At 37.5% G+C, this 138,851-nt stretch overlaps 1 protein-coding gene across 3 annotated transcripts; it reads left to right on the forward strand.

Annotated features, from left to right (window-relative positions):
* Window positions 1-13,179: 13,179 nt before the first annotated feature.
* xirp2.S (xin actin binding repeat containing 2 S homeolog) lies at window positions 13,180-108,475 on the forward strand. 3 transcript variants are annotated; one of them, XM_041578035.1, is made up of 9 exons: window positions 13,180-13,326; window positions 61,513-61,661; window positions 71,291-71,422; window positions 90,642-90,731; window positions 91,610-91,682; window positions 93,794-93,906; window positions 95,016-104,391; window positions 106,175-106,305; window positions 108,327-108,475. In XM_041578035.1, exons 1-8 carry the CDS (start codon window positions 13,293-13,295, stop codon window positions 106,264-106,266), a joined length of 10,059 nt encoding a protein of 3,352 aa, XP_041433969.1. In that variant the 5' UTR covers window positions 13,180-13,292; the 3' UTR covers window positions 106,267-106,305; window positions 108,327-108,475. The 3 variants fall into 3 exon arrangements, with proteins under 3 accessions (XP_041433969.1, XP_041433970.1, XP_018094330.1); XM_041578036.1 differs by having other exon boundaries at window positions 93,797-93,906; XM_018238841.2 differs by lacking the exon at window positions 13,180-13,326 and adding an exon at window positions 25,953-26,146.
* The last annotated feature ends 30,376 nt before the right edge of the window (window positions 108,476-138,851 follow it).

Consider the following 138,851-nt stretch of genomic DNA (forward strand, 5'->3'; position numbering starts at 1 on the left):
GATTGAGGGATTTCCCAGTGATTTTCCAGCAGGAGTTGGCAGTTTAGAATGCCCATATGAAACACAGCATGGCTGAGCTATTTATAGCAGTTAAAAAATAAAATATCTGTTTAATATCTCATAGTAACAAAGTGTTCTTATGCTACATTACTGTCACACTGCTGTTTTGAGGAAGGGTTACAAACACTTGTGCAGGGAGTGAGCAAAGCTTCATAAACATGGTATCATTAATGACAAGACTGGTAGACAAGAAATGGGACTCCACTTCTACACTGATGGCACACAAATTCATCTCTCTTCTCCTAATCTCAACCCAGATTTCCCCTTGTTTGTCAAATATTTCTACTTATGATACCCTAAATAAAATTTGGCTAAGACAGAAATTATCTTCTTCCCCACCTGCAAAAGCCATAACATCCAGGAAATCTCTAATATAATTAAGGAATCCATTATTAACTTCTCTTCCAACAAAGGGCTAGATTAACTAAAGAGTTAAGTGGCTAATGCTTTTCACCAGTGTTACCACCCACAGGGACATCACCAGTTTACTAATAGGCGCAGGTGCCACTTCTCTAGTGACTTCTAGCACAGATTTGATTGCCACTTTCAAGAACATACATTTTGATGGAAAACTGTAACAGGCACAAAATATCACTTATCCAAGTTAATGTAAAATGTGTATAATGTATAATGTGATTGTGTTACTTTTGTCAGCAGAATGTATACCACCATCAAGGTTTTGTAGGTTTCACCTTATTTCAGCATGTGCCAAACAGAATATAAACTACTTGTAGGGCAAAAGGTCATGGTTTATACATTTAATCTAGAATACTGGGCAAATTACAAGAGGCCCGTGCCCCAGTTTTTTATATGTAGGAACACTGCTGTTCTCAAGGGATTTTTCCTAAACATGGTCAGTAAATGCTTCTTGCTGTCAGTTACTAGACCTGTAGTACCTTTAACAGCTTTTATTTCATTCCCCTAATAGAGTTTAAAACAAGTACTGAACACTAACACCCATCAGTAAAAATGAGAAAAGCAGTTTGTGATATATTGTTAAAAATTACTATAACACATCTTTACTATTTCTGGCATCAATGGCCTTTACCAATGGCTTTTCTGAAATAAAAAAGCACATTCTTTTCATGTCAGTTTAGTAATAGAACCCGTCATATTATGTAGTTTGTTCTTTTCTTGGGGGATATCAGTATTCCCTGTTTCATCTCGGTGATTTGGAATTTGTATTCGTGTTTGCACCTGTAATACAAGGCAAGAGATATTTCCCCAACCTCTTGCTTATTTCTTTACTCAAATCAATATAAGCTCTCACAAAGAAATAATCGCGTGCTGACCTTTTTTTCTTCCAGAACCAGTTAAAGGATTTTTTTAAGTAAGGAAATATTGATATATACAATGTGTTTATAAAAATAAAGCCTATGCGAACCTGGTTTATATTCATAGCATTTTACAGAAAAGGATATAGGAATATGGAGGTAAATTCATATAAAAACAATGGACATCCCCACTGCAACCTTATGCTTCAAATGGTTCATTGTCCATGCCAATTAGAAAGTTAAGCATATCTATGGACTTTAGAGATTTCATTTCTTGCATATTATAATAAATAATGTATTAGGATATGTCACCAAGTAGTTCAATGACCTGTAAAAAAATCACTTGGCCTTCAGCTTTGTGTTTTTTATATGGTCATGAAACTCCTCAGTGACATGTTCCTGTTCCTGACCATAGCCCCTGGCTTGGTCATTAAAGGGATTCTGTCATGATTTTTATGATGTAGTTTTTATTTCTAAATTACACTGTTCACACTGCAAATAATTCACTCTAAAATATAAAATTTCATTCCAGAACCAGCAAGTGTATTTTTTTTAGTTGTAAAATTGGTGTGTAGGCAGCCATCTCAGGTCATTTTACCTGGTCATGTGCTTTCAGAAAGTGCCAGCACTTTAAGATGGAACTGGTTTCTGTCAAGCTATTGTTTCTCCTACTCAATGTAACTGAATTGGTCGCAGTAGAACCTGGCTTTTTCTATTGGGTGCTGTTCTTAAAGCAGACAACTGATATATTGTGTTTGGGAGCTGCTATCTGGTTAGCTTCCCATTGTTCTTTTGTTAGACTGCTGCGGACAGGAAAGGGAGGGGTTGATATCTCTCCAACTTGCAGTACAGCAGTAAAGAGTGACTTGGGTTTATCAGAGTACAAGTCACATGACTAGGGGCAGCTGGGAAACTGACAATATGTCTAGCCCCATATCAGATTTCAAAATTAAATATATAAAAATATATTTGCTCTTTTGAGAAATTGATTTCAGTGTATTATTCTGCTGGAGCAGCACTACTAACTGCTGCTTTTTGGAAAAAAAAATTCCCATTACAGTATCCCTTTAAGTTTTACAGCCAAAATGTAGCCTATTGTGATTCCTTTTCCTAAGACCCCATCTGGTTACTAGTTCTTGAGTCTCTTCCTTGTTCCATGACCCCCAACGTCGTTCCTGCGCTCTTGTCCCCTCCTTGTCCTGTCTCTATGGATTTCTGGGTTTTGCCTGTTTTTGGATATCGTTGCCTGCTGCCTAGTTACCGGACTCCATTTCTGCCTGCCCATTCCTGTTTTTAGTCTCCATTAAACTCTGCATTTACTTCATGGCTTTACGATTCAGTTTTGCCATTTATGGGTATACCCAGGGTCAAGCAGTATACAGACTCCCATCTGATTGCTTCTCTGTGGTGTCAGATCATATACTGTATATCCAGAGCCTTTGAGAAAGAGCCGAAACATTAGTCCATAGCTCTCTAATAAATTATTTTTCTAAGACCTGTGAGTGCTGATCTCCCTTTTATATATATATATATATATATATATATATATATATATATATATATATATATTGTGACAAGCTGGCGGCTTGACCACGTAACTTTTAGGGGGATTAGTCAATGGTGAGCAGGCAGCATAGGAGGAAGGAGCAGAAAGACAGGGACACACAGCTTCTTCAAGGAAAACAGAGGTTTATTTTCCAACTTTACACAAACACAGTATTGTCCACAGACACAGGGGTGACCATTTTATCATTCAAAACAAATAATAAAATAAAAACCTAGCCCATTGGGCACTACCTTCATACCTTGAAGCAGTCCCTGACTAGGCTGGGCCCCTTGTGGACTACCAGCAAACAAAACAATTGTTGTGGCTCACCCCTGTACTCACAGTCTTGGAGTGAACCTTTTAGCCTCCTGGCTTTTCTCCAATGTCCCACACAGACAACAACTCTGGCTCTTAGTCACAGCCACGGGCTCCCTCTGCTTCTGGCAGGATCAGGCGGCACTCCCAGCTCCTCTGGAAGTTCCTAACACAGCCAGGTCTCCTACCTGCTGTGCCCTGTTGAGAGACACACTCTCCTATTCCAATTAACTTTAAATAGTCTTTCCACAGGACAGCTTTCCTGTGGAAGGTGAACTCCAATCTCTGGACTGGCTCTATGGAATGGAGTCCCTGACTACTAAAGTCTTTAAACAGAGCGCTGATTCTCTGTTTCATAACTCCCTTCCTGGAGCCTATCTCAGTCCCTGGGGCGAAATTAAAGGCTAGAGTGACCTTTTTCCTCCTTTTCCTAGTCACTCTACCACATATCCCCCCTCTCTGCTTCAACCCGTAGGGGTGAGCACATTGAAACCCTAATAGAAATTCTTTTTCTCTTAAAGGGATTTCTACCTCTATACTCCCCACTCTTTCTGTGGATAAAGGGCTAGGGAGCTGCCTTTCACCACCCTGACCACCAGGGTGTATACTTGGGCACTTTGTAGCCTGTAACATATTCATCCCATGTGTTTCAATCACCGTGTACACACATAGGCTGCTTTGTATACTTGACCCTCTCTCAGGCATCACCATGCGTTTGCCTTTGTTTTTCAATTTACTCCCCCAGGTTATCATGCCTGAACCATGGGAGTCACTTTCACCACATGCAGTTTTACATTCTGTCACCAAGCCTGAACCTGCATAGGGAGGCTTAATTTTCCTTAGAATACCCCCACCAATGGAAGGTATGACTCTAATGGACGAACCCTTTAAGGCAACATTATTACCTCTATCACAGGAATTCAACACATGTATGGCTATGGGAGTGGTCACACACACACATTCACTGAGTTTAACACAACCCTCTATCTCTAAGGGTTCACTGTAGGTGGTCTGGGAATCCCCACCTGAATCACTTTTCTCACGCAAGTCTTTACTTTTCAAGTATAGGTCAAATGCCTCCTTTAGTTTCACCCTTGCAGCGTCACACTTTTTAAAGGGGCAATTATCCGTTATGTGACCTGGGCCAAAACAATATGTGCACTCTGTTTTGCACACAGCCTCAAACTTGCACACCCACTCTTGCACGTTATACATGGGGCAGGGCTTAAGGTTTACTTCACCTTTAAGATACCCTCCATCTGAATTACCAACACAATTTTCACTCATATTGTGTTGCACACACTCACTTTCTGCTTCTGCATGTTTCCCACTGTGAACAACCTCCTTCACAGGCTCTAGGGGAACATTACATTTAGGGGTCACCCCTACACTTTTCTCTATGGGTGTTAATTCACTCCCCACAGTCACACTTTCACATTTTTCAGCAAAATTAAACATCACATTTTGCATAGGATCAACAGTACCCAACTGGTTTGACTGCCCCACATGCAATACTTCATTGTTGTGTAATGAGTCCCGAACTAAGGGAAAGTCTGTTCCCTGAAATGAGTCCCGAACTAAGGGAAAGTCTGTTCCCTGAACAATGTCTCTCCGGACCTTGCCTGTAAATAAAGAGTCGCAGTCTTTCAACCCACCAGCCTGCTGTTCCCTTTCCACCACCCCTTTAAGAATAGTCTCACCATTCCTGTAGCAGGGCCTCCGGTGTGGAACCGCTGGGGATGAATTCTCGCCAAATATGCCAGACTGGACTTTGAATCCAGACGCAGTAGACTCTCCTGGCACTTGTGAAGCCTCTCTCACTTCTAGCTGCTTTAACACTGGACAGGTCGGGACACACTCACCAACTCTGTGGCATCTCCAGCATGGCTCCTCCATGTGGCTTAGGTCTTCCCTCTTCATCTGTCTCACTTTACACTGCTGTAACACCAAGACATCCTGTCTGTACAGCTCTCTCTGTGGTACACAGAAAACATTAGTCTCTTTCACTGAAGACTTTGTAGGAGCCTCCTTTGCTCCTGGCAACTCACCAACACCAGCTACGGACTCAGCTACTGGCCTTACTTTCGCCCACATTTGCAGCTGTTGCGGAACCGTAACACTGAACTTTTGCTGCCACTCTCTCAGGTCCTGCAGCACTTTGGAACGCTCACCAGGCTTGCATCTAGCCGCAGCGCTCTCCTTTACCATCCGCGACGTTTCTCTCACTTCCGGTGTCTTTACCACACTCGCTGTGTGGACTCTCTCCCAATCGTTGTGGAACTGCATCCACCAGTCGCCACCTTGCTGTTCCTGTTTCTTTAACACAGCCCTCACAGCCTCCTGCTGAACAGCTGAAGAATAGGGATTAGCAGCACAATTTGCCATATTCGTCACTGGCTTAAAGGTAAAGTCTCTTAGGCTCATCAGCCCTTTAAACAGGTGTATGTCTTTTTAATTGCTCCTTATTTTGCCCGCATCCGAAACACCATATGTGACAAGCTGGCGGCTTGACCACGTAACTTTTAGGGGGATTAGTCAATGGTGAGCAGGCAGCATAGGAGGAAGGAGCAGAAAGACAGGGACACACAGCTTCTTCAAGGAAAACAGAGGTTTATTTTCCAACTTTACACAAACACAGTATTGTCCACAGACACAGGGGTGACCATTTTATCATTCAAAACAAATAATAAAATAAAAACCTAGCCCATTGGGCACTACCTTCATACCTTGAAGCAGTCCCTGACTAGGCTGGGCCCCTTGTGGACTACCAGCAAACAAAACAATTGTTGTGGCTCACCCCTGTACTCACAGTCTTGGAGTGAACCTTTTAGCCTCCTGGCTTTTCTCCAATGTCCCACACAGACAACAACTCTGGCTCTTAGTCACAGCCACGGGCTCCCTCTGCTTCTGGCAGGATCAGGCGGCACTCCCAGCTCCTCTGGAAGTTCCTAACACAGCCAGGTCTCCTACCTGCTGTGCCCTGTTGAGAGACACACTCTCCTATTCCAATTAACTTTAAATAGTCTTTCCACAGGACAGCTTTCCTGTGGAAGGTGAACTCCAATCTCTGGACTGGCTCTATGGAATGGAGTCCCTGACTACTAAAGTCTTTAAACAGAGCGCTGATTCTCTGTTTCATAACTCCCTTCCTGGAGCCTATCTCAGTCCCTGGGGCGAAATTAAAGGCTAGAGTGACCTTTTTCCTCCTTTTCCTAGTCACTCTACCACAATATATATATATATATATATCTGCCTGTCCAACATCTCTTTCTCAAATCAGCAGTACTAATATTAAGTTAGTCCTCCTTAAAATAGATGTTACCTTTCAATCTTTTAGGAAGGCTTTTCACTAGGTGTCTAATTGGTTTGGGGTCAGGGCTCTGTACAGAACAGTCAAGTTCTTCCACTCCCAATTCTGCAAACACAGGGGCATTTTATTGCTGAAACAAGAAAGGGCCTTCTCCAAAAAAGTTAGCACAACATTTTTAAGATAGTCATTGTATGATGTACTGGTGCCTTTGTCAGACATTATGGGTGTGGGTTCAATAGCCAATTCCACTAATAAGAATTGTATATATACTTGTGGTCATATTTAAACTTCATAACTGTGTAACATGACAACAATGACAAAACATGATAATGTGGATAGTGTGGAATTAGTGTGTAATCTAATTACAGTAGGTTTTGAGTACCAATACCCCTGTCATATTTATTATGTACAAAAATATCAGCATTAGCAGGTAAACATGTATATACAGTAGTTTGTGTTCTTGTTAACCTACTTATTTCCTATAAAAACGTTCATGGTATGATTTTGATCAACAACACTTAAGGAGACATACTGTAAAGCTTCCATAACAGCATCACCCAACTCGAATCTTGCTTGACTACAACTACAAGACGAATCATCAAGATGTTAATTAAACTCTTGCCTACCAGCACAAAATTAGCCCCCAGCTGTAATCTAATTCATGTGATATCAACTACAGTGCAAACAATGCAAGTCCATTGCTCCAGTTTTATAGGCATACACATACGTCATACACATAATCCATAAATACACAATGTAGAACTTGCATATAAAGCTGAATATCAGACATCCAATTAGAACAAAAACAGACCAGATTCACATATGGGAAAATTGTATTGGCTTCAAATATCCTGTGGCTGAATTGCTTATCTTTAAACATGATTCTGGGGTATAACCCCCTTAAAGGAGATACATACTTTCCATAAAACTGACCAATTGTTTCTCCAATGTAGGTATCCCAAGCTTAATTACAGATGCAAGAGGATTCTCCAATGAAAGTCATCTCATCAGCTCTACACCAGTCATCTTGGGCAGACATAGTAGTGTAGTAGTGTTCGCTACTACAGAAAGGATTTATAATGCCTCAAATGATTAGCACATGGGAATGGGGATAATTGGTACAAAGACTAGGCAGCATTGGAGGAACCTCTTGCATTTAAGAAAATATAACTAAATGCTCCTCTCAAATATTGCTGGGCTACAAGATCAGCATACTCAAGTGGAGGTCCATCTATGTTTAGAGCCCCCTTACTTCATAACAAGATTACAGAAATGTGAAAACATTGCTTTATCAGCCATATTTCCATTATTATCTAAGACATAAAACAAGTGTTAACCCAAAATCTTGCTCTTTACTATTTAAAATCCAGTGTAAGGTACAATCGCAATGCAGCTGGGTGCATGGCAGTCCTGTACTAATGGTGCCCCCTAGCCTCTGTGTCTGAATTATGCACAAACTAGGGGGCATCCATGGGAATTCCAACAAACACCAGCACACCCTTTGCTTTGCATGTATGGGCAGTTCTTTGCATGATAGCAAAGCTGTGGTGAGTACATGGATTTGGAGCTCACCACTAGTACCTGGAAGTATGAATTTTGATATAATTTAGTAATGGGGCAAAATATTAGTATTAAAATACTGTATATGGTTGAATTTTTCCATAGTGCAGCCTCCTCCCCCCATAAAATACCTATGTAATGAACCCTCTGCTCAATGATGCCAAATGTGCACTGCTACTTGCACCAGTGAGTAAATGGGGAACAAGCTGCAGTCAGGACATTCTGGACATTATGTTGATGGACCATGGTTAAGTACTTATGTGTGTGAATGGTTCTTGAAGAGAAAAATACATTTATTGAGGAACAAAGACATTCAAATAAAAGGTACATCATTTACGTCACTTAGTACATGGGTGATGGGAAAGCAAACAACGACCCTGTCTATTTCATACTACTAGAGTTTGCTATGACAGCTACTATCACTTACTATAAGCTTTCATTTAAAATGGTCCTTATTACCAAATTCTGCTAAAGTGATTTGACTTCCTTACATCCAGTTTCTTTTTAGTGGATTTAGCCTTCCAGGAACATCTACCCCTCTCCTGAAGTGAAAAAAAAACCAAAATAAATGTGAGGTTTCTTTTCTTGTAGACTAGGGAATGCCAATAACACCCCAGGCCACACAGGTTACACTGCAGGAGATTTCCCAGAGAAGGGGAGATAAACTTTTAACATCTCCTATACCAATGGTTGTCAAACTTTTTCAATTCAAAACCAATTGAAGATCCAACCTTTGGCAAGTGCAAATATAGGTAAATATTGGTTTATCGCCAATTCACTTATAGTTTCAACAATATCCAGGACAGCAAATAAATATTAAGTGTCAGTCAAGTTCTACTTTAATGAAAAAAAATTGCCATTCTGCCTAATTCTCATCATAACTGGCCTTCATTCTGAACCTGCCTTCCACTGGTCAAAGCCCCCAAGGCCAACCCCAAAGTTTAGCATTTTTTTTTTTTTTTATGAAGTGCACTAGTCTGGATTGGATGTTTAGCAACTTTGAACCAAACAAACTAGAAGCCCTGTTTTTTTTTATTTTGGTTTTAATAACAAAGATAGCAAAGATGTGTAATGGAAATAAATAAATACTAAATTAGAGTTTGCGTAAAACCTTATAAAGAAGCAGGCTTAAGCCTAATTCCATGCTGTATATGTCACAGGAGGATTTAGCCAAAGCTCACAGAATGCCGTCAAGATCCTGCCCTGGTTGAGATTTATGAATTTCCTCTATTCAAGCACCAAATAGAGATGACTTCAAATCATAAGCTTAAAGGATAATTGAGTGTTTATGGACAACTCCAGTTGTAAAATAATTATGAGAAAAGCTTTGTGAAATTATTGAAATGCTGATTATTAATAGGAAGCATTATTTCTGTTGGCAAAATATCCTGAGCCTGAGCAAGACTCCTGCAGTAGCTCACCTGGGTGCAGTATATCTTTCTGTGTCAAGTGCCATCCAGTTACTGTTATATACCAATGGAAATTGATCATCCAATCACACTAATTAACTTGCTGGTGCATCTGAGAACTATCGTTGCCTGAATTCTTCTTTTATTTTCCATCAACTTATTCCTTGAGCTCATCTATTTTCTTCAACATAGAGAACAATATAATCAGATGTTGCTTAGACTTCCTATTTGCTGTACAAACCATATGCAATGTTGCTTGCAAAAGAGTTGACAAACAATGGTCTCCTTCTCATTGGTATATCAGTATATCATCATTTATATTATTAGAGCTTAGAAAATTACGTTTTGTACATGTGTGAGACACAAGTTTAAACATACCAAGGGGCTAATTTATACAAGATACAAGATTAAGTTTCAGTCCCCACAGAATATTAAAAATGGCAAATAATGATTAAAATAACAGGGAAAATGAAATTAAAGACAAACTCATCATAGGAAGATGGCCACAGTGGCGTCTGATGCTGGTGGAACTTGACATAGCCCTCTTCACAAGTGAGAGGAGTCTCAATAAAATCTTTTTGTCAAAGACAATAACCCTCATCCAAAGCTGATAAGTTATAGAGTTTGTAGGCCTTAGCACATTAGAGGGGTGGACACTATTATGTTTGGAGGTTGCTTTCAGACACTCATCAATCAATCAATGTCATGTCAATCATTTTGCTTTAACTGATTTCAGGTTCTCCATGTAACCAGGACCATAGAGCAAATGTGCACCTGGGCAGTAACCCACAGCAGGTTCATGTAGAATAATAAAAACAAATATTAAATATGTTACAGGTTACTATTCAAGTGCACATTTGCCCAATATTAGTAAGTGAGACAACTATGCACTGACTGTGAAACATGAAATGATTAATGGACGAAAGGAGAAACAAATTATATCAGACAGATTCTATGAATGTTTTTAATGTGATGTACTATGATATTGAAATTGTGTACCTATTTCCTATTTAAAAATATATGTTTATCACTGTTCATTTCAAAATCCATTTAGTTCTTGCCTGCCTCCAGATTTGCATCTCAAATATTTGGAATCTGGAAATGGGGTGCAATCAATGGTCCCGAGAGAATAGACTTTTCTTACCTAACTGCAGCCTGAAACAAATTGAAATGGGTTAAGTTCATATTGTTTTCATTGATGATTTGAGGGTATTAAGGCTGTATCAAAATGAACAAAATTGTATCCTTGTCTGTTTTATATTTGGAAAAATGTTGTTATAAAAAAAACATGCATCAGTTCATCAGATCAACCAACACATGTTGAGATGGGTTATTTTAATCCTGTAAAAGATTTTCTAGACCTTGAGTGTGAAAATCTAATTATTAAACTAAGATATTGCTATGAAGAACACACAGTGTGCGACAAAGGTGTTAAGAGCATGTGAATTGCACCCTGGGGCTGCTACTGAGTGAGTGATTATAAGTCAGCATTGCCTATTAATCATATCATGAATCCCCTCTTCTTTTGCCTTGATTTCCCAATAGGAGGGAATAGGGAGATAACAGAACCTCTTGAGTTGATTATGTTATTGTACAGACATTTACAATCTGTGACCAATTATTGCTGTTGCCACCTCAGCTCTTTTCCATGCATCCCCAAATATAAATGTTTACGGGTACAATCTAGGAAACACGTAACCTAATTCAATACTGTAAATATACTTAAAAGAGGACACAGTATTATGCATCAGAGCCCTAGGTGCAATGTGAATTTGGAGCCTCCAGTACCTGCTGACTAATCTCCTAAATCACTTGGCAAGACCATTATATACAACCACATATACACCTACCTTTAAACTAAGTCATTTGTTATATATGTGCTGTAAATGGAAATTTAGAACTATTTTCAAGTTGACATGGTGGCAGACTGGACCCAAATATGCCATGCCGTGATAAATTCTAATGTATGTACTGTATGTATGTATATTTTTATTTGTAAAGCGCTCCTCGAGGGCAAAGCACTGTACAGCAAAACAATAAATTAGTACAGTTATGGGACCTGTTATCCAGAATGCTCGGGACATGGGGTTTTCTGGATAACGGATCTTTCCGTAATTTGAGTCTTCATGCCTTAAGTCTACTAGAAATTCATTTAAACATTAAATAAACCCAATAGGCTGGTTTTGCTTCCAATAAGGATTAATTATATATTAGTTGAGATCAAGTACAAGCTACTATTTTAGTATTACAGAGAAAAAGGAAATCATTTTTAAAAATTTGGATTATTTGAATAAAATGGAGTCTATGGGAGACAGCCATTCCCTTATTCGGAGCTTTCTGGATATCGGGTTTCCGGATAAGGGATCCTATACCTGTAGTAACAAACAAGTGGTCATTGAAATAAAAAGTAACAATAAGTGCATTATTAGAAATACAATTCACATAAATATAAAATATAATTACAATACAGATTAAGCGCTCAGTGTCAAGGAAACAAAAGGCTAGAGGACCCTACCCCGTAGGGCTTACAGTCTAAATGGGAGGGTTACATACAGACACAATTCAGAGGGTTATAAAAGTGCTGTAGGTTACAGTTTGTTACACCGTTATATAAGTGCCAGTTCCCAGTTCAGGTGTTATCCAGGTGCTCCCAGAGGTAATCTTTGAGTTTCATTGTAACGGCAAATAAACACAGTGTTTGTGTGTTTCAATTTTCTTTGCAGTCTACTCGACCAGTTTAATTCTACATGAGAAGGAGTTGGAACTCAGGAGAACTTTACATTTACTCAATGCTACAGACATTGACCTACATAAAATATTCCATATTTCATTTGCCTTTAGATAGAGGAAGGGTCCTCTAAATGTTTTGCAGTTGCTAGTAAGGCCAAAACCTCTGTTTAGATTTAAGTCTTGCCTTTTTAATGTTTGTGTGACATGCTGGATATAATACATGGGTGTATACATAAACAGCTGTTACATAGCTCTGTATATGACTCTCATTGTCTGTATGGGTGTTGTATTATATGTAAGCACAGCTATCTATATACCAATAACCTCATACAAGGTTTATGTTACCATCCCCTGCTATACTTCTTAACATGGAAGGAAAGGACCTGCTATCTGGTTTCTAACCTTTCATAAATTTCATCTTTTTTATCTTTTCATTTTACTGTAGGAACTGCTCCTGCCCCCCCCCCCTACCTTGCAGAGTTATGGGGGGAAAGTATTTTTTCTAGGATTTAACCCCACATTTTAAATGCATAAAGAATGGGTAATCAACTCTTGATTAAATTAAAGCTAGTATATGTGAAAATGTGATTCAAAGCTCTGCTGGAGCAGAGACTGATGTGAATTATCAATACAGTGCTGTGTAAATGTGTTTTCTCTCTCTCTCTCTCTCTCTCTCTCTCTCTATATATCATAACAATATAATTAGTATCAAGGAACCAAACCAAGAGCACAAAGTTCTGAAGCAGCAAAAATGTTAACAAGTTCTCAGTTTTAAGCATCTGCCAAAATGTCTTCTTGATATTGTATGAGCTGACCTGCACGCTGGTACATTTCCAAATCCTTAAAAGAAAGAACCGGTGTTATACTGGAAAATACCACTTTTGTAGCAGAAACCCTTAGGCGAAAAAAAAGCATCTGTTTCCTACTGATAACTTTTCAGCAAACATCCCCTTTATTTCTACTAACAGGAAACTGCTGAAATTGAGAGAAGTTTACGAACACCAACATCTAAGAGGCAGCCCAGGAGACATTCCAGCTCTGTGACAAACGTTTCTGACACAAAAGGTGGCAAAATATTTCCCAACAAGATGTCAGAGAGTAGCCAGAACTGCATCTCCGATGGTGAGTGTCGCTTTGATCTCCACTTGCGTCTGTATATACCTTCAGATTAATTAGGGAAGACCCTGAATCCAGTATACAGTGGAAATAGCTTAGTGGATTTATCTTTGTCATAACAAATATACATTGTAATTAGTTTTTACTTAGCTTTTCTAAGTGTATTTTCAGCTGATTATGAGATGCTCATGAACTAGCAAAAGAATAATGGAGCTAGGCTGGAAAGGGTGCTTTTACAAAGATAATGAATGATTAAAGAATTGATGAGTTTTGTTTCTGCTTTAAGAAAGCATGGCCATTTTCCTCCCCTTGTATTCTTCAGTATGTGTATGTCATTTGTATATTTGATGTATATACTTTTCTATTGTACATGGCTGCAAAATGTTGCACTTATATGTAGAAGACAATAATAATGATAACATATGTTAAGAGCCCACATTGTCCTACAGGAGAAAAGAAGGTAGAATTATTGGGGTTCGCCAAGTTACTTATAACCCTGATGAAGGCACCTAAGAATTGGTCGTATTGCTTTGAATTAAAAAAAATCTATTGAGTTACCCAGTGAAGGGTATCACTAAATCACTAAATTTGGGTGATTAAGGTCCCATACATGAGTTTGCCTTGATAAAGACACTCTACACAACTATACAGTATTCAGGCAAACTGAAATATACCAATGATGCCTTGCGATTGGTATGGACAATTGTGGTCTCTGTCATATGGAGATTGGAAGATTATTTCCATGTTCATTTACATTCAGCAAGTAACCAGTGTAGTGCTAATGCATTTTTATATTATAAAAGCAAAGATCTGGTTGCTATGAGTTACCAGACTATTACAATCATTGCTTGTATTACAATGAACTGGTGTTGCAGGTAACTAAATTGAGCCAGTAGAACTGTAGTCAATTTTGCACTTTTTATTACATATGCTCCCACCCCTTAGCATGCTAGCAAGTGCTACAGGAGAATGTTTTATATGAATGTTCCACTTTCCCTTTCCTCCAGGAGTCATGGCTGTATGCCAGATGCACTTCCGCACCCAAGAACACAGGATGTACATTGTATTCACTGACAGCAGAATTCACTGTTCCACAATGGCAGGGAAATACACTGCGTTAGTTTAAAAATCATATCTCAGCATTCCTTTATTGAGCATGCTGCCATATCTTACATCCTCTCTGTGTCAGTGTAATAAAGTTAAATGCGTATCATGTGCACTAAACATTTCTTTTATGTGCAGAGGCTGATAACTCCATCATTTTGCAAAAAATAGCACTGCTTTCTGAAACTCTGTTTCATTCTTTCTTTCTTTCTCTTTCTCTTTCTTTCTTTCTTTCTTTCTTTCTTTCTTTCTTTCTTTCTTTCTTTCTCTCTTTCTCTCTTTCTCTCTTTCTTTCTTTCTTTCTTTCTTTCTCTCTTTCTCTCTTTCTTTCTTTCTTTCTTTCTTTCTTTCCATATAGCCTTTAACATAGATATGGAACTTGGGAAGGACACAAAGTATTGTTTTTGTTCTTAAATCTTGAACAATGTTCAGTGTTTATATGAAGCACCTTCTTTCCTCTCTAAACAAAGCAACAGTTCTGTAATGCTTTATGATTGAGAATGAGATTCCAGCTTTCTTCACAACTTATTTAGCTTTCCTAGAAATCCCAACTTATTATCAAGGTTAAGGGATGCTAGGGGGTGTAGTTTAATGTTTTCAGCTATGATTGTATGCGGCTCAGAGTGTAAAGAGAGCAGGCAGAATTCCCACTGGATACCCTTGTATGGTTTGGCCTGGAAGACACAGGAATAGGGATGAGCCATTACACAAACACCCGTAGACTATAATGCATAGTAAAAAAATGTTGCACGATTTGAAAAATTGTCATGAGACAAAATGCTCATGTACATCGCTGCAGTTGTTGGACTTCAGGCCCCATCATACATTATAGTTGCAAGTCATAGGATGATTATACTGGGTCACATGACTCTGCATTGTTCTGTTCATTGGTGGTAAATGCCAAGTCACTTTTGGGAAGCCATTAGGCCTGCTTCTACTGAAGAAGTTTAGCAGCTAAATTACTTGACATTATATTTTTTTCATTTATTTGAGATGCCCTCAGATTTAAACTTCCTTCTGATTACTTCCGAACAATCAACTTAATCCAAACTGCCTTTCCGGTACTGTAAACTCACTGCTATTGCTAAATACATTGCATAGGCTATTTGTGACAATAACAGAGGAAGTATAGAGAAATATGAGTTTTGTTTAAACTGCTTTGGAAAGTCTCTACAAAACCACAACTTCCTCACTTACTGCCAATAACTGTTTGATATTCAAAAAGTACAGTAGTTGCAAAGTTAAGAATCATCTGCAGAAATCTGTAAGTTTATAAAAAGATATAAAAGCTCCTTAAAAGCAGAAGTAAACATAAAGTCACTGCCCAGGAAGGTTCACCCAGTAACTTGGAAAGGCAGATGTATTAATTTTCAGTTTTTACAACTCAGTCACAGAAAAAAAATAATGATTAAACTAAATTTTGAAGTTAAATTGAATTTGAAAAACTAGGTTGTGCTAAGGACAGGAAAAAAGAATTTGCAATGAAAATTGAAATTGTTTTTGTTACAACTTTTTTTCATTCAAATTGTTGTGATATTTTTCATTGATAAAGCTTAAAATCAAGTTTTCAAATCAACGTAAAAAAAAAATAAAAAAATGGGAACATTCAAGTTTGCAAGGCTGTTCTCAATTTTAATTTGAATACATTTGTACCTAATCATTTAGCTCCTAGCCAGGTCAGAGTTACTCTTCATTAAAAAACATAACAGGCCAGGTTGCTTTAGTACACATTGGGCTACCATCTTGCCCCCGGCTCCCAAGTATTCCCTTTGTGAATTCCTACATGGCACATGAGCAGTACAGAACTTCTCCAAAGATTTTTATGCAGTACATTTGAACTCAAACAGAGGATACAATAACTAGAAGCATGGGATAATATGGCAATGGCCCACTGTTCACAGAAGTACCTTGAGCCGTTCACATAATAGGAGATAAGTGATTGGAAGGGTGCACTTCCCAGTAAATTTTCTCTTCTTATTAAAGCAGTTGTATTAAAAAGCTGGTTTCTACACAGGTTTTATAAAATTGAACAACTTTAGAAAAGACTTTGCCAAAGTGTAATGAAGTGTAACATTTTGACATGAATCTGGTGTAACTTAATGATAAATTCTGAAAGTACCTCTAGGAGAAGAAATGTGACAAAATGCATCTAGCTGTTAGTAAGATGGTATAAACAAGGCTCTTACAAAGTCAGCTGGAAATGGAAAGTGGTGTTAGATGATCTTGTTTATTATGGAAATATAATACATTGGGATTTGCCTTTCAGAGTGCTTCCTCTTAGGGCAGGGTGCCTGTATTTCAGTCTAAATGAGGAGTCTCATGTCGTGTCAGGGGGGGGTACACTACTGTAAAGGGGTTTCAAAGTATTTTCCCTCAGTCAAATACTTGGTTACCCCAAAGTGGCTTTTAATAAGGACTCAGAACTCATGGCCCTAACAAACAATAAGCTTCTTTAGTCAAAAGTCAAAGTCAAAGTAAACTTTATTGTCATCTCAGCAGTATACGAATACACAGTGATACGAGACGACGTGGCTCCAGCTAGTACATATCACAAAAAGGCAGTTAAAAATACACAATAAATTTGTAAACATGAAATGTGCAATATATTGGCAGGAATTGGATATATGCATGTGTAAACCTTTAGAATTGTGCACTTGTATTTATGAACACACGTGCAAATGTGAAATGGTCACACTATTGGGCATGCATTGATACTATTTAGAAAGATATATATGCAATCATTACATGCTCATTTACAACGCTGGCAAGAGCCACTGCACCCATTAAGCTGTAATACCAGGGTTCTCTAAGCAGATTGTGTCAGTAGCTGGAAAACTTCATCCAAGTGAACATGATGCTAAACAAGAAATATAATAAAAATGAGATACATTTAAATGTGAGAACAGCTCTAGGCATTTCAATACACAGTTGGAATGAGGTTCAGCTCCAAAGAGCTTACAATATATATCATGTTTTGGAGCTGAGGTTTGTCACCTATAGTATCAATTTTCTTTAATAAGATGCTTGTCATTCACGGTGACAGGTAAGGTGGGCAAGTTTGTCCCCCTCTGTTTAGGCCAGGGGCATGAAAGCCTTAAATTTATTTTGAAATAATTCCTTTGCGATTTTTCCTATTTTCGCCAAGTAAGGCCAACAATGTTATAGCCCAAAAGAAAATAAATTACTATTTATTATTTTACCATTAATATTTTACCAAAATGTGGCTTTGCTAAGAACAAGCTTGTAACCACTGCATTTGGTTGTCTGGGCAGCATTGGAGCCACATGATCACTATACAGTATGTCATTGTTCTGGACAGTGGAAATATGTTCTATTCTAGAGTATGAAGAATAATAATAAACCATTAGGGCTGGCATACAAATGGTCAAAATAATTTTCTTGGACCTGTTAATTAAAGGGGCTGTAAAACTAACTGTAATTCCATCCCGCAGTGCCCCCTAGTTTTCTTTATAAGCTGCAGAAAAACATAATTATGAATGTAAAAAAATATTTGCGTTTTAAAGCAGTCGCTGGCTGTGGAGATTTGGGGAACAGTTTTATTGCTTTAAGAATACAACCCTGATGTTGCTGGACTACAGCTTTCAGTATACCTCAATCTTCATTTTATGTTACATCATTCTGGGATTAGTAGCCCATTAACAATTGAATAAAGTTTGGTTGAGCAGTGTAGCAGGGTTTACTACTCCTTTGATTTCGATGATTCTGCTAAATCTTTTGACTAGAACCAAAGGAAATCACAACTGCTCCAGCGATAAATATTGTACATTCTACATTACATTAATCAGCCCACCAGAGACACTTACGCTTTCTAATAAAGTTAATTTTTTTTTTTTTGGGGGCACAAACATAAATGTACTTTCTGATATCAATCAGGCTGGTTGGAAAAACTCATTGTAAGATTTGTTGTCTTAATATGCTTCATAAGTAGACTAAACTAATACTAATAAACTGGCTCCAACCGCAGCTGTCATTTTGCTTTTCCCTCCCTTCCTCTCCGGCACATACGCTAATCAACATGTTTCATCAGGAAATCTGCATTCAGTGATATCACAGAACGTTCCTTATTACAAAATAAAAAACAAATTCCAACGCAGCAACGAAGGTGAATCTGTTACTTTTAATTAAAGCTAAATGGAGCCACACACTGGCATGGGATATGAGTCTAAGACTTAGAAGTGCTCAGGGGAAATGTTATTAACGGCATAATGAAACAACTTGCTTTGTGCCAGTTGTGTGACTATTTGTATCACATATAGGGTAAAAAATGCAATATTGATGCAAAAACATCAGCAAAGTTTTGCTCTAGCTTTACTCACAATTTTTCTAGTTTATGTTAAACTTTGGACCATCTTCCATCCATATTTGGGTTAACCTTTTTCATTGCCAGAAGGTTCTGTTCCTTTTTTTACAAATATAATCTGTCATGCTGCTCATCAATAGACGCCCTTTGCTTCAGTCATATTTCTATTTGTGTCCCTTGACATCAGACACAACAGTCGCACACTAGGGGGTTGACTCTGTAAAAATAGCCAGTGATCCCAGTGAGCACTGCAATTTATAACTGTAACTGATGTTTTTTAAATGTTATGGCTTGGCAGAATGAGTCGCAAGATTATAAATATCAATGATATGTCATATACAGAGGACTAGATTTACTAATTGCCAGTAAATTCGCCATTGTAAGCACATGGACATACTGCGAGAAATGTGTCTGATAATGTTACCAAGAATAAAAAATGGAGGCGTGTTAGAAGTAATTTGCATAATGCCTTTGGTAATGAGGGTATGAACAAAGAAAAGATTTCCAATATATATAGGGAAGACGAGATTGTTAGTAGAGGATCCGCTGGCATTTATTCAGCTGTTGGTCCATGGATTAAAGACAAGTAATTTTCAAAACATCATGGTGGAGTATGTTAGAATATACTGGAAATTGGTGTAGTCTAGGAAAATTTGTCATGAAAAGTGTATGCCTTTTAAGGGATACCAACCCCAACATTACTGCACTGCTCAGTTGTTGCTGGACTACTAACCCCAACTTTTTATGAAGGTTAAGGCATGCTGAGAACAGTAGTCCAGCAACATTAGGGTTGTAATTTGTAAAGCAATATTGCACTATAAACCTTTCCCGTGGGCATTGGTGTAGCTAGTGTGTGTTTGGTTAGTGTAATTTCATGACCCCAAAATGGCACAATATTCTCTATGTAAGATAATAGCAAGATAACATAGCCTGGGAATCAGTATTCTCACTGATACTCTTAAATCTGTCATTAAAGGAGAAGGAAAGTCGTTTCTCACTTGGGGGTGCCAAATGTTAGAGAATATTATAGAAGTTAAGAAATTTAATTACACATATAAACCAATTCACCTACTGTATGGCAATTCTACTGACTTATAGCACCCCCCCAAGTGAACGTATTTACTTACCTATCAGCAGAAAACTGCACTGGTCCGGGGTTATTCCAGTGAGCTCCATGGAGCGATTCTCTTCCGGATTCCTTTTGCCTCATCGCAGCTACATGCGCATTAGAGTGAAAAGCTAAACTTTAAGAATTTAGCTATTTCATTCTACTGCGCACGTGTCTGCCCCGGGAAATTTGAACAAAGAAGAAGCCGAAAGAGGATCGATCCGTGGTGCTTGCTGGAATGACCCCGGGCCGCTGCAGTTTTCTGCTGATAGGAGCCCAGGGTTTCAGGTAAGTAAATACATTCACTTGGGGTGATATAATACGTTTTTTGTCAGTAGAATTGTCAGTAGTATTGGAAAACTCCATTGGAGCTGAGTCATGGGAGGCTAGGGTCGTTGTTGGAGGAGCAAGAGTCTTTGGTGTGAGGGCGTTACAAGTTCTTTGGCTTAGTTACTGTTAAATATATGTTATTACATGGTGGTCCAATTACAATGTATGTATGTATGTATATATATATATATATATATATATATATATATATATATATATATATATATATATATATATATATATATATATATATATACTGTTTTAAACCAAAGTGGGAACCTGTCTAAAAAGACAATGTTTAACATGGCTATAATATATATATATATATATATATATATATATATATATATATATATATATATATATATATATATATATATATATAGCCATGTTAAACATTGTCTTTTTAGACAGGTTCCCACTTTGGTTTAAAACAGTCCATGGCTGACCTTTGTATGTCTCCCTCCGGTGTGCAGCTGCCCGATAAAAACGTGTATTGCCGCAGTGCATTGAGTATACCCTGAATGTATTGGTCATGTGCTGCTTTTTCTGGGCTTGCAGCAGACACTAACACCCCCAGAGGACAAAAAATCTAAAAGACACAAAAGGGCATTTGCTAAATACTAAATCTAATTAGCATTAGAAATACTGTGCAAGAGCTTTATGAGTCAGTCATATTTCGTGGTATATTAATATATTAATATATGCAAGCAGGCACTTATCAGATTAAAATTTCAAAGGCTCCTATGCAGAGCTTGCCTGCATCTGTAAAATGAGTGCTTAGTTTATCCCTGTGAATAATCCACAAATGGAAAAAATAAATACAATAGCATCAGCTGGATAAAATAATTATGCTTTGGTAAATAAATAAAATAGTTCTCCTGATTTTACTAATTTGAGTAAGTTCAGATAGTGTCTTTCCTATTGCTCATAAACTTTTTAATTTGCGCTGTTTCTCATAGCCGAAAAATTAGCGAATTCCGTGCGAAATTCGCGAAACGGCAAAATATTTGCGAAACAGCGTTTTTTGACGCCTGCGTTTGTTTTTTTCGCCAGCAAATGTTTTCGGGATTCGCGCCTGGCGAATAAATTCGCCCATCTCTACTATCTATCTATCTATCAACCATCTATCTATTCTATCTCTCTCTTTCTCTATCTATCTATCTATCTATCTAACTAACTATCATCTATCTATCTATCATCTATCTATCATCTATCTATCATCTATCTATCTAGCTTAACTATCATCTTTCTTTCTTTCTTTCTTTCTTTCTTTCTTTCTTTCTTTCTTTCTTTCTTTCTTTCTTTCTTTCTTTCTTTCTTTCTTTCTTGCCTTTAACAGAGATATGGAACTTGGGAAAGACAAAAAGTATTGTTTTTGTTTATGAACAATGTTCAGTGTTTACATGAAGCACCTTCTTTCCTATCTTAACAAGCAGCAGTTCTGTAATGCTTTATGATTGAGAATGAGATTCCAGCTTTCTTCACAACTGAGCATTTAGTGCATATAGTGGCCTAACATTCTATTTTAATTACTCTGCTAATTATTTCCAGTAAGGCTAAAGGCATATGGGGAACAGCCTGAAATTGTCTTCCATTGACTGTGATTCAAGCAAGCTGAAAAGGACCAGTACTGGCGGTTCTTGGTCTGAAAATTAACCCTACAAATTTATTTGTCCAGGAACAGCAAAACTGGTGCCCTTAAGGCAGTCCTTAATACAGGTATAGGATCCCTTATCCGGAAACCCAATATCCAGAAAGCTCTGAATTATGGAATGTCTCCCATAGACTCCATTTTATCCAAATAATCCAAATTTTTAAAAATTATTTCCTTTTTCTCTGTAATAATAAAACCGTAGCTTGCACTTAATCCAAACTAAGATATAATTAATCCTTATTGGAAGCAAAACCAGCCTATTGGGTTTATTTAATGGTTAAATGAATATCTAGTAGACATAAAGCATGAAGAAAGATCCATTATCCGGAAAATCCCAGGTCCCGAGCATTCTGGATAACAGGTCCCATACCTGTACAGTAAGTGGGAAATAGCAAGGGTGGTTTCAGGTGGTTTGATTACAACTAGAAAGCTTAGCAAGGCATAGAAAACAATTCCAGTGCAGTTTTAATGTAATGCTATACAAAAACAGATATTATAATGTAAATAACATAACATTTTCCAACATTAATTATATGTGATTGAAAACTGAATTAGAGATATTGAAAAAGAGATATTTATCTCTTTCTTTTACACGTATGTTGTACCCAGGATTAGTGCTCATGATCATTAGTGTGCAGGCTTTTTGTGACTCAGATCCCTCTGCACAAATTCATGTGGGCTATATTATCATGTAGGGGTATGTGTATGTGAATACATTTTGGAAGGGGGTGTCTAAGAGTATATGTAAATATTGATTTGCATCAAGCAATAAAAATACATGTCTATTACTAATAGTAGTTATTAAAGATAATATTGCTAATTTGTCAAAGTTTTAGCCCTTAAAATATTTACAGACTTTAAGTTATTATCTTGGAACCGTTCTAATTTGGTGCAATACACTAGAGTGATACATTTAGATGCTGAGAGTCTCTTTTGAGCGAGAAAGAGACAAAGAGCTTATAGGGGTTAGGGTGGCAATATAAGCAAAGTTTGTTCTATTTCTCTAAGAAATACCAACCAATGTGAACTGCACTAGACAATAATATGTAAATGATGATTGGTTGCTATAAGCATATCCTGTCAAAGCAAAGTTTGAATAATTATCTTCAGTAGTTTATCCCTCATATGTATTAAAAGACAACAAGTTTGAGGCAAACTTTGCATGTTACTGAATACATTCATTCCCATGGGTTTAAGGTGAAGAGTAGCTGACACAGAATCAAGAGCAGGCCTCTGTAGCTCCTCATCTTTCCAAAACTACAGGTTGTTCTGGGAGCTGTAGTTCAAATACATCTGGAAAAATACACAGTGCAGGTTCCTGAACTGTGTAGTTTATAGAGAGGTAAGAAGGTCCTGGAGTAGATCATTATCTCACTGGTGGCCAATTGACATCTTTGCATTCAAGTTCCTTTGGCATGACATGATTTTTAAATAGAAAGCTACAGTATATGCATGATTATAGTCTTCATGACTTCATACTGTTAATTACTCGTTTATTATGGCTCACCCATTGACAGAATCATAATATAAAGCAGTGTCTAGTGTGTCTCCACAAAGATAACCATTGTCTGAAAGTGGTATTATCCGCAGTGGGTACCTACCCAATTGTTACTCCCCCTGGTTACATTATATATAGCAAGTCCATTTCCTGGTGTATAATTTTTACTTATTGTGCTAACAAATAGGGGTTATAATACTAGGAAAGCTAAAGGCAGTATTCAGTGTGCCTGGAGTCAGCCTGCATATGTGATTGAGAGGAATATTGTGCTAGCAATAGATTAGGAGCCCAGTCAGCACATTTCTGTCAGAGCTGTCAGAGGCCTCTGATGTACAACTGAAAGGGAATCAATTTGTCTCTGGAGATAGTCTCTGTGTTAGAAACAAAGCTTGGTAAAAATAAATTATTTTGTCACACCATCTGATTCAAAGGAGAATTACGGCTAAACAACGATAAATAATTAAAAAAAATATGCAGACAATACAACATTAAAGTTAAAGTTAGAGTGCAAGGATTGGTCCATAGCATGCTAAAAGTATATTTTATGGTGATCTTCCCTTTCACATTTCAATGTCCATTCCTCCTGCCCCACTGGGTTGGCATCTGCCAAAAGATTTTCCTAACTGCCGATGGCCACAGTGATGGCATGAGGTTTTCGGATATGAGGACTCATGCATTTGTTTATCTTTGATATACAGTAGCTGTTTTATTTCACAATGCAATGCCACCTTGTGCAAAATCACCACAGGTTCCAGTTTTTGCCCACAGGTTTGTGAAATATGTGTAACCTTTAAAATATAATAATCTGAAGAATTGCAAAACAGCCATTATGTTTCCCCGGAACAAGTTCCATTTAACATAATCTCTCCTTCCATAACTCCTGAATTTAATTATTTTTTTAAAAAAGATTTTTCTAAAAATTTGTTATTTGCTTTTTTCTTAGAAGCACATGCCCACCACCTTGGATAAGGAGCTCCCAACGTTGTCCTCTTTGAACTTATAATAGGAGTCGGATAAATTATATTGTAAAAATACAGCTTCTTGTTAGTGTGGCCACCAGATGACATTGTTAGACAGTGAGATGCCAGGAAAACACTTACATACCATTGGCCACCTCTGGCCAATGAGAAGGTTATAGTGCATGATGCCAGGGAGCCTAAGGTAGGCCTCCAGCAGAACTAGATAGGGTAGTTTGTAGTAGAGTTGTTAGAGCTCATTGCAGGTGGTGAGAGGTATTGGCAAGGTTGACAGATGAGGCTCCAATGAGGAGAGATAGAGAGAGGGAGCAGTTTTAGGGACCCAGAGGAAGACTAAGTTAAGTATGGTCTATCCTGCCTCACTTGCAAGGCTGAACCCTCTGCTGAAAGCCTGTAAGAAGGTGCAAAAAAATTAGTTTGACCATGTTGTGCAGCACACATTTGCATAATGAGAGTATGGCGTTGCACACATGTGCATAGTTAGTCACGTCATTTGCTTATAATGTGCATGCAATTAAAAAGAACTACTCTTTCACCTAACTAGATTGCGAGCTTAGCCAACTCCTTTGTTTGGGAAAATATTTTAGGCTAACAGATGCCCTTTAAGTAAGTATACAGTAAATACCAGATCATCCTATAATAGACATGTTCACTCATGTGGATTTGCCCTCTTCATCCAGCAGTCATCCACAGTCACCCACTCTCACATCCTGTAATTTGAGCCTAAATTAATGTTATCCCCCCCCAAACACACACACCATTGACACAACTGACATGCACCCTAAAAATGTCAGCAGACCAACCTCAACATGCAGCAACCAGGGTTTAATCAAGGCATAATGGTACATGGTATAAATATACTGTAACATCTCTGGCTATACATGGAGGACTACTGACCATCCAACATACATACATACATACACTTAGGGGTTGATTTATTAATGGTCAAATCTTTTTTTTTTTGTTTACCCAAATTGAGATCTTCAGGGTTAAAAATTGTGAATTAGAATAATTACTCTAAACAATGAAAATGTCATTTGAAATCTAAAAGCTGATAAGGCCACGTAGAAGTCAAATTGTATAAGGCAAATCTTTATTTGCTTTGAGGTTTTAGGGATTTTTTGTTCACTTGTTATCACACAAAAATTCTTAAGAAAACAAGTATTTTGATGTTTGCAAAGTAAACAATGTTGCTTTTGCACAGACTTGTATATGCAATAGTTGCACAGTTGTGTATGCAATAAAACTTCTTAATGATAAAGTTGTTACTTTTGCTCCAAAAGTTTATGCCACCTTCAAGCAGGTTTTAAAGATTTGCAATGCAATAAAAATTCTAATAAAGAATATTATATTGCGACATTCACATTTTTTGTGTGCAAATTTGTTCTCTTTGCAAATGTTATTACATTTCCCCTAAATACACTTTTAAATGTTACTTGGCCTCTCGTTAGCTTTATTTCAGTGCAAATGTATAAGGCAAGGCTGGTTTCACTAACAGGTTTCTACATCTAGTAATTGACTCAGACACTCTGCATTCAGTACTCAGTGCCTAAAAATAGCCCCCAAGGTCCACCTTTTTTGCATGCATGCAAAAATAAAATCAGCTGTCACCATTAACTCATGTGTGAGAAGGAAGGCATATCCTGAGTGGAGCTGGTCTCCGCAAGCCTGCAATAACGGGGACTGGGAACTGTATTATAAGTAGAAAACTAAAACTAAAAATCCATAACAAAAAATAGCTCTGATACAGAAGGAGAAAGTGAATGTTGTTTTCTCTTGTTGGTGCACATCCTGAGAGTATATTGGGAGTAGCTTAGAACTCAGATTTAAGGTAAGTCATTGGGAATCAGTTTCTGCTAACTAAAAAATATACTGGACAATAAAATAAAATGTGAAATCATTTTCTTAACTCTGTAGAATTCACTTTGAATGTCTTATGAAGCATATATATTTATAGTTGTTTGATTACATTTCATTTTATATCCTATCTTTGTCTTTTATAATGAGAATAAAAATCAAAGCAATGTTATGGGAGGCTGGTGCGCATGGGTATGTCATCCTTTACTTAATATTTTTTTTTCACTGAATTCAGTGAATTCATTTTTTAATTCAGTACAGAACACACAAAAAAAATGCAAATTCTGCTGTGAAGGTCTGCTTCTCTTGTTGTGCTAGAATGCTGCTTGTAAATGAAAAGGTGGAACTTAGTGGAGAGGAAAGTGAAGTTTTAAAATAGAGATAAAATATTGCAGGTTTCATGGTGTTGCAACTAAAGTTCTCATCCCTTCGAACAATTTAGTTACAGCCATAGGCCCTTTTCACATACACACACTCCTAGGGCAATTTCATCAGGACCTAATTAACCTGACTTCATGATTATGGAGTGTGGGAGGAAACTGTGGAGTGTGGAGGAAACCCATACAGATGTAGGGAGAACATACAAATTATTTGTAGATGGTTTCCAGGTTCGGATCATTTTGGTTCCCTCAGCACTGAACCAATGTACCCAAGAAAGTTTACATCATTTATATAAGTGCCTTTGCTAGTGGGGTTCTCTATAGTGCACACTATAGTCAAGAGCTAATTAACCTGTCTGTATGTTATTGTGGGTAGACTCAGGACCACTGCATGGAAAACGGTGTACGTGCAGACAGTGAGAATATGCAAGCTCCTTGGAAATAGTGAACTGGCTGTATGTTTTTCCATTATTTTAAAGAAGGTGCATACGCTTTAGTATTTAGAGGTTTATTTAGAATTGAAATATAGCATCTGAGCAGTTGAAATGTACTTATGCACCCCATTTTAACACAATTCTGTTCTATGAGTTCTCAGCAGCTCAGCAGCTTTGCTGGGTTCTAACCTTGCCAAATCATTATTCCTTAAAGCATAAGAAGCATTGCATTAAAATGGGGAAACGCTCTTTGATTCTGTATAATGAATTCTGAAAGTATCCGTTTTTTTAACATTTCAGTTGTTGGATCTTGCTAAAAAAAAATGCCACATTTAATAAATCAGCTCCCTTATCATTGCATCCAAAGTAAGCGTAAAAGGGCCGGAAAAGAAAAGAAATGTATTAAGGGGCCTATTTATTATGATGTGTTAATTTTACACAAAATTATCTGGAAAAATTATGTAAAAAGCTGTCTTAAATAAACTGTGAACTTATCAAGGTGTGTGATATTTTACGCCAAGCGAACACCAGATTTTCTGCCATTATTTTATATTGCTTCAGACCTTTGTAAGAAAGTTTCAGCAGAAATTGCTATAAAAAGTGCATTAAAAAATCCGCCATTTTAATGCATTTTTTTTTTTCACGGCAATGCTTGGAGACATGTGGCTCTTCTTCCATCATGATTAGCCTAAAGGGTAAAAAGGCTGTAGACAGATAGCTATACTATCAGGTACCTATGGGCTGCTAACAAAGTCAAGACGATTTGATCATATTAGTCCAGTGCTGGCCTGGCTTCTAGTGAAGCTTAGGCTTGACTTTAAAATGTTACTGCTAACTTACCAAGATTTACACAATGAGGCTCCAGAATATCTTTCGGAGTTGCTGACTGTTCATAATAGCACTAGGTTGCTAAGGTCCTCCAGTCAAGGGCTGTTAAAAACTCCTAGGGGAAAGGGGGGAAAGGGGAAGAAAAGGGGGAAAGGTGATTGTGCTTTTGCCGCATATGCTCTGAGACTTTGAAATAATTTGCCATTACATATTAGACAAGCCAGTTCTATTGATATTTTTAAAAAGCAACTGAAGACTCATTTTTATACTTTGGCTTTTAAGTAGTGTGAGTCAAATCTGATGTAATATAGTGCCGCTATTATTGCTTTATGGGGATGAAATGATGCGTTATTGTTTATTGGATGTTTATTTTACTTATTTTTGTCTGTAAAGCACTTTGTAGCTATGCTTCGAAAAATGCTATATAAATAAATTTTACTTACTTACTTACTTACTTGTATATCTAATGGGAATATTTCCTAAGGGATTTTTTTTTTTAAAGGGGCATTCAACCCAACCATAAAGCTGCTCCACTGCATCCCCTAGTCCCCTAGAAGTAGAGTAGACAAAAACTAAGTTGTACTTGGAAACTAATTCACCTACAGTATGAGAAGTCTACTGACCAAAAACACAATTATACATATTAGATAATTCTCCAATGAGAATGTTGATTCACAGCACATGTCAGGCAGCTTGCTGTTATTTTACATAGAGTGGTCATAAAATCATTTTAACTTCATTATTATTATTCAAACTCCAATTTCAGGAATAAAGAACGGGGAACCAGATTTGTACAAATCAGCTGGGATTCGCCGTGAAGGATTATTTTGAAATTGAATGCAGCTTTGGGAGAGTTGGAAAAAAGTTATATTGTGCAATATTGCTTTAATAATATAACCCACATGTTGCTGGACTACAGCTCCCAGAATGCATCAACCTTATAAATAATATGTTAAAGTATTTGGGGATAATAGTAGGGCAACAACTGAATAAAGTGTGGTTGAGAAATGACAGGAGGAGGAAGCCAGCAAATAAGCTCTTGAGTAGTGGCAGATGGAGCACAGTTTGGTATCTACCTTGCATGTCAAAAACAGCACACAATCATATCAGTAGGAAAGGTGTATTCAATCAATCTATATGAGGGATGCTTCATTCACATACCTGTACTAGTGTCCCAGGAGGTTCCTTACAACTGGTTGCCTATTATTAGTTAATTGCTTGCAATTGTATTACAGCAAACTTTTTGGTAGTACACTGTACAAAGCAGGTGTCACTTGCTACCATTGCAGAACCCAAAGATATTTTAGTTCAATTAGCAATTTAATCTTATCCATATACGTACTGTATGTCGCTCTATTGGCTTCTACTAGACTGTCTCATAAGAGAGAGAGTTCCACCAGGAGTAGCAACTGACCAAAAGTCAGTAGAGATTGTAGAGACAGGAAACTGCTTCACGTTATGACCACTAATTCGTATTTTTTCTCTTAAATATAATCATCTTATAAACTGATCTGGGTTTTGTTTTCATATATTTAAACTGTAAAATACTGTTCCTTCTGATGTATTTGACTTCCTGCCAACATAATAATGTAAACCCTAAGAGGCAGTTATATGGTATATAGAGGGTATAAAAAGAGAGTTTTACAGTGACTGCAATGAGGAGCATAAACTCTACATAAAGATATTCAGTTGCACCCCCAATCCTCCAAAGACTCAAGACCGTGCTTCCCTTAGAATACTGTTTACCAGGTTCATACCAGCCCTCTTTCTGTTTTCTAACTCAAGGAAACTACAGTGTTTTTTTGTTTATTTGGCATGATAATGTAACACCATAGCCAGATATCAGGAGTGTAGATATAGTGCTAGGAAGAAACTTTTAAGAGCCCCCAGCAATTGCAGGCTATACACAGGGCAGATAGGGCTTCCATTGGAGGACTTGTTATCCAGGATGCTCGGGACCTGGGTTTGTCTAGATAATGGATCTTTCTGTAATTTGGATCTTCATATCTTAAGTCTACTTGAAAATCATGTAAACCCAATAAGCTGGTTTGGCTTCCAATAAGGATTAAGCAAATCTTAGTTTGGATCAAGTACAAGGTACTGTTTATTTATTACAGAGAAAAAGGAAATCATTTTAAAAAAATTGGATTATTTTATTTTAATGGTCTATGGGAGACCGCTTTTCCATAATTCTGAGCTTTCGGAATAATGCATTTCTGGATAATGGATCCCATACCTGTACTGACTTAAGCCAACTGCTGGCCCAAGGGGGAAACACCTTATCAAACAGTGTTATTTTAGCAACCCATTTTTGATTGCAACTGCCACAGTAATGTCCTGTGTGTCAAAACAAATTTAATTGCGCAAACATTCTCTGTAAATTGGATGCGAGTTGCAGCTAACAATATTGGGATTTTGTCATTTCGGGCATGTGGCGCTAAAATATAATTAGCACATGACGCTTTTGGTTCAGTCTACTGCACCCATGGACACAACCTACTGTGGAACCCTGGAATTGCAGTCATGTTCAGGGTGTCAGTAGCTTTAGGGTTCCTCTATCATGAATAGGTGCACTTGTCCACAATTCAGCAGAAGAAGCAAGGCAGATGCCTATTCTAATAACCTTCTTCATATATAATAAACAAAATTAAAAAAAACAGCACAGGCATGGGGAGCTTACATTTTGCTATTAGGTCAAATTAAGCATAAAAGCACGTATATATAATTTCTTTTGTTTGAGGAATGGGCGGATTTTTTGGCAAAATTCAGCGAATTGTTAATTGTTAATTCATTAATGTCGTTTTTTGTTTGCAAAATTCAGCGAATTGTTAATTGTTAATTCATTAATGTCGTTTTTTGACACACATCTTTTTTTCCGACGCACACAGCCATACAAGTGTATGGCCGTCAATTCTGCGGCGAAACAAACCGAAAAAAATTGCCCATCCCTAAAAACACCATATCGCTTGCTTCTGAGTGCTGATCAACAAAAGCTAGTTGTTCTAATATATAATCTGTCTTTATTAATATCATAAATACAGCAGTGGGTAAAAACAAATGAGTTTCTTGCCTGTTAACCTAGGCACTACTTCAGAGTTGTGCAAACATCACATGTCAAGCAATTAAATAGTGTCAGAAGTGCAATTCATTAGCATTTAAAGGTAAAGTAGAACACATCAAGTGGAATGAATATATAAATAAATGTAATAAACATTTGAGTATGTATATAAATCCATCATATGTACTATTAAGGAAAAATTAATCATCACACATAATCAAAATATATAAATGGACAATCAATTAATACAATAAAATAAAATAAATGATTTAATTAATATAATATTCCAATTGTATAAAAAGATGATTTAGAATTATATGTTAGACCACCAGTGACATGATTTATGTGTCTATGTGATATACTAATAACTAATAAAAATATATAATTAAAATCAGATTCTTCATGTATACTTCTTGTGTTATGCTAATTCTTGAAGCTATCTGATCTAGGATACTTATACCTCTGTTAATATCTCCATGTTCTAATAAAACACTTCATAATAGCTAATAATTCATAATTTATAGAGCCATAAATTATTTCATACAGCACAATGCTCCAATTTACAATTCAATTAATTGAATTTGATTTATTTGATTAATTCCAATTCTTTAATTTTTAATTCTGATTCTGGTACAGCCATAAATTCATAGTTCTCAGATTATTATTTTATATTTATGATGATTTGCTATTGTTTTATTTTTTATTTCTTATTTCTAAGACTTTTTCAATTTTTTGGGGATTTTTTCAAAATATATTTTTTTTTGTAAATTTTGTTACCATTATTTGCAATTGGTCTTTTTTATTTTAGTTTTTTATTATTATTACCAAATAGTTTTTCATAAATCAATCAAAATCAAACTCCACAAATATATAAGACTTCGAAAGTCTAGTCCAAAAAATACTTAGGGGCACATTTACTTAGCTCGAGTGAAGGATTAGAAGGAAAAAAACTTAGAACTTCGAAAGTTTTTTTTTGGCTACTTCGACCATCGAATTGGCTACTTCGACCTTCGACTACGACTTTGACTTCAAATTGAATGATTCAAACTAAAAATCGTTTGACTATTCAACTATTCGATAGTCGAAGTACTGTTTGACCATCTACTTCTCCACCTAAAACCTACCGAGCACCAATGTTAGCCTATGGGGAAGGTCCCCATAAGCTTTCCTTGCTTTTTTTTATCGAAGGAAAATCATTTAATTCGAAGGATTTAATCGGATTTAACTTTGACTACGATATTGGAAGTCGAAGGATTTAACTTCGATGGTCGAATATCGAGGGTTAATTAACCCTCGATATTCAACCCATAGTAAATATGCCCCTTAGGGGCAGATGCATCAAGGGTCGAATATCGTAGGTTAATTAACCCTCGATATTCGACTGGGAATGAAAATCCTTTGACTTCGAATGTCGAAGTCGAAGGATTTTGCGCAAAAACTGAGATCGAAGGAATAATCGTTCGATCGAATGATTAAATCCTTTGAATCGAACGATTCGAAGGATTTTAATCCAACGATCGAAGGATTATCCTTCGACCAAAAAAACTTAGCCAAGCCTATGGGGACCTTCCCCATAGGCTAACATTGGGTTCGGTAGTTTTTAGGTGGCGAACTAGGGGGTTGAAGTTTTTTCTTAAAGAGACAGTACTTCGACTACCGAATGGTCGAATAGTCAAACGATTTTTAGTTCGAATCCTTCGATTCGAAGTTGAAGTCGTAGTCGAAGGTCGAAAGTAGCCGATTCGATGGTCGAAGTAGCCCAAAAAACACTTCGAAATTCGATTTTGTTTTTACTTCGAATCCTTCACTTGAAGTTAATGAATTGGCCCCCCAATGTCACACTCCTTTTTCAGCCCTTTAGATGTAACTGTATCCAATTTAGACATCCGTTTAACCTATTTTTTGGATATTAATGCATCAATGTTTCCTTTCCTCATTTGTTTGAGGGAAAATAAGGGAATAAGTTTGTACTAAGCTGCTGCTTCAGGGCAGAACTCCGCAGACAATTCCGGCGCGCTGATGTGACACTACTGTCGGATGCAGACGTTGCACAATGCATCTGTATCCGACAGTCGTGTCGCGTCACATCAACAATGCGACACGGTCCAACAATAGCATTACTTACCTTATTTCCATCGCATCCGACGTGATGCCTGCATTTTTGCGCAGCTCGTCGGATCGCGCAGGAATCGTCCGTGGAGTTCTGCCCTTTGTCACTAGGTTTTGGTAAGGAGAAAATGCTTCACACCTGGATATTTTAATAAGCAATGAAACCAAGAAGTGCAAACATTGTTTTTAAATTACTCACAGAAAAGCCGGTATGAAATCGCTGGTGTAGAGAAACTTGCAATACTATTATTCTAGAAGCCACATCATTAACTAGATTTATTTTCTGCTTCTCATTGCTCTTCCATAAGATATGTCATACAGTTAACATGGCATATGAATTTAAATTATCAGAACAAAAAGTTTTGATGTTATACACAGTTTTTCCAGTAGCGTCTTTAAAGGAAGAGAGAACATCATTTAAATAAATTACCATTTAGAATTTATCATTTACATTATTACGCTTGATCGAATGAAGTTTTACAATAAAGCGAGAAGTCAGCAGTTTGTTACATGTTGGATTCTACTCCACTTTTTAACTCTATTGTGGTCTGTTGTAGAGACATGAAACTGCTTATTACAAATGTAGTTGTCAGGAGTCCTTTCATTTTATTGATGGGGGCCTCCAACTATCAACTTTGGCTTGTGGGAAAATCAGCCTGATGAAGGGAGGGTGCCCTGGGGGGAGGGTGGGTGCCCTGGGTGGGTCCACGTTGATTTTTCTGGTGGCATAATAAAAGGGGTCAACCCCCTGACTGCATCATTTTGTGTATGTGCGGATCAGTTCCAAACGATTGTGATGTGGGAAAACTAGACATTGAGGTTTGACTAGATGGATAATGCATAATAACACCTTTTTCTGCTTCATATGGGCTGAGCTGTTAGATGCTTGTATTTTGGACATGCCAGTATGACAACTAGTAACTCGTAGCAACCAAAATCTACATTTTTATTTTTTTTAATAAAGCAATATCAGACTGCTTTTTATGAACAACCAACGTTTAGTTACAAGCCCTCAATACTTACTTAGAATACTTTCCAACATATCCAACCCCACTTCCTGCCTTTGTGGCTAAATCCAGCTGGAGAGAGGTGAAACCGTTTATGATAAATGGCTAGCAGTGGGTTAAATTGGTCTACTGTTTTCGTTCAGGTGAAGCTGTCAGACAGCTGCAGGAACTTTTGGTATATTTATTAGAACATGGCAGGTAAGACTGGCCTGCTCCATGCTTGCTCTCAGCTTAGACAGGTAGTGGAAAACAGGAACAAGATTATGAATCACAAGGCATTGGCAAAACAGCAGGATTGCCCTTAACCAAAATGTCCACACAAGCAGGTAACTACACCCTTCTTGTAATTGTGCAGAACTTCAGAATGCAGAATTTCATAATATTCAAATTTCAACGCAAATCTATGCCTGGCGAAACAATTTGCTCATCACTATTGGCTGTTATGTCTGATATCAGTTCACTCCAGCCTTTATAGATTACATTTTTGATTAACCATATTAGAAATGTTTTTTTTACCCTGTTTTTATTTTTATACTGAGCTGCTGTAGAGATCAAAATTACGGAAAGACACCTTATCCAGAAAATACCAGGTTCCAAGCATGCTTGATGATAGACTCTATAACTGTATTTAAGGCAGTTTGTCACAGTGGTTACACATCTAATCTAAAGCCCTCTGTTTACTTCACTGCAGGAAGTAAAGCCCTAAGCAGGATCAGTTAGCACAGCGACTAAGAAAAGCAAGCTTAGCAGGAAATATCTTCATGGCAGTAAATGTCATTTATTGAAAACATGATACGTATATTAATAGCCCTGCATTAATTAGATGTGCTTTAAAAATGTGGAATGTTTAGGTTGCTGGTATCCTTTACATTGGCATTAAATGCTTGCCATACAATGACAGTGTGCAAAATATCAGATGAAAAGAAGAAAGAGAAGGGGAGATAATGAAGAGACCAGACTGACCATTGTCATATAAGTAACAAAGTTGGATAGTTGATCATTTTAAATGATAAAAAATTCTCTTGACAAACTTTTTTATAGATGTTTGTTGCTGAATCTACTGTATGTATCCCATGGTTCTTTGCAGCTGCAGAGAATGTATTGTTCTTTTAAAAACGATATATTAATATTAATCAGACCTTTATCCCTATCTGAACTTCTCCAAAACAGATGCGGAGGTATTGAGCATGGAGAACAGCTGCTGTTACTTTATGCATTAAAAGATCAACTTGCAATCCCCCTGCAAGTAATGCATAATACAGAAGGGTTAAGTTTTGCATACAGTACTGTTTCTCAAGGCATAGAAATACAACAAGAAAAGTCGCTTTGATTTTGAGATCTGTACAAGTTTGCAGGTTTGTATAGCAAACTAGAGAGGTACATTTCCTGAAGAAAATGTGAGTGGTGCTTGCCGTGGCAAAACTCAGGCCCAAATCTGATTGGCTGTTGTTGCCCCGCCCCTTTTTTTCCTAATTGTGAACCACAGTCACTCAGTGACTAACATACCAAAGTTTGGGAATGCTGTCATTTAATGTGTAAAAATGGCAGCATTTCTATTTTTTTCTATTGAAAATCAATGAATGAAATTTGATTGGTTGTTGGTGGCTCCGCCCACTTTTTCTAAACTTGAAGTGGGAAACCCCCAGCGACCACATTTGTGATATTCAAGGTCCCTGACATCAATACTGAGAGAATGGCAGCCTTCTTAATTTTTCCCATTAAAACCAATCAAAGAAATCTGATTGGTTGGTTTTGGCTCCACCCACTTTTCTTAATTTTAATCCCAGTCCCCCAGTGACCAACTGTGCCAACTTTGAGGAGGCTGCCATTAACCGTCTAAGAGCGGCAGCAGTTTAAAATTTTCCTATTTAATTGAATGGCTGAAATTTGATTGGCTGTTGTAGACTCCGCCCACTTTTTGTAAATTTTGGCTGCAGTCACCCAGTGACCCACGGTGCCAAGTTTGGGAGCTCTGGCTTTATTACTGTGAGAATTACAGCTGTTTACATTTTCTCATTGAAGTCAATAGGGAAAATCTGATTGGTTGTTTGCGGCTCCGCTCACTTTTTTGGGTCCCCAAAATAGGACAGAAAAGTCACAACACCCCATTCCCGAATAAGCTGAACGGTTTGACACCTCATTCATGGGTCTGCGACAAACTAATTATTCGATAAATTCCCCATTATAAGTCAATGGGGCAAATTTGGGGACCTCTCCTGCCCCGGGGGTAAAACTTATACCCTCGTGTGGGGTATCATCTGACACAGGTCACAAACCTCTTTAAATGTGGTAAATTTAACGTTTCTACAAGATTCCCTCTCTGCGCTAGAATCCGTCAAATGTTGGCCTCAATGTTAATCTATGGGACTTTTCGGGGTGGTTAATTGCCCCCGCAAGGGGCAATTAACCACCCACCCCTTAGAAAAGTCATACCACCCCATTCCCGATTAAGCCGCACGATTTGACACCTCAGTCATGGGTCTAGGACAAACGGTGCGGGACTAGTTACGCGCCAAACTTTCATACGGAAGAAGAATAAAAATACGTTTGCAAGATAACAGTAGTGATGCTTTGCTTCGCAAGCACCACTAATAAGTTTGCAAGATAACAGTAGTGATGCTTTGCTTCGCAAGCACCACTAAATAGGAGCTTGCAGCCATTTCATGGCCTTTATATACATAAATACAGAAAGTAGAGGCTCAATTGATGAATGTGGTGCACATAAATCGCAAGTGACAGCATTCATTTCAGCCAGAAAAACAGTAGCAACGTATTATTATTATTAACATGTATTTATATAGCGCCAACATATTGCGTAGCACTGTAACGTACAGAAAATGCTTCAGTTACACCCACTCTAGCTCTGCTTTATAGAATTTTATCGTATTGAATACAAAAACAACTGCTGCTGTGAGGAGCAGTTTATTAGCAGAGTCGGGTTCGTTTTCTTCCTAAAAGGTGTAGTGCATATTGAGCTTTGGAAGGGATTAAGGTCAGTGAATGAATATTACCTTCATCTTGAGAAAAAAAGCCCTTAATTAATCAGCAATCTGTGGCCCTTCTGTACAGTTGGTGCGATATGCGATTGTCTTGTGGTTGAAGCACCTGGTAAACCCCGCAACCCCCTCAAGCTTTGCCACCAGATTTACACAGATAGTCTCTGAGCCAGCTGGAGAGGTGTTGTATCTTTAAAAAATATCAATCATGTAGGTACTGAAGGTTGCCCCCTAAAGCAGCTGTTCTAGTCATGAGCCCATAGGGGCTTATATATAATTATGCCCCTACATCAAGCATAATTTATGAATCCTTGGGCCCAAGTGCTAGAGAACTAAGCACAAGTATACCTATAGTATACCTATACATCTATTGGTGCTCACTTATCAAGAACCATTGAGGTCTGCTTCCTCTACCTCTATTTAAAGGGACACTAAACCCAACTATACAGATGTCGCATTGTGCCCCCTAGTTCTCTATAGAAGTTGATAAAAAGTAAACCAATTGGAAAACAATTCACCAATGAAAATACAACTGACCAAAAACTTAATTACTGATACAAGAAATCCGACCATTGAGAATACTGATTCCCAGCACTATGCGATCCATCTGGCTGTTATCTTACATACAGAGATTATTGTGCCATTTTTAGTCATTATATTACATGGGAATCATCCATGGGGAGGAAGGATAGACTTAAAATTTCAAACTCCAAATTCAGAAAAAAAAACATGGAGGCAGATTTAAACAGCTTAGCCACAGGCCCTGGAGAGTTGGAGGAAAGTTTTATTGAGCAACATTGCATTAATACTAAAACACTGATGTTGCTGGACTACAGCTCCTAGAATGCTTTAACCTTGATAATATGTTAATGTGTCCTGAGATTTGTAGTCCAGTAAAGTATGGTTGAGCAGTGGAGTAGTGTCCCTTTGTGTGCATCTAATTGGTACACATTACGGAGGTTATTTACTAAAACACAAATTGTTCTTGTCGTGGTTTTAAACGGGAAAACATTTATTTTGTGGAGATAAAACAACTCGAATTTTTCGAAATGCATTATTTCTAAAATACTCCATCTCAAACCTGCTGAGGTCATGTAGATATCCCTTTTACAGTTGGAAGATATCATGATCTGTGGGTTTCATACGATAATGCGAATAATTTGGGGGTTTTAGGCGATAATCTGAAAAATTTGTATGATTTGAATTTTTTCACAATTTTATCAAGTATTTTCCCACACACATTTTTTGTTATTTTATTGATAAATAAGGCAACATTGTGGATGAAAGTTTGGTCGTATTTGTTTTCATAAAATAATGAAAATATTTTGAATAATAGTAAATAACCCCCTAGGTGACTGGTGGGGTGACATCTATGTGCCTTTCCCACCTGCGGCTCATAATACAGCTCTGACTAATGCACATGGCCCTGTTCTATAGGTGCCAAAAAAAGCTGCAAACTTGGCCCCTCCAGATCGCCAGCATACTGGTCCATATACTGTATGCAGCCTTTCCGATGGCCTATCTGGCTAACATCTAGCCAAAATGTATTTAGATACTCTATGTATTGTGCATGTTAGAATATCCTAACAGATGAGGACCACATTGGTTCTGTCCTGATGAGCCAAATGATTTGATAATCCTGATTTGTGGCCAAATCATACCAAGGAACTGCTCACCAAACAAATACATCTTTCCATGTATGCTCAGCTTAAAGGAGGCCATACATAGGCTGATAAAAAAACTGCTGACTCAATCCTTCTAGATTGATTTTCCCATCAGGGAGACAACTACATGGGCTTTAAAAAATATCAATCATGTACAGGTACTGAACAACCTGCATTAACTTCATTATGAGCTGATCCTTAACTCTAGGGTCGCAATATCAGGAAATTTCTGCTTATTTGGAAATCATTAGGTACAAGGTCAACTTAACTTACCCTAACACAATTACCCTCTTGATCTACCCCAAACAGTGGTTAGCAGCCACTTAAAACTTGCCTCGTTCACAGTTCTATCTTGTGCAAAACCTTGTCATGTTTCTTCAATGGTAAAGAATAAATATGCTAACATGTTTCCTCTAATCAAGTTGCTTTATTTGTGAAAGGTGAAAAGTAAAAGTCCTTTTTAGCACCAGCAACAAAGATTCAGTTAAAAAGTGTACTTTTTTTTGTAATTGTAACACACAATAGCATTGCCTGCTAGTAGCTAAATAAATCTGTGCAGGTGAAATAATTTCATCCAATCTATTTCACAGAGAATCTGCAAGTCAGCTTATACGGTATCTTAACTTTTATTAAGCAATGAGAACCTCTAACTGTGAATTTTGCTACATAAATAAAAAGTAATATATAAAAGTTAACCCTCCTCCTTCTTTTTAGACCCAGACTGTAAATAGTCCTCATGCTTCTGATGAATTCTACAAGGGGTGTCCAGATACTTTTGATGATATAGAGTCATATAATCTCTCTCTGCCTTTATAAATTAGACTACAATATGAATAAAACAATTGTATAAACATTTAATATATACACTATATCATGAAACTGATTCAACTGGCAAAACTTTGATAAAAGCTACAGGGCAGAAATGGAAATCTGCTGTCAGCCAGGGCAGTGCATGATGTCTGTGATTCCCCAGACAGAGAGATGCAATTTGTTGACTCTGCCCATGAACCTGAGGCAGTTCCCTACTGTAAACTGCATTAAGAGCCACATTTTAAGGCTTGTCCCTGCCAAGAGTTCTGTGTGTGTTGATTTATGATAGAAACATCCAAACTGCAGTCTATCAGCTGTTGTTTGGCTGTGACTCCCAGCATTCCTAGTGCTGCTGAGAGATTGTAAATGGCATTTCAGAAACTATATGGGAGCTAAGGTTTGTACAGCCTTCTTTTATGCGATTAGAGACAAATGTTAGAGACAGGGACTGCTGTAGATGTAGAAAATCATGGAAGTCATCATTTCAGATTTCCATTTACTTGCAAAAGTATAAGTTCTAGCAGTCACCTACCGGCAAACCAGAACTTGTGTTCCTGCCAATAGTAACTAAACCTTTTATTATATTGCACTACAATATATATATAATATGGAGAAGAGCAGCAATTTGGGCAAACCCATGTATCTGCAGTCGGTGTTCTGGTATTTATGGAAACTAAACAAGCATTTAAATTGGTCATAGGAATGTTGTGTGAAATCATGTTCTCAATCTGGCTGAGGACTGTCAAAGGTCACACTGAATGCTTGGAGGTCTCAGTTAATCATTTTTAAGTCCTGTGAGTGCGGTATTTTCAATGTATTGAGTGTATATATATATATATATATACAGACCAGTGCACTCAAAACAACTCACAACTGCCTGGGTGCTGGTCAAACCATTAGTACATAGTCAATCAACAAACCGCACTTCAAGGACTTGTAAAGTGATCAAACAAAATGATGTTATTTTCCCATTTACAAGTCCTTGGAGTGCGGTTTGTTGATTGAATATATATATATATATATATATATATATATATATATATATATATATATATATATATATATATATATATATATATATATATATATATATATATATATATATATAGACAAATACAAGATTCCTCTGCACTCAACCCATTATCAATATATTTAAGACAGAGACATTTTGTGCATACTGCTACTGAAAAATGCCTTACCCTTTAAACAAAACAGGGATTGTTTGTCCATATATTGCAATATATTTAAGCTGGCCAACTACGTCAAAGTCATCCCATATCTGGCCAGTCCTATGCTCAATTTTCATCTGATTCATTAAGAATTCTATGGTTTAATTATACATTTTATAAAAGGGACGAATACGTTTTACCTGCAACTTACTAGCTGCTTTCAAAGTAAAACTCCCAAACTTGGCTGCCCTTTTATTAGACACCAGTGGGATCACCTGACTATAGTTGGAGGGGGTGGGAGCTACAACATAGAGCTGGTCACTGCTCTTGTAGAACTATAACAAACAAGGGAAAGTTGTGCTCACCACTAGTTTTTAAAAACATTAGGCGGGGGTGCAATGAGGGTGTGACCACAATATATTGCAATATATGGACAAACAATCCCTGTTTTGTTTAAAGGGTAAGGCATTTTTCAGTAGCAGTATGCACAAAATGTCTCTGTCTTAAATATATTGATAATGGGTTGAGTGCAGAGGAATCTTGTATTTGTCTATATGTATTTTGTGGTCACACCCTCATTGCACCCCCGCCTAATGTTTTTAAAAACTAGTGGTGAGCACAACTTTCCCTTGTTTGTTATAGTTCTACAAGAGCAGTGACCAGCTCTATGTTGTAGCTCCCACCCCCTCCAACTATAGTCAGGTGATCCCACTGGTGTCTAATAAAAGGGCAGCCAAGTTTGGGAGTTTTACTTTGAAAGCAGCTAGTAAGTTGCAGGTAAAACGTATTCGTCCCTTTTATAAAATGTATAATTAAACCATAGAATTCTTAATGAATCAGATGAAAATTGAGCATAGGACTGGCCAGATATGGGATGACTTTGACGTAGTTGGCCAGCTTAAATATATTGCAATATATGGACAAACAATCCCTGTTTTGTTTAAAGGGTAAGGCATTTTTCAGTAGCAGTATGCACAAAATGTCTCTGTCTTAAATATATTGATAATGGGTTGAGTGCAGAGGAATCTTGTATTTGTCTATATGTATTTTGTGGTCACACCCTCATTGCACCCCCGCCTAATGTTTTTAAAAACTAGTGGTGAGCACAACTTTCCCTTGTTTGTTATATATATATATATATATAAAATACACAAATGCCATGAAATCTTGTAAATTATATCCTTATAAATGGTAACTAGTGATGTCATCAGTTATAAACGGTGAGCAGTGCTGTCGTTTTGGTCACATGACTCACTAAAACTTGTGTATTGTAATAAATAAAGTAACCCTTGTTGGAAAATATAAGGATATTAGAAGTAACCTCGAAGTACCGTGACCTGTATCAAAGCACTCTGCCTTCGGCCTTGTGCATTTATATGGTCATGGAACTCCTCATAATAACTCCTCCTTATAATATCCTTATCTTTTACAAAAGGGGGTACTTTATTCACTATATAAACATACAGAAATACAAAACAAGGTTTTGCTAGTGTTTTGATTCCATTATATTGTATTGTTGTAGAAAGAATTTTCATCATGTTTATCTCAGTTGTTTTACCAATTGAGATTCTTGGATAATTTCATTGGAAGCTCTAGCTAATTAGTGGGAATTTGATCCAAAATTTGGATTGGGATTGCACTGTAAACTCTTGAGTGAACACAATGAGTTATTCTGGACCAGTGTTGATGTTCGTATTGATATGTATGGTTGGAAACACTACTCAACCTGTATTTAAAGCCAGACTAACAGGTTTTGAGAAATGGTTGATATAAATAGTGATGGGCGAATTTATTCGCCAGGCGCGAATTCGCGGCGAATTTGCGCGATTCGCGGCAGGCGAATAAATTCGCGAAACGCCCGCGAAAATTCGCCGAAAAAATTCGCCGGCGTCAAAAATTTTTTTTTCGAAAAACGGGCGCCGGCGTCAAAACGGGCGCCGGCGTCGGAAAAACGGGCGCCGGCGTCAAAAACGAGACGCCGGCGCCGTTTCGCGAATTTTTCGCCGTTTCGCGAATTTCGCGCGAAATTCGCGAATTTTTTCGGCGAAGCGAAACGTCGCAAATTCGCCCATCACTAGATATAAACTGAAGAATGTGTATTATAGCAGTAACTATGGGACTACGAATTAGAGCTGGGGAGGGGGTTAGTCTGATGCCCTGTAAGGGTGAGATTGAAAGGATCTGCTGGACTTCTGAAATTCCATTTTGTAGGTCATTTAGGGGGAGATTGGTGAGCGCTTATTTTTTGTCCTAGACATTCATGAAGTTATGAGTGTGTTCTGTAACCTTGTGATAAGATACATTTTCCTTATAATTTCAGTGATGTCTCCTATATGTTTTGTGACCCCTATATAATACATATACCTAGTGTTTTTTTTATAGTTATGTAACTATGTGACGTCTAATATGTATTTATGTATAACTTTATTTGTAAAACGATGTAAAAGAGCCGTAGCGCTGTACAGTGCATAAAAGTACAATATATATATATATATATATATATATATACACGGACTATGTCTTTATACCATTGATACACATGGCTTGAGAAAGGGCCAAGATGGCTCGAAACGTCGCCGAATGATATGTGCACATATATGGTGATGTGAAGTTTTTATCTTTCAATACAGAATTTAAGCATTAATCATGAGTGCTGTCCATCCTTTCGTTTGTATATATATATATAGATATATACAAACTTCGAATAGAGTCCGCACTCTCAGGACTTAAAAGTAAAAAACGGGGGGCGTGGCCAAGCTGACTACCTGAATGGCAGCGTGATCTGCGAGCTCCGTCCACCCGCTTCATTAGCACCCAGCAAATAAGCACGATTAACAGATCTGCAGCTCCGATACCGAGTGGATATTGTCCGGTAACTGTCCGATGGCTCCTAAACCGAAAGCCACCCATAAGCCAGGCGAGGTGGCCGAGTTCTTTAAACGTAAAGACCAGGCCTCATGCGGCCAAGATGGCGACAAGGCGGCTGCATCAGAGCCCTCGTTGGATACGACAGCCCAGGTTAGCAAACAAGACCTGAAGGCCTTATACGATGATTTGGCAAAGCTTATAACTGTCTCGCAACAAAGGACGGTTAAGGAAATTACTGCGGAGGTGACGGCCCTCAAGGAGCGAGTGACTGACAATGAGGAAGCCATTGTAGGGCTCCAAGCTTACTGCGCTCAAACGGAGGCGGACATATCCGATATAAAGCGGCACCTGTTTGCTCTGCAAGACCAGCAGGAAGACCTTGAAAATCGCTCAAGGCGCAACAACCTGCGCATTAAAAACCTGCCTGAAAGCTATACGGACCTGGAACCAACCGTCATGAAACTTTTTCAGACCATTTTACCGGACATTGAGCCTGCTCAGCTCGAAATTGACCGGATCCATCGCACTCTAAGGGGCAAGCCCAGGGATGGCGATCCACCCAGAGATGTCGTAATGAGGCTACATTTTTTCAAAACTAAAGAGTTGCTACTGCGTGGCACATTCAATAAGGAAACTAAGCTCGATGACGACACGGTCGTTCACCTCTATGCTGATATCTCTCCAACCACGCTCAAACGACGGAGGGAGCTTAAACCCTTAACCGAACTCTTAAACCAACATCAAGTGCGATACCATTGGGGTTTTCCTTTCAAATTGCTGGTTAATCACAACGGGAGAACCATCGCTATTTCTGATTTGCGAGAGCAGAATAGATTGCTGACAGCTCTTGGAATCCCGCCGGCAGAAGATACTGCACCGACCAGCTCTAAACGGATACCCCCTCCGGCCCAAACATGGGCTTCAGCCAAGCCGCATCGGGCTCTGAGGCCTCCGGATGCACCGCCAACCTAGACCACATTACAGAGCTGAAGCTTTTCTCTCCTCTCCTCTTCGGCTTCCTGTTTACCCGTGTCTGATACTACAGCGGGTGCTCGGGCGTGAGTACTTACCCTCCTATGCTTGACACCTGCCCGGAAGGTTATAGTGGGAAGGTGCCCGCTCCGATTAGGGGAACAGAGATCGTTCCCCTACTTGTTCTACTGTTTGGCTTGTGGGCGCAGCCATTCACAAGCACATATTTTGTTTGTTTTTGTCTATGTTTCATGCATTGTGCAGTAATTATGTTGTCACTGTGTCAAGACTTGTTTGAAGCGCTTCCTGGGTCCCCTCTACCACAGCCTACCCATATTGATGGCCTCCATGGATTTGACACTAATATCCCATAATGTTAAGGGTCTCAACAACCCCCGTAAAAGACGACTAGCAGCGGATTATTACAAGGAATTTGGTGGAGATGTAGTATATATGCAGGAGACCCATTTCATTAAAGGAAAGGAACCCAAACACTGGGCGGGAGGGTTCTCCAAAAGCTACTATGCTTCAGATCAAGTCAAAAAAAGAGGGGTGGCGATCCTCATTAAAAAAAATACACCCTTCATAGAGAAGAAAGTGGTCAGAGATCCCAGGGGGCGCTTCTTGATAGTTGAATGTGTTTTGAATAATAGAGATACGACCCTAGTATCGGTTTATGCTCCTAGCGACAGGCAAAAATTGTTCTATGATGACCTAGAGTTGCGACTAGCCGCAAATGTCTCAGGCTATATCCTAATTGGGGGCGACTTTAATACTACACCGCAGGCTAGCCTCGATAGATCGGGAGCCCATCACCCCTCCCAAGCATTTCCACCCTCTAGACCACTTGCCGCCTTCATGGCCAATTCGTCACTGTGGGATGTATGGCGCATCCAACATCCAGATGACAGGTCCTACACCTTTTATTCCAACGCCCACAAAACCTATTCTCGCATAGATTTCTGGCTAACTAACCCTAAAACTTTACCCTTCATAAAACATACGGATATCATGGAAATCTCTTGGTCTGATCACACAGCAATCCTTCATACATTAACGGATTGGGGCACCGTTCACACAAACAAAAGATGGCCGCTTAATGAATCGCTACTGGCTGCTGAGAGCATCACCCAGGAACTAGCGGATGAAACCAAACATTACTTTACACAAAATACCTCAGACGAAGTTAGCATAGCAACCACGTGGGTGGCTTATAAAGCTGTAATACGTGGCTACCTCATCAAATTGGCATCCCAAAAGAAAAAGTCTAGACAACAGAAAATACTGCAGCTGACTACTAAAATCAGACAATTAGAGAAGGAACATAGCCATAGTGGGGAAGGTGCAATAGAACAAGCCCTCATACAATGCAGAGGTGAACTCAATGTGATTTTGTATGAACAAGCTGATCAGGCCATGAGATATACAAATAATAAATTCTATGATAAGGCTAATAAAGCTGATACGCTGCTGGCACGCAAACTCAATCCCAGAGCCCATGCCCAAACCCTTCATCCACTCAAAGAACTCAATGGGTCGCTGACGTATGATTCCAAGCATATTGTGCACCTATTCCAAAATTATTACTCAGATCTATATTCAGGGCATACCACTGATCAGGCCACTAATACTTCTACTCGAATCACCTCCTTTCTGGATAAACTCGACATCCCCCAACTCCACGCGAATGAGAAGGATGTGTTAAATAGTTCAATCACTATAGAAGAGACGGAGGAGGCAATTAAGTCTCTCAATGCAGGTAAAGCTCCAGGGCCTGACGGCTTCTCCGCACAATTTTATAAAAAACTAGCCCCAACCATATCCCTACACCTAACGAATTTCTACAATGCTGTCCTAGATGGTGAAGCCTCATTCCCTGCTGAAATGCTCCAAGCCAATATAGTTGTGATCCCTAAGCCGGACAGAGACCTGACCAATGTAGGCAATTATAGGCCGATCTCGCTGATAAATACGGACGTTAAGCTACTGGCCAAGATTTTGGCTAACAGACTGAAAACAGTAATTGGTAGATTGATACATCCCGATCAGACTGGTTTCGTACCGGGTAGGCAGTCCACGGACAATGTCAGGAGAATATTGGATATTATGGCCTTCATTAAAGCGAAGAAGGTGCCGTCGGTCACTCTGTCATTGGACGCTGAAAAAGCCTTTGACAGGGTCGACTGGCGGTACCTTCAATGTGTACTCAAAAAATTTGGCCTCCCACTTAAATTTCTCAATGCGGTAACGAACCTGTATTCCAAGCCTTCGGCCAGAGTCTGTAACCTTGGTATTTCCTCAGATGATTTTCCCATACTCAACGGCACCCGCCAAGGTTGCCCACTTTCGCCACTACTCTTTAACCTCTGCATAGAGCCCTTAGCTATACTCGTCAGGTCCGACCCCTCAATACAGGGGATTGATGTAGGCCGGGGAACTTACAAAGTCGCTCTATTTGCTGTTTCGAGCTTTACCCATCACAATACCTCTCCACGGCTATATTGGCCAGGTCTAAAGGCAGGGGTGGGTGGGGATTGCCGGACATCAAAAGCTACTATTTGGCAGCTAGATTAGCGCAACTGGTCCAGTGGAACTCAGCTATAGAGACTCATAGATGGGTTGAAATTGAGCATTATCTCACCTGTCCTATTGGGGTCCGTGGGCTTCCTTGGCTAGCCAAAAAACATAGACCATCGCAATCAGAGTACTTGTCTCCTTATATATATCATACATTGTTAGTTTGGGATTCTTGCCGTTTACGTTACAATCTCCAAGGCTCACCAGGCCTGGTTGTTCCAATTCATAGAAATCCAGACTATGCCCCGGGCCTGGTGACCCTTGGATACAAACGCTGGGCCGCTAAAGGGCTATGGTCCTTCCACCAATTTATTCAATGGGACAAAATACTTACTTGGAACGCCTTTAAGGACAAATTTGCCATGACAGACCAGGACCAGTTCCAGTTCTTACAAATATCTCATTATATCTCTACTCGATTTCCTTTAACGCCCATAGCTAAACTTACTAGGTTTGAATGGTTGTATTGTAACTTGTCTTTTCGTAAAGCTTTGATTTCAGAACTTTATAGACTGATATGGCATGTTAGGCCACCAGCGAAAACTAAACACCAAATACGGTGGGAGACGCACATTGGCGAGAGCCTATCAGAGGAGCAATGGACAGACATATTCATCAACATGGCAAAGATATCCCTGAATGTTCTCATAAAGGAAAAATCATACAAAATACTGTATGACTGGTACGTGTCACCCACTTTGCTCCACAAATGGGACTCCACTAATTCCAAGACATGTTTTCGGGGTTGTGGTCAGGAAGCCGATAATTGGCATAACTGGTGGACTTGCCCAATAGTTCAACGAATATGGACTGACACGTTCACCATGATTTCCTCGATTCTTCAGACACCTGTTGCTCCAGACCCATGGGCAGCGCTATTTGGCAGACGCTTCCAGCTCTCCGACATCACAATAAATTAGCTACACAAATCTGCTCCGCCACACGATGTGTTTTGGCTTCAATGTGGAAGGGCTCTGGCCCTCATCGATCAGCGCTAGAGAGGAAAATATGGTGGATTGCTGCTAACGAAAAAATTACATACCTGCTGAAAGATAAGCTGGACACTTATGACCTAATATGGAATCCTTGGATTACTAAGGACGACCCCATCTAGTCTGTTCATACCCCACTGTTCGCGATATGTGATATATCTCTACTCTATTTCTCTGCTCTTTGATTAAATAGGTAATTTGCCTTGATGACACGGTGACAACAGAACATGTATGCAACATTTGTGTGGTTTTTTTTTTTTGTGCTTTTTCTTTTCTTTTATTTTCTTTTCGTACTTTTATATTGTTTTATTGTATGTTGTGATACAGGTTTGCAAATTACAATTTTTCACTGGCATGTTGTATGTGATGTTGAACCTGAATAAACACAAAGTTGAAAAAAAAAGTAAAAAACGTTTTTTATTAATACAAGCTACTGACTAACGTTCAGCCCCCTTGAGGCCCCCGTTTTACTGTATACTGTATATATATATATATATATATATATATATATATATATATATATATATATATATATATATATATATATATATATATATATATATATATATATATATATATATATATATATATATATATATATAGAGAGAGAGAGAGAAGTGAAGAAGCTCGCACTCACAGGACTTATCAAAATCAAAAATGGTGTTTATTTCAATATAAGTAACTTATATTGAAATAAACACCATTTTTGATTTTGATAAGTCCTGTGAGTGCGAGCTTCTTCACTTCTCTACTTAATTTTTGGGCATATTGCACCCAGGCAGCGATGACTTTTTGACGTGCTGTGCCGGCTTCCTGATTATCTCATATATATATATATATATATATATATATATATATATATATATATATATATATATATATATATATATATATATATATATATATATATATATATATATATATATATATTATATATATATATATATATATATATATATATATATATATATATATAAATATATATATAAATATATATATATATATATAAAAAATGGTAATGCAATTTTTGACAAAGGCTCTAGACCATGAGCCGAAACTTTAATGCTTTTATATGAGATGAATTAATAAAGTGAAGCAAGAACCGGAGTGAGTGAGTCCACAGCTTTTTTCTATAATACAACCTCTACACAGCACCCGGAAGTGAGAGATACCGGTACAGCGTGTGCAGACGGAACAGGCACAGTATATATGTATATATATATATATACAGTATATATATATATATATATATATATATATATATATATATATATATAAAATTATTCACAGAGAAGACAAATCACATAATAAATATACACAAAGTCATATCAGGACAAAGAGCTTAAGAGCTATGCGGTAAGGAGGTCCCTGCCCCATAGAGCTTACAGTCTAAGTGGATGGGAGGCTAACATAAAGGCGCAAATTGGAGATGAAAAAGTGCACAAGGTAAGGCATAGTCAGTAAGCGCAGGACTAGGTTAATGTTCCAGAGCTCCAAAAGGTAGGCTCTTTGTTTTTTCTTAATATCCTTATATACTACAAGAGGGGGTACGTTATTTCTTAAAATACATACGTTTCAGTGCTTCATGTGACACAAAGCATATAACAAAGCATGAATTATAACCACACGTATTTTTCTTTCAAACAAATTGCCCGCTGACTTCTTTGGTCAATCAACCCACAATAATGTGATCAAAATGTCCTTCTTGTTATTATCCGTCAGAGAGTTAAGTACCTCAGCATTCCTTGTAAAAGCTTTATGTGTCTAGTTGTCATCCTGATTGTATTTAAAGTTCGTCCTATGATAAAGAGTGAAACAATTAGACTACATTCTCAGACACAGCTGTCTCTCCACATTTCATTGACATTAAACTCTTTTGTCACTTTGATGCATTGTATCATGCTCTATTTTTGGCAACTTACATAATGGTCCAGTCTTGGTACAGTGGCCCCTTTCAAGTAATAGAGCAAGGACCCTTAGGGGCCTATTTCTTGAACCTAATTTTTTTGGTTTTTAAAGGGGAAAACCCTTATAATGCTTTGAAGCTGCTAAAAATTCAAATCTGAACATACTGCAGATAAAACCTGTCAAAATCATATAGAAGTCAATGGCAGATGGTCCCTTTTTTTACCTTCAGGATTCTCGATAGTAGTTTCAGGCTGTCTGCGCTGGTTTTCTTTTGATAGTCCTATAAATTTGCATTTTTGCACTGCTTTATATCTATCTATCTATCTATCTATCTATCTATCTATCTATCTATATATATATATATATATATATATATATATATATATATATATATAAATACTGTATCTTTATATATGAATGTTTGTATATTGGATACTTGGGACTGTGTATACCTATGTTTAAACCTGGCCTACTGTATACAAGTAACAAAATAGTGCAAAATCGTTAAATTCTCAGTTAACAACTGTGGGGATCATTTACTTTATACTGGGATACAAATGCTAGAGCACTATAGGTGGAAGAGGGAATGCACCCTGTTGAATGTTGCAGTGCAGTGTAGTGTCGGGAGGAGCAGGTCTGCCATGTCTTTAGTGCTTTCCATAAAGCAGGGCCCACATGCCTCCCACCCCTCACCAATACAGTACTGACAAACATAACTGGGGTTGTATTTCTTGGGGTAGTTGTAGGTTTCTGCCTACAGAGACCTCTGGCAATTTGGAAAGACCAAAATGAGGTGCAAAATGCAAAAAAGGCCTTTTGCTCTTTGCACACTGTCTTCTATTATCTAAATTACCCTGTGTATATGCCACTAAAATACCAACTTTATGCAAATGATATGTGTTTCACATCCAACCAATTACATTTGAAAAAAGCATCTGAATGTAAACAAAAAAACAATCAAAGGGGGACTCTCTAACATAAAAGATCAAAGTAATTACAACAAATATCAATAGTACCTTGTGCAGACTCTATTATTTAGTTGATAAGCAAGACATGAATATCCTGCATTTGTCCAGTCTCAGGCTGCTGGAAAATGCTGATAGAAAATTCCCCCCATTATCCAGAAAGCTCCATTATTTGTGCAACCAGATCCTATCTCTTTGCTCTTTACACAGCATGATACTTCCCTATGCCAGGGAGCCCTTTCTATGTCCAATATTATGGAAACAGTTTATTAGCCTAAAGGAAGGGTATAAATACATGTGTAGTGTGCCATTAGCAAGGTTGGGGTAGATTATGGCAAGCAAAAGTAAAGAACCCCCTTAAATGTAAAACAAAATTGGTGTTGTGCGGATGACCATTTATCTGGAAAAAAGTTGGACCTTAAAGTCAGTTTCTTCAGGAGCCAATTAACCTGCCTGTATGACTTTGCAGTCTGGAAGGAAAGCAGAGTTACACTGGGAAAACATACCAGCAACAATGTCCAACTATATAAATACAGTCTTAGCTTTGCTATGTAAAACGAGTTGGTCACTACTGGTTTGAGAGATAAATAATTATACTCTGGGAATAGACTAATGAAACTAAGTGCAGTATGTTGGTATCACAAAAGTTCCAACAGGACAACAACAGACTATAGCAGACCAATTAATCCCACTTTACATACAGAAATACTTAAAATAGCTTAAAAATAGGTATACATGTATTTTTGGTGTTTGACGTCTTAGTCACTGGTCAGGTGATACCATACGGATATTCCTGCGCAGACACTCTGTCTGTGATGAGGTTTCTAAAACTAGTGTTTAACCATTAAACTTGGCTATATCACATATCAGTAATGCGATAGCCCCAGTTAAATACAACCACTAAAAAAGTGTATATAAAATAAAGGCATTCAAAGAGATACAGAGATATAAGTAAAATGTTTAATAACCACAAATAATTACCAAGATGTATTATTATATAAAACGCATCCCACTTGGAAAACAGAAACTCTATGCCTATCTCTCTTGGTTTGTTTATGTTGTATGAAGATGGGGGTCCAATTACCCTAGCAACCATGCATTGTTTTGAATAAGAGAATTACATATGAATAGCAGAGGGCTCGAATAGAAAGATAAGTAGAATTAATAATATATTTGTAGCCTTATAGAGCATTAGTGTGTTAAGCAAAGGATCGCATATAAAACCCTTCTACTAACATTCAAAGCCCTTCACTCCTCCTCACTACATTTCTTCTCTTGTCTCACTAAACGTTCTTGTTCGCCTTCTCCGTTCTTCTCAAAGCCACCTTCTCTTCACACCATCCACATCCATTGCCACCTCTTGTATCAAAGCCTTCTATCTTGCTGCTCCTTACCTCTGGAATTCCATCCCTGAATTCCTCTGTAAGGAATCCTCTCTCAATCTCTTCAAGAAAAAATGAAGAGCCTACCTTTTGGAGTACTAGAACATTTGCCTTGTCCTGTGCCTACTGACTATGCCTTACCTTGTGCACTTATTCATCTCCAATTTGTGCCTGTATGTTAGCCTCCCATCCACTTAGACTGTAAGCTCTATGCGGCAGGAACCTCCTTACCACTATGTCCTTTACCACATAGCACTTAAGCTCTTTGCCCTGATATGATTCTGTATATAATTATTATGTGATTTGTCTTCCCTGTGTTTACTTACATACTTATATATCTATATTGTACTTTTATGCACTGTACAGTGCTGCGGCTCCTTAACAGTGCTTTACAAATAAAGTTATACATATATACAATTAGTCAGAAGAAGAAGGCAAATTATTCAAAAACTTTAAAAAGATAGAGATCATTTCATGGCAGTGTCAAGTTTAGCAAGCTCCCAATTTATTCAATGGGACATGGTTTTGATATTTCCCCTCTAAGAGAGATGGGTCACTGGGAGGTGTTAAGGTACTTATAGATTCCATGGTAAAAGCATGTAATCCTGTGTACCCACCATAGTGGAAGGCACAACCGGCAGGTGGCCTGGTATGATTGTCATGGACTTAGATGGGTCCATTGCCAGGGACTTTAGAGATTCTAGGTCAAAATTACTGTTAATATGCTTATTATATACCTGTTATTTATATTTACGGTTATGTATTGTTATTTTCTATTTCATGTAATTAAAGCTGTGACCAATATAAATTCCAACGAAAGACAATTTGTAAGTGTTGTTCATTTCTAGGCTGTTAGTTTGGGGCTGAAGAACATGAGCCATAATATGGGATACCATACCTTAAATTCCTTACTATATTTAAACTCTTACCTTTGTTGAAGTTTTTGTTTACAGTAGACATACTTTTTTCACTCACTTATTGTAATTCAATGCTATATCAAGAAATAAATTAAATTAGCTATCAATATGATTGGTCTTGAGGTTGACATGTGTTATTGCCACAATAATTCCTATTTCTGGCCCTGGCAATATGACATAATGAATATATTTAGGCTGGAACCACTTACCCAAGTTATTGTAGGCTTTGTCCTAGGCTTCTAGCCAGGAGATGTTTTCTAAAATCCAGTATCTGCTAAACCATAATCACTTATCTCTGTTAATGGTGCTGACAGTTAATTGACTGTCACTTGACACATTTGGCAAAAGTGCCATGTATTCAAAAAGTTAACTATACAATTGTATTGCAATGATAAGTACCTTGTAATTCTTCTTATTATATACTGTGTTTGGGTATTGCCAACACTGCAGTGTCAATGCATTAGGATATGACAAATATTTTAGATTATTCTCAAGAAATGGTATTATTTTAACTAATACTTGCTTGTTTATGAGACTTACATTGCATTGGCTTTCTCAAGTTCTCAGGTCTTTCAGTCATACCTCAGTAGTAAAAGCAGCATTGAAATGGACAAGTCTAATATGAGGAGTTCCTCAATTAAGTTTATATTCCACGTCATATGAGATGTGGTGTCCCCCTCATCTTTAATTTACAACTTTAGATCAGTCATCATTTCAGCTTCAGCTTTCATTTAAGCTTGGCATCATGTAGCTAAGTTTGTTATACATTTTAGTGAGTTTTTTTAGCATGAGAAAAAAACTTCCATTGAATTTAAATGAAAACTATACCCCCAAAATTAATACTTAAGCAACATATAGATTACATCATCGCAAGTTGCATATTAAAGAATCTTACCAAACTGGAATATATATTTAAGTTGCCCCTTTACATCTTGAGCGCTCATTTTGTGATGGTCTCTGTGCTCCTTCAGGGATCACCTGACCAGAAACACTGCAGCTCTTACTGTAACAGGAAGAAGTGTGGGAGCGTGGCTCATGTGACCAAACATGTATGGTTTGTTTGGATTGTTTGTGTGCATGTATTTGGAGTAAAGAAAAGCATTTGATGCAGAAAATAATCCCAGGGGGTGACCCTTAGTTCCTAAAATGCCAAAATGGCACATACTTCTAAAAAGTATACCATTAAGAATACATAAATACATTTATACAGTGTGTAGTTTTCCTTTAATGTATTTGGAGTAAAGAAAAGCATTTGATGCAGAAAATAATGCCCATTTACTCAAATGCATTTAACAAACAAACCATAACTGACAAAGTGGCCATTGACCCCCAATTCACTCTGCACAAGAAAAAACACCCATTGAAAAAGAACTGTCATTGAGTCCAGTGCATTTGTGGGAGACAAAGCACTCACTGACCGTAAATTTCACAAATTTTTCGATGACTAATAGGTAGATACTGAGCCCTACCATGGTTCAAATAGGGGGACAGTATACGAATCTTTACTTATTAAACAAACTAGAGCATTTTTATCAGGAATTCAATGTTGCAATAAGGTGAGATCAGTATCAGATGGCCCACCGGGATGCTGGTAAACATTCCAGTGGACCCTGCCCATGCTGAACCTACTGCCTGCTTCTACCTTCCCAAGCAACATTGGAAGGAGTGGTCTTGGCCAGCAGCAGGGCCTGGTCACACTGGAAGGAGTGGCCTTGGCTGAAGCTACCAGCAGTAGTCAAGGGGGATAGGGTTGGTGCACTGTATAGGGAATCTGCAGCAGCCAACAGGGTTTCCCGGTGGGCCCAAAGTTCAACACTGGATGAGATATCAGTATCATTTTAATAAAGACATATGGCATACAGAAAGAACTGATGTAGGTGGATCAAAACCAGACAGGTGTTAGGAGGTCAATTGTAATTATTAAATAGTTTGTCTAATGCTTCCTATTCATTTACAATTACTTATTCTGGTATTAATTGTTTTTGTAAAGGTTAAACCTCTCCTTAGTTTTTAGTGGAGAAGTTAAAATAATGCTATTTGCCATTCTTTACTCAAAGCAAAGTTGCATTACTTACAATTCTCATTATAGTTGTTATAATCAGTTTAATAACATTATTGCTTTATAATTAAAAACTAGTACAATGCACGAATTACAATATATTGTCTGCTTATTAACTCAGAAAGCGATTACGTATTCTTTTATAATTGTAATCAATGCATATTGTTTCAATAATGGCTTTAAAAGCTTAAATCAAGATGACAACAGAAAATAATTGCAGGCAGGATGATGGACAGCTCTGTTAATTTCGGATTTCAGCCCTGGCTGGTCCAGTGCTGTCACCAAATTTCCTGTCATCATTTGAGAACCTTTTTTATATAAAAGCCACGGTTACCATAGAAACTCAAATATCTGTCAAAACTCTGCAATATTTATTAAAAAAAAATTATAGCAAAAGTGTCTCATAAAGGATTTTTGAAAGATCACAGTAAAAAATCACTGGAACAAAAACATAAAAAAAAGCAGTCCTAGGCTGTGATTAACATATAAGGATATTCACTTTTTTCATGTGGTGGTCTATCCCATTTCAATGGCAGGTATCACCTTGCAACTAAAAAAGGAGTTATGTGACCCCAACATACAGTAATTTTAAAAGGGACATATAACTATCCAAATTAATGAAAAATTTCTCAAATGGCTCTTCCGAGCACTTTTGCAATTTACATGAATTATTTATTTTTTCATTTTGCTTTCATGATAATAATATCATAATATCATAGAGGTGACCCCTACTTTTCTATGCAGGCAGGGCCAATGAGAAATAGAGCTACTGAGAGTTACTGATGCCAGAAGCATCTCCTGCAGCTTCTCTGCTCAGTTATGTCATTCCTATAACATTGAACAATAGTCAAACTTCAATCAGCAGCTCTGGAAAAAAAATACAAGGCATTGATTTGAAGGCACACAATTCTGCTTTTCTCCATTAGCTAATAGTTTGTGAAATCATTACCAAAAAAAGTCTGAGAAAATCGCCTTTGGAGCAAGAAAAAAAAAGCAACCCCTCCCCTCAATGATTACAACCCCTCCCCTCAATTAATTTTGCAAATGTTGATGGTTTCACATGTTTTTGCTCATCACTACTTATGATAACAGCTGTTACAGCAAATGACCAGATATTTACATTAGTGGTATATTGTGAATGATGTGATTCTTAAAGGAATTGTTCAGTATAAAAACTGGGTAAACAGACCGGCTGTGCTAAATAACAAATGTTTCCAATATAGTTAGTAAGCCAAAAATGTAATCTATAAAGGCTGGAGTGACTGGATGTCTAACATAATAGTTTCCCCTGATTGGTAGTGATGGGCGAATTTGCGCCGTTTCGCTTCGCTGAAAAATTAGCAAATTCCGCGCGAAATTCGCGAAATGGCGAAAAATTCGCGAAACGGCGCCGGCGTCTCGTTTTTGATGCCGGCGCCCGTTTTTGACGCCGGCGACCGTTTTTTTGACGCCGGCGAATTTTTGCCGCGAATTTTCGTGGGCGTTTCGCGAATTAATTCGCTGGCGGCGAATCGTGCGAATTCGCCGCAAATTCGCGCCTGGCGAATAAATTCGCCCATCACTACTGATTGGTTAACAGGCAGTAACTAATCAGTGACTTGATGAGAGGCCACATGGGACATAACTGTTGCTTGTGAATCTGAGCTGCATACTAAGGATCAATTGCAAACTCAGTGAACAGTTATGACCTTCAAATAGCTGACTAACTCAGAGTTAGAGAGCTGAAATCAGGAAGTTGTGTTCTGTTCTGTTAGACATCAAGTCACTCCATACACTACATTTTTGGTTAACTAATATTGGAATTTTTTTTTTATTTTGCACAGCCTATCTTTTTATTTTTACACTAAACTGTTCCTTTAAGAATAAACTCACACTATGGGTAGTGATTTAGATGTTGGAATTAAGTAACAGAGAATAGAGTGGATATGAGTCATTCCAAATGCTGAACAAGCTCATGTGAGCAGGGCTCTTAAATTCTACTGCCTCCTTTTGTAACCTGTATTAGTGCATGTATTTCAAGTCCCCTGCTGTTATATTAGTATTGCATAGCTCTGTGTTACTCATTGGAGCTATATAAATAAACAATGATGATCAATATCACTGTAAAAGGTTGCTTAATGGGGAGCTGTCACACAGCACAGTTCCGTGATTAGAGCGGTGGCAAGCAATGATACCAAGTGATACTATTTGTCAGCTATGTAACAACAGTGCTCCGTAATTAAAGCCTTGTATAATGCTGTACATGTACACTTGTGACCTTCTTATTGTTTAAATGAAGATTCTGGTGTCATTTGCAGCTATTTTCTGCTATCGCAATGTTCCCTTTTAATTAACAATGTCATTGCTAAAAGAGGTATATCAGTGTGTGCGAGTACTAACTAAGCCATAATAAGATGAGAGACAGCTCATGCAATTTTATTTACCATATCATTACAAACTGAAATAAAGGCCTTGTTTTCACATATACTGTATGACTGCTAAATATAAGTGTAGATTTCTTTTGCACTCTTAATACAAATGCAATAGAACATTTATATGGTTTATTTTTCTGCACAAAGGGGATTTTGATGTATATTTCTATAAAACAAAAAGATACCATATATGTTAAGTGTATAACCCACAATTAGTAGCTGGCTAGAAATGCTTTGTTCCTTGTCAAGAGCATATTATCCAACGAACCCCATAGCAAACAATGAAACAATGAATTTACTCCAACAACATATAGCAACTATGTAATTCACATTGGCAACAATAGAGAGCAATTAGAGATCATTTAGGTTGTTTCGATACCTTTGTGCTTAGCGTGGAAAGAAGATACAATAGGCGAAATACCTGAAATTGCCATTGCTTATAAGGTGCATTCCATTGTGCCTACTTTATCTCTGGCTCCATATCTATGTTTAGATGCCATGCTTGGAATTCAAATGAAGTGGCCATATTGCACGAACTGTTCTAGGTTGCCCTTATATTGATTTGAGAACAAAACAGGAAATTTGTTTTGTCGGACTCCCATATAGGGATGTAGCGAACTGTTCGCCTGCGAACTTGTTCGCGCGAACTTCGACCGTTCGCGTCCGCCTAATGTTCGCGAACGTTTGGGAACGTTCGCAATTTGAGTTCGCGACCATTCGACCGCTAAAATCGAACGATTTCCATTCGTTCGACCGATTTCCATTCGTTCGAACGATTAAAATCCCTCGAACGTTCGATTCGAATGAAAATTCTTCGATCGAACGATGAAAATCCTTCAAACGTTCGAATCGAACGAAAAATCCTTCGAACGTTCGAATCGAACGATTTTGCGGGTGTTCGAAGTTCGCAAACTGTTCGCGAACCGTTCGCATTTTTTGCCGGTGTTCGCGAACGGCGTTCGTGAACACCAAAACGGCAGTTCGCTACATCCCTACTCCCATACTGCTTGACAAAGCATTGCAGCAGCAATTGGAACAATAAAAGACACTATTTCACATTAGAATGGAATTGTATGTGAATATTTGCATTCAGGATAAGTTGTATGGCATATCCTATAACCTCAGACTTTCAGAAACACAAGGCATCCTACTCTGAATAACTTATTCCAATGTATTGAACTGAGCATTTATAGAACAATAAAAGATTGAATATACAAAAAAAATATCACTGTAAACATTCTAATCAATGAATAAGCTTTTGAAGAGACGTCTATGTCTAAAGCAAGCCTGCAGCCAATCAAATCATTAGAACACTAGTAACACAGCAGAAACAGCCTCCTACAAGTGGGCATACTTTGACCTTTGCATCAAATAGAAATGCTCTTTGCAACTTGTCTCTTGTACCACTATCGCAAAAATTAAAATTGAATATAAGCTTTATCATACTAAAATTTTCTAAATACAATCAATTCTGTACTGTTTATGAAATAATCAAGTTCATCTTCTCTTTTCATCTGTTTCTCTTCATTCTCTTTTCATGCAGGAGTTGGGTGTCAGATAATCATTGAAAGTTAGATCCAATATATCTTATAGGGAGGCTCATTTTGCCTAGAAGATGTATTAGAGCTCACTCTATTAAAATCACAAAAACTCCTGTCTCTCTACATTTGAATTTGTGCATAAGGCAGTTATTTTGTTAGATTTTTTTTGTACTGGAATCAGTTATTTGAATGAGTTCTAATACATCTGCTAGGAAAGGAAGCCCCCCTATAAGATATATTGGATCTAACTGTCAATGAATATCTGACACCCAACTGCTGCAAGAAGAGAGAATGAAGAGAAACAGATGCTGAGAGGGGAATAGTGAAGATAATTTATCAAAAAGTAATGTTAGAGATCACCACAGTCCTCAAGAGTGAAATTCCGGCACTCTCCGTTAATTTCTATGGGATTTTGAAAGGCGTATTTATCAAAGGATGAACTTTTTCTATTAAAAGAGTATTTTAGAGTGAAAGTGAAATTTTATCCTTTGATAAATATGCCTTTCAAAATCCCATAGAAATGAATGGAGAGTGGTGGAATTTCACTCTAGTGGACTGTGGCGATTTTTAACTTCACTCTTTGATAAATAAACCCCATTGTGTTTTTTTATTGGATTTTTCACACTGGGCTACAGGAGGATAACATACCAAAAAATGCTAAATAGCAGCAATGTCCAAAGTCTCTGGATCTTTCCCTTTAATCTAACCCGAATACTTGTTCTCCTCGAGTGTAGAGTTCACCAAAAGTCAATGTACTGTAGGGGTCAGCGCTAAAAGCCAGGGAAAATTAGAAATGTAGCAGAGGAAAAGTTTTTAGTGTAGTACATTTTTTGAGAGAGTTGTAGTTCAACACCTTCACCCACTTGTACAATGCACAAAGCCGTGTTTCTAAATTATAATCATACACCTCGTGCTGATAATAGGTGGGTACTCACAAACGTTTCAAATGGTAATCAGCATAAAAATGACATAATGATCCAAACGAACTTCCCAACCGGGATCCTTGCTGTAGATTGATGAGGAACACAATACAGTGTAAAACCTTTTTATTAATAAAAATCTCTACAAAATATTGCACTCAAAATTTGGTAGTTAAAATTGAACATCTCCTGTCATCCCCTTCCGTAAAATATTGCCTGTGGATCTTTAAAGGAAACCGCAGTTTTAAGCGTTGACTCCGATCCGCAGTAGTCTTGTCCTCCACGTGGGTTCCTCAGTGCTTGGGGATGACGTCATAGTCACCTGGTGCGTGTTGTCGCTTTCCGACTTCCTCAAAGGCTCAGACTGTTTTGCGCAAGCACCTCATCTATTTACATGTCCTGGTTGCCTGGGTAACGCATCTCTTTCTCTGCGTCCATTCTATTGCATCCCCGATTCCATGGTTAGCTTGCACTGGTGTTATAGCTACATTTGTTCCACAATTTTCAGAATTCTTATCTTCTTGACATACATCAGATTTTTTATACAACAGATTTTTTGTATAATAGTTGAGAACTTGATGGGCAAATATATGTTACCAATAGGAAGCATAGTTAAATGTGGAAATCTGTCCACATATTGGTTACTCAAACTGCATTCCAATTCATATTAATTTGTATTCAAAAGTGACATTTTTAAGGAAAATTACATTTTTAAAAATACTTTTTAAAGATAATAGATCACTCTGCAAAATTAATTTTTATCTAGTGATCTAAAATTAATATATTTCACGATTAATTGAATTATTTAGAGTCTTGATTGATTCATTTGTTTTATTTAATTTCTTATTGTAAACATTTCTTTTTTGTTTGTTGTTATAATTCCATTCCTTGTGTGCATATATACCCATCAAATCTTTCCAAATCCTTCTTTCCAAATCCATCTTTCCATTTTTTCTGATAATTTTTTTCTCACATTGTTATATACTGGTTACAACAGATCATCTTTAGTTAAAAATAAAGTTGGACATATTCTAGATCTAGAATATAGAATAGATACTAGATAAAAATTTATTTTGCAGAGTGATCTACTATCTTTAAAAAGTATTTTTAAAAATGTAATTTTCCTTAAAAAGTAAATTATGGATATTATAAGTTACAGAAGAGTTTCATGACCATATAAAAACATTATAAATGATGAAGGATATAATTTACAAGATATTCATGGCTCTTGTGTATTATAAGGAAATAAAGAGCCTTGACATGTGTTGGGTATAACAATCAGAAACAGCTCCATAAATAACCACAGTGTATATATCCTTACCAAATATAAATGAGAATGTTTACTAATACAGTATCCTTTTCATCTGCCATAGGCTTAACTAAAGGTGATAGGAGTCAGTCAGAAGATACCACCTGGAGTGGTAGTGAGCATTTGGATCTACAGGAAACCCTACCTTTGAGAGACAGAATGGCTATGTATCAGGCTGCTGCCTCTAGCACAGTCAAAACCTCCACAGCAAATGTAAGTAATTGGGTTTGGATGTTAGCAATCTTAGGTGTAAATAATCTGATTTTCAACCAATTTGTAGGCTCAAAAACATCAACAACCAGATAGCACTTTTCTGTATATCCACAGAAAAACAAATCCTTGTAAAACATACTGTACCTGACTGTCTACAATATGCAGAAATGATAAAGGAAAACTATACCCCCAAAATGAGTACTTAAGCAACAGATAGTTTATATTAAATTTAGTGGTATATTAAAGAATCTTACCAAACTGGAATATATATTTAAGTAAATTTTTACATCTCTTGCCTTGAACCACCATTTCATGATAGTCTCTGTGCTACCTAAAAAATCACCTGACCAGAAATACTACAGCTCTAACTGTAACAGGAAGAAGTGTGGAAGCAAAAGACAGAACTCTCTCTTTTAATTGGCTTATGTGACCTAACATGTATGATTTGTTTTGTATGTTTGTGTGCTCCGTGAATCATATGATCACAGGGGGCAGCCCTTATTTTTTAAAATGGCATTTTCTAATTGGGATTACTCAAGGGCAGATACAGGTATGGGATCCCTTATCTGGAAACCCGATATCCGGAAAGCTCTGAATTACGGAATGGCTGTCTCCCATAGACTCCATTTTATCCAAATAATCCAAATTTTTAAAAACGATTTCCTTTTTCTCTGTAATAATAAAACAGTAGCTTGTACTTGATCCCAACTAAGATATAATTATTGTAAGGAAAATCAGCCTATTGGGTTTATTTAATATTTAAATGAATTTCTAGTAGACTTCAGGCATGAAGACCCAAATTACGGAAAGATCCATTATCCGGAAAACCCCAGGTCCCCAGCATTCTGGATAACAGGTCCCACACCTGTACTACTAAAAAATTATATTATTATGAAAATGGTTTATTTACATGAAGCAGGGTTTTACATGTGAGCTGTTTTATTCAATATATTTTTATAGAGACCTACAGTGTTCAGGGGTATGGTTTTCCTTTAAGTGGATTTCTCCATTATTGAATTGTGGACCCTATCCGAGAAATCTTATTTGATACTTTTATTCAAATAGTGCATCAACATCCCTCACCATAGATTTCTGAAATACTAAATAAAATATATTATAGATTATGGTGCTGTTGCTCTTCATCTTTACAATAGCATACGCATTGTCCTACCTTGTCAGCAAAGTTGTTTTCCACAATGCTACATCTGTTCTTCATAGATTTCTATGTTGCCAATTTCTTCTAAACACAGCGCCTGGACAGCTTCTTAGATAGACAGATGGGAAGGTCTCTGATACCATTGGGTCAGCTACTTCGCAACTGCAGGCTGAACTAGAGGACTAGGTTCACGTTGTAAAGAATGTATTTATTAAACGCAAATACTTTGCGTAAATCGCTGCTTAATGGTTAAAATTTTTTACTTTGTGCTTGTATTCATAAATGAGTGCCCGTGTTGCTTTAGTATAAAAATATTACAAATTTAAAATGAATGCAATGTAGTGTGCAATAATGGTAAATGGTAAAAATGTCGGTTTCTGAATGTTAATATCTCTTTTGGATTATATCATTTTTAAAATCTTTCTTTCTTTACACTCTGAATCCATTAGGAAAACCTTAATCAACATAGAAATGAAGGAGGCTCACCATGACTCACTCTGTTAAACCAATTATGATTAGTGCAAGAAGCTGAAAGTTGAGCTAATGGTAACTTTTTGGACAGCAGATAAAGTCATATGAATAAAAAGCAATTTTCTTTCCTTAATGAGCAGCGGGAATGAAAAGAAATACAATTTAAACTATGGCAGGTGGAAAAGTGATGTGAAGTGATAAATTTATTTTACAATTCATTCAGAATATATACCTATATATGCATTACACGTACGGCTAGCAATAATTTACTTTCCCAGGCAAATAGCTTGAGTGTAGTGGTAAGTGCAATAACCAGATAAATGGTAAGCTGTTTGCTAGTAAAACAAATTGGGAAACAAATCCAGAGAACCAGAGAACAATGCAGCATTCGATGTTTAGTGTAACAGCCTGAATAGTTGAATAGAAGTGTCCCTGTTGGGAGACAAAGACGCATACAAGGTAAAATTGCTTTATACACTGCAGAGTCATGCAAATGCATACTTCATCTGTTATATTTTAAATTCACTTGCTTCAAGTTGTGCAGTTACTAAAATAAAAATTAGGATGCCTGCAGATTTATCATTCTCCATGCATAGTCAGATTTCTGCTCTGTAGTGTCACACAGGTGGAACTGCCTCTATTGTGTAGTCTGTGATCTTAGCTCAGGTCTGACTAGAAGATACATTGCCCTTTCTGCCAGAGCTCACAGACCGGACAACAGCGGAACTTTTACCTCTTACAAACTGCAGAGCAGAAAGTACATTTACATGGAGAAATATCAGATCTGTACTAAGCTTAAAGGGGACCCGTCACCCGGAAAAAAAAAAAAATCCTATTTTATTGCATTAGTCAAGTAAAATTAACTTTGATTTCACTATATAAATTATTTGAATCTTGTTTCCAATTATAGCAAGCAGGCAGGAGCCTTGGCAAGCCTTGGCAGAATCTTGTTTGTGCACCAGACTGGGGGACCCGATGTCCATCCCTGGCTAGACAATTAAACAGTGAAGAGAACGGGGGAATGTGGGGAGAACAGTGACATCTAGGAAGTGCTGAATGGAAAGTGAAAGTAATTATCTGACCAGCCTCTATGCCTAAGGCATAGAGGAGGGGCAGACAATATTTGATTGACAGCTGAGATTTTTAAAAGGCAAAAGGTAATAAAAGGGAGAGAAGGAAGCTTATCAAAGGAATGGCGAAAAAGTAAAACTAATTCCAAGAATACAGTTACTCAAATGGTTGAAAAGCCATTATTTACAAACAGATATTCTTTACTATCTATATCTTACTTGTATAGCCGCATCTTGTGTATATATAAAAGGTATTTTAACAGGTGCAATTAAGCCATTTAATATGCCATTAATGTTGTCAGAGCACATTTAATTAAAATAGTTATAATGTGGTATTTCCAAAATGGCTGGGTGAGACATGACTTCTTTGTTCATAAAAGAACAATGACTGGCTTGCCATCAACACGATTTCCCTGCACAGGCAGGTCTGGGAACCTAAAAGAGTTTTCCTTTCATTGTTATGATTTGAGGCATGCAGCTGTTCCAGAAATCTGCTGGCAAGAATGCTACTGTATTAACAGATCCAACCAGGGACAGTTGAAGCTTTTATGTGCCACAGAATATAATAAGTGACTTGAGATTTCTTTTTCTCTTTTTTTTCAGATGCTAATAATAATGCCAGATTAGAGAATTTATTTGGATGGAGTACAAACATGATTCTAGAACTTTCATTTACAGGAAAAGTCTGTTATTAGTTTCCATTGTCCCTCTAGTCAGACACTTATGTACAAATAGAAAGTGTTTTGCCCAGATAACTGCATCTATAAATCAATTGCACCAATGAGTTGTAGTTTTATGGGCAGAAAAAAATATGACCAAAGAGAATAAAAAAATAAAAAATTTGCTTTACAGACTAGAAAACATTTATTAATATCACAGGGGCCCCTGGCATTTTGGCATTTTACTAGACCAGTGATCCCCAACCAGTAGCTCGTGAGCAACATGTTGCTCTTTAATCCCTTGGATGTTGCTCCCAGTGGCCTCAAAGCAGTGGCTTATTTTTGAATTCCAGGCTTGGAGGCAAGTTTTGGTTGTATAAAAACCAGATGTTCTGCAAAAATAAAGCCTCAATGTAGGATGACGAGCTGCATAGGGGCTACCAAATGGCCAATCAAACCTTATTTGGCACCCCAAGAACATTTTTTATGCTAGTGTTGCTCTCCATCTCCTTTTACTTCTGAATGTTGCTCACGGGTTCTAAAGGTTGGGGATCCCTGTACTAGACAATGCACAGAAGTAACTATATAATAAGCATGTACTAGTTATACTGCACTTGCTACACTAAGAGCAGCAACAAAACATAATTTTAAAGGTAAATTTCCAAAAGGGAACAGAGCTATACCTCATGGAGGTTCCTTGCTCAATTTGCAGCAACATGGGCAAAGGTTTAATAAGTAGCACACATTTTGTATTGAACCTACATGTCTCTGTACTGTCAATAACAGGTGGTTATTAGTCATAGGCGAATAAATTTGCCAGGCATGGATTCGTGGCTATTAATAAAAATTCACCGCAACACAAAAAAATTGTCGCACGTTACAATTGTCAAGCACATAAAAATTGTTACACGTCAAAATTATTTGGACACCCATTAACTTAATTGCATTTGGACAAGATAGTCGTGCGTGTAAAAATTGCCGCTTGCATCAAAATTATGTTGGTGCCCATTGATTTAAACCACCTTTCTTTACCCCTCCACTGGGAAGAAGGGTTGTGCTAATGCCTTATCTTTTTCTATCCCTCCCCACATATTATACTGTATAAATAGCTATAGTAATAAGTCAAATCAACTGGACTTGCTGTATTTTCTTTTTTCCTTGAAGACATTTTGGTAGTCATTCTACTGGCTTTCTGAATTCAGAATGACCTGTACAAAAATATTTGTGGTTATATACCTTGGATTCTTCAATCAGCATAATCTGTATAGTAAAACCAGTATGGGGTCAGAGACCTCATGGAGGTAAAGTGTTGATTATATTAGCATGATTGAAGCTATGAGATTTTATTAATCCATCCAGGGAGAGGTGCTAAAACAGCATTGTACTGTGTCATGCGCCACCAGGGCCGCCATCAGAAATCACAGGGCCCCATACAACAACATTTCCTGGGCCCCCTGGGCTGTGCCTACCACAAGCCCCACCTACAGGTGCCCTGTGGTCAGGGCCCCCCCATTAAAAAAAACATTTGTGGTCAGGGCCCCCATATTAAAAAAAAACATTTGTGGTCAGGGCCCCTCCCCCACATTATAAGAAAATTGGTGGCCAGGGCCCCCCTTAAACGTCCATGTAAAAAAACTTGCCCCCCCCAGAAGTTTAAACAAAATTGATGCCCAGGGCCCCACTACACAACAGGGACCACAAAGGGTTACCTTTAGGGGGGCCCTGCCATGTTACACTTACTTTATTAGTGTGTGTGGCCCACCTGCTGTCAGTAAGCTGTCAACTACACAAGGGAGGAGGGGCGCAGCATCTTCTTCCAGTGACAGCATTTTCTTCCCTTATTGGTCACAAAATTTCAAGTCCCGGTAAAGCTGCATCCCTGAGCAGCTCAACCGGGACTTGTGACCAATAAGGGAAAATAATGGACAGAAGATACCTCTCCCTGTGCTTCCACCCTGCCTTCCCGAAGTTGGCAGCTCTCAGAAAGCAGGGGGGCACGGCTAATGAAGTAAGTGCGGCATGGCAGGGCCCCCCTTACCCTCGGGCCCCCTACAACTCTCCCCCCTGTCCCCCCCTGATGGCTGCCCTGTGCACCACACCCACCTCTGTTCAAACTTGGTTTTTACATTTTTACATATTTGGCTTCTTTGACCCCAATTCTGAACCAATCCTCCTCCCTTTCCAGAATGTCAATTGTCTTCAAATGTCTCCCTGTGTTCTTTTTCCTTTAGCTGTAGATTTAGGTCCTGACCAGAGGAACTGGCTCTTCTGTGCTGAGCTATTCATTTGTGTAATGGTTGTTTTGTTTCTCCCCCATACAAATCCGAGCACTCCTCACTGCACTGCATACACAATGTTACTGGTATTGGGTGTTTTGGATGAACTAGTTGCTGCCTCAGTGTGTTGATGGGTTTATAGCAGACCAGGATGTGTTATTTATTAATGATCCTTCTAAGTCTGAGAACTATAGATATACCATGACCTGGATGACTGAAAACCTTCACAGAAATACTGTAGAAAATGCTTTCAAACCAGCCCCTAGCTGTTTTTCAAACTATAGTACTCACTATATCAGACACAGACCCCACAGAGTAGCCGGATACTGTGCATTAAAGGAAAGTGTTCCCTAGAATATATTGTAATTGTGAAAGGTTAGAAAATATGAATATTTCCAATGCTGCAGAACTGAATATGTATCTTTTTTAATCTCAGCCTTGTGAGGAAATTGTGAAGCCGTAGGCTTTTTATTCATTACTTCTCACTGTGCTTTCAGGAGCACACAGCTTTCTTTGAAAGGAACACGAAATGAGATCAAAATGCTATGAAAAAATGTAAATAAGTTGTCAGCATGACATTGTGAAAGGGGATGCAGATCAACTGTCAAAACTAACATGTTTAACCTGCCAAAATGCCTACCTGTTCCCTTACTGCCAACAGGCCGTCTATTCCAGGAGAAATCACATGGTCTTTCTTTTAGGTCAGAACACATATAGAGGGTTATTTACTAAATTCTGAATGCAAAAATACCAAAAATCCATGAATTTTTTTTGTAAAATCGGGCTTTTAAAAAATCATGGATTTTTTGGAATTTATTAAACCCTGAGGATGGAAAAGTCCGAATCAGAAAATCCAGCATCTCAGACCTGTTGAGGTTTCATATAAGTCAATGGGAGAAGTCCCAATGATTTTTTGATGTGCGCTAGGTTTTAGGGATGCACCAAATCCATTATTTTGGATTCAGCAGAACCCCTGAATCCTTCGCAAAAGATTCAGCCGAATACTGAATCGAATCTGAATACTAATTTGCATATGCAAATTAGGGGTGGGAAGGGGAAAATATTTTTTACTTCCTTGTTTTGTGACAGAAAGTCATGTGATTTCCCTCTCTGCCCCTAATTTGCACATGCAAATTAGGATTCAGATTCGGTTTGGCTGGGCAGAATCCTGCTGAAAAACGCCGAATCCTGGCCGAATCCTGAACCAAATCCTGGATTTGGTGCATCCCTACTGGGTTTCGTGCAATACTCCGGAGTTTTTGGGCAAAAGAAATCTGAGTTTTCGTGGTGAAAAATCCAAAAGAATCTGAGTTTAAGAATGAAAATTCCAGAAAAATCTGATTTCTTCCTGCAAAGCAAATTTTTGAGAAAATGTAATAATAATTATGCATAAAAAACCAAACGGATTTGATCGGCGTTTGTAGCAGAATATGTTGAGATAAAATTGGACTTTGATAAATAACCTAATCTTGCCTATGACTACGTATCGGTAAGATACGAAACGCGTCAGGATTTCATGTTTTAACCGACTGAATAAAAGCTGTTTTTACCTACGAGTGGCTCCAGGAGTGCTTGCCGTTTTCTTCATATCTCTTCACTCACCCCAGCTACGGGTTCGGGGCGATGCACCCGGGCCACCCTGCACGTTCGGTGAGTGTTTTTTCTACAATAAGCCGTGATTGAGTTAATTGCGGGATTGAATACATGTGCAGGACCCGGGGTTTCTTCGTACACCTGGGTCACAAAAGTTTAAGGGTGAGCTCAAATGAGTTAATAGATTGTTTTCACCTATATTTGAAGTTTCACCTAATGCATATTCAGAGAATATTTTTTCTTTTCCCGTATTAAATGATTTGAAATAGGACTATTTGAGCCGAAAAAAAAAAATTCTCTTTTTTGATAAATAACCCCCATAATGTTTTTAAGCTGGTTATTAAGAGAAGCAACTGGAAATACAGGCAGCACTGATCTGGTCATAATCTGCAGAGAGCACAACTGGGATTTTGGCATTTTACTAGACAATGCACGGAAGTAACTATATAATAAGCATGTACTAGTTGTACTGCACTAGCTACACTAAGAGCAACAACAGAACATACTTTTAAAGGTCAATTTCCAAAAGGGAACAGAGCTATGCCTCTTGTAGGTTCCTTGCTCAATTTGCAGCAACATAGACAAAAGTTTTATAAGTAGCACACATTTTGTATTGAACATACATGTCTCTGTACTGTCAATAACAGGTGGTTATTAGCCATAGGAGAATAAATTTGCTAGGCATGGATTTGTGGCTATTAATAAAAATCTGCCGCAACAAAAAAAATTGTCGCACGTCAAAATTGTCAAGTCAAGCGCATAAAAATTGTCACACATCAAAATTATTTGACACCCATTGACTTTAATGCACTTGGACAAATTAGTCACGTGTTTAAAAATTACCGCTTGCATCAGAATTATGTTGGTGCCCATTGATTTAAACTATTACACCACCTTTCTTTACCCCTCCACTGGGAAGCAGGGTTGTGCTAATGCCTTATCTTTTTCTATCCCTCCCCACATATTATACTGTATAAATAGCTATAGTAATAAGTCAAATCAACTGGATTTGCTGTATTTTCTTTTTTCATTGAAGACGTTTTGGTAGTCATTCTACTGGTTTTCTCAATTCAGAATGATCTGTACAAAAATATTTGTGGTTATATACCTTGGATTCTGTATTAATCTGTATAGTAAAACCAGTATGGGGTCAGAGACCTCATGGAGGTAAAGTGTTGATTTTATTAGCACGATTGGAGCTATGAGATGTTATTAATCCATCTAGGGCAGGGATCCCCAACCTTTTGAACCCGTGAGCAAAATTCAGACGTAAAAGGTGTTGGGGAGCAACACTAGCATGAAAAATGTTCTTAGGCTGCCAAATAAGGGCTGTGATTGGCCATTTGGTAGCCCCATGTAGATTGTCAACCTACATTGAGGCTCTGTTTGGCAGTGCACCTGGTATTTATGCAACCAAAACTTCTCCTCCAGGTCACCAAGCCTGGAATTCAAAAAAAAGTACCTGCTTTAAGGCCACTGGGAGCAACATCCAAGGGGTTGGAGAGCAACATGTTGCTCACGAGCTACTGGTTGGGGACCACTGATCTAGGGAGAGGTGCTAAAACAGCATTGGATGTGTCATGTGCCACCCCCACCTCTGTTTAAACTTGGTTTTTACATTTTTACATATTTGGCTTCTTTGACCCCAATTCTGAACCAATCCTCCTCCCTGTCAATTGTCTTCAAACGTGTGTTCTTTTTCCTTTGGCTGTAGATTTCGGTCATGACCAGAGGAGCTGGCTCTTCTGTGCTGAGCTATTCATTTGTGTAATGGTTGTTTTGTTTCTCCCACATACAAATCCAAACACTCCTCACTGCACTGCACTGCATACACAATGTTACTGGATTTGGTTTGGCCGGGCAGAATCCTGCTGAAAAAGGCCAAATCCTGGACAAATCCCGAACCAAATCCTGGATTTGGTGCATCCCTACTGGATTTTGTGCAATACTCTGAGTTTTTGGGCATAAGAAATCTGCGTTTTTGGGTGAAAAATCCAAAAGAATCGTAGTTTCCGAATGAAAAAACCAGAAAAATCTGTTTACTTCCTGCAAAGCAAATTTTAGAGAAAATTTAATAATAAATAAGCGTAAGAAACCCAAACGGATTTGATCGGAGTTTGTAGCAGTTAATGCTGAGATAAAATTAGACTTAAATAAGCCCCATAATGTTTTTAGGCTGGTTATTAACGGAAAACAGTTCATGGTTTACAAAATTATCAGTAGAAAGTATTCTTGGTATGGCCATCTTTAAGGCACCACAAGTAATGCAACTAAAATATATAAAACAGGGATTATTAAGTACTACACCTTGTACATGCACCAGTTCTGCCTCTTTAAAAAAGAGACTATGAGGAAATTAATAAATATTACAGCATGAATAACAATATTGATTTCATTCTGCAAGGTGTCAGAAGATTCGGAAGCCTGCCTGGTGCCCGGTGGATTGGCAAGCATGAAGAAACACTTTGAAAAATCTGAGGTTGCATCCTCCCAAAGAGCTGTTACTCAGTACCAGTATCAGCAGAAATCAGTACAGGTGAGGATATATATCATGGGTTGCAGGCTGTCAGGGGGTACAAAGGGTCTCAATGGCCCCAATAGTTATAAAAGTGCAATTTGCAGATTATTAAAGGTGCAGGGTGGAGCATTTGGGATCTCTGAGGAAGAGGGCCTTTCTAACCCAGTAGTATGGGGCTCTGTGATTCCTAGTGGTGACCGTGTTGCATGCTTCTTGTTTCTTTGGTAGAATAAGGGCAGGCACTAGCAGAAAGCAGTCTTCCAGGCAGGCTGGTCAAAACATATAGTAGTTCATTGTAGAAATCAAGGATACAACCTCACTGCCTTATGAGTTTCATATCTCTCAGATACTTAATCGTAGGCTGCCTATGATTAAGTATCTGAGAGATATGAAACACAAAAACCGGTGAGGTTGTATCCTTGATTTCTATAATAAACTACTATATGTTTTGACAAGCCTGCCTGGAAGACTGGTCTCTGCTAGTGCCTGCCCTTTTTCTTTATACGGTGGTCCGCTCCCCAAAGCTGAGGGTCCAGGACGGTGCACCTGGATCTCTCTTCTAAACTGGTGAGTTCTAAAAGTACCTAAGAATTTTTCTATGTTTTCCTGACTACTTTCAACAATAGCGTGTGATTAATCTTTGGTAGAATAATCAACTTTTGAATTGCTAGTAGCAATAGTTACTGACCTCCAGATTCAAAATCCTGTACAGAGTGAGAACCCAAGTTGTATCCTGGGGCAAGGTCATTTGTCACATATATATTGATATATATTGATAAGAATCTCAAATTTATTTTGATTTATTTTGGTAATTTGACAACAAAAAGTTGAAAACAGCTCTGAAATGTTAAAAAGATGTGTTGAGTTACTCACAGGCTGAGCTGCTTTGTGGACTTATTTTTAATATATTAGCAGTAGACTAACAGTGTTTTGACGATGGAAAATGAAGAAGGCCTGACCGCAGCCAATTTCCTTTTCTATGAATAGTTAATGCTTTTTCTTTGATAGCAAGGTATTACTAGCCTTGCAGTGCATTATCCTAATTGACCAATATGTGATTAGTATAAAGACCATTTAATATGCAGTTAAAATATTAGCAATGTCTAATCTAAAACTATAACTTAAAAGTCACACTAAGTGAAAAGGGGACTTTCTTCTTCATGCTTGACTATTTAGGCAGTTTGTAAAGTCTTCCTCAAAGCCGCTGAGATTCATAGTTAAATTCAATGGAATTGTCTTTTTTTTTTTTTACAATTGATAAAACTCCAGCTTAACTGCAAGGTTCATTCAATAATTCAAGCTCATGCCAATTTTCAGTCAATCACACTACAATCTATCAGTGAGATAATGGGAGTAAGGGGAGTTAAATCTAGATAATGATCTACCCAGATTCAGATCTATAACTATGACTACATGGTCAAAGTCCTCTTCATATGCCTTTATAACATTTTAAATGCACTCATACCCATAAACCTATGTATATGTAGTAGCTGCTGCTCAGACTTCAATTCCCAGTATGCCTTTGTTAGTAACTTGGAAAGTGTCTGACACCATGAATGCAAGAACCCAGGAGGCATGTTTAAGTATTCTTTTGTTCGGTTACAATGTTATAATACACAAGAGCAATGGATATCTTGTAATCTAACTCATGACTCACTGAAACTTGTGTATTATAGTAAATAATTTACCCCTTGTCATAAAATATGAGGATATTCACAATCACCTCCAGTGATACTCACTCTTGCAGCACTGCCCAGAATGGGCCTTCAATGCCAAGCTGATAGTAATTATAATGAGGAATGTGTAAATCTATTGTTTTTTTTATATGCATCAGTTCAAAACCACAAATGTTTGACATGTGCTAACACGACCGTAAATTATGGGCAAAAGAAATTGGAGATTTTCCAACCATCAGGTACAATGCTCAGTCCATCACACACAGTTTCTCTGTCTTGCAGAATATTTAATCAGGTTCCCTATAGAGATTTCCTATACAAATCCAAACAGATGCTACAGGGAGAGGCATAATGCAGCCTGCAAACCTCATTTCAGCTAAGAGCTATTTGCAGTTCATTACTTCATTATTATACATCTCAGTAAATTGTTGCAAGAGGTAATGATTTTTGGAATATACGTATGAATAGTCTTATAATAAAGCTCATCATTCCATGTATATAGTGCACAAAATGAAAAACTGTAATTGGTTTGTAAAGAGATGCATTAATGATAATACAAGATATCTGAGAGGCAGTAAATTAAAATTCCTATCGAACTTTGTCAATGTGAATAAAGAGTGAAATTATAAGAACAATACAGTCAAATTCAAACTTGGTTCAATCATTCAATGGAAAAAAAACATGTTACAGTTGGATTTGACTGATGCTGGTGCTTAGATACTTGCAATATGTTTAGTGGGACTCAGTGGTGTAACTAGATGTTACTGGGTCCCATAATAAATGTAAAGAAGAAAATAGGGCCGACCAGCACTCAACGGTTCCACAGGACCAGAGAGATTGAAGTAAAAGAATATTTTATTTATACAAAGTTTAAAGTATATAAATCTGCATCTCCAACTACCCTACGCGTTTCGCACCCATACAGGGGCTTAGTCACTACCCATAATAAATGTATTTAAGGACCCCCATCATATGCAGAAGTTGTCCTTTTTTACCAATATATATTGAAATTGCTTATTAATTAAGGCTGCATGGGGCCCTCTATACCTCCTCGGCCCTCCCTGCAGGGGAGGGGTTGTAAACTTAACCATAAAACTGTCCCACACCACTCCCTAGTTTTCTAGAGAAGTTGACAAATAACAATTTCTCAAAAGAGCAAACAGATTTTTTTAATATTCAATTTTGAAATCTGACATGGGGCTAGACATTTTGTCAATTTCCCAGCTGCCCCAGTCATGTGACTTGTGCCTGCACTTTAGGAGAGAAATGCTTTCTGGCAGGCTGCTGTTTTTCCTTCTCAATGTAACTGAATGTGTCTCATTGGGACATGGGTTTTTACTATTGAGTGTCGTTCTGAGATCTACCAGGCAGCTGTTATCTTGTGTTAGGGAGCTGTTATCTGGTTACCTTCACATTGTTCTCTTGTTTGGCTGCTGGGAGGAAAAAGGGAGGGGTGATATCACTCTAACTTGTAGTACAGCAGTAAAGAGTGATTTAATTTTATCAGAGCACAAGTCACATGACTTGGGGCAGCTGGGAAATTGACAATATGTCTAGCCCCATGTCAGATTTCAAAATTAAATATAAAAAAATCTGTTTGCTCTTTTGAGAAATGGATTTCAGTGCAGAATTCTGCTGGAGCAGCACTATTAACTGATTCATTTTGAAAAAAATGTTTTTTCCCATGACAGTATCCCTTTAACACCCCTTGTTGCAGTTTCAGCGCAGTGGAGCTCACGGTAAGCTTCAGTAATCTTCAGGTCTTCTTCCGGGGCTTTGGTAATTTTTGTCACTTTCGGCACATGCGCAGTTGTAGCAAACCAGGAAAATGGTCCGACTGCTTATGCGCCAATACGGAACTTCCTTACTGAAGTTACCGAAGCACCGCAAGATGGCCCCCATGAGCGCCGCTGCGCTGACTCTGCAACAAGGGGTAATTACCAGTTTTGGGGTATTTACTTGTGTTAACTCCTGTGTGGGAGGGGAGCAGAGAGGGGGGGACTATGGAGGGTAGCGGTTTTTATTAGAAAGGGGGTTTAGTTATCCTTGATACCTGCTATGATTTGATGTACAGTATATGACATCAATTGCATTGTAAGCAGCAGATTTATCAAAGGTCGAATTTATGTGAAATTATGTGATTTATTTTTAATGCTAATAAATTTGAATGGACTCACAACTCGAATATTAGGAAGGCAATTAACATCTTTAAATAATTCAACAGACCTCGAGACCTTGAGAGATCCAGTGCATGTTATTTAATGCAGAGAGAGTCTATTGTTGCCTAGCAAAGTGATGTCATGTTTGACCTGTAACCCTGAATGGTTTTCTTCTTCCTCAACCTGTATTTGTTCTCTCTATAAAACTTCCTGTTGCAGACATGTTATGCTGAAGTGTTTATACTGAGTTCTATAAAGCAACTAAGTTACTGTTGGTGTGTCTGTCCTGACAGGAATGATGTAAATAATATTAACTCCCCTGTAAAGTGTTGTGAAGTATATCAAATTTCCCTAATGAAGCCAACATGAAATGCAAAATCCCAGTACTTAAATTTAAATAGCTTTGTCCCACCTTTTGGCAGTATACTACTGGTCAAGACTGAAAGACATTGTACACAGATTATTATGGATTTCAAACATAAACCTACCATTGGCTTTATTCTGGTTTAGTTTGTAAAGTTAGGGGGTTCAAGCAAGTGCTTATTCTTTTTACGCTGACTTGCAGGATACAAGACACCTAGGGGCAGATTTACATAGGGTCGAATATCGAGGTTAATTAACCCTCGATATTCGACTGCCGAATGTAAATCCTTTGACTTCGAATATCGAAGTTGAAGGATTTATCGGTATTCCTACAATCGAACGATCGAAGGAATAATCGTTCGTTCGAACGATTAAATCCTTTGAATCGACTGATTCAAAGGATTTTAATCCATCGATTGAAGGATTTTCCTTCGATCAGAAAATTGTTAGGAAGCCTATGGGGACCTTCCCCATAGGCTAACATTGGCCTCGGTAGGTTTTAGGTGGCGAACTAGGGGGTCGAAGTATTTTTTAAAGAGACAGTACTTAGACTATCCAATGGTCGAATAGTCGTTCGATTCGAAGTCGTAGTCGAAGGTCGAAGTAGCCTATTCGATGGTCGAAGTAGCCATATTCGACCATTCGAAATTCAAAGTATTTTTTCTTCTATGCCTTCACTCGAGCTAAGTAAATGGGCCCCCTAATGTATGCAAATGCAATAAAATGCGAGCAGAATGGATATATTCAGTAAACTCCCATAAATGTACCTTTACAGACTTCTCTAATAAACTGTTCACAGTTGCACATCAGGTGCAAAGTACAGGCTGTGTGGGAGCAAGTGCACCTTGAAAGTAACATTTGTCTTGAGCAGGTGGTACTTCAAGGCTTCCCTTAGCGTGTTGAATTTACACATGCAACTGACATAATGCATCAGCCTTGGAATATAACTTGCTTGTGGATTCCTAAAAAATAAATCCTGCTTTCTTTCTATGAAGCAAATGTTGCAGAACCCTTTATGCTTCATGCTTATTGCAGCCAAGTCTCTTCATACAGTAGTGCTAAAAACATTTGTTATAAGTGTCCCACATTGTGCTAATATATTCACTGTCATTATCTACCATGTACCTAAAAGCCATTAATATGCAGGATAAATAATGTAATGATGAATGTGATTACAAGAAGAGCTGTTGATTGAAAAGGTGCCCTTCCATCACCATCATAGACTCCATTTTATCCAAATAATCCAAATATTTAAAAATGATTATTTTTTTCTCTGTGATAATAAAACAGTACATTGTACATGATAAAAACTAAGATATAATTAAACCTTGTTAGAAGCACAACCAGCCTATTAGGTTTATTTGATGTTTACATGATATTCTAGTAGACTTAAAGGAGTTGTTCACCTTCCAACACTTGGATAAGGGTCACTGCTGATGCATAATCATATATGTGCAGGGCAGGGTGCAACATGCACAAAATGGTAGCCAACCACCACGATTCTTCTACATTTGTGCCCTGTCCTGTACTTTACAGAATAGCTGCAGGTATTTGCACTCCAAAATGGAGCATTATAACCTTTGTCTTTCCCATGAATACAGCTCTACCTTTCCTCTCAATCCCCTTACTTTTGCAGGCAGTAATAATGAGCTTCTTTGCACCACCAGTGCTGTGTTCTGCACCTCATGCCAGCACTGCCCCTGCCACAAAACCAAGCTAAAAATAGGTATAACTTTTCTAGAAGAAGTGATGTTATGGGATGACAAATCTCCAGGTGTAGAGGTGTTATGAAGTATAAGGGTCACAGTTTGCCTTAGCTAATAACTCATTCTAACCAACCAGGCGTTGACGTAGTAAAACTATTTGGCTTCTAAAATGGAACCATGTTGTTATTCTGCAATGGAAGCTTTTCCAACTCCAATATCTTGATTAATTGTAGAACAGGAACAGACTGGATGGGACAGGACAGTGCGGGCGTAGATCAGATCAAACTGGGGATAGAGTGCAGAAGGAGACTAGTGCATATAGCAGGAGAGGACTGGAGAGCAGGATAGCAGGAAAGGACTGGAGAATAGGATAGCAAGAGCAGAGCGAGATGAGGGGGTACAAGGCAGGGTCAGGAAGCAAGAATCAGGAACAGACAAGGTAAGGTCAGTACAAGGTGAAGTCAGGGAAAGGTACAAGGTAGAATTCAGGCAAGAACAGGTTTGGAGTGAGGGACAGAGCAAGATACTGAATAGCAAGGAAAGCTTGGCAGGGCAAAGTCAAGACAAGGTTAAAGCAAGGACAGATCAAGGTTTAAAGCTGGACCAGAGCAGAACTAGAAAGGGAACGTAAAGCAGAACAAGACAAGGTTTAGAGCCAGGCAGGACAAGATAGGTAAGAGTTCAGACAAGACAAGGCAAGGCAAGGAGGCTACAACTGAAACCCTTAGCTAGGGACAAAGCCACACTGCTAGTCTGGGAAACAATGCTCTGGCAAGGTGTTTTTTTGAGGGCTGACCTTAAATAGGGCAGAGTCAGCCCTGATTGGCTGATTGCAACTAATCAGGCAGCAGCTGGGCTGGGGCTGCAAAGGACAAACAGGCTGCAGCTGGGCTGGGGCTGCAGAGGCCAGGTAACATATAGCGAGCAACCCTTAAGGCTGTTCACCTGGCCAAATGGTTAAGGCATCGAGCCAGAAACCCAAAGGTCCCTGGCTTGAATCCCAGCAATACCTGACAGGAACTTAATAGTTCTGCACAATTTTGTATCATCAGCATAAATAGAAAAAGTACTTTCAATGCCCACCTCCTGTTCATTAATAAACAAGTTGAAAAGCAAGTACAGAGATCTGTGGTACTCCACTAACAACACTGTCTAATTAGTAAATGCTCCATTTACAACCGCTCTTTGTAATCTATCTTTTACCCAGTCTCTATCCAATTACCAATGCTACATTTCAGGACAATATTCCTTTTTTAACCATTAACTTTCTGTGTGGTACTGTATGAAATGATTAATCAGTGTGGTACTGTATGAAATGCTTTAGGGATTTGGTGACAATGCTTAGAATGAAGGAGGGTTGCTTGTGGAGCAGATCAGCTAAGATGAAATATAAGATGGGGCAGATTGGGGGTGGCTGCTGGTTTTCTATTAGAGGACTTATTAACTGTTTTTACATTAGCTGCATCCAGCTGTGTAGCGAAAATAAAGATGGTGAGATTTGGCCTCTCTTTTTATCCTAGTACTTTATAAGGAAGAATAAAGACATGCATTTTAAAGCAGGGCACAAAGTAAGAATAACATGACAGATTGCACTACTTTGTGCACTTTGCACCCTGCCCTGCACTTAGTAAATGCCCCATTTGTTTACAGACAGGCCATGCATGCAAAGTCAGCAGTAGGAAAGATCATACTACTGGTATCACATGATTGGCCATTGACCTGCAAGAAAAGAGATGCAAACACAAATTTCAAAGATGTCAAGTCACAGAAATGACCAGTATCCATAATACAATAATATATGTCCAGATAATTTGCTTAATGCACACAGACAGATTATTGTACCAAACATTGTATCTTGTGAGGCCAAGTTTAAGATAAGATGTCATCTCACAGGTTGGAGGGAACTGGAAGAGAAAGCAAAACGAACAACCTTCCATCCCACTGTGCACCAATAGCATCCACTGAGACAGAGTTGAAAGGAAGTTGTGCTTATTATGCTAAAAAATCTGTTACATATTTGTATATATATAATAAATCCGTTTTTACAATTATTCTATTTATTTTTATTTCATTCTTTTATTTTTTTAATTACACGCGTTTCAATTGTTTATGTATGAGCTCATCAACCTCAACATTTCTTTTCAAGCTGTAACCTACACACTGATGTTGTGTGTGGCTGACAAGTTTCCAACAGAAATTATTAGGTTGAAAAAGCAAACTCCACGAACCATTATTATATTTAAAGCTATAAGAAAAGTACAATACCTATTTGTAAAAAATCATGTACTATAGTTTTGGAGCATGTTTATTACATGACCATTACCCTGTAATGTAAAATGGTATCATATATCATACTCTGTTCATTTTATCTAGCAGGTTAAATTAAGAGCAGTACATTTTGGGTAATGCTTAAAGAAAATTTAAACTCTCAAAAAAATGAATGTAAAATTGAATGCCCAGAGTGCTCCTTTTTCTAAGCACTTTTGCAATTCATTTTTTCCCTAGTTTTCAAGATATTAGCAGTTTTTACACATTCTATTATAATTAATTTGAAATAACACTACCACCTGCTGTTTAGTTCTGCCAACTGGACACAGCATAATGAAGTAGTACAGGCATTTATGAATGAATATAAAGTATATAATGAAGTATAGACTTAACTGTAGATTATGAGTTGCCAAAAAGCAAGGGATTATACATTTATTCTATACAAATAAACAGTGTGTATTGAGGAAATGGTGAAAAAGGTATCACACAACTTGAAAAATAAAGCTAAATATTTTATTTAAATAAAAAAAAAGTTTCGATCACCACCTTGTATAGAATTCCCATTAAAGTATATTTATTATAGGAAAGAGACAGGCTTCTTTCAGCGATCACACAAACTATGTCTAAAAAAATGGGAAATAATTTATGAAAAGTATCTAAAGCCTATGGTTCATCTTATGTTTTTCCTTAGAGACATTTATGCCTATAGACAGAAAAAATCATGAATGATTTTTTTTTTTCACTTTCTGAAGCAAGTTTTGTAAAAACTCTCTTCTACTTTTCCTTATTTCTGTACAGAAAAAAAGTTTCATTTTTTAGATGCCTAAATATATACCTTCCATAAAAATTATACTTTAGCTCCCCCTACCTCTCCAAAGTTTTAACCCAAGCTTAATTACATATGTATCTTTTACATATTTGACTAATAATACCTTCATTTTTTACGTTTTCAATAATTTTTATTGGAGTTTTTTCTTTTTAAACATATATCTAAGCAGGCATTAAATGGCAAATAAGTATGGGAAATTTATAATAATAATGATATGACAAAATAAAAAAAGAGGATAAACGATACAAAATTGCATAAATTTACCTCTTACAGGAATCAAAATAAAACATTTCAAAACTTCTATTCCCATCAAATTTCAATTTAGGAATAATCAGCTGTTGTTTTTTTTTAATTTTCTTTAAATTTACTCTTAAAAGTCAGAGTATTCCACTTTAATAGTGACTATGAAGTATAAGTAAAATTAAGAAGTTTAAGATTTAGTAAACTCTTTTATAAAACAAAGGAACTCTAGTTTTGATCTTGAAACTGTTTTTTCCTTATTTTGTAATCTATTTATCCAAAATAAACATTATAAATTATAAATTATTCCAGGAGTGGCAAGGTGTTTTGTTGTACAATCACTTTTCTATTGTTACCACATTAATTAGTTCCAATATATAGTGGATAATGTACTCCCTACTGTAATTTATAAAGATATTATGTTACCGAGGAGTTATGTGACCATATAAAAGCACGAGGCCGAAGGCCGAGTGCTTTTATACAGGTCACACAACTCCGAGGTGACTATTAATATCTTTATAAATTTTAAGTAGGGGGTACATTATCCATTATAATCTAAAGTTTTCTGAGTTCAGCTTTTACTTCCTGAAGATTTCTGTGTTTGCTTTTTACATAATGCCATAATGCCAACTAGTCTATTTTGCTGGTGTCTCTCTTTGTTTATTTTTATCTTTCCCTGCAGCGCTTTTAAGAGGCTAGGTAGCTGTATTTATTCTTGCTTTCTTCAGGTTCTTTTAAAGTAGCCCGCTCTGTGTGACGTCTTCCACTGCATCAGAGATGGCTGAATGCAAGGGAAGGAGGGGGAAGTTTGATAGTGGGAAGGGGTGGGAGCGGCAGAACTAACAAGAGCGAATAGTGTCAGGATGTGAGAGAGGCAGAAGGACTGTGACTGGAGAAGGAGCAGAAGAGGGAGATAGACGTAGACGAGCAAGTCTGAAGTTTGTTAGCTGGAGGGTGGTATACGCAGAAGTAACGATCGACTAAAGAGTGACAGGGTGTGGGAGGGGCTTGGAGGGGGGCTTTAGAGGGAGAGAGACGCAGACTGAGCGAGATTAGAGGTGGACGGGGGAAGAGAACAGGGAGAGAAATGCGGAGGGAGGAAATGGCAGAGGGTGGGAGAGTGGAAAAAAAGTCAGCAAGACTGTAACAGAAGGCACGAGCGAGCACACCACGTGATGGAGGAAGTGATAAGTGAGGCGGACAGACAGGAAGAAAAGCTCCAGGTAGCGTGCGTCAGTGACCACTGCTGACTCATTGAGTTATAAACGGCGCGTTCTGACGCCAGAACGCGCTGTTTATAAAGATATAATTTACAGTCTGGTCCCATAGGGAAATGACCAGACTGTAGATTATATGCATATAAACTCCAATATCCATAATAATAGGATGTGTGTATTATTAAACATTAAACTAAATTGCTAATATACCCAACTAACTAATCTAATCTATTTTACACTGTTGTCCCATAAAATCTTCCAGAGCACTGAGATATAAACTTACACATGTTGTTCAGAATGTCCAGGACTGATCTTGGAGAGGTCAAATAATCCTATTTTTATCTTTGTGAGAGAGTTTGATCATCTCAAAACTCCATGAGTTTCGATTTTTTATACACAGTAGGCCAAAGACTAGCCCTCCCCAGGAAAGACTTCAAACTGCCGCATCTGATTGACCAGGATTTCTCTGCTAAAAGATTTGACTCCACTATTCTAAGAATTTCTCCAATTGTTGGAATAATTGAGGATTTCCAATTTGCAGCTAATTGATTCCTGGTTACTATAAAAATATGATTGAAAATCAGTCTCTCCTGAGGTGGCAAATCCCTGGTTCCCAAATGTAATAGTGCCATACTGGATGGGATGGATTGAAGTGACATAGGGAGCTGTTTGAGGAAGGCCTCAATATCATCTCTAAGCTCTTTAAGTTTAGGGCAATCCCAAAGAATATGACCAATGGTACCCGTCTGGCTACACCCTCTCCAACACAGGGGTGATGACTTCATATCGAATTTAGAAATTTTTTCGGGTGTCATATACCACTGCCAAATGTTTTTGAGTAGACCTTCATGATGGTTTACACAATGAGATGATTTCCTCACGGATCTAACAGTCAGTTCCCAGTCTTCCATGTCTATTTCAGAGTTAAGGTAATCCTGCCACTTATTCAATTGCCATTTAGGGGCTAGTTCTTTCATGGTCAACAATGCTCTATAAAAAATTGATGTACCTTTTAAGTGGGAACCTTCTGGTTGGATTAGTTTGTTGATTTGCGGAGTTAAAGTGATTGGATTATATTGATGGTTAGTTAGGAATTTACTTATTTTAGCATATAAGGGTTTATCTGATAGTGGTATGTCATATACTGATGTTAAGTATTCAAAAGGTCTAATCCCAGAGTCCTCCAGCAAGTCCTCTATATTTGTTATACCCGCAGCAACCCAGTCATCTAGGTTTATATTCTCAATAACGGTATATAAGGCAATCAAAGGAGTATCAGATGTTATAGATAAGATGTCTCCTTTACATAATTTCATCATCTCCTTCCAAAGTCTGAGAGTGTTAGCTGTTATAGGATTTTGAATGTTCTGTTGAACCTTCCAAGCCAATCTAGATTTCATAAATAGCTTATAAGATTTGTATGGAAGTTGTTCTTCCTCTATAAAAAACCATTGTTTTGTGCTGTCTTCATTCCAGATTGATCTAGATTGGTCCAGAATGGTTGCCTTGTAATATAATTCAATGTTTGGTACACCTAGGCCTAAGTTGGAGGTATGAGATGTTAATATCTTGCTGGAGAATCTGGATTTTCTGTTCATTAAAACAAATTGATTAAGATTTTTTTGGAGTGTATTGAAGAAAGTTTGGGGGACTCTTATTGGTAGGTTTCTGAATAGGTACAGAAGCTGCAGTAAAATCATCATCTTAAAGGCAGCAGCTCTACCTAACCAAGAATACTCCATTTTAGCAAGTGCTTCTAATTTGATTTTGAATTTTGTTAGCCAAGGGCTGTAATTTTCGCTATATAAATGAGCTAATGTAGGGGTTAATTGAATACCTAGGTATTTTATGGACTTCTCATTCCAAGAGTAGCCGCAGGATTTCTTAAGAGTTTCTTTAATTTTTTGGGAGACATGGCATGGGAGGATGACTGTTTTTTTCTGATTTAATTTGTAAAAGGAAATTTGAGAGAAATTATTGAGTTCTATGTTTACATTTGGCAGTGAAACTAATGGTTTTTGAAGGTATAAGATGACATCATCTGCATATAGGCCTAATTTGGTAGTTGACCTTCCTAATTTTATACCATCAATTTTGGAATTATCTCAAATTTTTTGGGCTAAGGGTTCTAAAGTCAAATTAAAAATTATTGGGGAGAGTGGGCAGCCCTGACGAGTACCATTTTTAATGTCGAAGGAGTGCGACATTGAACCAGATGACAGCACCTTAGCAGAAGGTTGAGTATATAGAACCAGGATCGCCTTGTGAAGAAAACCAGGAATGCCAAACTTAACAAGTACCCTAGACAAGTACAACCGGTTGACCCTGTCGAACGCCTTTTCCGCATCTAGAGAAACAAGGAGGGTAGGCGTCCGACAGAGCCCAATTTTGTGCACTAAAGCAGGGACCTTTTGAGTGCCATCACTAGTAGTTCTGCCTTTGGTACATCCTACCTGATCCGGGTGAATAAGTTGGGGCATTAAGGGGGCTAATCTATTAGCTATTACTCGGGCATATATTTTGATATCTGTGTTTAATAAAGAAATTGGTCTATAACTACTTGGGTCTGATGGGTCTTTATCTTCCTTGGGAATAGTTATGATTAATGCTGATAATGATTCTTTGGGGAAAATATCTTTGGTTACTACTTCATTAAACATATTTGTAAGAGGCTTTGATAATATACTTATAAATTTCTTAAAGTAATCAATAATAAAACCATCGGGTCCAGGGGCTTTATCTCTTTTAAGAGAGCTAATGGCAGATTCTGTTGACAGAAAGGAACTGCCAAAGATTTTTGCTCAAGATCAGACAATGAGGGTAGATTAACTTTATCTAAGTAATCATCTATTTCTTGGGTCGATGGGATATAAGTGTCTGGGTCCTTTTCTAAATTATAAAGGTCTTCATAATAGGTGGCTAGTGCGTCCACTATGTCTTTGGGATGGTGTGCTTCTATCTTAGTTTTGGGGTGTTTGATTTTAACTATTCTTTGATAAACTCTTTTCCCTTTGATTTTTCTGGCCATTGCTTTACCTGCTCTGTTATTATCATAATACCAATTTTCCTTGAGAATTGTCTGCCATTTGTCGTATTGGTAATACATGTTATCTGCAAGTTCCTGTCTGGTCTCCTCTAATTTTTGAATAAGATCTGTCTTTTTATTGATGAATATATCCTTCTCCAGGGATTTAATTTTACTTAAAAAAAAAAACTTCTTTGGTATCATTAAGCTCAAAATATTCTATTAATTCTTTTTTAATAAGGGGGAAAGTGTGCTCAGAATTTAAAATAAATTTGTTCAATTTCCAAATATTTGGTTGTAGAGGTGAATTTTGAAGTTGAATTTTAACACTAATGGGAGAATGATCCGACCAACTTCTGGGGTTTATCTCAATACTGGAGACCAGTGGTAGGGAAAACCTGTCAGTCAAACAATAATCAATGTGAGTGAAGGACTTATGGATCGGTGAGTAGTAAGTGAATTGTTTCTCTTTAGGGTGTATACATCTCCAAGTATCGAATAGCTCAAATTGGATCAGAGCTGGTTTCAGAATAGAGTGAGTTTTCCTAGTTTTGGAGGTGCAGTCAGACTGAGGGTCAACTACTGAATTCATATCTCCTGATATAAATAAGTAACCTTTAGTAAAGGTGGATATTTTTCTAAATTTTTTGTTGAGAAATTTCATTTGATGGGAGTTTGGAGTGTAAAGGTTCACAAATGTAAAATCTTGGGCATTAATTGTACCAATAATCATCACCATTCTTCCGTCTTCACTAGCAAAAGTTTCCCCTACCACTAGCCCCAGTGTATCTCTGACAGCTATGCATACCCCAGCTTTCTTATTATTATTTTTTAAAGTGGAATGGTATATTTTAGAAAATTGATGAATTTTAAGTTTCCCTGCTGCAATTTAATTTAAATGTGTCTCTTGTAAACAAATAATGTCAGCATTTTCTTCTTTTACCAACTTTTGTAGTAGATACCTCTTTCTATAAGAATTTAACCCTCTCACGTTAATCGAAAGAAGTTTACATTCCTGAAACATGTTTATCTATACAGTGATATTGTAAACAAACCAAACCAATATATTAACCTCACCCAAGTCAGTCCGGGGACATCATTTTGACATTCGCACATCTCAGCTCTGATTGGAGAAAAAAAGGTTAGTTGGGACAACAGCCTGAAAAACTTAAAGGAACAATGAATTAACAAGAAAAGAAGTGGCGTACAAAATGGCATCCGGTTCTAGCTATTGTAACTACCACTTGATGAAAAATTAGTTCTCAGTCCAGTGAGAAGAAAAAAAAGAGAAAAAGAAAAAGAAGAAAAACAGTTTCAAAAATATGAAAAGTAAACTTCAAATTACTGTTCAGTTCAAATGACCTATCAGGTCAGGGTCCACCGTTGTGGACTTCCAGTTGGACTTTTCTCCTAAGGGAAGGTGACAAAACCCAAGGGGGAAAGTCAGAAATGGGGGGGAAGAGTTTATGGCTGGGCACCCAGCAGTTCAGGTACCACCAGGAGCTTCTGCTGACTTATCTTCCTCAGATGGTGGTTGGGTGGTGTCCATTGGTTGTTGTTTGTATGGGGTTGGATGGTAAATGGGTTTGTCCTTTTTTAGATTTCTGGGGACAAAGATTGGAATGTTCCACTTTGAGAGCAGCTCATGTCCCTCCTTCACGCTTCTAACAACATAGGACACTCCTTGATCCTGTATTATCAGTTTTGGTGGAAATCCCCAGGAATATTGAATGTTATTATGCCTTAGAGTGGCAGTAATCTGCGAATACTCTCGTCTTGCTTGTAAAGTGGTCTGAGATAGATCCTGGTATAATGCCAGATCCCGATATGGATCTGGGAGTTTTTTCCCTCCTCTTGTGGCGGCTAGTAGCATTTCCTTTACATGGAAAAAGTGGATTCTTGTAATCACGTCTCTGGGCAGATGTTTAGCAATATGGCCAGGTTTGGGCAACCTGTGAGCCCTGTCTACAGTCATTTCACTCTCAGTCAACGCAGGGAAGGTAGATTTCAGAATATCCATTACATATCCCTTAAGCTCATCATCATGAACAGTTTCAGGGACCCCTCTGATTTTAACGTTATTCCTCCAATTCCTGTCCTCCCCGTCAGCTATCTTCTCCTTCATCCATCTATTCTCGTTCATAAGCTCCTTGTGGGCATCAACTAATTCGTTATGTGCCGTTGTCATTTCTGCAATCCTATTCTCCAACTTGGAGATTCTCTGGTCTGTTTCACTTGCAAAGTTTGACATTTGTTTCACCAGAGATTGCATATCCCCCCTGATCTCCGCCATGTTATCCTTCATGACGCCGCTAAAGGACACCATGAAGTCCTTAAAAAATTTCAGCGTCATTGTCTGCTCAGTAGCTGGGAATGACGTCAGGGGTCTAGAGTTACGTTTGCTGGAGGTGGATGAATGGATGGGTGGGGTAAGGACTGTGGAGTCTGTCCTACCTGGGATCTCTGATCATCCTGTCGTGATGATACAGGCTGGGCCTTCAGGGATTTCAGAGGGCTACGATCCCTGGTGTCTTTAGGGCTTTCCTTTGGGTTATCCTCCTCGCTTTCTTCCTCAGCAAGGTCCGCTGGGTCACCCCTGCGATGAGGAGTGTAGAGAGGGCTAAATCTATTCCTCTGAGCTAGTGGTGGGGGAGTATGGTAGTCCGTTTCATGCCTACCTCGTGGCTGGTAATGACGGTCGCCATCTTGGTTTTCCTCCCCATAAAACTCTGAAAGCTTTCGAGGGATAGGAGAGCTATATTTCTTCTTATGTGACACCCTTTTCCACTCCATATCATTCAGGAGACGTTCACCCACCTTTTTAGCACAAGAAGGGGCTTCCTAGATTGCTTTTAGTAGCTTTTCTGGGTGTTTTCAGCAGAGAGCTACAGCCTCAGGCAGCCATTCAGCTTCGCTCCAGGCCACGCCCCCACCTTCATTTTTTACAATGGAAAACATTTTTCTAAACACAAATGTTATTTTAGATTATAATATATAAATTCTTACCCTGTCTGAAGGAAACAGGTACAGGTATTCTTCTATTTTTTCCTTCAGACAGGGTAAGAATTTATAGTTACATTTTGTAACCATTTTTATGTCCATGTTTGTTTTTTAGGTACTGCAACACTGTTGAAATATTTTCTTGCTACATTAGAAAATTGGGCTTAGAAGGTTTTCCACTGGACTTTGAACTTTTATTACACGGGAAATGAACCAAAGCCTTGGGTTAATTTCTTTTTCATTTTTTTCTTTTTCATTATTCGTTTCAGAGAACTATAAGACTTTTTTTATATGCTTTTTCTTTGTATTCGCTTCACAGTAACTAAATGCTGCTATTAGCTAATTGCTGTTAAAACAATTGTTTGATTTCACTAATTGATTGCACCTGTCAATTAACTGATTGAATCACCTATAAATGTACCACTTTACACAGATCCTGTATGCTTGACAAAGGGGCTTGCCCCGAAACGTTGCAAGGTGTTCACCTGCATTCACAGCTTGTGTGCCAGTGTGCCTTTTCTAAGCATATGTATTGGTACCATCATTACTACATGGGGCTTCTCTGTGGACCCGGCGGGCCTCCCCTCCACCCCACTTCATAATGTCTAAATACGTTCTTCCTTCTCTCGTTTACTTGCCTGTAACTCTCTTACAGCGAATGCATATTGTATTACACTATGTTAGACAAATGGCATAATCCTTTTATTTTATTATTTTCTTATGTTCTTATATTTTCATGTTCGTGATTTTGTTCTCACGCTCCCGTCACAAAACTGTATCTTTCTATGAATACTATTTACTGCGATAATGATTCATGATACAAAAGAATGAATATGTACCATTGCATTTTGGATGTGACTGGTGGATGTGCGTTTGGAAAATAAAGAATTTATAGAAAAAAAAAAAATATGACCAAACTCCTATCCACAATTTTCCCGTATTTATCAAAAAATAAAACTTGAAAATAACTTGAAAAATTTGGTATGGGAAAAGACTTGAAAACAATTCTAACCGTATATACAATTTTTGGACTTGACTTTTGATTTTTCTGGATTATCGCCCAAAAACAACAAATTATTTGGATTATGGTATAAAAACCCAGCTCAAATCTTGATATCTTCCAATTGTAAAGGAGACTTCTGCCACTGACTTCTACATGACTTAGGCAGGTTTGAGATGGAGTGTTTTTTTAGTAGCCTCAGGGCATAAAAAAATCTTTAAAATTTTTCAAAAGTTGTTTTTTTCCACAAAAATATTGTGTTTTCTCCTTTAAGACCGTAACCAGAAAAATGTGGGTTTTAGTAAATAACCCCCTAAGGTTGCCAGAAATGCCAGATTTATTTCTGCACAAGAATTGTATTGAAATGAGTAAATCAAATATTAGCATAGATTACCTTAGTTTTGCAAAGAACTAATTATGCTTTTCTTGCGGTAAAGAAACGTTGCAATGAACAATACAGTATCTCTTTCTCATTGTACTATAATACACTGAAATTAAGTAGTGTTTTTCTTTCATGCCTCTGCGTATCAGTGAGAAAATGTTCTTGTCTGATTAAATTGAGCTTTCACCAGGCGTAGTCGTTTAAAACAAAGCTTTAAATGTTTCTCACAAATGACTACATTTAAAATAATGCATCCCAAAGGCAGCCAAATAGATATGCTCACAATGTGCTCACAAATTGCAATTCCAATTACTCTTCCATTCCATAATAACATAATACATCTGAATCAAACCCCTAGTATAGTATGAATGCGCGGTTATTGTGCTACTTCACCGGGGCTTCGAAAAGCCCAAGGGGAGGCATTACGTGCTTTTTTCTGCTATAAGGTGCACGGTTTAGCATTACTCAAACTAGACATGAACTCTGAAGGATTGTGCGTATACAGTGAACAATGTAAACACTAACCAACTTGATGATGATACAACAATGTGTATATACTATGCACACACACACATTATATAATATTATATAACCCTCCCCCAGATCCCTTACATGTAGGTTTGGTCGTTGTTTTAGTTCGATGAGCTGTGTATACAGATTGATATAACTTTACTGGGTGCCAGATGTTCTGATTTTTTGTTAACATAAATTTTTTTAAATGTTAAACCATAATGAAACACTGCGCACACAGTTTAAGTACAGACTCTATATCTTGGTGCGTACAATACCTTTTGTGCCAGTGCCACTTTGTCAAGGACTCCAAGGGGAGTTGCATGCTCTATCCTTCTTTCTTAAAGGGCATCTAAAGGCTGTTTCTCATCATCCCCACTTAACCCAGAATTTGTCGGGCTAAAAATCTCAGCATATTCCTACATATTACAGGCTAAACCATGCAGCATTAACCACGCACCTTTCTTATTATGATACATTATAATCTGCTGCCACCTGCTAAGTGCCATACACACTAACACCTAATCCTGCCCAACCTCACCCTGTATCTCATGGTCCATTCTCCTATTAGATTGTAAAATATAATTGTCAGGGTTCTATTTACCTCTTCTATCAGTCAGAATGTTATCTGTATGTTTGATGTATATTCATCATTCTATTGTACAACACTGTGAAATGTGTTGACACATTTTAAGTGCATGTTAACAATAGGTGTGGCTATGTCAGTGAATATTTGAGTGTATGACTGGTTTAAAAGTTCATATGTTATTGCTTGCTATTTAATATTTAATTTCTCTTTTTGTAGATTTATTTATTAAAATTTAAACCTAAATATAATTTCCTCTAATTTTTGATTGTTTAGCAAACAAGAAAGAGCCAAGAAGTTACATTCACAAGCAGCAGCCATGCAGCAGAGCAAAGAACACAGTTTTCTGCTGTGAATGCACAACAGGTATGCATCAATGTGATATGTAAAGGTAACGATTAAAATAAAAAAAACTACAAATAAGGTATCCTTCTGCATATCAGAATAAGATACCTGGCTATTAAATGTGTTCCCATTTATTTGGAGCATCTCGCTATTTTTACCCTATTATGCCATTAGGAGAAGCATGGAACTTCTGAGCAGCTGCTCCAATGAGAACCACAAGGCGGCACTGGCACAGATATCCCATAGCAAGATCAGCCTTCAGATCTGGCCTGTGTCTTGTTAAAAACACATAAGGCCAAAATGAATTTAGATGCCACATATGAATGAAGGTGTGTAAAGACTGCCATCTTCATGAAAGAAAATACTTATCATACTCTCTGGTCTGAGAAGCATGAAGTGTCCTATTTAATAAATTGTGTCATGCTGAGCACCAGTGAGCCTTATTGAACCTTTGATCATTCTCTCTCTCCATAGAGCATTGCCTGATCATATCAACTACTCCTTTGTTACCAATGCATGATCAATAAGAATTTACTTTATTTCTGCCTCACCCCAGCTGATGTCTTTTCATCCAATAACCTTCTCTCCTGTCAGTAGCCCTCCAAATCAGTCTGATCTGTTTTTCTAGCTGTAAAAGCCAATATATTAGGAATCAGTTCCCAATTAACCTATTTTAAATACTGCTTAATTAACTTATATGGAAGCACCTGCTCTCAATTAATGCTGCATCTTTCCTTTCAAGTGATTACCTTGTTTTTTTAATTATTTGTATGCACTCATTCTAAGAAACCCTTAAGAAAAAATATTTTGAACTGTAAAGTCTCCTTGCAGATATTTCCTGAAGCTTTGAGTCTGCTAATAATGCTATTTTTTTAAATGTGATAATTTACTTTACTTAGGTTTCTATGAATCAGCAACATACCCATGAGACAAGCACAGCATCTCATTATAATCAAGAAGCTGATGAAGTCGGTAAGAATACTACTTTACATTTGTTTGGATAGGCTACATGGCTTAACGCACTGGAGTGGTAAATTCAGATTGAAAATTTGACATGTAAGCATACTAGATCAAATACTGTTTTTTTATATTATTACTCAAACTCTTTCTATAGTATGCTTTTGCAAAGCTCTGGTGGAGCATGGCAACAACATTTCTAGTGAAACCATCTAAAGTTAGTAATTTTGCATTCGATTTAATTTCGATTTTAAGGCCTGCTGGGAGCAGAAGTCTATCAATACCAGGAATGCAAACTTAATGTAATATCCTGCATATATGTTCTGCAGCTATGTGGGGCCAGTGGCCTCATTAAAATGCAAAATAATCTTTCAATAAGAATCCCACCTAACCTGTGTGCTACACCTAATCTGCAACAGTTTTATAGAGATTTAGATCCCCTTTTATGGCTATGACCTAGGGTTTGCCACCTAACCTCTTTAAAACCTAACACATATGGAATTCACAGCCTGCATGGCTAATTAGCAATTCATTTAGATGCTTGATGCATGGCTGCACATAAATCAGTTCAGTCTGCAGCATGCATCTAAATGAATTGCTAATCAGCCATGCAAACTGTGTTCGGTTTAAAAGGGGTGAGGTGGCAACCCTACTATTACACCTCTTCAATTCTAATGCTTATGCTCTAGCCCTGGGTTTCTGGATGGTAGGTCAGATGCCAGGGGAGACTTTTTTATGGAGAATTTAGTTGGGCATTAAGCGAAGACAAACAGAAATCCCAAGAAAACCACTAATTGGCAAATTCTAATTATATACAAGTATGGGACCTGTTATCCAGAATGTATGGGAGTTTCCCAGTTAAAGGGACACTAAACCCTGTTGCTCAGCACTGCATAACCACACTTTATTTCAGTTGGTGCTGGACTGCAAATTCCAGCATACTTTAACATATTATCAAGGTTAAGGCATGCTGTGTAAATCTGGCTCCATGTTCTTTGTTACTGGATTTGGTTGGAAGCATTAAACACAGTTTCCCAGCGCTAAACAAGTAAGTAATTTAGCCCCATGTTGATTCAAGTGTAATATAATGAAGACTAAAATTACATAAATATCGATATATGTAAGATAACAACTAGATGGCTGGCAATGGTCAGTTAAATTGCATTTATACTGAAGTTTTTGATAAGTCAAATTAATGAAATGTCGTAAATCTATAATTATGTTTTTTTGGCAACTTCTGTAGAAAACTAGGGGGCACTGTACAACGGTATTACAGTTGGGTTTACAACCCCTTTGACACATTATTACACAAACTTTCCCCAGCTCTTCAGGGCCCAGGGCAGCATTGAAATGCAAAATATCCTCCAGCTGATCTGGCTCCATGTTCTGTGGTCCTGCATTTGGAGTTGGAAACATTAAGCACAGTTTCCCAGCACTTTATGCTCATGTCTGATTCCATTGTAATATAATGAAATTAAAAAAATGGCACAATAATCTCTATATGAAAGATAAGAGCAAGATGTGCAGGGAATCAGCATTCTCACTAGTCAAGTCTAGGGATGTAGCGAACCGCCGATAATGTGTTCGCGAACACCGTTCGCGAACACCGGCAAAAAATGCGAACAGTTCGCGAACAGTTCGCGAACTTCGAACATCCGAAAATCGTTCGATTCGAACGATCGAAGGATTTTAATCGTTCGATCGAACGATTTTCGTTCGAATCGAACGAAAATCGTTCGATTTTATCGACCGAATGGTCGAACGATTTTGACGCGAACGCCTATTGGCGAACGTCGCGCGACGTTCGCGAACTTGCGGCGGACGCGAACAGCCGATGTTCGCGCGAACAAGTTCGCCGCAGAACAGTCCGCGACATCCCTAGTCAAGTCTCTTACATCTGTAATTAAGTTTTTGGTTAGTATAATTCTCATTGGTGAATTGGTTTCAATGTGTAATTATGTTTTTTCTCAACTTCTATAGCGAATTTGGGGGGTGCAGAGGGACACTTTTATGGTTGGGTTTAGTGTCCCTTTAATGGATGCCTAATGTAAAAGAAAACCATTATCCTAGCAACAATTTAAGCTTCCCTTTTCTTTTATCTTCCTTCTTTTTTATGTAAAATTAAGAAGAAATATCAAAGATTTCGACACAAGTTCTCAAAGAACAATTTGAAAGATCTCTCAAGGAAAAAGGAGCTAAGACTAATTTAAGCACCATTTCCCAAGCAAAGCATTCAAAGGTATTTAACCAACCTCTATATAATATGTTTTTCCTTGTATCATTGAATTTTCTACAAGGGTTGTTTTATAAGTAGGACTAGTCTATAATGTAATGGCCCTTGTTTAGGATTTAACAGGACAAATGAAAGTAAACTCACTACTAGTCTAATACTTTGTTTATAATTACCTCAAGTCTTCTTCCCCAGACCAGTGCATATATTCTATAAAAAATTCCTTTCCAGGGTACTTGGTTAAAAAAGTGTACTGCCATTTTTGTTCTGAAGTAGTTCTTGAGTAGGCTTGAGCTGGAATCATTTACAGTATAGCAACTTAGGCAAGCTACCAATGCAAAGTAGCAGAAAAACTGGGTTGCTCTAGAGCCAAGTTTCTGTGGCTGGTGTATATATTAGAAAAATTGCACTGGCTTCTGTGTAATACTACAAGCTAGGTTGACATAAACAATCCCAGTGTCATAAACAGAGCTTGCTAAATTTCTTATCTGTTACATTACGCTGTTTTTAATATAATTCCAGTATTGTAATGTCTAGAAAACTGAAAGAACTAATGTGCCTAGATTTTCTTTAATGTCATTAAAAATTACTATTTTATGTCTACATATTCAAAATCAAAAGCACCCAGCTGTTATTAAGTATAATGTGGCACATTTCCAGACTCTCTGGAGTTTTAAGGGGCACATGAATCTAACCCTGGTGTTAGAGAATGGTTTTAATTCATGCAAATTAAAATTGGAAAATTGGCAAACAAAAAAGCTGTTACAATGGAAGATTAACAAGGTGGATTTTTGAGAAACTGCTTAAATAATTATGCGACAAACTATATGTACAAATTGTTCAACTTGATGAAATTAATAAAGGGAATAAAGTTGGGGTTTAACAAAAAGTGAACTAGCACATGCAGTATAAGTTATAAATTAAAAAAAGGTTTGAAATAATGTAAAAATTAAAGACATTCTGTTGTTATTAATGCCAATTTCCAGCATCCATAGGTCTCTGTGGATTCTGAGAATTGCAGTCTACAATGTTGGGGGGAGGTACATGAGACTCGTGCCTTGGTTTAGAATATGATTTTAGTACATGCCAATAAAAATTGTGTATCTTATTTCCTAAAGATCTATAATGAGCATCCAGCATTTGAGTGGCCAGTGGTATCCACCATCCATAGCAACTCAGCAAGTAGAGTCCAAAATGCAGTGACTGAGGAGTCAAGCAAGCATGTTGTATCCTCTGATAATCTTGCTTCAGCTACATTTGGAAGTTTAGAAGAGTTTCCTCCTCCACCTCCTCCAGATATTTTAGAGACAGAGGAATTGGCAGATTTTTCCCAGTCCCCAGAGCCCCCCAGCTATGCAGAGCAGCAAACATGTGCTGTGTCCAAAGAATTATATTCCAAGCAAAGGAATATTTATGAGTTAAAACGCTTATACAAACATATTCATCCAGAAGTTAGAAAGAACTTACAAAAGGAATTTTATAATGAAGTTTCTGATATTGTTGCCTGTAAAGGTGAACACAATGGTGTAGTAAAAGGAGATGTACAACAAGTTAAATATGCATTTGAAAATCCAGTGGGTAGTCCTCAGAAGTGCCTTAGCCCAGAAAGAGAATATCTAGAATGGGATGAAATTCTGAAAGGTGAAGTGCAATCAATGAGATGGGTCTTTGAAAACCAACCTTTAGCTTCAATTAAAGATGAATCCCCTGAGCCAAGCCATATCAAGAGTATTGGAGAGCAAGAAATAATTGCAGGTGGTGATGTGAAATACACAACATGGATGTTTGAGACAAAACCAATCGATGCTTTGGGTGTGGACATTTCTAAAACTACAGAGAATACAGAAAAGGTCCCTGATCTTTCAAGGGGTGATGTGCGGACAGCAACTTGGTTGTTTGAAACTCAGCCACTAGATTGTATGAATAAAATTTATAAGGAGGATGACTTATCTAACACATTGAAAACCACTGAAGACATTAAAGGAGGTGATGTAAAATTAGGAAAGCACTTATTTGAAACTACTTTTCAAAGTGAAATCAGCTCACTGAGACTAAGCTCAGAGCTTGAGGAGTGTAAAGGTGATGTTAAAACATCAATTAAGAAATTTGAAACTGAACCTAAATATGTCTTAAAAGATAGTTTTGGAAAAATGCTAGAAATTAAGACTGTTCAGAAAGAAGAGGTAGAGAAAGGAGATGTGAAAACAGCAAGATGGATGTTTGAAACCCAGCCTTTGGATGCAATCAACCAGGATGAAGTGCAAGTTAAAGTTGTTCGGGGCATATCACTGGAAGAAAGCCTTACAGGGGGTGTAGGAAAAGCTAAGTGGTTATTTGAAACTCAGGCCCTAGATACAATAAAAGAAGTAGAAAGCACTATCACAGAAAAAGAAGACATAATTGGTGCTGATGTGTACCAAAAATGTTGGATCTTTGAAACTATTCCAATGGACATGCTTAAAGATAATGCTAATGAAAAGCCTATGCAAGAAGAAGAGATAATAGGAGGGGATGTTAGTAATACTAAATATTTGTTTGAAACAGTGCCAATGGATGAACTTAAGGAAAATGATGAAGTGGGCAAACTAAAACAAGTAGTTACCATGGATGATGAAAAAGGTGATGCACGCCATCAAAGATGGGTTTTTGAGACAAAACCACTTGGAGAAATAAGAGAAGACTACAAAGACCATATCAGAACTGTTCAACTTGATGAAATGCATAAAGGAGATGTGATCAGCTGTAAAAATGCCTTTGAGAGGGGGGATTTAACAAAAAGTGAATTAACATATAAAATTGCAGTTGAAGATGTTGACAAGGGCACAGTAAAGCTTAATAAAAAACTTTTTGAAACAACCCCCCTCTATGCAATTCAGGATCGTTTTGGACATTATCATGAAGTCCAAACTATTCGCAAGGAAGAAGTTGTAAGAGGTGATGTACGAAACTGTCAGTGGATGTTTGAGACTATACCCATTGATCAATTTCGAGAAAATGTGGAGAGTTATCAGATTATCAAAGGTATATCTTCTGAGCAAATACAATCTGGCGATGTTAAAACAGGTAAATGGCTTTTTGAAACACAGCCACTGGATTCTTTTAAATATGTTAGTAGTGCAGAGGATGAAGAAATAATCACAGAAAATGAAACTGATATTGTTAAAGGAGATGTCAAGATGTGTAAATGGCTATTTGAAACCCAGCAAATGGAAGATCTTTATGACAAACAGGATAAGATGTCAGCCAGTGTAGATATTCAAAAGGGAGATGTTAAAACCTGCACATGGCTTTTTGAAACACAGCCTCTTGACACTATACATGATGAATCAGAAAAAACAGAAACTATTGACCAAAATAATATTCAAGGCAGAGATGTACAAAGAGTATGCTTTCTTTTTGAGACAGAAAATTTAGACAACATACAAGAAGAAGAGAAAAGGGACTTCAAAAGGGTTGTTGAAATTGACATACAGTCAGGTGATGTATCCTCCATGAAATATATTTTTGAAAACCAACCTTTGGATAAAATTAGTTCAAATTCTGATGAAGTGCTGCAAAAAATAAAAACAATGAAACAAGAGGACCTGCAGAATGGAAATGTCCTCAGTTGTAAGTGGCTGTTTGAGAATCGCTCTATTGATGAAATTAATACAAACCACACGAAAAGCAAATCAGAATTTGCCATTAATGATGTGCAAGGTGGCAATGTGAGAAAAGGATGTTTCATCTTTGAGACATTTTCATTGGATCAGATCAAAGATAAACATTCTGAAGAGTACTTTACAAGAACAATTGATGAAGAAGAGATAATAAAAGGAGATGTGAAAAATTATACTCTGATGTTTGAAACACAACCTTTATATGCTATTCAGGATAAGGAAGGATTTTATCATGAAGTGACTACTGTGAAGAAGGAGGAAGTTTCTCATGGTAATGTTCGAGGAACAAGGTGGTTGTTTGAGACTAAGCCCTTGGACTCTTTTCAAGATTCAAATAAAGTTTATATCATAAAATCTGTTACACAAGAAGATATTCAGAAAGGAGATGTCAACTCTGTTCGATATCGTTTTGAAACCCAGTCACTAGATACGATATCTGAAGACACAAAAACAGTATTTCGTACAATTGAAGATGTTCAAGGTGGTAATGTAAAGGGCAATAAAGAACGATTTGAACAGGAAGATGATTCTAGCAAGTATGTTAGAACAGTAAGCATAAGTGAAATTAAGCAGGGCAATGTTAAAACATCAACATGGTTATTTGAAACACACTCTGTTGATGAGATTCATGGAGAGGATTATCAAAATATAAAGACTGTGAGTAAAGAGGACATTGATGCAGGAGATGTGAAAGAAGCAGTTTGGCTTTTTGAAAATCACAATTTAGATTTGTTGAAAAAAGGAGATGAAAATGTTAAAGAGATGGAAAGGGAATCAATCCCACATGCTGATGTTCGAACTACAACATGGCTATTTGAAACAACACCTTTACACGAGTTTAATGAACACACAATAGAAAAACAAGATATTATTGGAAAAAACATCCAGGAGACCTTAAAAGAACTTTACAGCCATAAAATTGTAGAGTCTCATGGTATTATTTTAGAGGCAGATGAGATTGGTGATATCCGTATGGCTAAGTACAAGCTAATGAATCAGGACTCTCCAAAAATACAAAAGGAAGAAATTATAAGCGGCGACCTTCATAGTATTATGATGAATTTATTATCTGAAAACTCCTCCGAAAACAGAATGATTATGTTAAATGATGAGGAAAAAGGTAATGTTAGCTTAACAAAATGCCAGTTATTTAACAGAACTCAGGATATTCAGGAACAAAAAGAAGATATTATAAGAGGTGATATACAAGATACCATTAAGAACCTTCTTAATATTCAGAATTTTTGTAAACAAGGAATACTTATTCAAGAAAGTGAAAAGGGAGATATTAAAATGACTGTTTACTCTCTTCTAAATCAAAGTGACAAGAACACCGTGCAACGTGATGAAGTGATAGCGGGTGACATAAAGCACACATTATCTAACTTAAAATCCTTTGGAGTGTCCAGTGAAAACCGAGAGAAAGTGAAAATAGAAGACTCTGAGAGAGGCAATGTGCAGTTTTACACTACGTGCATTGAATCAGGAGCATTAGATTATCTAAGACAACTGCAGAAATCAACAGATGAATCTGTTGAGGAAAAAGAACATGAAGAAATAATTGGAGGTGATGTTGAAGGTACCAAACTGCAGCTTAAAAGGCAGCATTTTCAAATTGAACGCACTGTTGATGAAAGTGATATTATCCCAGGAGATGTATATAATACAGTTAAGGTTTTCATGACTGAGCCAGAGCATAAATCTTTTGATGTAAATAAAGAAGAAGTTGTAAAGGGCAATTTAAGAGAAACCCTAAATTCACTTAGCCAAGCTATAAATCAGAATGTTACTGTACAGAAAGAGGAGATTATTAAAGCTGATCTCCCTGCAATGTTGAAATCTCTCAATGAATCACAGTATCAAATGAGAGAAGTGGAAAAGGCAGATGTCATCCCTGGTGATGTTCAAAGAACCATCAATTCTCTGGAAAAAACAGTAAACATGAAACCAGAGTTTGTTAAGGAGGAGATTGTTCATGGCAACCTTGATGCTACATTAAAGTCTTTACAAGAAGCACAACATTATGTCAAACAAGTAGAGAAGGAAAATGTAATATCAGGCAACATTGATGTAACAATGAAAAACCTCCTAGATGTTTCTTCAGAAAAGAAATATGTCCAACACCAGGTGAGTATACAGGGAGATGTCAGAAACACCATAAAGAGTTTCAAACAGCCATCTATAAATGTCCAATGCCAAGAAGGTAAAGTGAAAAACACAAAGCAAAGCACTCAACAATCAGAAACACAATGTAAAACTGAAACAGATTTGTCAAGTGGAGAATATATCACTGCAGGCCATGATGACAACCCCCAGAGTTTGGCAACCAACTGCAAGAACCAACAAAGCTTGAACACAGGGCAGGAAACTAAAAACGAGTCACAGAAAACCCTTGTTAATAATGTCCCATTGAAAAATGAGGAAAACAGAATTTTGTGTCGAAAAGTGGCTAGCAAAGATTCAGTCTGCAGTGTAACTGAATCTAAGTTAAAAATGAATAAAACAGCCTGGAAAAAGCAAAACACCATCTCTGGCACTCAGTCTTCAGAACTAATATCTGGAGAGAAAAAATGTTTACTTCAAGGATTTAGTGAGGGTCATAAAGAAAAAACACCTACAGACACAATCAATCAAAGCAAGGTGATACAAAAAGCACAACTGTCATCAAGTATTAATACTTTCAAATCTACTGCATCACAACAAGCTATCAATGTGATTAATGAAAGCAGCCATCAAGTATTTGATCATGCTCACAGACAAGTGACAAACCAACAGACACAAATTACTCAATATGCTACCAAAAGTCATGCAAAGAATCAAGTGGACATTCAACAAGCAGAAATTTTAGATTCTATCAATAATAATATTGAAAACAAAGAGAAAGTACAAATGCCAAAAGAAAGTAAAACCCTTGAGAGTAGAAGTCTAACTAAAAAGAAGTCTATTGAAGATGTTACAGTAAAAAGGAAAATTGGATCATCCATATCAGATCATCATTTGCAAATGAAAAATAATCCACAAGCTTTAGTTGTGAGAAAATCAAAAGAGAAACCAGAAATATATTCCCCACCTCCTCCTCCACCTCCCCCACCACCAGTAATAGAGCCATTAGCAGCCCAACTTCCTTTACCCCCACCTCCACCACCTTTTCCTTTAATAAAGACAAACAATGAGCCTGAGCATTTTCCTTCACCTCCTCCACCTGTAACTGATAAGCTGTATACTGACATTTTTCCACCAGTTGCACCAGTAACCCCACCACCTCTCACAAACCACAAGGACAATGTCAACAAAAAAGTAAGTTTTCAGCCATTTTATGAGCAGAAAACTCAACATTTTTCGAATAACTATTCCATAAAGCAGTCAGGGACAAAACAAAAAAGTGGCAAGAATAAACAAGCTATAAAATATTTTGAGAAACAAATGCCAGATGTACCTCCAAAGTCTAAGTTACCTGTCTTTCAGCATAAAGTGGAAGATATCACAGTTACTAATAAAAGTAAGAGTAAGCAATCAACAACATCAGAATATGTCCAAAATATTTCTGCAACTCAAGTTTCTGAACTACAAAAAAAAGACTCTGAACAAGGAATAATTAGTCAAGGAGCATTATCATCCAAAGAAAAAGTACACGTGCCACAGAATATACCTCCAACATTAAAACCTGAGACTGGGATAGTGAATTCTAATGTGTTACATGTAAAGGTTTCTGAAACCAATGTGCAAGACATTGATCAACTGATGTGTGATCAAGAACTAGAGAGAATCCACAATGAAACCTTTAAAACAAAGGAAACATTATATTTGCCTCCAATAGTATCCCCAGGATTAAAAACAGAAAGTCATCTGACAAAATCCACCCTACAACATGGAATTACCTCAATAATTAATGAGCAAAAGATTTCTCAAACAGAGGCCACAGTTTCCCAACATGTTCAAAATATTCAGAACAATGACATAAATGTACATGATTTTGATCAAGCCATATGTGACCGTGAAATGGAAAGGATTCATGAAGAAACTTTAAAACCCAAGAAAAAAACATTTTATCCACCTAAATCATCCCCATTTTTGCAACCTGAAACTCCACCATCAAAACTTAAAACTAATGTAAGAAAATTTAAAACTCCTTTAATGATTGCAGAAGAGAAATATCGTCAGCAGAAAGAAGAAATGGAAAAAAATAAAGAGAAGACATTGTGCCAGGGCATTAAGTCAGAAGTGGCCGAATCTCACATTGTACAAGCTATGGCAGGATCAGAAGTCAACATTTCTGTTAAAGATTCACAAAATGTAACAGAGAGAACCACATGTAATTTACATCACACCAATCATTCAGTACCTCCTGTACATGCTACTGAATCGAAAACATCTTTTTTGGAGAGGCAAAATCTATCAAAACAAAGCAACCAGGTAAATATTAAATCAGATGAGGCACAATCTATAGTCCAAAGAGCACAAGTTAAACATGAGCCAAGTTTACAGATGCAGAAAAAATATGAAACACCTGAACATACTAGTGAACAATATGTTTCCAGCAATTTTGAAGGGTCAGACAATGTAGAGCAGTTCAAACAACCCAGTTTTCAAAACATATCTCCTAGTCTTCAGAGAATGCCCCCCAACAAAAATGTAAAGAATTTGATAAAGCCTGGAAAGCTTATACAGGAAGTAACTAGCACTGAAAGTAAGCTACAAATTGACAACAAGTCCCATCTTACCAAGCAAGAAATAGCTAAAGAAAGCCACAAGGTGGTACATTTCAGGGAAACTAGCCCACAACAATCAGTTTCCCAGACCTCAAAACAAAAAGAACAAGATGCATCACTGACAGTCAATACTCAGTCTGTTGAAATGGATACAAGAAAAGTAGAAAGCAAGAGTGAAGTAATCTCCTTAACTAGAAGTCAAGAGCGTGTCCAAAGCCCAAAAATATTTAAAAAACTCCAAGCAAAAAAGGAGCAGAGTAACACAGATAGTACTTCAACTCAAATTAGAAAACTTGGAACATCAGAAGACATTTCTGGCCACCAGCAGAGACAGTTCAAATCTCCAAATCAGAAAAGCCTGGTTCAAGAAAGCAACATGGCAACTCAAAAGATTGTGAAAGATAAGAAAGTACATGAAAGAGAAATGGCAGAAAATAAAAAAATATTTCATTCAACTCAGGAATCTGTAATCAAAAAGGAAAACACTTCAATCGATGTGATTGAGTGCATACGAAAGTGTGAGGAACTTCAAGAAATTATAATAAAAATAAATACATTTGAATCAAACATACAAACCCTAAACACTGACACGTTTACAACTTTCCTTAATATTATTCCTGGTTGGTTAATAAGTGAAGAAACAAAGAAAGTCCTAACTGAAATGGCATCATCCAGCAACCTAGATTATATTAGAGAACAATTATCTCACATAAAGAACAAAACAGTGGATATGCAGTCTTACTTTGAAAGAGATATACATTCAGCAATAAAATCATCTACGACTATGAAAAGCAGAAATGAGGCCAGCACTCACATTGGAATAGCCCAAAATCAAATCAAGCCTGTCTCCAAAAAGGTAGAGAATTCCAACAAAGTAGTTAAAGAAAAATCTAAAATTAATAATGACGTTAGCAGAGTATTAAATGATATCAGACAGACAGAGTGCAGATCTTGTTCTCCATCTTTAAAAACAAGATCTCCATCACCAACATATATAACAATTGAGTCCACAGCAAGGCGCACAGACTCTCCACACAAAGAAAGGCCACAATGTGTATCTCCTCTTCAAAAAGCAGAAACACAAGCACCTCCACCCCCACCAAGATCAGTAACACCCAAAACATCAACTCGTTCAGAGCAACTTGGTAAACTAAAAGACACAACTGCAAAGTTATCTCAAGGAACACAGGCTCGAGCTGTCACTCCAATTCCCGTAGTAATTGAAAAAAAGTGTGAAATTATACATTCTCCTGCTACACTAAGAAGGCAACTCAAAATTGAAAGCCATGCCACAGAGACAATATGTACAACACCAGTTCCTACAAATTATGTTACTGTCGGCACAATAGGGGAGAAAACAGAAGTATATGAAGAATCCAGAAAATCAGAAGTTCAAAAATTTAATTCTCACCAAGAACCCAAACACATTCCAGAATGGCTAGGGCAAGATGTTATTTCAATCACACATAGCGGCGCCATCCCCAAAAGTCATGTATTATCCACAAGAGAAAAAACTATTTACACAAAAGAAAAAGGGAATTCTTCTGAAAAATTTAAATTTAAAAATGAATCAAACAATCCTGAAGCTGCAAATGTTCATTTTACAGCAGACCAAGGTAAATTCCAAAGTGAACAAAGAAAAACAGTGCAACAGGTTAAACAGAAATCTCAGACAGAGTTCGAAGACATTAAGTCACAAGGAAAATCTAGAAATGTTCCCATAAAGCAAATAAAGGATTTCAAGGATAATGCATCAAAACAAGTCTATGTTAACAGGAAAAATAGAGATGACATTTTCAAACCAATGGTACATTCTGAAACAATATCTATTGCTGAACATGTTTCTGGTGTAGATGTGAGAGAAATCAAAACTGAAAGGTCAACAATAACACCAAACTTAGAAACTATAAAGGCAGGGTTTGAGTTCAAGCATGCACCTCCAACCTATGAAGATGTCATTTCTGGTCACATGTTGGACATTTCTGCTACTGAGTCATCAGATGAAATACTGAAGAATTTTCAGAGGACATGGGAAGAAAATGAAAGGGTGTTCAAAAGTCTTGGCTACACTGTTTCAGACACTTCTGAGATGAAAAGTAGTTACCATCAAGAAGAGTATATTACTGGTAAATAGGCATGTTGGATGGAGTGTTTACTAACCAATGGTCTGAGACTTGTGGAATTTGGAATGAACTACAATAGCCCAAGAGTAACACTGAAACATTTGATGTTTGATTTAAACTCATACCGTATTGCAACTATTTCAAGTCTGTTTACTGGAAAGTGTCAAGTTGTGTTATATGTGTGTTTTACTAACCTGTCTGCTCAGAATTACATCATGAAGTTATTACATTAACACAAATTTAACTTTATATGCATGTACTGAAAACTGACTGTATTCCAGGTGTTTCAGCTAAAATCATGACTGCGTGGCACAAAAGGAAATGTTTTGCAGTAATGTTGCACAAGTTCCCATAATGTTTTTTCTGTAATATTTTTGATGATCATAAAAGTTATCCAATATTAGGGGCTTAATCAAAATGGTATAGCATGAATTCATTCATTACTCCAGGATTTAACTGTAGTGGACATATAATATTATATCTTACAGTGATAGTTTAGTTGAACTACACGGAGATTAGACAGAAAGGTATAAAGGTATGTGAATACATATTTTAATTTATAAAGCGTTACGTTTGTATGCATAAATACATAAATAAATAGAGTTACATTTAAGTATCAAAATGACTTGAAAAAGCACAGCCAATGACATCATTTTAGCTATAGCTTCTGTAGCAGTGAGCTCAGAACTTGGAAAGTTTTTGTCCAACCCCTAAGTCTGATATTTCAAGTACAGCACCAGAAGTTTAAAAGGTCATGGTGGCTGTAACAGATACGTAACACGGGCTCTGTAACACTAACCCCCTTTTAAAAACGAAAAAATGAAAGGTAATTACTTTTATTACCACGACTGATATCAGAAGTCCAATGTGGAAGCAGACTGAGAGCTGAGAAATGACTCTGAGCTTTCCTATGAGTAAGTTCCCTGCAAGTTTCATCTATCTTTGGATTGATGTGGAAAGTTAATTCTGTCTTCCTGGTCCAGGGCCAGCATGGCAGATATCCAGGCAAGCTAACAGATGGTTATGCAAGAGCAACCATCTGAGACTAATGTCATTCAGAAAGACAGAATGCCTAAATTGCCTTTTCCAGAACATTAGTAAACCCCTACCTGAGATAGGAAGTGCTTTCACACAGCCATATGTATCAGCTGTATTTCCAGGGTTCTTTGTGAGGACAATGGGGTACTCAAATATGGTTTTGTCCCATAGTAATACATTGCAGAAAAGTGAGTTCATGTATTACAGTTTGGGAGACAAGTGCACCAAAATGCCCATAATTATGCCCCTATGGCTTATTTACACGGCACTTATTTTCAGGTCATTGCTCTTGAAGTGCAGTTGTTTTAGACTCTAATCCTGGATGAACAAAAAGCCTTCATAGAAATACTGTACTTTGAAAAGAAACTTGCTGTATTTATCTAATTGGTTCCCAACATATAATAAAGCTGGGCATGTTCAGGAATAAAGGTAAGCAAATCAGCTACATTTTGATTCGGCTGTGTATTCCAATTGAATATTTACAAAATATTTAGTGTGGGTATTTTATGTGTGTATGAAGGGATAGATTCAGCTTGCAGACTCATTCATTTGCACCTCGCTTCATTATTCATACCGACTCACGATTCACTCAAATCAATTTGCACATATTTTTTGCAATTAGGTGGAAGGTGGTAATGTCTGATTTATTTCCTAATTGAATTAACAAATACCTTTAACATGTTTTATTTTGAACTCATTATTATTTCTAGAAAATCAGCAAAAAAATAATCTTTTTTTTCTTGTGTAGAAAACACATCAGGACAAGGACATTTGCATTATTTGTCAAAAGAAGGTTTATCCAATGGAATGTCTAGAAGCAGACAAGCAGATCTTTCATAATAGCTGCTTCCGCTGCAGTCACTGTAGTAATAAATTAAGGTAAGTTATAAGATGACAAAATAATGAAAGGCATACATAGAAAGGGTGCCACAGACCCTCAGCTTAGGGAGCAGAATAGACCGATAGCAATAGTGCGATTGGGGCTCCAGACACTCTGACAAAAATCACAGGGCCTCAAAAATGTATTAAAAATTTACTTTTATTTGTTGATAATTAAAAAGTGAGCATTGTCTATAGGCCCTATGCGTTTCATGCCATTACAGCACATAATCATGGGCTGCTTTTAGTAATGGCATAGAGTCTGTGGGAAATATTCACTTTTTAATTATCAACAAGTAAGTTTACTACATTTTTGAGGCCTTGTGGTTTTTCTCAGAGTGCATGGACCCCCCATTACACTATTTCTATCCAGAGAACCTAGCCTGGTTAGGATGAGACAGGCTAAAAGTAACCAAAAAGCCCTTCACATGCAAGACATGCGACATAAAGCCTTCTAAAAACTGAAGGTCCCAGAAGGTATATGCCCCGTGCCATATACATAGCACTGCCTTAATACTACAAATGATGAGATTAACTCTCACATGAAGCATTATGGGCAGAGACATGCAAATCACTCGTGTATGTCAATTTGGCCAACTATGCATCCAAAACTGCAAGTTTTATAGAACAGATACAGCCTAAAAGTTCAGAGCCATATATCCAAACTTGCAGACAGCGTGTTTCGATCTTGTTAGATCTCTATCAAAATAATGAAAGGGCCAATTAAGTCCAGATTCTGTTAGGAGTGTCACTTCCTGTGTGCCGGCTAAGGTAGAACTTCTTGTGGAACCCCTACATAACATTCTCAGTTTTTATATATTTATGTATTGTTGTACAAAATTATTTGATTTTTACAGGAATAGATAGATATTCAAGGTAATAAAGCCATTGCATCTGCAGAATAGTAAAGGAATTCCCATGTATCTTCTGTAAAAGTCACTGTACCTCAAATTTATTTCCTCCCTGAACATAAAAGAATACTTATCCCTTTTTCTAAACATGCCCTTATAATGTCATAAAACACTGCCTAGACTGCTATGCCATATCCTATTCAGGCTTCTTCTTAAGGTATTATTATACAATAGGAGGGCTGAGGAAGGTGATAAGGATAGAAAAAATATTACCAGCCAGAAGGGCAATGATACCATATGCAAGGCTTAAAACAGGCAGTAAGTTTTCAGAAGAGCTAAGGGATAATAAAGCAAAATTAAAATAAATATACACTACATGGTCACACATACTGTATGTGGGCAACCCTTCGATTTACCGTATATACTCGAGTATAAGCCGTCCCGAGTATAAGCCGAGGTACCTAATTTTACCTCCAAAAACTTGGAAAGCTTATTGACTCAAGTATAAGCCGAGTAAAAGCCTAGGGTGAGAAATGCAGCAGCTTCTGGTAAGTTTCAATCAAAAAATTGAGGGTTTCTGCTCCCATTGGAGGTGCCGGCGTCTCGTTTTTTGCCGGCGACTATTCTTGGAGACTATTCTTGGATGCCGGCGACTATTCTTGGACGCTGGTGACTATTCTTAGACACCGGCGACCGTTTTTGCGCTTGAACCGAGTATAAGCCGAGGTAGAGTTTTTCAGCATATTTTGGAGGCTCAAAAACTCGGCTTATACTCGAGTATATACAGTATAGTATAGGTATAGGTGCTGACACAAGTAAGAACCCAATTTGTTGTTTAGTAACTACATTTAATGATGTACATAAGGCAAAACTAACTAATTGTGGAGTCAAGCCATGTCGCTTGGCTATGCAGCTGTGGGTAATTACTGTAGATATAAATGTTTTCTAAGTCTTATACAGGAACTCAAATTATCCTGCTCATTTTCACCCTACTATAAAGGAGCTCAATGGGTCCTGCTCAGCATCACCATGCTATGTAGAAAGCTGCCAAATATACAGTATATTGCACTGATATAACTCTTTAAAATGATATAATAATATCCTGAAGGGAATATTGAATATGTAATATGGCACTTTTATTAATGCTTATATTTGATCTATTTTTTTTAGCTTGGGGAATTATGCATCTCTCCATGGACAAATATACTGCAAACCCCACTTTAAACAACTCTTCAAATCTAAAGGAAATTATGATGAAGGCTTTGGATATAAACAACACAAAGAACTCTGGAATCCCAAAAGCCAAACTCTACATGACACCCAAGTTGAAAAGATAAATGAAGACAAAAACAAAAAATCTTTTGGAAAATCAAAAATTACTGACAACCCTCAAAACTTGCATTCAAGTGAAGGGATTTTATACAGTGATGATACTGATTGTGTTTCAAAAAGTTCTAGTGAAAAAGGAAGGCTAAAAGTAACATGGCCCCCATCAACAGAAACTACCATAACAAAAGCTCCTGTTGAAGACATAGCAGTTACCAAGCCAAAATGGCCTCCTGAGAACTTGAGGCAGGAAACAACTGACACTGAAATATTTCCAACATTAGTGAAAAAGAACAGCATAAAACAGTTTGATATTGAAAGACCTCCTCCAGAAGGAGGTGAGCAGGGAAGAGCAGAAAATGAAAACCACTCTCATAATTCAAATCAGGGAGAGGTAATCAAAATGATGGAAAATGAAAGTTCCTTATTGGAGAAAGATGGCACATTGTTATATGGGGGTCAGGAAAACATTATTAAAGAAGATAATGTTCAGGATATAGTTAAAGTTACAAAGATTGATGGAAATGAGGATCAAAAACTGGAACAATAATAGCAACAACAATAAAAATCACAATACATTCAGGGTATTTATAAGCAGAAAATAAATTGCAATATGAAGGCCAAGAAGGTTCATGACAGTGAGGTCCAATTACACAAGAAAGGCCTTTATGTTCTTTGTGATGATCTTGATTGCTTGATTGCTTTGCAGAATACGTACAAAATGAAACCATTCATTCCTCTTTGGATCAAAGTGTTTGCCCCAAGAATAACATTAATATTACTGATATTTCTCAGAACCCTTACAATGATACATCTTACTCTGGAGAGTAAATTAAAATGTCACCTCATTATAGTACTTATAAATAGAAGCATTGTCTAAAGCAAAGCCTCTGCTTATTTTGCAACCACCATGAAACCAATGCAAATTATTTGCAGAACAAAGACACTGATGCACCATATTTTCAAAAGCAACAGACCATGCCTTCAAAGAAATTCAGTTTAGATCTGGATACAGAGAGCTTTGATAGCAAGTGAAAGGATGATGAAAGTCTGCAACATAGGACTTAACATGTGATCAGATTTGGAACTGAAAGTTGATGAATGAACCAAACATGTATTTGCCGATTCATTTTTCATGGAAAACTGAGTCTCAAGATATTGGTATTGAGGATCAAAAAGGAAGAGTTACAAAGAGGAAGACTTGATTGATTGTTTACTGTATTGACCCAGCTGACATAAGTATGATGTGATATGAAGAGATCTAGTAGGGTTATTTTCTGTGTCCTTAATGTAAGGCTCAACTTGCTATTCATATGCAAAATGGTTTTACATAAATAATCTACAGATCTTGGTTTCACAGCTCAACGCATTTCATATAAAACAGTTTAAACAGTTTATTTTTCCATGGAGATAACAATGCAGTAATTTTATTTTATACAGATGGCTTTCTTGAAATAGTAGCTAATACTGTTTTTAATTTTGGGTCAAGAGATATAATAAGCACCTGGTGTGCCTACAAATAAATTGACAAATAATGTGACTTTTTTCATAACATTTATGGCATAATATGTACATTGGGTTTCTGAGTTTGCTGTTGAAGAATGTTTTTTTACATAATGTTTCAGTCTGTCCTGTTTTGACCTAAGAAAAAGATATTTAACTATTATGCAATATTTTGTATTCACCAATATTTTCACTATCCCTCTGGTGCAGGAAGTTCTAATAAATATAATGTGCACTGAGTGACCTCCTCTTACACATATGATAAGTAAAATTCACTAGGTAGGTCAGGCACCTACATACAGAGCTTTTGCAAGATGAAAGATGTAGACATTGCTAAATAACATTTTCCTATTTAGGTACTTATACTATGTTATGTTATTTGTTTGAGATATTTTATCAAAGATGTTTCTTGTTAATGGAAATTCATGCTGAGTGAATAGACTTATTCAGATATACATATACACATACTGCATGTACTGGTTATACTGTTTAGCCATCAGCAAGGAATTTTGCACTCTGTGTATTATTTCTGCATTATGAAGAATTCCCCAAGAAGTACCTGTTTTCATAAATAGTGCTATGGACACATTATCTTTTGCACTGCATGACTTACAGACACCCCATTTCCTATTGAGCGAATTGAATGCTGTGTCATATAGGAAAACTAGAGAGGTACATTTCCTGAAGAAAATGTGAGTGGTGCTTGCCGTGGCAAAACTCAGGCCCAAATCTGATTGGCTGTTGTTGCCCCGCCCCTTTTTTTCCTAATTGTGAACCACAGTCACTCAGTGACTAACATACCAAAGTTTGGGAATGCTGTCATTTAATGTGTAAAAATGGCAGCATTTCTATTTTTTTCTATTGAAAATCAATGAATGAAATTTGATTGGTTGTTGGTGGCTCCGCCCACTTTTTCTAAACTTGAAGTGGAAACCCCCAGCGACCACATTTGTGATATTCAAGGTCCCTGACATCAATACTGAGAGAATGGCAGCCTTCTTAATTTTTCCCATTAAAACCAATCAAAGAAATCTGATTGGTTGGTTTTGGCTCCACCCACTTTTCTTAATTTTAATCCCAGTCCCCCAGTGACCAACTGTGCCAACTTTGAGGAGGCTGCCATTAACCGTCTAAGAGCGGCAGCAGTTTAAAATTTTCCTATTTAATTGAATGGCTGAAATTTGATTGGCTGTTGTAGACTCCGCCCACTTTTTGTAAATTTTGGCCGCAGTCACCCAGTGACCCACGGTGCCAAGTTTGGGAGCTCTGGCTTTATTACTGTGAGAATTACAGCTGTTTACATTTTCTCATTGAAGTCAATAGGGAAAATCTGATTGGTTGTTTGCGGCTCCGCTCACTTTTTTGGGTCCCCAAAATAGGACAGAAAAGTCACAACACCCCATTCCCGAATAAGCTGAACGGTTTGACACCTCATTCATGGGTCTGCGACAAACTAATTATTCGATAAATTCCCCATTATAAGTCAATGGGGCAAATTTGGGGACCTCTCCTGCCCCGGGGGTAAAACTTATACCCTCGTGTGGGGTATCATCTGACACAGGTCGCAAACCTCTTCAAATGTGGTAAATTTAACGTTTCTACAAGATTCCCTCTCTGCGCTAGAATCCGTCAAAAGTTGGCCTCAATGTTAATCTATGGGACTTTTCGGGGTGGTTAATTGCCCCCGCAAGGAGCAATTAACCACCCACCCCTTAGAAAAGTCATACCACCCCATTCCCGATTAAGCCGCACGATTTGACACCTCATTCATGGGTCTAGGACAAACGGTGCGGGACTAGTTACGCGCCAAACTTTCATACGGAAGAAGAATAAAAATAAGTTTGCAAGATAACAGTAGTGATGCTTTGCTTCGCAAGCACCACTAATAAGTTTGCAAGATAACAGTAGTGATGCTTTGCTTCGCAAGCACCACTAATTAATTGTGCCCCATTTGTATATTCATTTTATACAAATGTATCCTTTAATTTAATCTGTATCCCTCAAGCTATTTCTCCCAACATCCTTTTAAATGACTTGGTCAACTAACTGTTATTCTAGGGTATTGTCAAAATACTTAAAATGCGCAATATCCTGGTAACCCATCTCTGGAACAACCTCAGTGTTTATTTCAATGAAGTGCAAATGGCAACTGAAAATTTTTTATAAAATTTTCCCAATTATTATTTACACTATTAGGAACAAATAATGAATTCTGTTACTTAAACATTTGGTATTTAATCGTATTTCACACCTGCCAACATGCTTGCCATTTAATTTACAGGTTACATTAAGGTTAATAAGGTGCAGCATTCATACCCAATTTATTTTGTAAATGGAGCAAAATGTGTAGAAGTCCATGCCTTTACTAACTCATGGCTCAGTAATTACTCAGTGAGGACTATATTCAGAAGTCCCTAATTAGGGCAGCAAATTATGATAACATCAACATTGCTTACCATTTTATGGAATTTTGTTATTTGTTGTAGTACCCTATGCTCCATCAGTAAGTTAAATCAAATACAGATGAACTAAAAAAAATTACTTTTAATTGGCTTATTTTTATCTTAAGTACTTGGGATGTCAATAGCTGGTTCCATGCTAGTAACTTTAGTTATAGAAGAATAAGTCTATTCATTTCAAGAAGGTAATATTTAAATATTTGTAATACTCCATTGCAGAGACCCATATTTGTGTGCATTTCTTTTGTTAGAATATTGAATTAGCTTGCATGAAACAGTAAGCATGTGGCAGTTGCAATATTCAAGCATAATAAAACTACTTCCACAAAGCTCAGTGCTGTGTCTTTTTTTTAGAAAACCAATTCAACTGAAAAACCTGAAAATATTCCAACTATGTTTCTGTGTTTTCAAAGAATGGGCACAACAAAAGCAGAACAGCTCAATCAAATATATTCTAAAATATTTATTGTTTCTGGAAATTCAATATTCTCAATGCTTTCAAATATTCTCAAACTGTTGAGTGGTTTTGTTTGTGTTCTACTCACCAGCATATTTTTGAATTTTCAATGTCTCAAACTGTAAAAATCTTTCTGCAAAACTAAGGTATTGTATGACTAGAAAGCTCAGGCTTCAGGCCTTTTACACATAATGGACACATATGATTTTGCCAGTGTCTGTGGTTATTTCATTGTATAAAGGATGGGCAGATGGTAATGTTGGCAGTTGTTTAATGGGGGATAGTCAGAGCTGTCTCTTAGGGGAACATATAAATACGTTTCAGATTCAGACCTGTAAACTGAGGCGTCTTGCAGAGCATCAGTAGTATGAAGAAAGAGTAGGACACTGGATACAGTAGAGTGAATTATTGACATCAAGGCAAGATGGTATAGCTTTCCCTTATCTAGAACCAGTTTTGTCCCTAGTCCTAACACTAATTCTTTATTTATTAACACTGGAGACTTACACCACTGGTTATGTTGCCCATAGTAGCAAAAGCCAATGTAAGAATCAGTAGGCTGGTATGACATGACACATCTCTGACAAGATGAGTAAGTAAATTAGAATTTTTGTGGCATGCTTGGGAGTAATGTCATATTTTACTGTTGAAGAGATTTCTGGAATTTTTTCGATGTTGGTAGAGTCAAACTGTATTGGATAGATTTTAGTTAAGTAAACTCTTGGACATTGTAAGGTGTCATTCCTTTGCTGGTTTTAAACCAGGTACCTCATACACTGCAGCCTGTTGTCTTACCCCTGCTCTATTCAGGTGTGTTAGAGGTACAGGCTTACCCTGTTCTGAAGTTTCTATGGCTATCCCTAGTGCTGTTAATTATACTCAGCTGCTCTGCTTTAACTGGCAGGTGGAGCCTATCGCTAATGATCTCCCAGCAGAGCGCCCTTATTTAAACCTTGACCTAGCTTCCCTTCTTGCCAGTTCATAGGCCTCGTCTGGCTGGGCTGTTCATCCGGCTGGGTTGGCCACCTAGTCCATGTTTCTGATTTCTGAGTACCCTATCCTTGTTCCTTATTGACAGGTAGGTACCCTGACTGTGTACCTTGTTCTGATCCTGATTCTGATTCCAGAACCTTTTCCCTTGCTGATATCTCAATGCAATGTTCCTGATTTCCGAGCACCCTGTCCTAGTTCCTGTTTGCCGGGTAGGCACCCTGACTGTGTACCTTGTTCTGATCCTGAAACCGGACCCTTTCCCTTGCTGGTATCTTATACTATGTTAGTATTTTTGCCTGTCCCAGGACTTTTGTTATCCTTGAACTATTCCTCCTGGGCCAGTAAGTTGTTTGTTTTATTATCCTGTCTGGTTCCGGTAGTTATTCACTTTATTTTGGCTTAATCTGTTTTGTGTGCAAACATCTTACTAGTCTCCTTGCCAGTCTAATCCCTCCTAGTCTACACTTTAAATTTTAGCCCTGATGGTCATTCGTATGTGGGGTTTGGGCCGCCGGGTGTGACAGACATGATGGTGGGACTTGCTGACAAGCAACAAGGAACTTGACTTAATTGACTAAGGAAACTGTACAGAGAATATAACATGAAACTTAGCACAGACTCGAGAATTCCCCCCACACTCTCCGAAAATGGTAAAGAAGATGATACTCCATTGTATTAGACAGTCAGAGTGGAATGGTCAGAAGAAAACCAGAAAAAGGCAGCATCCTGAAGGCCAAGAAAATGGAGAGACTGGTGAAGAAGTGGGCAATCAATGATATTAAAATCCACTAAGAGATCAAAGAGTATTTTGTAGTAGTTAGAGCATTTTGTGGATGGAAACTGAATTGTATTTGTCAAATATTGCAACTTTCTAGCTAATTGTTGTTGAGTTTATAGTCTGAAATAGATGCAGTAACTACAGCACACTGTATTACATTCCAACAGCTTTTGAATAATGTCTGAATGTTACTTTATAGACACATGAATACATTCACATTTTAGCTGCAATTTACGGCTATAAATTTTTGAAATAAACGTTAAATTTAATTTTGAAATATCTGGCCAAAAAGATAGCAGTTTGACTGCTGTAATTAACACTCCAAGGGCACAACATGAGATAAGTAAATCTGTAATGAGACATTAAATGAAGAAAAAATAATGTGCAAGGACTCTAAGAATGCATAATTCACTATCAGGAAACAAGGTATACAAGCATTTGTAAAATGGAATTGTCCAGTATTTCTAATAACAGAATCATTTACCAGTAGCTTGTAGTAGTACTATAGTTCTGTAAAACAACTAGTTTATGGGGCTATGCTTGAATTCATTAAATTAGGAATTTGCCTTCAGTCCTTGTATCTGCTTTAAATTCCTATATGCCCACCAATCAATTTCATCTATATTCTTTATTTAGTTCAGTTTTTAATGTCTGAAATATACATTTTAAAATGCAAAGTCTGTCTGATGCAGATACGGAGTCGCAACAGTCCATATCTAGGTTTTAAAATTATGGTTGCAATTTTTCTGGAAAACGATACATGCCTTCCTATATTTTTGGCTTTCTGTCCTAATAATAATTTTTTACTGGCCAGGTTCTTGGTAGACAAGCAAAACTTTCCATTATCACCTTTTCTAATGCAGTGTATGAGAAACATTAATATCAGAGGTGAAAAGGGCATAGATATAGCAGGTAGGCACTGCTTACTAACTCACATCGAATCAGCACACAATAGGTTAATATACTCCAAGTGCAGTAAGCAAAGGGTAAGTTAGAGTGTATTCAGCATGTTTTTACCCACGGTGCAGCATTTTCCCTGTGATTTCAGCATCATTGTGGTTACCAGGAGGAGATATAGCCATAGACTCAATTCTATCCAAATAATCCAAATTTTTAAAAATGATATTCTTTTTCACTGTAATAATAAAACAGTAGCTTGTACTTGATCCCAACTAAGATATAATGAATTCTTACTGGAAGAAAACCCAGCCTATTGGGTTTTTTTAATGTTGAAATGATTTTCTAATAGACTTAAGGTATGAAGATCCAAATTATGGAAAGATCCATCATTCGGAAAACCCAAGGTCCCCATCATTCTGGATAACAGGTCCCATACTTGTATTAGACAGTTATTCACAGTTCCAAGAACATCTAGGACAGTAAATATACCCAATTTCTCTTTTTCCCACCCTAACTGACCTTCAAGCTGAGTTTACAAGTGTATCTAGTAAAGCATATATGAATTTTTCCCAAATCTCACTGTAAATGGTCTTCGGTCTGAGCCCTGCTCACCACTGCTCCAGCCCCTACCAGCATGGAGGGCAAGCCCCACAGTTTTCGAACCATTATTATTCCTTGTTAATGTAGAAGTCAACACAATAACAACTCCACTTAGTTCTACTGCAGCTACACTACACTGCAATTTAGTAACACTGCAGAGCAATTATTGAGGCTCCAAACTGAAACTGCAGATGTGAACTATAGTATATCATATGAAATAATGAAACCAAACTCACTGGATTTTATTTTTTTTTATACAAAAGATCTTAAATTCAAAAGGAGAGGGGGGAAAGAAAATCTCAGAGTTCTTAGTAAATAATGAATCGTTTCCCAAAACCATTAAAATCAAATTTTAACAAGCGGTTGTAATAGTTTGCTATAAAAGGAAATTGCATTAATAAAATTTAGCAATAAGCTTTCCAAACTAGATTACCATTATTTTTACTGCAGAACATTTGGGTTTGAGTACACCCAAAACAGTTACATTATTTCAAAGGCTGTTATAAAAACAACAGTGTATAATTACCCTAATGTCAGGTGTTTAAATGTGAGACATGTTCCCATTTAGTAGAATGCTAGTTTGTGACATAAAAAAATGGATTGTTGCTAGTTAATGCAACTAGCAGATAGTGGCTCCATGAGCTGATACAGGCGAGCCTATCACTAAATCTGCTATCATAACATCAACAGACAGTAATAGGGAGAATAACTCCAACGGCATATTACAATTGGCAGGGGTGTAATTCAATTGCACACTACAGCTCTCTGCCTATTCTTCTTCATAAGTAAAGACATATTACTTTCTCTGACATTTGTTTTCATTTCTCCATCTCAATATTTGTTGCTATAAATATGCCCCATGCCTAGAGAACATTGCACCTCAGTGGGGTGTGTGAATTATTTCTGCTTTATCTATGATTGTAATACTCCTGTCCATTTTGGCTATACCAATTGGAGTCATTAGGACAATCATTTATACGGTATGCCATCTTCTTACAGCCTTTCTATTATGTCATAATCCCTTTAGAATATTGCATCAAAATTGGGTTGTTGCCTTTCCCTGTGGGTAACTCAGAATGGGGCCCTGATATATTGGGGCAGGTAAATGACAATAGCAGGTAGGCCAATGACATATCGGGAGCTCACGGATGACATCAGGGGCTGATCCCTATCTACCTGTCAATCTTGGGGAATCCGGGAGTAAGGGAAATCACTTTTATTCCCATTATTTGTCACTTTCATTCGAAACTGAACTGCGACTTTATTTTTAGTAAAGTTTTTTCCCTTATCAAACCTCCTGTGTTTTCTTTTATGTTTTTCATCTCTATTGTCTTATGTTAAAGAAAATATGGAAAGGCCATTCTTTACTCTTAAAGGCATAGTCACGTAAAATACCATTATAATGTACTAGACATTAAGCCCGTTAAATTAACGGGCGCTAGAACATATGCAGTCAAACATTTATAAAAACAGAATTGTTCTAGTCTAAAAAAAATTCGCCAGAGACGGTCCGTGGGGCACATGCGCAGTAGCGCAATCCCACGGACACAGGGACTGGACGCAGAGACACTTCAACTTTATTATATAGGATATCTAAATTACAGGGAAATTGTCGGGAATTGTCCCCTTTAAAACATATTTAAAGATATGCCTACTGTGATTTTTTAAATTTATTTAAGATATTTAAAGTCACAGAGGACTTCATGACCATATGGTGGGAGTGCATTTAGTGTGATGGCTTTATCTGTTCACTTTGTTCGGATATGGTGGCTGGATGAATGGCAGCAGGTGCGAGCAGTGGGCTTTGCGGTTGTAGATTAAAGATGTAGTGCGGGCGAGTAGACAGTCGCCGGAAGAGACTTACTGTCATTGGAATGTGCCATTCATAATATTATAATAAACATTTTGGGTCAAACAATATTGGCCAAACTGTAGATGATACAAAGGCATATAACCCTTTAAAATATGTCACACAACAGTCAATCTGAAATTTGACATCATGTTTCCAAGGTCACTAAACAAATCAAAATGAAATGTTAATTTGCCACAGTGGGTTACTGCAGCGTAACCCAAATTTATACCATATACTGTACAGGCATGAGAACTGTTATCCAGAATGCTCAGGGCCTGGGGCTTTCCAGATAAGGGATCTTTCCATAAATTAGATATAAACCATAAGTGTACTAAAAAAATCTAGACATCAAATAAAATCTAAACATGAAATAAAGATTGTTTCACCTTCAATAAGGATTTATTATATCTGAAACCAAGTTAAAGGTACTGATTTATTATTACAGAGAAAAGGAAATAATGTAAAAAATGGTGACGTATTTAATTGAAATTAAGTCTATGGGAGATGGCCTTCCTGTAATTCAGAGCATTCTGGATAATGGGTTTATGGACAATGGAACCTATACTTTTTCACGAGTGAGTTCATTTTTTTAGGTGGTCTGCAGTATAAGCCCTGGACAGGATTTGTGGAAAGGCCACAAAGGCCCAGGCCTAGGGTGGCAGAATTTTAGGGGGGCGGTACTCCGCCCAACCACACCCGCATTGGTTTGGAAGCAGTAGGCATTCGCAGGAGATGCAATAGTTTTTAAGATTTCCTGTGCACCCATTCCCAGTACTCCAAACTAGATGCTGAAAATTTGCGCATTTGCACAAAGGAAGGGGACGGGGAAATGTACGGCAGTGGGCATAGGGGCACCTGCTATGTAAATCCAGCCATGGATATAGTGGAGGAATGATTGGTTATGACAAGGTAAGTACCCAGAACAATTAACCAAATAGCTATAGAGCAGTAGGTTCTCCCTCTTCATGTGTTTAGAGTGTAATAATGGGAAGCCAATATTTCCACAGTTGCATTGCACTGGTAATTCGGTTTGGGTCACCTACTTTAGAGAACTAGGAGCACTACTCAGACCTGTGAAAGAAACCTCTTGTTAAACACTAACAAACAATAACAATTATACACAGATGTTCTGTAGAACCCATTTATATACCTGGTGCAGTGTCTGTGTGCAGTACTGTTATGTGTCCTGTTCCATTAAAAGCTTTTTCAGTTAAACAAGTATTAATTACCTCAACTAGAGCTGAATATCAGATGTAACGTTTAATACCAGATACAGAGCTTCAGGCATTGCTCTTGTTCATCGGGATCCCATATTTAATTTTAAAACCACTTTAGATATTTTATTCTTTACAGAAATGTTGCCATAAAAAATAATATTCCTGGCATTCAGGCGGCTTTTGTAAATGCGGTATTGATCAGTGCTAATGCACCAAGGATTTTTATTGCTACCTTATTCGTGTTTCTTTAAATGACTCTAAAAAAGTGATGCTTCAATAGTCCAAAAGTATTAAGCAGAAAAAAAGATTCCATATGTAAAGACCAGTTAATAAAGCTAAAGAGCTTTATTTCTAATTTTTAAAATCCTCTTATATTTCCTTATCTCTCCTTATTGTATTAAGATCATTGGTAGAATGTAATAAAAGTCTAAAAGAGAGACCAAAGTCACAAAAGTAGAAAAGAAAAAGTGCATTTCACAATGTAATATTTCTCATTAAACAGTTTATTATATTGGAAATTGTAAATGCCTATAGTACAGTTTTTAAAGGAGATGGAAAATGCATTTATAACCCTAGGCTATTTCCGAAGGCCTCACTGTCTCTCCTGAACTGTACCATGCGGGACATGACTGCACCATTTTAGAGTGTTGTGCCTGGTTAAAAAATGCAAAGTAGTGTAGGCAGCGGAGTTGGTGACACCACCTTGTGGCCCTCCAGGTCCTCCTGTGTCAGTCTCTGCTGGGGTTTGATCCTGAGACTTCATAGTTACTGGTCGCTTGCCCTAACCACCGGGCCAACAAAAGCAGCCAGCAAGTTCTTATTTATACTTTGGCTGGGTCTCAGGACTAGCCACCTCACCCCAGAATCCCAATTGGTGGGTTGGGATCAGCCAATCAGGGCTGACCCTGCCCTATATAAGGCCCGTCCTCCTCACCACCAATGCCAGAGCATTGGTCTTCCTAAGCACTGTGGCATTGCCCCTAGCTAGGTTCCTGCTCTAGCCTTTTCCCTTGATCCTTGTTTTGTTCTTCCTTGCCTTCCCTGCCAAGTCTGTATCTTGCTCTGTCTTGCCCTCCAATCCTGTTTCTGCTCCAGTTCTGTTCTTGCTCCAGTTCTTTTCCTGCTCCAGTCTTGATCCTTCTTCAGTCATGTTCCTGCTTCAGTGCTGTTCCTGCTCCAGTCCTGTTCCTGCTTTACGTCTGCTCCGTCCTGTCCAGTCTGCTCCTGTTCTATGCCCACTCTGTCCTGTCCAGTCTGCTACTGTTATATGTCCGTCCTGTCCTGTCCAGTCTGCTCCTGTTCATCGGTGCCAGCAGCCCAGCTGATGCAAGAATATCCTCAAGCGAGGCTCCTCTGCTCTGTTTATAGTTCATTCTAATACTCTTGGTTTCATAGGATGGCTGCCTATGGAATAAAATTAAATCAACTATATCCAACCTTTTGAAATCTAAGCAAAAATGGCACAGTATTAATTTGATAACAAAGAGAGAGATGATTGACGAAAGCAGGTAAGGATGATTCTCATTGTAGAGTTTTCTTGCATTTATCAATAAGCTAGGGAAGAATGGAACCCTATTTTAGAAAACTAGGGGGAGCTATAGAGTCAGTTTTTTGGTTAAGTTATACAACTCATTTAAAACCACATATCTGGTCGTATGTAGTCTTTTTACTAACACAGTATATTGCTATACCAAATATATACAGATCATTTGCTAAGGAGGAGAACAGTGCCGCTAATCGTTTATTGAAATTGTGAGGCATTTCATTAAAAATTTAAAATATGTCTAATTTAATACCCACTTACTGACCAGGTAACAATAGTTTTCATCTGTCCAACAGTATTTGATCTTACTAAATGCACCCCTTGCCAGATCCTGCATTTTATTACACATTATAAAAATATAAAACAAATGAAAGCCAGGAAGGAGACAATTTTACATATTTTTCTCTTTGTGTATGTAATGCTTAGACCTGGCCAATTGGGGTAGCCACAAAGCAATCACTGCAAGGTAAAAATGCTTAAAGGACCAGTAACATCAAAATTTTTTTTAAAGTAACTAAAATATAATGCCGTGTTGACTAGTAAAACTGCTATGTTTGCTTCAGAAACACTACTATTGTTTATATAAATAAGCTGCTGTGTAGCAATGGGGCAGCCATTCAAAGGCGAAAAGGCTCAAGTTACACAGAAGATAGCAGATAAGCTCTGTAGAACATAATGTTATCTGTTATCCATTATCTATCCTGTGCCATATAGCCAGACAGACAGACAGACAGACAGACAGACAGACAGACAGATAGATAGATAGATAGATAGATAGGACAAATACCGGACATGCAAGGGTATAAGCATAACATAAGAAACCCCTATTTCATCTGGGACATAATAATATGTTACATTATTTTGGGATTTGTTGTGCAGCAAATGTTGAGCAAATTTAGTTGTAGCACAGTGAAGCAGGGTTTAGTTTCCTTTAAACATTTTGCTTATTCTAAAAGCTGATGCTGACCTATTGGGGTTTAGAAGCAAACTTATGGTGCATGCTGATCTGATCCCATCTAATGATGATGATCACAGGACTTAAAAATGGGAAGTCAGTTTATTTGTAGAACAGCATAAGACTAATGTTTCGGCTCCATCTGAAGCCTTTCTCAACGATTCACTGATCGTGCACCAAGGCATATGAACACTTTATACGAGTGCTGGCCTTCCTGGTGGTGTATATATATATATATATATATATATATATATATATATATATATATATATATATATATATATATATATATATATATATATATATATATATATATATAATACACAAAAGCCATGAATATCTTGTAAATGATATCCTTATAAACTGTGAGTTCTGATGTCATCAGTTATAAACAGTAAGTTCTGATGTCATTTTTGTCACATGACTCATTGAAACGTGTGTATTATAATAAATAAAGTACCCCCTGTTGCAAAATATGAGGATATTAGACGTTACTTTAGAGTTCCATGACCTTTATAATTATATCCTCGGTGACTTATAATATTCTTATAATTTCCAAGAGGGGGTACTTTATTCACTATATATTCACAGGTCACATGTTGATTTATCATCATCATTTATTTATAGACAAAATGACACAGTGCTTTACTTTAGTTTATGATGAACAGGGAACAAACAGCAAATAATGAGTTATGTTTTAGAAAGATTCAGTTTCAGGTGGTGCTGTGACATCCAGGAGGAGACAGCAGACAGGCAGTCTGTAACTTGGGAAAGGACAGAAGGAGTCAGGAGTAGACAAGCATAAAGGTGATACTGAAGTCCAAACGACTTCCTAGCGAAGTAGTATACAGTGAGAACAGCAGAGGGCCTAAGACAGAGCCTTGAAGAACTCCAACAGAGAACGGGAACATAGGAGAAATAGAGTTAGAGAAAGCAACTTTAAAGGAACAATCAGAAAAATAAGATTTAAACCATGAAAGATCAGTGCCACGAATGCCAGCTTAGTACAGAATGTCTAGGAGGAGTGTGTGGTCAACTGTGACAAAGGCTTCAGAGAGATCTAGAAGTATAAGTCTGGAACAATACACTGTAGACTTTGCCAGGAGAAGATAATTGGTTACTTTGGTGAGTGCATTTTCAGCTGAGTTGGGTGGAAGCCAGAATGCTGGGGGTTAATTATGGAGTTGTGAGTGACATGCTGAACCACGTGTTTGTAAACCAGCCTTTCCAGCAATGTGGATATGAATGGAAGAAGGGAAACTGGACAATAGTTGGTAGGAGAGCTGGGATCAAGGGAAGGTTTTTTGAGGATAGGTGTTATTAAGTTATTAGTGCTTGTTTGTATAAAGATGGAAAGGTACCAGTAGAGAGTGAAAGGTTAAATAGGTGGGTAAGTGCAGGAGAGAGTGTATCAGAGATTGGGTAATGGAGGTGAGGGTCATGGGGGCAGATCATGGGGTTTGAGGAGGCTGATGTGAGTGACTGAAAGATAATCTGAGATTGTTGTCAGATGGTATGCTCAGTCTAATGATATCAATTTTTTCTTTGAAGAAATGAGCAAGGTCGTTGGCAGTTACAATAATGAGAGGAGGGTGTGGATGGGGGCATAGTATTGAGTTAAATGTGGCAAATAGTCACTGTGGTTTAGAGGATAGAGAAGAGATTAAAGAAGAGAAGTACCATTGTTAAGCCATTGATAGAGCCTGATTATAGCAGGAGAGCTTGAAGTGGATAAAGTCAGGATCAGTTCATGCTCTACTGCCGTTCAGATGATCTACTACTGTACATCTTCTGAGGTACCAAGTTAAACAAGTATGCCAGGATTGGGGTTTAGCTGGTCAACTGTGACGAGTGGTAGAAGGAGCAAGGGAGTCAAGAGCTGTTGTGGAGAGAAGTTGCAATATTCGGATAGGAATGATTGTTAATATGAGAGATCAGCTGTGCTGCTACTGTTGATCATTGTTAGATCAAATGTGTTAAGGTTTCTGTATGTGTGGGTGGAGAGAGATGGTTGTGATAGCTCAGATGAGACTGTTATCTGAAAGGAAGGTAGGTGATGGACGGATTGGGGGAAGGAAGGGTTAATACGGTTGGAAGGGTGGCGCAATTGGTCAAATATAAGATAAAAAAATATAAAAAAGCGTGACCCTCAATGTGTCGGTCCTCTGTGAGAGACCAAATGAAGTTGTTAGCGAGATGAGTTTAGCGGTAGCTGGAGAAGCAGAGTTGTGAATGGGAATATTGAAATCAATAAAATGAGAGCTGCTGTGTAAATGGAGAGCAAGTATGGAAGCCAAGCAGCAAAGTGATCCAAGAAAGTAGAGTAGGGACGAGAGGGATGATATATGACTGTGACATGCACAGAGATTGGAGAAAACAAGCATATGCTGTGGACTTCAAAAGAAGTGAAGAAAAGAGAAGCCTCCATAGGAAGAGCAGCAGGTGAAGCAGTGTCAGTGGGAGAGAGTCATGTTTCAGTGATGATTTGGATATAAAGAGATCATGAACTGCTGGGAGTTTATTGCAAATTTGACTGTGCATTCCAGAGGGCACATGAGAAAAGGTTTGCAGGATTAGAAGTGTGTATGGTCATATGTATATATATATATATATATATATATATATATATATATATCCGCATTCGTCTGGGTGGCACACCGTATCACTTCGATTACCCGGGTGCACGGTAAAGTATCCATACACTGTTCAAGTGACCAGCAACTCCAGGGATTTCAATGAAATATTTTTTATGTGTTTAAGTAAGTGCAGATACAGCCAACGTGACGTTTCGGTCCACTCTGGGACCTTTCTCAAGGCAACTCCACCCTATACCCATAGGGGTATAAGTAGCCAATAGTGATGAATCAATTAAGGAAATTACATCATCAGAAAGTGACATGTCACGTTGGCTGTATCTGCACTTACTTAAACACATAAAAAAATTTTCATTGAAATCCCTGGAGTTGCTGGTCATTTGAACAGTATATATATATATATATATATATATATATATATATATATATATATATATATATATATATATATATATATATATATATATATATATATATATATATATATACAGTCACATCTGGTGCACAGCGAGCAACAGCAAAGCAACTGCCTGGGTGCTGGTTACACTATTCGTCATACTCCTTCCAAAATTAAACCCATACAAACACAGGACTTCTTCAAAATAAAGAAAGTGGTTTATTCAACGATACAGCCCTTTAACTCGGGCCGCCATTGTTTTTCCTGAAGACGGTCTGAGTTAAAGGGCTGTAACATTGAATAAACCACTTTCTTTATTTTTGAAGAAATCCTGTGTGTGCGGTTTGATTTTGAAAAGAAAGATATATATATATATATATATATATATATATATATATATATATATATATACACACACAATTATACCCTGTGGATCAAAACAGGAAGATAAGAATACAGGGAATAAAGTTTTGTGAATTGTTTATGCTATTTGGGCTGAGCCGATAAAGTATTGGTTCAGATGTTGGAGTGAAGGGTACCAGTAAGAGGGATGTATCAGAGGTGGAGTGACTAGGGATTACAAATTTACTGGCAAGTACATTGCCAATAAATATGCAATTTCAAATTGCCATGTTTTTTACCAGCTAAATACATTTTATTACATTCCCTTAATGTTTCTTAAAAGTTCCCCAACAATTATCTCCTCACATCATTAAAATCATTTTTTGGGTTAACAGTGTAACATTGAACTTCTTTTTCAATATATGCTACTAAACCCAGGTCATTACTGAATTTCTCTTGTAATTGCACAGGCGTGTATTATACTGTACTTAATTCACAATGCAGCATCATGTACTGATATCACAATCCCAATAAATCTCCTCTGGACTATTCAACAGTGCGTCATTTGATTGTTTCTGTACCACATCTATCGGGTTGCGGTAGAAATAATAACTTGTGATATACTGTGTCATTGTTCCTGACATTATTCTGTGACATTATTCTGTGCCAGTGTTCTGGGCTTTGTTTGCTTAGCTGTGTTATATTACCTTATTATTATGTCACCATGATTGATCCACGCTTTGTTGTATCCTAACATGCAAGACATTATCTGTAATGCAAAAGTTTTGTAGTTGAAGAAGCAAAGCAAATCTTAGCTTATTATAAAGGGCAAAAACATGATGGTTGCTGCTCCCAACCACAGAGATGGGTTTTTAATTCAACATTGCAGTCCTTCAATGGAAATCATGGGTCTCTAGGTTTCATTAGAATGTTGGCAAAGGAATGAAAACAACACAACATGCTCCCATTAAATAGCATTTGACATAAAGGAATCAGTTGAAAAAGCATATCAAATTAAGGCTTATCATATCAGTACTAGTCAATCCAAAAGATCCAGATTCAGTCAAAGATTCTTATCAGTCAAGATTATATAATCTGATAGCAAGCAAGGTGGTTTATAACTCATGGACTTTTTTTTAACAATGCTGTAATGCAAAACAATCCTAAATACATTTAAGTAAAGGACTAATTTATGATGTTGTAAATGAAACATCAATGTAATATATAAACCATTGTTTAATTATCCCTTTTTCTGCAGTCCACAAAGCAACTTCTATTTCCACAGAATAAACATTATACTGGATATGTAGTAACTACTTTAGCTCAAGTGCCTGTGACATTCTGTGAATTCTGTAATGTTGGCAGGTAAAGGGTTGCTCTCCCTGTAGACATGTATAAAAGCTCAAATTAATGTGCGCACAGAAAACATCTTAAAGGGAAGGGAATACTTCCGCAGACCTCTTGCACTGTATCCTCTAGTTCCCCAAAGCACATTAGAAAATGATTCACATATGCAACAAAACTCTCTAGTGAATTCCTGCCTTATAATGTTAGTGCCTAATACCTTTATCATCTTGGTTGAGAGTGCTCATGCTGATGTTTAGGTGTTTGGGGACAGGAAAAAAATATGTTTCATCTCTGCATCAACAATCAGGCAGAGAACACTGAGCCTGCTATACACACAGAAAATTTACACAGAAATTCTCTAAATGCAATACACTGTACAAAATGCAAAATATGCACCAGAAATGAAAAAAGTTAGTCCGTTAGTTTAGTTTCCTCCTGCCGGTCCTACTTCAGTCTCTCAACTGTAGAATGCTTCATATAGGATAAAAAAAATGGATCAGCGCCTTTGGCAACGGAGTCAAGCTCACCAGAAACAAAAAAAGGGGGGAAAATAGACATATAGTGTAGTATTTTTGAGATGGTAGTTTCACACCAGGTGCTTGTGTGTAGAATTTATATTGTGTTTTATTAATTCCCCTTTTCCAGATTCCCCTTTATTTTAGTCCTACGCTTCGGGGACTGTGCTTATTTTCATTTTACAGCATGCATGTGTGTCTTCTACCAAAAAATGGCTAAAGTGCCTACTTACAGGACGTTTACTTTTTAAATCACATGTAGTAGTGTTTTCCTTTCACTACGACATATATATATGACTTCCACCAAGAAATGGCTAAAGTGCCTACTTACAAGACCTTAATCTTTGGATCGCATGTAATAGTGCTTTACATCCCTCTCCTCTTCTCTCACTCCATCCAATCACTCCCACATGGAATAGAGACTTATATTGTGTAGTATGTTTTAATAAATATTTAAAAAATATAAAAAAAATTTTGCACTCACATTTTAATCAGATTTTACAAGCGTTTCTATAAAATCAGCTGTCCTTTGCAGGTTGCCCAGTTCTTTCTGGGGTAGGAATAAAAGAGCCGGCTTTTCCTAACCCTCGTGGTTGCTTTCCTGCTCGTCAGCGTCTTGTCCCGACTGCCTGACGTGTTTCGCTGGTCCAATCAGCTTCCTCAAAAGCTTCTCATGAAGACTCTCTTGCATTAAGTTACTGACCCTAAAGAGTAGGACAAAAGTGTCCAGTATTGCGTTGAGGATTCATCCCTAATATTGCTGGGCTACTAAGCTCCCAGCTTTAAAGGTGTAGGTCACTTTTAATATGTTATAGAATGTCCTATTCTTAGCAATTGGTCTTGTTTTTTTATTGCTTGTTTGAATTGTATGCCTTCCTCATCGCTTTTCTGATGTCAGGTAGGGCTCACGGACCTCATCAGCCAAAAAAACTATTATGCTGCTAGGCTACAATGTAATTTCTACGTATAACATATTGATATGTATTACCTATATTACAGATTTTTCTATTTAGGTCATCTCTCATTTAATTTCCAGTCTGTAATACAAACCATTGGCTCGTTGCTATGGTAAACTAGACTCTAGCAAGCAGATACCTACTGAATTTACAGGCTGGGGAAATAATTATAAGATAAAAAACATTATTGTTATGGAAGGTTGAAATGTCTAATAGCGGGCAAATGTATTCACCAGGCATGGATTTGTGGCGAATTTCCCCACTTTGCCGCCCGTGAATGTTTTCGCGAAAATTCGCTGTGACAAAATTGCTGCGCGCATAAAGATTGTCGCGCATCAAATTTATTCATGCAATTTTATGCCCATTGACTTTAATGCATTTGGACAAAAGAGTTGCTCGCATCAAAATTGTTGCACGTCAAAATAATTTTTACTCCCAATGACTTCAATTCGGTTTCAACGAAGCGAAATGGGACCGATTCGCCAATCACTACTTATAACTGCACCATTTTTTTTGACTCATCTGTATTAAGTCTACACAGAGTGACTTAATCAAAATGAGCAATGTGGCATCTGTAAGTATGTCGGCAAATAAAGGTTTTCTCCTCCACTACTAAGTAGACCCCAGGCTTGTTACCTTAAAAGGTAAGAGTTCACTTGGTAGTTCAGGATTGTGTTTTGTCTCTTTGGGCCATATTTGCTGGTGTAGGTGGTCGCTGCTACAGAGCCCTCAGGTAGGAGAAGGCCTCAGTAGTTTTACCTATTGTGATTTTAGATCCTGCTGTAGTTTGCTCTATTAGTTAGAGTCAGGCTATGTGTAGTTAGCAGAGCAGTCAGTGGCTCTAATAAGGAGACAAAGACATATGGACCCGAGTGGCTCAGGGATAAAGATATATAAGAGAAGCACACTTTGAGGGCCTTTTACCCTGGGGACTGGACACTTGTTAGTAAGTACAGGTATGGGACTTGTTAATCAGAATGCTTGGGACCTGGGGTTTTCCAGATAATGGATCTTTCTGTAATTTGGATCTTCAAACCTCAAGGTGCCAATTCATTAACTTCGAGTGAAGGATTCGAAGTTAAAAAACTTCGAATTTCGAAGTGTTTTTTGGGCTACTTCGACCATCGAATGGGCTACTTCGACCTTCGACTACGACTTCGAATCAAATGATTCGAACTAAAAATCGTTTCACTATTCGACCATTCGATAGTCAAAGTACCGTCTCTTTAAGAAAAAACTTTGACCCCCTAGTTCGCCACCTAAAAGCTACCGAACCCAATGTTAGCCTATGGGGAAGGTCCCCATAGGCTTGGCTACATTTTTTTGGTCGAAGGATAATCCTTCGATCGTTGGATTAAAATCCTTCAAATCGTTCGATTCGAAGGATTTAATCGTTCGATCGAAGGATTATTCCTTCGATCATTCGATCGCAGTTTTTGCGCAAAATCCTTCGCCTTCGATATTCGAAGTCGAAGGATTTTCATTCCCAGTCGAATATCGGGGTTAATTAACCCTCGATATTCGACCCTTGATGCATCTGCCCCTAAGTCTACTAGAAAATAATGTAAACATGTAAATAAGCTGGTTCTGCTTCCATTAAGGATAAATTATATCTTAATTTGGGTCAAGTACAAGGTACCATTTTATTATTACAGAGAAAAAGAAAATCATTTTAAAAAATGTATATTATTCGATTATGATGGAGTCTATGAAAGACAACCTTTCCGTAATTCAGAGCTTTCTGGATAATATGTTTCCGGATAAATGATCCCATACCTTTACAACTGTTGGTTGTCATTGTTGTCCTGCATGTACCTAAAACCATCAAGGTAACTATTGAAATGCTATTGTTTTAGCAAACCACCAGTCCTCAAGTTATTAAAGAACTGTGTAAGAAAGAAAGTGTGAGGGGCAAGTCCTGGGAGTTTCAGGGAATTGCCTAATCTACAGGGCAGTTTAAGAAGAAAAACAGTGTCCCAAGTGAATAGTGACTGCCCATAAACCCTACACGTTATAAATAGTAACACCGATTATTATAAATGCTTCCATGGAAGTGTTAGATGTGCACATTAATGGTGAAACTGTGTTGCTCACAACAGCCATGCTCTAAACTGCTGTGGAACCCAGGACAAGTGGAAAGAACTGGAGAAAGTTTCTATGTGAATCAGTAAATAAAAGACAGAGGCTTCACTTGGACTGAATTAAGCATTTACCAAAATTTAAAATGAGCTAAACTTCCATTAAAGGGTTTTGCATTTCCATGTAGGTTCCCAGTGTTTCTAAACATTTCTATAAGGGGCTGTGCTTGAAATTCAGTTTGGAATAAATCAAAGAACGCTAACAAATCAGTGACACTTGAGAAAAGCTCAAGGATGTGGAACACAATTTATTGAATGGTAACAGGATGTCGCAGAAGTCAAATAGATTCTGTCCTGTGCAGATAATGCTTAGTGTCCTACCATTTGTGAGTTTCTCTAGTCTGTCTCATAGCTCAAGCCATTATTCCTTCTGTCCTGAAAACATTCGTCCGTGAAAAAGAAATATTGTTCTGTTAAATAACTACAGAATGAACTGAAATAGGCACTTCATTAGTAAAACAAATAATTAGCCAATGAAAGGGAGTTTGTCGTTGATGATTTGCAGGACATACAATATAATTTATAAGTACATTTTAACCTCCATTTATTTTGGTGCAAAGTTGATAGGCTCTTCTACGTTTTTGCAGTCTGAAGTTTATAATGTTATCCAGTGGGCATGCTCAGTGACCTTAATAACCAAAAATGTAATTAATTATGAAAGCACTGCATAACTTGACAGCGCTATATGAATAAATGATGATGATGATGAAGATTAGATATGTATTTTTACTATTTTTTCATACTTAGATTGCACACGCTACACAGGTACTAAAAGTATGCTTGCTGTTGAAGAGTTGCGATTGTGAAAGCAGGCAATCAATAGTAATATGCAGGATAAGTCCCTTTAAATGGGTTGCACTAGGGCTGCCATCAAGGGGTACCCCATTCAAGTACCCTATGGCTCAAGGGGACCCCGAGAGATGTGATTCTTGAGTCACAAATGGGGCAAAGATTTTATGGAGTGGGTGGAACTTGGGTGGAACATGGCAGGGTTTTGGTTTAATCAGCCATGGCTGGTGCATTTTCTTTACATTTGGGCCCCATTTTCCTTGTTGGCATGACCCACCACTCAGGTGGCCCATGTGACTGGTGGGCTAGTAAATAGACTCCCCAGGAGGCCAAGTCATCATGGCTACAGCCACAAGGGACCCTTCCACTCAGTTTTCTTGCAAAGTTAATGCCACAAATCTAGACCCTGTCTAGGATCCCTGCATACAGACATGAATGGAGCAATTGAATTTCTACTTGCATATAAATACAGGAAATAAAAGTATGGCTGCACAGTATACTGCTATAAGTCTTTTGTTTTTCTGCAAGAACAGCTTTAAAAAAAAAAAAAAAGAAGCTTTACAGTAAAAAAAAGCCCCCAACTATATTAGAAAACTACAGGAATACAGAAATTGAAATTCCAAATTTTTGTTGACATCAATAATATAATTTCTTTTATCATCTATTGCTAGGTACATCGTTGTGATTGATGAAATGCTATCAAGGGTATATATTTATTCAACTTTCTATCGAAAGAATGATCTGTGTTTTCTTAGCATAGAATTGGATTTTCTATGAAATTACTGATATCCTTTTGTGATAAAGTGGCAACATAGCAAAGAATGAGAAAAGATAATGTTAATAAATCCAGCATTTACTTTAAACCATTTTAAAGGGACACTAAAAATTACATGGAGAAAAATATACTGTAGGTTCTGCAACACTTTACATTTAGGTACCTAGATTAAAATCATTTTAAAGTGATTCTGATTCCATTGGATTTGTGCAGCTTAGTTATCATTAAGTGCTAAGTACTGTTTTAATATTACAGAGGATATGGAAGAGGGCCTTCCTATAATTTGGTAATTTATGGATATTGAGCTTTTGCATAAAACAACCTAAACCCACAGTACTTTCAATTAAAAAAAATGTAAACATTGTATTTACAATTATACACTTTATACTGTACAAGTGCTCAGGAAACCCAAATCCCTGCACATCCATAAGTCCCAGCAGTAAATTCATGTGCTCTACTCTGCACCACGCTGTCTATCACTGCTATAAAGGAAAACTATGCCCCTGAACAATGTAAGTCTCTTTAAAAATATATTGCATAAAACAGCTCATATGTAAAACCTTGCTTCATCTAAATAAACCATTTACATAATAATGTAATTTTTTAGAAGTGTGTGCTATTGGGTAATCCTAAATAGTAATTTTAAAGTGATACTGACACTAAAAAAGTATTATTTTCATAATATTATTCTACATTAAAAGTTACCTATAGGTCATGTTGATGTTTTCGCTGATAGTTCTGCTTTTGTCTGTAATTGTCACTTGAAGTTTATAAACCTGACTGTTTTTCTCCTGCATTGTTGACTGTAACCAACCCGGCCTGGCTTACGACAACGCTGCTTGTTTCCCATTCTGTTGCTTCACACTCGGTTCCCTTGCTCACTCAGATCTCTCTCATTAGGCCTCTCATGTTAAGACCTGGCAACATCCGAGTAGCAGAGTGGAGCCAGATTTAAACAGATCAACTGGCCCTTGAGAGCTGGGGCTACATTTTATTGCAACCATGATGTTGCTGGGCTTGATAATTACCATTGATTTTTTTTCTAGTTTCAAGATTTTAGCAGTTTATAATATGCTAATATAGTTCTACCAACTGGCCTGACAATTGGCAGAACATTTCAGAAGAAGAGAAATGTAATTTTATGTTGCTCTGCATAGAAAAGAACATAGACACATCAGACTTTCCTCTTCTGCAAGGGAATTGACTAGCCTGTTTCATTATATTAATGAATTTAAAGTTAGAAAAACTGTAAACTGCAAAATCAAATTGATGAGGTTAGTGCCTATGGATCATGAAGCATAAACCAAATTGTTCAGGAAGCCATGATCATAGGCCAATTAAATCACATTTAACACAGGTATTAAAGTATAGAAGTTGTGGCAAAGTCATTTCAGAAGTCTAAGGGCAACACTTTAGTCCCTTGGCTGTGTTGTACCTCCACCCCAACCTTTACAGTAGCGCTGTCAGCCTCCATAAACCACTCCACTGTACCCTCAAGGTGCAAAAGGATTCACCAGTAAGACTCAAGCACTCCTGGTGCAGGTACTTGGCAAACACTGTGGCCTTGTTCTAGGTTAATTTTAAAGATGTAATACAAGTACAAAGCAATAGCAGTTCTAGTACTAAACAGGATGACCCTTCATCGGTTGACACAGTTGTTGTCTTTAGTCATTTAGAAGTCCTTAGATTGTAATTCTTCTTCTTCTTCAAGACAATAGTAAATTATGGGCTGTTGTTCTTTTAATTAATTCTGAATCTCTACTTGAAGATATTGGGGCAAATTCACTAAGATTCATAGTTGCACCAGGTGCAACTTCGCCGCGCTTCGCTGCACTTCGCCACACTTCACCAGGCGTAGTTTCGCCAGTACTCCGCAAATTCACTAAAATCCGAAGTTGCGCTCAGGGGTAGCGTAAGGTTGCGAAGTTGCGCTAGCGTTGATTCGCTAAGTGAAGCGAAGTTACGCTAGTGAAGTTTAATTTGCATACGGCGCCAAATTCAAATTTCAATGGAGGAATACGTAGAATCACTACAAATGCCTGGGAAACCTTCAAAACATCAAATAAATTATTTTTTTTTGCCCTACACATGTGCCCACTGTATAGTTAAGTTGCCATGAGTTAGGAAATGTAGGGGGGAAGGAGGGGAGCCCCAACATTTTTTTCAATCTTTTTCAGCCTATCACCCATAATATAGAAAACACGCCAGCGTTTTTTGGGACTTAGAAAAAATTTGAACTTTTTTGGAAGCAATCCCTATCTACTCTATTGCGCTTCGCCTGGTCTGAGGTGGCAAAGGAAGTCTAGCGTAAAAGGTAGCGTTCAGTACACTGCGCGCGTTAGTGAATTTGCGTAGTTACGACCGTAGCGAAAATTCGCCAGGCGTAAGGGTGCGAAGTAACACTAGCGAAACGAAAATGCCCAACGTTAGCAAATTGATGATAGCGTTCGGCGCTTCAGCGCTTAGTGAATTTGCCCCATTGTCTCTGTATTTCCAGGACACCTCCTATAAGGTACTTTTCCACTGTTTCATGTTTTTATTCCTTGCCGAATATTGCTTGTGATTGCAGTTTAATATTCTTATTAGTCTTTCTACTTCGTCAAAGCTTCATTGGTTTCTCATTGAGGCAATCAATAGCAAGCCTTAATTACCACAGATCACAGATTATTGTAGCAGTTGTTGAACAAAACAGCTTTGGTGAACCTTGGCTCATTATAATGACTAATAATTAATAATTGATGTGATCTAGAATGTATGTATTGGCCTAACAGTTCTTGGACAGATCAAACCCTGTTTTTCATTGTGAGATGTCAGTCACAAGGAAAAATTCTTCTGTTTCTGGTTGATTGTAATGGCAGAAGTTATAGATTTATATAAACATTACAAAGTTGTTTCAACTCTTTAATTAAAAAAAAAAAACTAAAAGGTTTCCAGCATGACTTGTTCATGTACAGCCTATACTGCATATAAAATTCAGATAAAGCTTTAGTAAAAGACTTAAAGAATGTACAGTGGCCTTTTCTAGGAAAACTGTATTTATTGATCTCCCCTAATTTTAAACATGAGATCTCCTTAACTTTAGAAGCTCTGACTTTTTTATGTCTGTTAGCTTCATTCCGTTAGGATGCCTCACCAAATCCTAATTACTGCACTTAAAGTTGCAACAGTAAATAATTGTGTAAATAAACAGTAAGGAGTAAGGTCACTGGCTCATAAGCAGTTGGATCACCAACTAAGGGGAACTAGACCTTCCATAGCAGTGTTGATCCATCCATATGTTGCTGGACTTAAGAACCAGCATATTATCAAAGGCAAAGGCATGAAGGAGCTGTAGTCCATAAACCATAGAGGTGACCCCTTTAAAGGGGTTGTGAACCTAACTGTAATGCCATTCCACAGTGCCCCATAGTTTTCTACAGAAGTTGGCAAAAAATTTAATTATAAATTCGACTGATCAAAGACTTCACAAATCAGCCAATGAGAATGCAGATTCCAAGCACTTGCTATTATCGTACATATAGATAAATTACGGGGCAGATTTACTTAGGGTTGAATATCGAGGGTTAATTAACCCTCGATATTCAACTGCCGAATGTAAATCCTTCGACTTTGATATACGATTTAGCGATATTCCTACGATCGAACGATCGAAGGAATAATCGTTCGTTCGATAATCGAACGATTAAATCCTTCAAAGGATTTTAATCCATCGATCGAAGGATTTTCCTTCGATCAGAAAATTGTTAGGAAGCCTATAGGGACCTTCACCTTAGGCTAACATTGGCCTCGGTAGGTGGTTTTAGGTGGCGAACTAGGGGGTCGAAGTATTTTTTAAAGAGACAGTACTTCGACTAGCGAATGGTCGAATAGTCGAACGATTTTTACTTCAAATCGTTCAATTCAAAGTCAAAGACGTAGTCGAAGGTTGAAGTATTTTTTCCTCTATTCCTTCACTTGAGCTAAGTAAATGGCCCCCCTAGTCATTTTTTTCTTCATTAAATTACACTGGAATCACATGAGGATGAATTCAGTGCTAGGGAACAAAGAACATGAAGCCAGATTTACACAGATCAGCTGGGATTCTCATTGGAGGGTGTTTACTACTTTAAAGCTTTCTCTGGTCGTTAAGATTTGGGGGGAAGTTTTATTGAGTAATATTGTGTTAAGAATACAACCCTGATGTTGCTAGACTACAGATCCCAGCATGCCTTAACCTTCATTATATGTTACATTATTCTGGGATTTGTAATCCAGCCACAACTGAGTAAAGCAGTTGAGTAGTGCAGTGCAGCAGGGTTTACTTCCCCTTTAAGCAACATTAAGGGGCCTTATTTATTATGCTGTGTAAAATGAAATTGCCCACAAAATGGTGTAAAAATCTGTGTAAAATAAATGCCAAATTTATCAAGCTATGCTTTATATTAAAATACGAATGCCAGATTTTCCACCATTATTTTAAACTGCTTCAGACCTTTGTAAATACGTTCTGGCAGAAGTTGCTTGTAACGGGGTCAAATATCTCCTGTGCCGTATCTGTTGTTAACCCTTGATGTACCACTGACCTTTTGTGAGAGGAAACCTTCAGTGAAACACATAATGCAGAGAGTTGCAGTTCAAACATATTCTCTTTACTGGTCACCTCCCTCAGCAGAACAGCAGCACATTCACAGGGCTCAATCTCCCAGCCTTTTGCATAATATTGCCTGTAACTGCACACTGCCAGAGGGGACTCACGCTCGCAGGCACACCTTTTGGGTCCTGGTTGGCTCTATCTGGGTCAGCCTCTCTTAAACCTTGGCTGGCGGGACTCCCGCTTGGAACACTATGCCCACTCACTCTTAGTTGGAGCCATAGCTGCCCATGCTAGTTACCTCTCACATACACTCCCTAGAGGGTACTATTATACCACTAGACCTGTCACTACCTAAGCTCATTAACTCTTCCAGGAGATGACTCCACTGCTGCAGTGCCCTCTACTTATCTTGCTTCCCATGACGCACCTCTAAAAATCACTTCCTGAAATTTTCCCTTATATAACCTCCTATTCTCCATCTACTGGGGTCTTTCCCTTAAAACTGTTATCCTCTGCTCCCCCTAGTGGCCAACCAAAATATATGTATTAATCATTACATTTATATTAAACGATTAACATTTTCCTCTATTACATCTCACCCTCCTGAAAACCAGACATGTCCTTTTGTCTGACAATTAAACTATTACACTACATCTTCACATGCTCAAAGAAAAAGTGTGTAAATAAATTAAGCAGATTTTTACGTAGTGAGAATCCTGCTGACTTTGTTTGCACTTGACCCTCTAGTCTCAGCTTCATGCTTCATTACTGAAGAAATTGGATACACGTACATTTTTTCTAACCCAAAACACCAATAATACAAATCCGTTAGATATCAGTGAGATGACATGGAGCAAGTAAAGATAATTCTCACTGGAGAATATGTTTGTGTGTCTACTTTGGAAAACAAATTAAACAATTGGAAGTCCCAATTAAAGGTAAAATAGTGGTGATAGAATTATTACAGATCCCTTACAATTTTTGCCACTAGCCGGAGCTTTGATTTTGAGTACAAATCATAAATGGATTTGTGAGTCATAAACTCAGTTCTAATTCTTGACTATTTAAGAAAGCAATTGCTTTCCTACAAGCAATTGATTTCCCACAAAATATCTTTTGCCAAGGAACATAATGGCATTCCAATTATGTATTATTTTCTGGATCTCAAAAGATAAGTATATCTATTATTAGCTAGTTGTCCTGTGCACCACATTTTCTTCTGTGTATCATCCCATCATTTGTGATATGTCAAAGTCTTCCATGGGAGACCTTAGAAAGACGCCATGGCAGTAATAAGTTGAGTCATGTACAAATGCATTCCCAGTAATCTCACAGCTCCATTACTCACTGTAGTGTTGACCATGAAATATTCATTGGAGTTTAATGGAGAACGGGCATAGATGTATGAAGAGTTAGTACAGAGACATGGCTGTATTTGGTGCTCACATATCATTGCTCACATTATGTCTTTAAAATGGTTGTTCATCTTTTAAATTATTTTTTTTGTTATTCTGCAGCTCTTCAGTTTTTTATTTCAGTCACTAGATGGTTGATAGAGTAGCAGTTACCATAACAATGACTCACAGGAAGATGAATAAAGTGGGCCTGGATAGTAAATTAAATATTAAAAAGTAATAAATTGAATACCATTGAAGCTTCATGCAGCATCTGTTTTTTTATAATGCTAGTCAGTGACCCCCAACAACTACCAAGTATTTTATACTGCAAGCTGGAAAGGGGCATATTAGTAAGGCAAATCGTTCAAAAAATTTAAAAAATGAAGATTTGATGCAAAAAAGAGGCTAATATATAACATACTACGTTTGACAACGTTGGGGTTGTTTTAGGCTTCCCATGCCAACGGAAGACAAATTACAGAGGTGCAGACCTGATCCTTTGTATTCTGAGAATAAAAAAAGTGAAGTGAAACGCAAACATTCGTTGTATCATTGCTAATTAAATGCCATCATTCACTACAAAGTGTTTCAGCCTTTATTTAATCAGGGCCACTCAATCAACTTTTGCATGATCAGTCGGAAAGAAAAATCTATCTTGAATGGAAATCTACCTGAAGGAATCATAACTGACAGAACAGACGCTCTCAGCAGAATCAGTTTCTAACGTCTTTAAAAAAAAACATCAAAACACAAAAACAAATTAATAAACACAGGGAAACAAATTACCTTTTTTAACATATTGAACCTAAAAAAAAGGTAATTGACTCTGATACTCTTCAGACTCAGGCAATTGCTTATAATTAAATTTGCCATGTCACCAAAGCGTTGAAACAAAAAGTCTTCTTTTACAGACGTACCCTTAGGAAGTGACAGATAATATGTAACTTCTAATGGGATTTTCCTTAACAAGATCACAGTTGTAAAACAGAAGAGTCAAAATGAAATGGAGTCATTCTGGTGCTTTTTTCTGTCTTATCTTTGTCTGTTCTCAAGCTACAAAATCAACTTTTATTTCCCCTTGTGAAAAAAAAAAAACTCTCTCTACAAAGTGGTATAGAAATGTAGTTTAACGTTAATGAACATGATTGACGTGACATTTTTCAAAACCATATTAATTATCTATTAGTATTAATTTTGACTTTGTACCAAGCACCTCTAATTATTTACTTATAGCTTTATGTGGCATCATTTTGAATGGTTTAAGCAACATTTTACCAGAAAAAGAGCTT

Source organism: Xenopus laevis, chromosome 9_10S (genome assembly GCF_017654675.1).
Source record: "Xenopus laevis strain J_2021 chromosome 9_10S, Xenopus_laevis_v10.1, whole genome shotgun sequence".
Classification (NCBI taxonomy): domain Eukaryota; kingdom Metazoa; phylum Chordata; class Amphibia; order Anura; family Pipidae; genus Xenopus; species Xenopus laevis.

Coding starts and splice junctions, on each gene's coding strand:
- xirp2.S (XM_041578035.1), top strand. CDS start 13,293: ATGTCAGAGAGTAGCCAGAACTGCATCTCCGATG. Junction 61,662..71,290: donor TCAAAACCTCCACAGCAAAT/GTAAGTAATTGG, acceptor TCATTCTGCAAG/GTGTCAGAAGATTCGGAAGC. Junction 90,732..91,609: donor CTGCTGTGAATGCACAACAG/GTATGCATCAAT, acceptor TACTTTACTTAG/GTTTCTATGAATCAGCAACA.